The sequence below is a fragment of the Mesoplodon bidens genome (assembly GCF_964165515.1).
Source record: "Mesoplodon bidens genome assembly, chromosome: 6".
NCBI lineage: Eukaryota > Metazoa > Chordata > Mammalia > Artiodactyla > Ziphiidae > Mesoplodon > Mesoplodon bidens.
The window spans coordinates 57,530,337-57,655,779 of record NC_138162.1 but is presented as its reverse complement, the minus strand read 5'-3'; the positions used below and the strand labels follow the sequence as shown (position 1 = coordinate 57,655,779).

At 39.3% G+C, this 125,443-nt stretch overlaps 2 protein-coding genes and 2 long non-coding RNA genes across 8 annotated transcripts; 2 read left to right on the top strand and 2 right to left on the bottom strand.

The window, feature by feature from the left end:
- Window positions 1-16,091: 16,091 nt before the first annotated feature.
- Window positions 16,092-40,430, bottom strand: LOC308618873 (cyclin-dependent kinase inhibitor 2A-like). 2 transcript variants are annotated; one of them, XM_081237183.1, is made up of 3 exons: window positions 40,343-40,430; window positions 18,566-18,872; window positions 16,092-16,298 (listed from the first exon to the last, which is right to left on the bottom strand). In XM_081237183.1, the coding sequence occupies exons 2-3, from the start codon at window positions 18,867-18,869 to the stop codon at window positions 16,273-16,275; spliced, it is 330 nt and encodes a 109-aa protein (XP_081093309.1). In that variant the 5' UTR covers window positions 18,870-18,872; window positions 40,343-40,430; the 3' UTR covers window positions 16,092-16,272. The 2 variants fall into 2 exon arrangements, with proteins under 2 accessions (XP_081093309.1, XP_081093310.1); XM_081237184.1 differs by lacking the exon at window positions 40,343-40,430 and adding an exon at window positions 22,153-22,542.
- A 554-nt stretch (window positions 40,431-40,984) lies between these two features.
- Window positions 40,985-76,188, top strand: LOC308618874. Of its 4 annotated transcripts, XR_014016091.1 has the most exons (5): window positions 40,985-41,294; window positions 42,409-42,536; window positions 73,312-73,426; window positions 73,982-74,048; window positions 75,390-76,188. It is a non-coding gene; the product is annotated as an uncharacterized lncRNA (long non-coding RNA). The 4 variants fall into 4 exon arrangements; XR_014016090.1 differs by lacking the exon at window positions 73,312-73,426; XR_014016092.1 differs by lacking the exons at window positions 73,312-73,426; window positions 73,982-74,048; window positions 75,390-76,188 and adding an exon at window positions 50,681-50,747.
- CDKN2B (cyclin dependent kinase inhibitor 2B) lies at window positions 48,955-55,028 on the bottom strand. Its single transcript, XM_081237182.1, has 2 exons — window positions 54,429-55,028; window positions 48,955-51,769 (listed from the first exon to the last, which is right to left on the bottom strand). The coding sequence occupies exons 1-2, from the start codon at window positions 54,561-54,563 to the stop codon at window positions 51,509-51,511; spliced, it is 396 nt and encodes a 131-aa protein (XP_081093308.1). The 5' UTR covers window positions 54,564-55,028; the 3' UTR covers window positions 48,955-51,508.
- Window positions 76,189-87,915: 11,727 nt separating the features above from the next.
- LOC308618875 lies at window positions 87,916-124,194 on the top strand. The gene is made up of 4 exons (XR_014016094.1): window positions 87,916-88,033; window positions 104,070-104,139; window positions 121,567-121,611; window positions 123,677-124,194. It is a non-coding gene; the product is annotated as an uncharacterized lncRNA (long non-coding RNA).
- Window positions 124,195-125,443: the final 1,249 nt, after the last annotated feature.

The following is a 125,443-nucleotide window of genomic DNA, read 5'->3' as shown; positions in this document are numbered from 1 at the left end:
GAGTTGTATGATACAATAAATTTATTACAACTTCAAAGCTTCCACTTTAAAAGAATATAAAGTATAATGGCTATTGGAACAAAAGTAAATGGATTCTGGGCTATGTGAAGCTATAGGGGGCAGGGCGGAGGAGTAGTAGAGAGGGATGCGAATACTTCCTGTTATATTTCAACAGACTTTCTCCCCAGTAACTAAAATGGGTCTATATTTAAGGAAGATTAAATACAATTTTGGCTAAGTTCACTTTGGAAAGCTTTTCTTGTTCACTGAAATCACCTCATAATTATAAAGTTCTGCATCTTTAAAATATCTGGTATAGGTAATTCCACCATGATTCACAAAAGGATCTTTCAGAGCAAAAAGCAAACAAACAAACAAAAGAAAAAAACAAAAACCCTAAGAAGACAATGAACTCAAGGGTAACAGTAAATCTTTTTCTGTCAGTAATTAACATTAAATGAAAAAATGCTCTTTAGTCAAAAGACAAAGAGTGGCTGAACGAATTAAAAAAACAAGACTCAACTATATGCTGTCTAAAAACGAAACACACGGGCTTCCCTGGTGGTGCAATGGTTGAGAATCTGCCTGCCAATGCAGGGGACACGGGTTCGTGCCCTGGTCTGGGAAGATTCCACATGCTGCGGAGCAACTAGGCCCGTGAGCCACAACTACTGAGCCTGCGCGTCTGGAGCCTGTGCTCCGCAACAAGAGAGGCCACGATAGTGAGAGGCCCACGCACCGCGATGAAGAGTGGCCCCCACTTGCCACAACTGGAGAAAGCCCTCGCACAGAAATGAAGACCCAACACAGCCAAAAATAAATAAATAAATAAATAAATAAATAAAATTTTAAAAAATAAAATAAAATAAAAAATAAAAAGGACACACAGGTTGAAAGTGAAGGGATGGAAAGAGATATTCCACGGAAATAGTAGCCAAAACAGAGCAGGGTTGGCTATACTTATATCACACAAAATAGATTATAAGTCAAAAATTGTCATAAGAGACAGAAGGACATTATACTGATAAAAGTGCCAATCTACCAACAAGATATAAGAATGACATATATTACACACATCAGAGCACCTAAATATATAAAGCAAACATTGACAGTTTGAAGGGAGAGATAAACAATATAAGACAAGACAATAATAGTAAGAGACTCCACTCTCAGTAATGGATAAAACATCCAGACAGAAGATCAAAAAGGAAACAGAGGACTTGAACAAAACTATAGACTAAATGGACCTAACAGACATACAGAATAAGTCCCCTACATACAAACCTTCAAGTTGCAAACTTTCAAAGATGGGAACGTGTGTTCGCATATCCAATCACGTAAGTTAGTTCACTTGTCTGGTGTACATTATCACGTGCATGAATCCTCTACAAGTAGTTGTGCTTCTGTGTACTTTACTATACAGTACTGTACAGAGTACAGTAGTATAGTATCTTTATTTCAGCTAGATCTGCAAGAGGACAACTTTATTGAACTCCTTGCTGTGCAACATGAGGAGATTACTAGTGAAGACCTGATGGAACTGGAGGCCCAGAGAAAGGACGAAGAGAGACAAGAGAAAGAAGAAGTAACTGAAGAACCTAAGAGGTTCACGATGTAGGAAATGGCAAGGGGATTTTCTTTATTTGAGGAGGCACTGTTAGTTTTTGAGGCATAGGACCAGAATGTAGAACAGTACATGAAGGTTGCAGCAGCCGTTCAGAATGCAATCCAGTGCTACCATGTCATCTATGATGAGAAAAAAAGAGGTACTACCCAGACATCACTGGTTCATTTTTTCAAGAGGGTCGACAGAATTAATTCCAGCAAGGAACCAGAACCTGTGCCATCGTCAGGTGTGAGTGAAAACTGCAGCTTGCCCTCTGTCTCCTATTGTTGTTGATCCTTCAGCTCTGCCATCTCCCACCTCCTCTCCCTCCTCCAGTCACTAACTCTTCTTGCCTGTTCACTCAACGCCAGCCCCTGTATGCCAGCTGTTGTACTGTACACTGTATTTTTCAAGGTACTGTACTGTAAGATTAAAAATGTTTTCATTACTTTTTGTTTATATATTATATGTGTGAAAAGTATTATAAACCTATTACAGTACAGTACTATATAGCGATTGTATTAGTTGGGTGCCTAGGCTAACTTAGTTGGACTTATGAACAAATTGGACTTACAAATGTGCTCTCAGAACAGAACTCGTTTGTATGTAGGGGACTTACTGTATAGAACATTCCACCCAACAGCAGCAGAACACATTCTTCTCAAGTGCACATGGAACATTCTTCAGGATAGCTCACATTTAGGTCACAAAACAAGTCTTAACAAATTTAAGAAGATTGGAATTATGCCAAATATCTTTTCTGACCACAATGGAATGAAACTAGCAGTCAATAGTAGACAAAAAACTGGAAAAATTAACAAATGTGGAAACTAAACAACAATAATCTTGAACAACAATTGGATTTAAAAGGAAATTTGAAAATACCTTGAGAAAAACAAAAACACAACGTATCAAAACATATGAGATTCAACAAAAGCAGTACTAAGAGGGAAGTTTATTGTCATAAATGCTTAATTAAAAAAGAAAAAAAATCTCAAACAACCTAACTTTACACTCCAAGAAGCTAGAAAAAGAATAAATTAAGCCTACAGTTATCAAAAATATGGGAATAAGAAAGATCAGAACATAAGTAAGTGAAATAGAAAATAGAAAAACAAGTGAAAAAAACCAATGAAACTAAGAGCTGATATTTTGAGAAGATAAATAAAATTGACAAACTCTTAGAAAGACTACGAAAAAAAGAGGTGACAAAATAAAATGAAAGAGAAGACATTAAAAACGATGCCACAGAAATTAAAAAGATCATAAGTGACCAGTATGAACAATTATACACCAATGAACTGGATAATCTAGAAATAATGGATAAATTCCTAGAAACATACAACCTACCAAGACCTAATCATAAAGAAAAACAAAGTCTAGGGAGTTCCCTGGTGGCCTAGGGGTTAGGATTCTGGGCTTTCACTGCTGTGGCCTGGGATCAGTCCCTGGTCAGGGAACTGAGATCCCACAAGCTGCATGGCACAGCCAAAAAAAAAAAAAAAAGTCTCAACAGACCTATAACTTGTATGAAGGTTGAATCAATAATCAAAAATCTCCCAAGGAAGAAAAGCCCAGGACCAGATGGCTTCACTAATGAATTCTACCAAACATTTTAAAAGAATTAATGCCAATCTGTCTCAAGCTCTTCCAAAAACTTGAAGAGAAGTATACACTTCCAAACTCATTTATGAAGTCAGCATTATCCTGATACCAAAGCCAGAAAAAGACACTACAAGAAAAGAAAACGACAGGCCAATATCCCAGATGAATACAAATGCAAAAAAAAAAAAAAAATACTAGCAAAGCAAATTCAACAGCTTTTTAAAAGGACTGTAGATCATGACCAAGTGAGATTTATCCCTGGGATGCAAAGATGTTGGTTCAACATATACAAATCAATAAATGTGATACACCACAATACCAGAATATACAATAAAAATTACACAATCATCTCAATAGATAAACAAAAAGCATTTGACAAAATTCAAATACCCTTTTATGATAAAAACTCTCAAAAAACTAGGAATATAAGGAAATTACCTCAACATAATAAAGGCCATATATGGCAAGCCCACAGCTAACCTCACACTAAATGGTAAAAAATTGAAAGCTTTTCCTTTAATATTAGTAACAGACAAGGATAATTGCTCTTGCTACTTCTATTTAACATAGTACTAGAAATTATAGCTAGAACACTTAGGCAAGAGAAAGAAATAAAAGGCATCCAAATTGGAAAGAAAGAAGTAAAACTGTCCATGTTTGCAAATGACAATATCTTATATATAGAAAATCTTAAAGACTACACCAAGAAACTGTTAGAACTAATAAATTCAGTAAAATTGCAGGATACAAAATCAACATACAAAAATCAGTTGTATTTCTATATACTAACACTGAACTATCTGAAAAGAAAATTAAAGAAACAATCTCATTCATAATAGCATAAAAAACAACAGCATATTTAGGAATAAATTTAAACAAGGATGGGAAAGACCCATGCACTGAAAGCTATAAGACGTTGATAAAGACACAAACAAATGGAAAGATATCCCATATTCATGGATTGAGAATTAATATTGTTAAAATGTCCATACTACCCAAAGTGATCTACAGATTCTATGTAACCCCTATCAAAATTCCAACAGCATTTTTCACAGAAGTAGAAAAAGCAATCCTAAAACTCATATGGAAACACCAAAGAACCTGAATAGATAAAGCAATCTTGCAAAACTGGAGGCACTCCACTTCCTGATTTCAAAATATATTACAGAGCTACAATAGTCAAAACAGTACTGTACTGGCATAAAGACAGAGATTTGGACCAATGGAACAGACTAGAGAGCCCAGAAATAAACATATGCATACATGGTCAACTGATCTTTGACAAAAGTGCCAAGAATACACAATGGGGAAAGGATAATCTCTTCAACAAATGGTGTTGGGAAAACTGAATATCTATATGCTAAAGGATGAAATAGTACCCTCATCTTATACCATACACAGAAATCAACTCAAAATGGATTAACATTTAAAGAAGAAATCTGAAAGTGTAAAACTCCTAGAAGAAAATGTTGGGGAAAAGCTTCATTGGTCTTGAATATGATTTTTTTGTATATGACAACAACAGCCCAGGCAACAAAAGCAAAACAGTCAACTGGGACTACATCAAACTAAAAAGCTCCTTTATAGCAACAGAAACAACAGAGTGAAAAGGCAATTTATGGACTCAGAGAAAACAGTTGAAAACTATATATCTTATAAGGGGTTAATATCCAAAATATGTAAGGAACTCCTACAACTCAACAGCCAAAAACCAAAACCTGATTTTAAAGTGAGCTAAGGACTTGAATAGGCATCTCTCCAAAGCAGACATATAAATGGCTATCAGGTATATGAAAAAATGCTCCACAGTCTATAAATATCAGGGAAATACAAATCAAATCAAAGCCACAATGAAATATCACCTCACTCCTGTAGGGATGGTTATTATTTAAAAAAAAAAAAGACCACAAGTGTTGGTTAGGATGTGGAGAAATTGGAACCCTTGTGCACTGTTGGTGGGAAAACAAAATAGTGTAGCCACTATGGTTAACAGTATAGAGGTTCCTTAAAAAATTAAAAACAGAACTACTGGGACTTCCCTGGTGGTCTGGTGGTTAAGAATCTGCACTTCCAATGCAGGGGGCATGGGTTTGATCCCTGGTCGAGGAACTAAGATCCCGCATGCTGTGTGGTGTGGCCAAAAAATAAAAATAAAAATAGAACTACCATATGACCAAGCAATCCCAGTTCTAGGTATTTATCCAAAAGAAATGAAACTAGGATCTCAAAGAAATCTCCCATGTTCATTACACTCCATTACAGCACCAGTCACGATAGCCAAGACGTGAAAAAGCATGAATGTCTATCAACAGATGAATAAAGTCATAGTGGTATACACATACAATGGATTATTATTTAGCCTTTAAAAAGAAGGAAACTCTGCAATATGTGACAACATGGATGAACCTTGAAGATATTATCCTAAGTGAAATAAACCAGTCACAGAAAGGCAAATATTGCATGATTTCACTTATACAAGGTATCTAAAATAGTCCAATTCATAGAATCAAAATGTGTAATGGTGGTTGCCAGGAGCCAGAGAGAGGGGATGTGTGAATTATTAATCAATAGGCATAAAGTTTCAGTTAAGCAAGATGAATAAGTTCTGGAGATCTGTGCTACAACACTGTATCTACCCTATAGTCAACAATAACTGTATTGTATACTTAAAAAACTACTAAGAGGATAAATCTCATGCTAAGTGTTCTTACTAAAATTAAACTCTGAAATGGGTCTCACTGGGTTAAAATCAATGTGTTGACAGGACTGTGTTCCTTTCTGAGGCTCTGTAGGATAATTTGTTTCTTGCCTTTTCCACTCTCTAGAGGCCTTCCACATTCTTTGGCTTATTGCCCTCTTTTTTCATCTTCAGAGCCATCACCATCAGACTAAGTCTTTCTCACAGTGTCAGCTCTCTGGTTCTTTGTTATGTCTCTCTCTTCCATTTATATAAATTATAATTACATTGGGACCATCTGGATAATCTAGGATAATCTCTCTACACATGGCAGAGTGAATAATGTCCTCCAAAGATATCCAAGCCTGAGTTCCTGGAACCTATGATTGCTACCATATATGGAAAAGGGGACTTTTGCATATGTAATTAAATTAAGGATTTTGAAGTGGGGAGATTATCCTAGATTATCTGGGTGAACTCTAAATATAATTGCAAGTGTTCTTATAATAGGAAGATTGAGGGAGATTTCATGAAAGAGAGATGAAGGAGATATGACAGAAGCAGAGATTAGAGAGATGTGCTTCAAAGATAGAGGAAGGGACCCCAAACCAAGGAATACAAGTGGCCACTAGAAGATGAAAAAAAAACAAGAAAAGGGACTTTCCATTCAGAGACTCCAGAAAAAAATCAGCCCTGAAAACATTTTGACTTTAGCCCAGTGAAAACTGATGTTGGCTTTCTGACATCCAGAACTGTAAGAGAATAAATGTGTGTTGTTTTAAGCGACAGAACTTGTAGCCACAATAGGAAACTAATATACCATCATCTCAAGGTCTGCTGATTACCAACCTTAATTCCATCTGAAACCTTCATTCCATTTTTCCATTCCATTTTGAATTTAATATAGTCACAGTTTCCAGGAATTAGGACATGGACATCTTGGGGGTAAGGGCATTATACTGCCTACCACAACTTCACACACAGTGAAAGTCCAGGTGAACAAAATATGTCAATGTCAAACATTAACAGAAAATGTAGGAGAATGTGTTCATAATCTTGGGTATGTAAAAGGCCTTAAGACAACAAAGTTGTTAAGACATCTTTTTTAAAAATTGATACACTTGCTTCCATCAAAGTTTTAAAATTCTATAGACTAAATAATACCATATATAAAGTAATAATACAAGCAACAAGCTGGCAGAAAACATTTGTAACATATATAACCAAGCATTAATAGCCCATTTTATACTAGTAAAAAATAGAAAATGACTTAAGTGTTCATCATTAGGGGAATGATTAACTAAATCGTACATTTATCCATACAATAGGTTACCTACAGCAGTTTAAAAGAATGAGGGAGAATCTTTCTGATTCTTTGCAAAAATCTCCAAGACATATTGATATTTTAGACAGTTATAGAACAGCATGTACTGTGTGATGCTATTCTAAGGGGGGAAACAACATGCACCAAACAAAGTCATAAAGTATTTCCCCCAACTTTATGAGGATATCAGCAATTACCTCTGGGGAAAAGAGTAGCAGCAGAGGGAAACATTAATTCTGTTCTATATCATTTGAATGCAGACACATTCATGTATACACTGCATAATTTTTTTTTTTTTTTGCGGTACATGGGCCTCTCACTGTTGTGACCTCTCCCGTTGCGGAGCACAGGCTCCGGACGCGCAGGCCCGGTGGCCATGGCTCACGGGCCCAGCCGCTCCATGGCATGTGGGATCCTCCCAGACCGGGGCACGAACCCGTGTCCCCTGCATCGGCAGGCGGACTCTCAACCACTGCGCCACCAGGGAAGCCCTGCATAATATTTTTTAAAGCACAGTTTTGTCTTGCTCATCACTGTATCCAAGCAGCCAGTACAGTACTTGATAGGTAATGTTTGTTTAGTGAATGAAATCCAAAGGGATGGGACTTATTGCTAATGCTAAATCCCGTGCTGGTGAGAAAATGCCCTGGTTATACCTAAATTCTTCCTGCTTCAAGCCCCGCTTGGTCTTCCTTTGGGAACTGCTTTGGGGAAACTGGAAGCCTGAGCCAGAAGTGTGTGTGTGTGTGTGTGTGTGTGTGTGCGCAGACGCACACATGCATGCGTGCACGTGCTAGCATGCATAATAATTTATATTCTTTATGTTTAATCCGGACAACAAGCCTGCAAAGTAGTCACCCTCATACCCATTTTACAAATGAGGAAATTAAGGCTTAGATAAGGGACTAACTGAATGACTTACACTGGAGTTTTCTTTTTTCTCTTCCTGTAAATGCAATTTTGACAGTTGCAGAATTCTTACAAAACAGAATGTGGTCAGTTCAAGAAACAACTTCCTTCTACCAGTACTTGACTTGCTTTATTAGTTATTTGTTTTACTTGTATTAGATAGTTCATACACTTGCTTTTAAAACTGGCAGTAAATTGTATTCAGTACATCTACTTCCCTCCCTTGAGACAATAGTCAACAACTTTTTGTGTGTCTTTCCAGAAATATTCTATGTACATACAAGCACACATACAAATATTTCTAAAGTTTAATTTGAAGCATTTTACATACATTGTCTGGTACCTCTCTTATTTCACTCAACAATGTATCTTGGAAATCACTACATATTTGCTAGATCTGCTACATTCTGGACCATAGCTGTACATGATTAATTTTAGAGAAACCTCATAATTTAATTAATCCCTCCTCATTTATGGCCACTGAAATTGTCTCATATCTTGTTATTACAAAGCTACAGTGGCTACTGTTATACATGGGCCATTTTGCACATGTGCAAATGTATCTGCAGAATAATTTCTAGAGGATCAATTGCTGAATAAAATAGATGTCCCTTAAAATTTTTCATGGATATTGATAATATTCCTCTGTAGATGTTATATAATTTCACTCTCCCCAAGTAATGTTTATTCGTACCCCACCTCCAACACTTGGTAAAATTTTCTTATACAAGAGGGAAAAGACAGAAAAAAGAAAAGAAAAAATCTATTTCATTTGCATTTGACACCCAAAGGTAGTTTCTTCAACCTTGCCCAGGGGCAAGTTGCAGTTCCATCAACCCCCCATTTCCTGCAACTGTACTACTTTTCAACGGAAACTGTGAAAACTATTCCCCTCTCTTTTACTTTATACGTGATTGATCTACTTCATGTAGGACTGGGCATGGAAATTATTAATTCTGCTCTTCTATTTAAAAGATATCACTCCTTTCAAGCTGATCGACCCCTCACAATCCTAGGTCACTTTCTGAGGGCACTTTCCAGAAATTTCCACCTTTGGTTCTGTGGTGTAGCTACTGCCTCCTCCTGAGAACTATTTACTTGAGGTACTTTTCCTGGCAAAAAAGAAACACACTGTCCCCATTTCTTTCTTCCCCCCCTTTCATCAATCTCATCTCAAGTGTTTTCCTTAGGAAAACACTTTATTTCATTACTATTTAGCTTTGGGCAAACTAGTTTCCCCAGTTCCCCAGCTACAAAGATAGACTCCTTGATTTCTAAGGCCAAATCTATTTTTTCTTACTATTCCTATACAAAGCTTGAAAATATGGCAACTGATAATAAAAACTTTTTACATGTTAAAATAGCTTTAAAATTATATAGCAACTAATACTGACTTAGAGGTTAGCAGGTAGAAGGATCCTGAGATGTACTTCCTGGATTGCTAACTTCAAATTTCATCTGTGACAAGTTTTCTCACCTGAGTTATTAACAACAACAACAACAAAAATCATTTCATTATATGATTTATAGTGGGGAGCACTATTTCTCCCTCTCTCCTCACCTCCAATAAAGAGAAAATACTATCACTAGCTTTTTCTGGGTAGAGTTAACATGTTGATTTGTTCTCTTATTCATTACAAAAATCTTTTTGGCAATCTTTACCAAATCAAAGCTATTTGGCTTTGTTGGAAACCAGATGTGATTTCAGTCCATTAAGAAATTTGTCTTTGTATGAGGGGAAAGATTTTCTCAGAAGGTAACTAGAACAGAACATTGGTAGATTCATGAAGAGTACCAGTACTTTCTGTTTTGTTTTTATCTTTCCTTAGAGATGGTGAGTCCTGTAGTCCTACTGCCTGGCACAGTGCCTGGCATAGAAGAGGTGCTCAATAATTATCTCGAGTCCATTAATGAATAAGATTACTTACGGAGAAAGAACTCCTCACATTCTCCCCCCTCAGCTCTCACATATCTTTTTCTAGTAAACTAGAGTGCAAACAGGGTCGGGGGGAGCTCCATTATCCACCTGAATGGAGACAGAGATTAGGGAATGATTATTCTGTTTCCTCATAAATACCTTAAAGATATTAATAAACAGAGGAGATAACTTAAATAATTTCAGGTAGCAGTCCACAGGCAGAAAACGTAAATGCAGACTTGCTCCTTGGCTGCGATCCCTCAAGAGAAACAATTCTCTAACAGCAAGCCGTCTACAGACAAAACTGGGGCAACACCCCATCATTTAGTCAGCTATTTAAAGAAAAAGACAATTGAGATTTCAGAAAACAGACTAAATTATTGTAAGACAGTTCACTCAAAGAAAAGTTCAAATAGAAAAAAATGGAATAACAATATTCACTTTAAAATATGTATGTTTGCTTATTGCGCGAACGTTATTGCTTAAATCCGGTACGTGAGTTCTGGGAGGAGGTGCTTCCTTTCCCGCCGGCCGCCCGGCCTACGCGGGCACCTGGGAGACGCGGCCGAATCCAGGGCTACTCTCTGGGGCCTCGGGCTCCCAGGTCGCTGCACCCGGCGCGCTCCCCACTGAAGCTAGAAAAATGCCTCAGCCCGGCAGTACCTTTTTTTCTTTCCTCCACGGCTGATTGGCTCCGAAGTTTCGTCCGTTATTACGGGAAAGCCCCGGCCTCCAGCCTCCGAGCCGAGCTGTGGTCCCGCAGCCTCCCCTGCGGCCTCAGGGCCCCAGCCGTCTAGCTTAGAACCCCTCCCTCTTTCCTCTTCCTCGCTCCCTTTCTCTCACCCTCCTCGCTCTCTCTTTTCTGGAGTTTCTCGGCCCGCTCTCCGGGGGCCCCGGCCCAGCCCCGCGCGTTTCACTTCCACGTCGCTCCGGCGGCGCAAGCGGCCGGCCGGGCCGGCGCTTTGCGTGCTCGGGAGACGCGCACATGCACGCTCTGCTCTTCGAGCGCAGGTTCGAGCGGAGCTCTGGTTGGCCGGAGGCCCTTGGGGCTTACAAGTGAACGTCCGTGCTGCCCCTGCGGCGCTCCAGCCTGCTGGCAAGCGGCAGGAGAATGACTGCGTGTGAGGAATCTCCAAAGAAGAGCAGGATGTGCGTGCGTGCGTGCGTGAGTGCGCGCGCGTAAGAAAGTTGAGGAAAGAAGAGCCCGCTCTTAACAGTGCAAAAGAGAAAGGGGGGGTGGAGAAAATTTGGAGGAGAGTAGCTGACTGTTAGAGGGGGCTTCAGAGAAGTGGTGGGGGACAGGTAACCCAGAGAGTGGGAAGGCGGGGCATGGAAGACTTGCGTCCCAGTCATAGAGGATGTATGGAGGAAGGAACTTGGCACATCAGAGGCGTTTTGCCATTCTGCTCGAAAGCAAAACAAAACAAAAATTAGAAGGGACGTCAGTGGAAATGGCAGAATAGGAAGCTGCACGGGCCCATCCCTACACAGAAACCCCAAAAAGATAAGTGTCAGAATTGACTTTGTGGGAACTCTGAGAAATAGATGAACGTTTGTAGCATCCAAGTGAATCCTCAATCAAGAAAAAGATGACTTAAACACAGCATAATGGGGACATTACTAGCGAATTTAAGGGAGTAAAAAGGATTGTGAGAGAAAACTCTAAACAGTGTACACTAACAAGTAGATAACCTAGATAAAATGGGCAAATTCCTAGAAACACACAGACCACCAAAACTGATGCAAGAAAAAAAAATAGGAAATCTGAACAGCCTTATAACAAGAGATTGAATCAGTAGTTTAAAAAACAAAACAAACAAACAAACAAAAAACACTTCTGACAAAGAAAAGTCCAGGACCAGATAAGATGGCTTCACTATCGAATTGCATCAAACTTTTAAGGAACAACTAACACTAATCCTTTTCAAACTCTTCTAAGAATAGAAAAGCAGTGAACACTTCTTAACTCATTTGATGGGGCCAGCATTACCTGATGCCAAAACCAGAGACATCACAAGAAAAGAAAATTTCAGACCAATATCCCCTATGAATATAGATGCAAAAAATCCTTACAAACCAAATCCAGCAAAATGTTAAAAGAACTACACACCATGACTAAATGATATTTATCTCAGGAGAGATTCAACATACAAAAATCAATCAATGTAATATACAGTATTAATAGAATGAAGGAAAAACGTGATCATCTCAACCGATGCAGAAGAATAATTTGACGAAATCCAACACTTTTTCAGGGTAAAAGCATTCAACAAACTAGGAATAAAGAGAACTTCCTCAATCTGATTAAGGGTATTTATGAAAAAAAAAAAACCCTACAACTAACATCAATAGTGAAAGACTGAAAGATTTCCCCCTAAGATCAGGAACAACAACAACAAAAAGAATGCCTGCTTTTGCTTCTTCTATTCAAAATTGTATAAGCAGCATTGTCCTGAAAGTTCTAACTTGAGCAATAAGGCAAGAAAAAAGAAATAAGAGGCACCCTGGTGGTCCACTGGGTAAGACTGTGCACTCCCAATGCAGGGGACCTGGGTTTGACCCCTGGTCAGGGAACTAGATCCCACATGCCACAACTAAGGAGCCCACGTGCCACAACTGGGACCTGGTGCAGCCTAAACAAATAAATATTAAGAAAAAAAAGAAACAAGAGGCATCCAAATTAGAAAGCGACAAGTAAAACTACCCCTCTTTGCAGATGACATGATCTTATATAGAAAATCATAAAGAATCCACAAAAAATATTAGGGCTAATAAATTCAGTGAAACTTCAGGATAAAAGATCAACACATGAAAATTAGTTGTATTTCTAAACACTAGCAATGAACAATCCAGATAGGAATCTGAGAAAATTCAATTTTCAGTAGCATCAATAAGAATAAAATACTTAGAAATAAATTTAACCAAATAGGTGCAATACATGTACACTGAAAACTACAAGACATTGTTGAATTAAAGAAGACCAAAATGAATGGAAAGACATCCTGTGTTCATGAATTAGAAGACTTAATAGTGTCAAGATGGCAAAAGTACCTAAAGTAATCTATATATCCAGTGCAATCCTTATGAAAATCCCAATGGCCTTTATTTTGGTACAAATGAAAAAGCTGATCCTGAAACTTACATGGAATTGCAAGGGAACTCAGATACAAACTTGAAACAGGTCAACATTATTTTGAAAAGAAGAACAGAAATGGAATACTCACGCCCCCCAATTTCAAAACATACTGCAAAGCTACAGTAATCAAAGCAGTGTGGAACAGATATTAAAAATACACATATATCTCAGTGGAATATGATTGAGAATCCAGAAATAAACCAATACATCTATACTCAATTGATTTTTGACAAGAATCCCAAACCATTCAATTGACAAAGAACAGTCTCTTTAACAAATGGTGATAGGACAACTGGAGGTCCACTTGCAAGGGAAGGTAGAACCCTACCTTACACCATATGCAAAAAAAATACATCAAAATGCATCAAAGATGTAAGTGTGAGCTATAAAACTCTAAAAGTCATGGAAGAAAACATAGAGGTAAATCTTCAACAAGGACCTACTGTATAGCAAAGGGAACTCTGCTCAATATTATGTAACAACCTAAACAGGAAAAGAATTTGAAAAAGAATAGATACATGTATATGTATAACTGAATCACTTTGCTGTACACCTGAAACTAACACAACATTGTTAATCAACTCTACTCCAATATAAAATACAAAGTTAAAAAAAGAAAACATAGAGGTAAATATTTATGACCTTGGATTTGGTAATGGAGTCTTGGATATGACACCAAAAGCATAAGCAACAAATAAAAAAACCAAAATTAATTAGGCTTCATAAAAACTAAAATCTTTTGTGCATAAAAGGACACTCTCGGGATTTCCCTGGCTGTGCAGTGGATAAGACTCCACGCTCCCAATGCCGGGGGCCCGGTTTCAATCACTGGCCAGAGAACTAGATCCCACATGCATGCCTCAACTAAGAGTTTGCATGACACAACTAAGGAGCCCATGTGCCGCAAGTAAGGAGCCCGCCTGTTGCAACTAAGGGGACTGCTACAACCAAGGAGCCCCCTGCAGCAATTAAGACCTGGCACGACCAAATAAATAAATAAATAAATAAAATTTTTTAAAAGGACACTATCAGTAAAGTGAAATTACAGCAGATACAATGAAAGAAAATATTTATAAATCATATATTTGATAAGGATCTAGTATCTATAATATACAAAGATTTCATACAAAAGAAAAGCAAAAAGAAAAGCAATCTAGTTTTAAAATGGGCAAAGGACTTTGAGAGACATTTCTCCTAAGAAATATACAAATGACCAATAAACACATGAAAAGATACTCAACATCTGTAGTCATTAAGGAAATGTAAATCAAACCCACAGTGAGTTACCACTTTATACCCACTAGGATGGCTTCTAAAAAAAAAAAAAACAGAAAATAACAAGTGCTATTGAGGATGTGGAGATATTGCAATTCTTGTACATTGCTGGTAGGAATGTTTAATAGTGCAGCTTCTGTGGAAAACAGTTTGGCAGTTCCACAAAAAGTTAAGCATATTATTATATGACCTAGCAATTCCACTCCTAGGTATATACCCCTGAAATTGAAAACAAGTATTCAAAAAAATACTGGTATACAAACATTCACAGCACTATTCACAAAAGCCAAAAGGTAGAAACAACCCAAACATTCATTACCAGATGACAAGATAAACAATGGAATATTATTCGGCCATAAGGAGTGCTACATGCTACAACATGGATAAACCTCAAAAAAAAGTATGCTAAGTGAAAGAAGACAGACACAAAAGGCAACATATTGTATGATTCCACTTACCATCAAGTGTCCAGAATAGGTAAATCCATAGAGACAATAGATTAGTGGTTGCCAGGGTCTGGGGACAGGGAGTATCTAATGAATATGCTTAATGGGTATTGGGTCGCCTTTGGGGATGATGAAAATGTTTTGAAACTAGATAAATGGCGATGGTTGCACAACATTGTGAGTGTACTAATGCGACTGAATTATACCCTTTAAAATTGTTAATCTTATGTGAATTTCACCTCAATAAGCAACGGAGACTGAGGCAGCCCCAGCTGAAGTTGGAGCTACGTTCCTGCAACATCCCTGCTCTGGCAAAGAAGCGCGGAGCTGCTTTTGGCTTGGGTGGCAGTCAGAGCCACAACCTCACAGCCCGCCGCTGTCGAATTCCGGGGCGCTGGGCCGGCCTGGAGGGCCAGCTCACGCAGGCCCCAGCGGGATGCAGAACTCTGCGTGTGGTTGTGGGTCACGTTCTGCAGGCTTCGCCACCTATTATTGGCTGTGACGCTTTGTGCAAAATACCCAAAACCTTACTTACAGGGCTCGGATTCTGGAGCCAGGTAAGTAAGGGAAGTCTCAATCTGAGGTCTCCCTGGAGTTTCCATTTATCACTTTTTACCCCTTTTCATCGATCTAAAGTCCCAGCTTTTGACATTTCATTATTTGAAATCCGAATGTGTCTTATCAATCTATGGTATGCACTCTTACCTGCAGCGTTTTTCTTTCTAAGAGGTATGTGAAACAATGGTGGGTCTCAGAAACAACTCTATATCGGCGATTCAATGAAATAGGCCTTAAAATTTCTAGTTATGTGTTGTGTGCTTATTAGTTGATGTCCCTGTCCCAGGGACATCTGGGACAGGGACATCTGTTTCCCCCGCTCCCCCACACACGACTATACCCCTGGTAAGGTGCCATAATAGGTGCTCAATAAATGTTGACTGAGTGAACGGAAAGAACCCTATTTGTTTAAAATTTTTTTGCGCCTTGGCTCCGCCCCTTGCGGGCAGTTTGACACAAGAAGCGTCACGTAATCCATTTAAGCTTCGTTTTCCTAGTTCACAAAATGGCTGTAATAACCTCAGCGCCTGGCGGGTGCGAGGCTCGAAAGAGGAAGTGCCCGCTTAGATGTGTTTCCAGAGCCTGAGTACTGGCTCCCGAAAACTCCAACCCGATGAAAAGACAAGAACAGTGTCGGTTTTTTTTTTAATTTTATAGCAAAATTTAGGGAAGGAAGGGGGAGGCAGTTCCAATTTTTTAAAAGCGTTATTTGATGAATTGGAACTAAGCAGGGAAGATTTAGATATGGTGGGGGTAGTTCTTGTATTCAAACTTCGACGACTGAAGACCAAAATATGTAGTCGAAGTGTCTCTAGATTTCAAGGATTCTTTAGGGCGGGACTGTCTGTAGAAGGGAGAAAGAAAAAAGACATTAGAAACCAGAAGTCAAAGACATGCGACACCTCCCTCCTCTCTCGCAGCCCCCCACTGGCTATGCAGACACATCTTCTTAACATCCACCAACCCTCAGCACAGGGTCTGTCTAGGGAGTCTGGACCCTCCCAGCCGCCGCCGCACTCCCGAGTCTTCCCGATCTCGCAGCGCGTCCGCTTGACCCGCTGGGCTGCTCCGGGCTCGCCAGGCCGCTCCCGCGCTCGGGACCCGCCCGACGAGGGCAGGGAGAGAGCAGCCGCGCAACCTGCGGGGTTGCGAGAACCAAGCAGGTCTATAACGAGTACCAAGTTGTTTGCCACACATAATGCCAGGCGACTGGGGGTGAAGGGGTCGCCTTGACCTTCGAACGTCCCCAGGTATCTCTTGCACCTGACGCACAGCGATTCGGCGAACCTGCATAACCAGAGAGCACCTCAGTCTCCGGGGCGCTCCGCAGTGTGAGAACCTTTCGTTCCAGTCTTATCTTCTTTACCAGACCCTATCTCTCAAACCTGCTAATGGCTTCCTAACGTTTCTAGAACAAAATCCATGTTTTGATCTAACATCCTTTTTTTTTTTTGACTTACAGGGCCACTACGTTATCTGGCCTCTGCCCTCCTCTTTGATCTCGTTGTGTACTTGCTCCAGCTGGCCTTTGGGTCCTCTTAAACTGCCACGTTCTTTTTCATGTAAGTTTTTGCACTCGAGTTTCTCTGCCTCCCGTGGCTAATCTCTTCTCATGACTCAGGTTCTCTGACCACTCTTAAGATAGTCTCCCCGCCTATTCACACATCACTCTTATCCACCACATCGGTTTTACAAACTCACTCTTCGAAATACAGTTATATTGCTTAAAAATCTACTTCCCAGAATGTAAGCTCTATGAAGGCAGGATTCCCGTTTTGTCCTATTCACTTATGTGTCTGATCTAGAACGGGGCTGATCACGCAAGTAGGAACTTAAAAAAAAATAGGAAGGAAGGAAGGGAGGGAGGGAGGGAAGGAGGGAGGGATCGTGTGTACCTGGGTTAAATATCTTAGGTTTGATTATTCATTTGCCTGTGGCCCAACTCGATCATCTAAATCCTTCTCCTCTTCAGCTCCTCCCAGTTCTTGCTCCGCCCAACTGCCCTGTGATTGGCCCCTAGTTCTATGCCGCATTCCATACGGAAGCTTCAGTTGGAGGAGAGGGTGGCAGGCTAAAGGAGATATGGGTGCCTCTCACACCCAAGGCCTAGCACTCAAGATATCTCCCAAAGGTCCAGAGCAAGCCTTTCCACTCCGTCCTCCTAGGCTCCCCTAAGGCACAGGGAGCCTAGTGCCCCAGTTCTGAGCCAAAATACGATAGATTTCAGTCTCTTCGAAGTCATGGTTTACCTTAAATTTTCACGTTATTTCGTATATTGCTATAGATAGATAGATAGGTAGGTAGGTAGGTAGGTAGATAGATAGGTAAATAAAATGATTCCCCCTTCAGAAAAAAGTCAGAGTAAAGTTGGTACTTTAAGCAGGTAGGAGTGAGGTGGGGGAAATGGGCCAAGGAAAAAGAAGTACTCGTGGTCGTAGGAAAAGGCAAGGAGGTCCACATATCCATCATAATAGAATGCTTAAGAGAGGGAAAAGCTTAAGAGAGTGTCTCTGTTTCTCAGAGAGTGCAGCGAATCCCAGTGTGCAGACTGCGAGAGTTGGCGAGGTCTCCATCCCAGTCGCCCTCAGAACCCACTGGGGGAGCTCTGAAAAACTCCACCGCATAGAGCGGAAAGTCGGATTTAGTAGAATTTTGCAATAGAGCCGGGAATGATAGATCTCTGCCAGATGATGCCACGCGCAGTTGGCTTTGGAAATTCCAGTGTCGGTTCAGCGACCTTGTTAAACTAGTGGGGAAACTGGGGGCCGTTGAAAGGATGCAGCTAGCCAGCTAATTTGCAGGAAGAGGGGCCACTGGACCTCTAGCCTCCGGAGTGCTCAATTTTCCACCGTCTGGTTCTCAAGTGTTTAGGGGGTGGGAGGCACGGTTTATGGGATGGGCTTTAACGTGCGACAGTCCATCGTGGGCTATTTCCCGTCTGCAGTCCTAACGAGGCAGCGCGATGGGGAGACTGGAGTTGTCCCATGGGTTGGCAGGGTGAGCTGAGGTAGGACCAAATACCCTAGTCTCCTGGGCCCAACTTTCTCTTCCGAAAAGTGAGTGCGCTGGGCTGCGGAAGCTGAGTTCAAACTCGTGGATCAGCCACCTCACCTGCGGGACCTTCCGCGGAGTCTGCGCGGGCGTGGCTCCCGCCTTCGGTGCCCCCTGCAGCCGCGCGCAGGTAGCGGGCGACGTCGCGGTGGCCCCGCTCCTCAGCCAGGTCCACGGGCAGGCGGCCCCAGGCGTCGCGCATGTCCAGCCGCGCCCCGGCTCGGTGCAGCGCCACCAGCGTGTCCAGGAAGCCCTCCCGGGCGGCGTCGTGCACGGGTCGGGTGAGGGTGGCGGGGTCCGCGCAGTTGGGGTCCGCACCGTGGAGCAGCAGCAGCTCGGCCACGTGGGCGCTGCCCATCATCATAACCTGCGGGAGAGAGCAGAGCGGTCAGGACCGGGGTGGGGGCAAGGGCAGGATTAAAGAAACTATTTGCGGAGCCCCCAGCCCGTGCAGACGCCCTTACAAGCCACAGGTGCCTAGTTACTACTTTCTTTCAGTTACCAGCGCGCTTAGCCAGTTCTCCTACCTATTCCATTTTTCTGTACACATTCTGTTATATTCTCCAACGTTCTGCAGAGTTCCAGCCACGCACAGAAAACTGCCAGAGTCACAGACAACAGCAAAAGGGTGAGGAACAAACTGGCTTTTACTACAGCCTAACCTCCTGTATTTTCTTCCTCATTTTGATATGAAATTATGTAAGGCTCGGAGATTTTGTATGGTTCACTGCTGTATAACCAAGCCCAGAACGTGGTAATTGTTTAAAAACGTAGTAATTGTTTAAAAGCAAAAATGAAAAAGAAAAAAAAAACCAACAAAAACTTAATTCTTGCAAAACTTTAAGCTACCCTTGGTTTCCCTGAACGTTAAACTTCAATTTCTTTAAGAATAAAATGAGAAAGTTTGTCTAACCAGCCCTAAAATTCCTTCTTCTGGTAAACTAAATAATGCCCCCCAAAGATGTCCACTTCCTAACACTCAAAAGCTGTGAATATATTTACCTTATATGGCAAAGGGGACTTTGCAGATGTGGTTAAATTAAGGATTTTGAGGGAGATTAACTTGTATTGTCAGGGTGGGCTCAACTTAATTACAAGTTTCCTTATAAAAAGGACACAGAGAGAAGATAGGAAGCAGAGGTCAGAGAGAAGATGCAGGGGCCATGAGCCAAGGAAAGTTGACTGTCACTAGACGTTGGAAAAGACAAGGAAATGGATTCTTAGAACTCCCAACAGGAGTGCAACCCTGTGGATCCATTTTAGACTTCTGACTTCCAGAAACATAAAATAATAAATTTATGTTGATACTAAATTTGTGGTAATTTGTTATAGCAGAAATAGGAAACTCAGACACCTTCCAAGATTACACTCTGAGAGTTCACTAAGTAGGGGGTGCTCACCTCATTTGGCTCCTAAATAATCTTTGATACAAAGCCATTACCAAAGAGGAATTTTGAAATGGTGTTCACAATCACAGCAACCTTACAATTTGAGTGTTACATGGTGGGTGGTGGTGGTAGACTATTCTTTTTTTAGGGTAACGATTATTTGGTTATATTAGCTAGACCATAGTGACTGTATAGAGGAATTATTTATTTTTAGTTACATTCTGTATTAAACACAAATTAATCTGTCCAAACCAATCATAACAGAATCATAATAAGTTACAGTACGTTTGTTGATTCCTGTCCTGAAGAAAGTGAAACTGATTTAATTTTCAAAAAGACAGAGAAAAAATATAAGTGAACCAACTTACAGCTACAAAAAGAAAGAAAAACTAATGCAGTGCATTAGAAGAAAGAATTGTTTTAAAAGAAAAACTGCTGAAACTGTCACAATATTATTAACTACTTATTTACACTATTAGACTTCTAATAGATTATGGGTTAATTTCCAAAACAAAGGGGCCACACCCAAGGATGATGTCATAATGTTTTGGAAGCTCTACTGCAAGTGCCAGAGCTAGTACATGTCTGTACACTTCCATGCCTGTATATAATGCAGGTGAAAATATATTAGTTGGGTTGGATAAATAAAGTCCTTCATCTTAGTCATAAAACTGGTTTAAAATGTTTTATTATATGCCACAGTATTAAAGGTTGAAAAGTAACATAACATTTAAATATTTAAATAATAGCAATCCAAAACAAAAAGAAACTTAATCAAACAAACTAATATTTATAGGGTGCCTAAGTTAACTTGATGACCTAAATTTAATTTAGTAATTAAAAATTTTCTATAAACTAAGTATTTTTCTATTAAACACAAATTTGGTTAGGGTTCAAAATTAAAATCATACCCCCTTTTGTTTATGCTTTTATCCTATTTAAAAATGATTTAAAATTAATTATCCTACTTTCTTTTTGTATTTAAACAATAAGGTCTCATCTAACACCTTCTAGAACTCGAAGGCTGAATGCCCAGTCTGCAAGGTGCTGACAAAATTTTAGAGATATCTAATTATGACTCAGGCATGCATTTTTTAAAAAGGACTCAATGCTTCTCTTCTGCAACCATTCAACCTTTCTCTCCCCAAATCTCTCCACATTTCAAATCCCAAATAATCTCAAATTTGAAGGCATTTCATTTTATTTTTATATCTGTAACTAAAAGTGTGTAAAATTTATCCTGTGTAGCATAGTTTCAGGAAAGGAAGATTCACTTGTGAAACCTGTTAAGTTCCAAGTGGAGTTACTTTTCCTTTGTCTTGTTAGGCTGGAGTTTTTGCAATGTGCATTTGCTTCATATAAATTTTGTTTTTCAGAATCAGAAATCATTGTCAAAACTGGGCGTAAAACAAGGGTAGTGACTGCCAGGAAGAATGTGTCTTTAGCCTCAGATTTAGGAAGTTAGTGAAGGCAAAAAACAACAGAAAAAGGATCTCAACACACCCTCACACATACAAAACTGGAGTGGGGAGGGGAGAAATGACATTTTTAAACTCTGAGGAATTGAAAACTCTCAAATAAATTAACCTATATCAAGTAAGTTTAAAATACCCAAAATGATAGGAGATATTCCCCAAGTGGTTAACTAAATTGACAGCATTATTTCAGGCAAGGTTACATTAACGTTTTTCTTCAGATATGCCTATTTCCTAACAAGCATATACTTTCCTTACTCGGTTAAAAAAAAATAAACACGATGTGTAGTTACTTCTGAAAAGTTTCAATCGACCTTTATTCCAACATACACAGCAGGAGATTTCCACTGAAATCCCTCCCCCAACTCCCAACAAAGAAGAGGATCAGCTCCATTCCCCATTCAGTGAGTTCGGGGTTAAGTGGTCCAGCAAATCTTCCATTTCTTTAAACTCTTACCCCAAATGTTCGTCAATTTCGCATCTGATGAAGAACATACCTCGGTTTATATGAACACAAATAGGCTCTCCCCTCTAGATCTTCATACCAGTCTAGAGATCTGAACCCCATGTGCCTTTCAGTCCTCCAGTGGCTTCCTGAGCTCCCTGGGCGTCTCCGAGAGGTCTCCGACTCCGACCTCGGTCTGAAAACTCCCCTGGAAGTCTCCCCTTTACCAAGAAACGCTTACCTGGTTCCGATCCACTGGCCAACCTCGTCCTTCTAAGTCGCCCGCCATCCCCCCCCCCGCTCCCCCGCCACCTTCCCGCGGCAAGCCTGCCGACCTACCTGAATCGGGCTCCGACCGTAACGGTTCGGCGCGTGGGCCGGCGCCCCCGCCTCGAGCAGCGCTCGCACCTCGTCAGCCCGGCCCCGGGCGGCGGCGGTGGCCAGCCAGTCAGCCAAGGTCTCCATGCTGCTCCCCAACGCTCGCCCCTCGCTCCCGCGCTCTCCCCCTCCCGCCTCCTTGGAATGCACGCGGCCCGCCCCGGCCGCCCGGGAGCAGCCCGCCCCTCTTTTTTCCGCCTCCAGGGCCCGCGGAAGCGGCCCCCAGACTCCGCTCCTCGACTCCTCCTGCGGACTCTTTCCACCCCGGAGAGCGCCCTCCACGCGTTCTTCCAGGAGGCGCCTTTTGCTCCCAACGCGCTGCAAATGAGACACCGCTGAACGGGCCCCACTTCATGCCTCCGCAGTCACGAGTCCTCCGCCCTCCCGCCCGGGGGCACCGGCCGGAAGCGGTCCGCCCCTGGAGCGCGGCGGAGCCCCGGCTGGAGGGCACCCAGGGCCCTCCCACCTGCCCCCCTCCCCGCGTCCCCTGCGCCCTCCTCCCAGAGCTGCGCCCCCACCCCCAGCAGAGGCGCACGCGCAGCTCTGAGCGAGTTCGTTCCACCAAAGCGAAATTCCTCGCGTGTACACCCTGCCTGGCATTAGAGAGCTGCACGGGATTCCTAACTGCCAAGTTCGAACCAGTGTGTTTGGTGTCCTAGGCAAAGTATTGCTTCCTCTTTTAATCAGAAGAAACGGCCAGCCTGTCCTCGCGGTAAGAGCCGAGGATCGGTATCACCCATGCCACCATGAGGCTTCCCTTCTTTCAGACGACACACTCCCCCTCCAACACTCAGCACTTGGATATCGCGCGCTGGCTCTGCTATGCCAGAAATCCTAGCTCAAACGTTCATTTTGGAGAGTGGGCTCACCCGCCAGCCTGTGCCTCCCTCCCTGCACACACATGAAAACGGATGTCGGGAGAGAGCGTTTCCGAGGCTTACACAATGCCTGGTACTAGTGCCTAGTATACGGGCTGGCTGCGGGAAGATGAGGTCTATTTAACAGGGATGGTGGAGATTTCTGCCTATAAGCAGATAGGAAAGTGGCAAGGGAGTCACTGGGTTGATGGGCTCCGTTCTTAATAAATAATTCCTCCTAGACCAGGAAAAGTGCTCAGCGCTCTAGGGGCAGAGTTGCATTCAGAGTTGATTCAGAGACCAGGCTCACACACTGTCCTGGCGCCGTTTCTGTCCCGCCCCCTACACCTCTCCTTCCTACTGGAAAAACCTTAAAATTTTCTTAGTTATAAAATGGGGGGGGATAAGAGTCGTCCCTACTTCATAGGACTGTTCTGAGTTTTAAATGAATTGATATACACATAAGTATTTAGAACAGTGTCACACATCCTAAGCTAATGCCTGTTAGCTCTTAAATTATCCATTTTGAGGATTCTTTTGCAATCCTGTTATGAGACACAAAGAAGAAAATGCTTTGGGTAGAGTTATCAATATTATATAAAAGGAAAGGCAGGGGTTTCCCTGGTGGCGCAGTGGTTAAGAATCCGCCTGCCAATGCAGGGAACACGGGTTCAAGCCCTGGTCTGGGAAGATCCCACACGCTGCGGAGCAGATAAGCCCCTGTGCCACAACTATTGAGCCTGCGCTCTAGAGCCCGTGAGCCACAACTACTGAGCCCATGTGTCACAACTACTGCGCGCCTAGAGCCTATGCTCCAGAACAAGAGAAGCCATCGCAACTATAAGCCCGCGCACCGCACGAAGAGTAGCCCCCGCTCGCCGCAACTAGAGAAAGCCCGTGCGCAGCAATGAAGACCCAATGCAGCCAAAAATAAATAAATAAAATAAAAGGGAAGGCAGGAAGACCTTAATCACCGACAATGATAGATAGCCTCCAAAAACCGATATATTTAATGAAAAGTTTAACAGAATGAAGAGGATAATAAGCAAAAGAAAATCCAACAAGGTTCTAATTTATCCTGTGGTTATTACATATATATATACACACACCACACACACACACACATATATATATATACTTTTTTAAAAGACTGGGTTGCTCTTTGCAGGTGCCTTAATCACATGCTTCATCTGTCTACTACATAACCCAGCTCTATTTTAAAAGTTATGTTTCAGTACCCGCTTGACTCCTCTTTTTTAACATCTTTATTGGAGTATAATTGCTTTACAATGGTGTATTAGTTTCTGCTTTATAACAAAGTGAATCAGCTATACATATACATATATCCCCATATCTCCTCCCTCCTGCTTCTCCCTCCCACCCTCCCTATCCCGCCCCTCTAGGTGGTCACAAAGCACCGAGCTGATCTCCCTGTGCTATGTGGCTGCTTCCCACTAGCTAGCTATTTTACATTTGGTAGTGTATATGCGTCCATGCCACTCTCTCACTTCGTCCCAGATTAACCTTCCCCCTCCCCGTGTCCTCAAGCCCATTCTCTACGTCTGCGTCTTTATTCCTTTCCTGCCCCTAGGTTCTTCAGAACCTTTTTCTTTTTTTTAGATTCTATATATATGCGTTAGCATACGGTATTTGTTTTTCTCTTTCTGACTTACTTCACTCCGTATGACAGACTTGACTCCTCCTGAAGACCCAGAATACCTGACTGTACTTTCAGTTGCTGTTAGATTAGGCAACACATGAAGTTTTAAGTGATGCCAATTAAAACACTTATGGGGTATCAAATCCATTATAAAAATCCATCACTGTGCCATTTATATTTTCCTCCAGGCACCTCTCAATCATTAGGGCAACAATGGTGTGGAAAATTCAAACTGTGGTAGAGAACATAAAATTATTTTAATGTAGCTTAAGGTATTGTATCATGGGGGAGGGGGAAATAGCCGTTGTGGTGATGGGATGGAGGGAACAGATTTCCCTTGTAATATGTCCGGTTTTTCGGACTAATATCAAAATTAGTTCTCATCACTAAAAAGATGGTTCCTAATCTTAGGGCAGGGAGATTAGGCCCTTTGGAGAACCTGTTGAAAGCTACATATCCTCTCCTCAAAAAATAAAGTATGCAATTTTATTTAAAAAGTGTGTTCACTGGTACATATAACTTTTAGGGAATTCAGAAATTCCTCTAAAACTCAAGTATAGATTCCTACATCAGGAACTCTTTAAACTCTCATGCAATATATTGGACGGTTACTGGAGGAAATGGGTGATAGAACCATATAAAAACATCCCTTGGATGCGTTATATACAGACATGGAGATTGACTTTCTTCAAGAGCAGGTTTTAGACATGTATGCATTAGCTCCAGCACTTACAGTCAAGTTCCCTAAAGATTATGGAATCCTTGAGTATGGCCCCTTTGTTCTGGAAGTTGATCCCATACTCCACTGGAAATCTTGTGTAAATAAGTAGTTAATAATAGTATGAAAGCTTTCCTAGTTTTTCTTTTAAAGAACTACCAAACTCCCAATTTACTCAAGGAGTAAAGACCTGAGGGGAAAACCCTCAGAAGAAATAAAATATAACGCCCAGGATCCTTGTGCTGGTTATGCCAGTCTCAGATTCCCTATGTGTAAAATGGAGCCATAATATATTTCATGGATTGATAAAATAAGACCATGTATGTCAAAAAGCTTCAAAAATTCTAAAGTTTGTTGGTTATTTCTATTACCCTCCTCAAATTTTCTTTCTTCTCTTCTTCCCTGAGGATGTCATGGCCTTATTTAGGTTTGTGCTGTGTTGGCAGTTTTGAAAATCTATACTATGAAATAAAAATCTGTCTCAATTCTGATCAGTTTTTTAAGATTATTCATTTTTAAAATATGAATGTTCATTCTACAAGCTCACAGGTTAAGGGTAGAGTATTAAGTGCAGGGGATGGGTAGAAGATATTAAACATATGGGCTTGAGTTGGAATGCCTGGGTTCAGATCTAGACTTTTCACTTAATTGCTCTATAACAAAGGAACTTAATGTACCTGGACCTCAGTTTTTTCATTTGTATAACTGGGATAATAGTACTCGCCTCAAACAGTTGTTGCAGGGATTAAATGATGCATTATATGTAATGTGTGTAGAAGAGCAAAGGGAAGCAGAGGATGACACAAGAAAATGCAAATGGAACCAAACTCATTCTGGTGGCTTAGGCAAAGTCTTCACGGATGCTGGAAGCTCACCTTAGTCTTGAAAAGTGTAGGTGTATAAAGATGGAAAAGAAGAAGAAAGATGTTCCAGGCAGAAATGAGAGCAAAGAAGTTTGGGCAAACTGAAAGTAATTTACTGGGATGCAGGGTGAGAAACTGGAAAAATAAACTTCTGGAAGAAAAGCCTGCAAAGCCGTTTGCTAAGCGCTGCTCAGATTGTCAGGAGGAAAACCAGGAGTGAATGGGATGCCGAGGAAGTGGGGACGCTCTGTGCAGGCTACTCTTTCACAGGTTAGCCTGACAGCTCAAGGCAGTGACTGGTGAGGGGAGGCAGAGGGAAGGTGCAAGAGGCCTGAGCACACACGTACCCTAAAGGGAAAATGCCAGGTGACAGGAAGAACAGTTAGGAGAGAAAAAAAAAAAAAGAGAAACTGAGGACATAGGCAAGATAGGGTATTTCTGAAGACCTGAGCCACCTAAAAAGTAAGGAAGCAAAGGAATATAAGGCAGAGGGAGTCATCACAAATTTGGATGCAGGAGATTCAGCTAGATTTGAGAAGGGAGAAAAGGTCAGGGCAGGGAGGAAGTTGAAACACTTCCTTCCATGAACAAAGAGGCTGGCTTATTTTCAGTGATGATAAGATGGTGGTCTAGGAAGTGAGAGTGGTGAAGGTTTAGGATATCTGTTTTGAGGAAAGAGGGATGGGCTAAGTCGGGCTTAGAAGGCTTTTCATCAGCCTGGAGAACCCAGCTGAGGGTAGGTGACACTAGAGGAGCACCTGACTCTTTAAATTAAAGGAAGCCTTGCAATGATGGTGCTCCTGTGACCCTACAAATCCAAGAATAGTAATTCTAGATGTGAACATTAATTCAACACATCACCAGAAAGAGAAAGAAAGATATTTGAGAAGGTAGTATTCTGAAATTAGGTTCTGGTTCTTACAAGGCACTGCAGGATTGGCAAGGTATGATATGCATGATATGCAAATACATCATATGTAAACTAACATCATTTTATCAGGAAAATAAAGGGTATTGGATAAACAGCTCTGAATTGGGACCAAGTGACAGTCCTGATTTGACTGCCTATCAACATCCTTTTTGATTGTGAAATCCTTTGAGGCTATTCTTAGCTTCAATGTCCATATCCTTAAAATGGACTCTATCTTGCTCTACCTTTATATCTCATGAGATTAATATATCAAGCGAGGCAATACACACAAAAGCATACATCTGTTTACCATATTTAATATTAGTATTGTTATAAAAGAATTGTTCAAAATATAGCTTGAGGTTAAAAATAAAATATATATAGAATACCTCTGGACAGATATAGAAAAGTCTGTTAACTGTAGGGAGAAGAAATGGGGAACTGGGATGGGCATGTGATTTTCTTGTCACACTCTATAACTTGTATTGTTTGGATTTTGTACTATATGCATATATTAGCCATATAATTAATTAAGTAAACATAATACATTTTATTAGACAAGCATTGCATTGCTTTTCTGAAAACCATCATTCATAACCTTATTTGACAAAGAGTAACTGAGTTCATACTATATGTCAGGCACTTGGCTTTAAGTTGTGTATACAAAAAAAGAAGGGTCCTTAGTCAAGAGGGTAAATTGGTAAAAACCATCGACATGTTTGATTCTCTGGAGGAGGAAGTTGGTCCGGAATTGGAATGCACGCTTTAGGGAAGCCTACATTAACAGTATAGGAGAAGGAGGATGCACTCTGAAGTGTCTGAACACACTTCAGACCTGTGTTACCAGGAAAAAGATGTTGCATTTCAGGGTCTGGAGAGGATCCAATAATTTAAAAGACCTCCTTAGGAAATAGCTTATCAGAGCAGGTATGCTCTGTTAATGGAGTTTCTGGACATAGCTGGGTTAAGCCTGAATAGATGTGCTCTAGGGTGGAATGCTGGGTGCGGTAGAGGATTATTTGAAGACTAAAGCAATGGAAGAATAATTTCATGTACCCCTTTTAATATAGAAAGAGTTACCACAGGCCTAGCTCCACCACCGACTTTATTACGTTGAGAAAGTAATACTTTATTCTGGCTTTGATATCTGCATCTACAAAGTGGGCATAATAACAACTGTGCCTCAAGAGATTGTTGTTCAGCTAAGAAAAGTGCCCCTCAAAGTGACCCTGGGTAAGAATTCTGAGGGCTCAGTATCCGATCTGGGTATTTTAAATGGGAAAGAAGGACTTTCTTGGGTGAAAAATGGCAATGAATGCAAGGTTTTCCTTTAATTATTTATTTTTCCGCAAGGATAAAAGGTAACTTTAACAAAAAGGGAGACCTCTGAGAAAAAGAGCAGACCTCTGTCACAGGTTAGTTAAGACACAGGAATGTGCCCCCAGGGATTAGATCTTTGGAAAATTCAAGATGGAGGATATTTTCTTTTCCTTTTTACTATTCTCTAACTAAATTCAATACAGCACAATTACTGAGTATCTGCTACGAATAAGGCACTCTTTTAGGGACTCTATGATAGCTCTTTTCACTTTCACTCAGAGTTATTGTAAAATTTATCTTCCTGCTCAAACAGGACTTGGGCAAAGAGCACAAAACTCAAAATCCCTTTAACTTATTATAAACCTGATACATAATTATAGGTAAGTCCTAATTTTTCAGTCTTATTTTCCAAAGTATTAACTGGGTATAGAATCTGTAGTATCTATCATCATCTTCCCAAGATCATTTTGAGGATAACTTGTTATATAGCAGATGTCTTTTCTAAATTGTGTGCAAAACAAATGTAATTTTAAATCTATGTAAGGAGTTTACTCTTAAAAATATATCTAGAGTGGAGTCTTGTGAAATGAGGAATCTTTGAAGCTCATGAAAACAATCACTCCCTAACTCAATTGTTTTGCAAATGTCTGTTTTTGTTTGTTGAGAAGTTTCTTTTGTTGAATTACTTATGCCTATTTATGGCTACTTGGCCAGTTGAAAAAAACTAAGACTAGCACTGTGTGTGTGTGTGTGTGTGTGTGTGTGTCTCTCTCTTTATGTATATATGGTATGTGTATATATATATATATATATATATCTCAATAGATACAGTATGTATTTGTGTGCATACGTGCATAATTTGTTTACATGCACAGACATGGAGAATTAGAATTAGCCTCATCCTGAGGGAAAAAATAAGAAAAGCATATAATTAGAGGAGAGAGAGACAGACAGAAACAATAGAAAATTCATTCAAAGTTGCCAGCAAAATCATAATGGCTACCATTTATTGAACCCCAACTATGTGATAAACATTAAGCAGCTTTACATATGTCATTTGTAATCCCACGACTGTCCTGTGGAATAGAGAGTAGTATCCTTTCTTCATTAATTAGAAAAAAAGAAGCCCAGAGTGCTTAAGTCATAAGGTACAAGGAGATGGAGTTCAAGCTCAAGGTTCCCAGTTCTGTCTGAGAGGTGCACACTCTCCCCACTATGTTTCCCTGCTGATTGATTTGTACAGGACATGGTGGACAACTCAGCAATGCTTCCTTTTCTTTGAGAACTGTGCCATCAGGCAGGTTGTAAATTCTGGACCCAAGGTGACAGGATTTCCACCTTTGGGAATTACTGTGCTTCTGTGCGATTATTCTTGGATAATAATACACATAGTGATAGAAATTTGAATCTTGAAGTCCCTCAAAGTGACTTAATCCAGTCGCCTCTATTTTGAATGATTTTTTCCTGATTATAGTTCACATATTTATGTAAAAAATGTAAGAAATGAGCTTCATAAAGAAAATGAAAAATTATACTACATGGAAACAATAACAACATTTTGAAATATTTCCTTCCTGTATTTTATCCTTGCTCAGTTCTTGTGGATATAATACAATTTTGAAATGAGTTTTTCCTTTCACTCATCATTAGAGCATTTTCCCAAATTCTCCAAAATTGCTTTATAAACACTACTTTTAATAGCTACAACATACTCCACTGGGGAAAAAAGCTCCAGTTTACCTACTGATGCTCCTGTTGTCATATATTTAAGGTGTTTCTAATTGCTACAACAAATAGTACTGCAGGTTTTTAAAGAGTCTAAGTCTTGTGACACAAATTGAAAAATTGCTTTTCATAAAGCTACCCCTATGATTTATAGATAAGGAAATGGAGGGGTAGTGCATTGCCATGGTTACCCAGCAAATAAGTGTTTCCTGCAGGTCTTAAACCCAGTCCTCTCTTCATATTCTTTCTATGGCCACAGCTACTTAAACTGACTGTGACAAATGTGGTTGGTGAGGATGTCAACCACAGCCTTAAATAATAATCTTGGAGAAGACACAAATGCAGCATAGGTAATGGGACAATCTCAGTCTTCATACTCAGGTAGCCCTCATCCCTCATTTACCAGTTCTGCGGACTTGAATAAATTACATAAACTTTCTGAGCTTCCTTTTCCTCACCTCTCAAAGTGGGGAATAAAACAGTTCATAGGGTTATTATAAGGAATAAAGAATGTCAGATGTAGAAAAATCTAGGCACACAGTGGGCTCTCAATAAATGGAACTTTTTTTTTTAAGGATATGACATTTACTATCTTCTTATTCATTTAGGCCATCAAAGTCAATTTCCTCTTGGGTATTTTTTTCTCATTACTATACATTCTGGCAGGTATCTGTGGTTTGAACAAGCAAACTCCCTTCCAGAAGGTGTGATTAACTCTGTCTTCTTTGAATTCTAACCCCATGAAAACAGAGCTTCTTTGTAATAAAGTTGTCTGTGTTATAATAAAAGTACTTCCACAAAAACTTTCATGAAATCATGGGAAGTGACAATGAAGTATGCCACTGTGTTCAATGTTTTCTCTGCATTCAATGCTACCCACAACCATTCCTTGGAGTGCAGTTCAAGTAGAAAGTACAATGGGGAAACTATAGGCAAAATTGAGAAATTATAAAGTTTACCTTCTCTAAACCTCTATTCCCAACCTCCCTTGTTTTCCTCCTTGATTGCACAGATTTTCTCCTTTCAAACACGTGTTGCTCTCTTAATTGCTAACCTTGAACACATACAGTATTCCATTTCTGCCTATCCTGCTGATGCTTGTATGTGCTATTATTGCCTTGAGAAAGTGAAACTCACAGAGCAGTAATATTGTGTTCAGTTTTCACTCTTGGTGGAAGTTGAGTGTTCATGGTTGATTGATTGGGTTTAACAATGATTTAGGATACTCTAGTTTGGGGGAAACATCTAAATTGAAGCTTTCCTCTTCAAAGGAAGACCTAGTTAACACCCTCCCCACAACTATCCCTTAAGAGTAGCCTGTTTTCTTGGAGCTCTAGAGTCTAACTGTTCTTTTCTTTTCTTTTTTTTGCGTTTCCTGGACTTCTGAAAATTCTGAAGCCAAACTGTCCTCTGATATTGTAAAAGATCATAAGAAAATTTTCTGTGTTGGATCACTCTTCCTGGAGTCACATTCTTCACCCAATATGGGATTAAACTCCTCTGGAAGGAATCAACTTCATGATGATATAAATCAATCCTGAATAAATCAGAAAATGCTTCCTATTCATGTTTTAACACCTTTCACTTACAGATTTAACATTCCCACTCATGTTTTCCTTTGAGTCTCTAGGTTGAGGGTACAGTTTTTTATTTCTCTTTCTTATGGCTAAGGTGATAACTCCCAGACTTCATTTTTTAAAGGCAATGATAACAGAGCATACTTTATGTTTCTCTGCACTAATTTTATATACCTAAGTCAATTTTGCCTAAGGAAGTATATTTAACATATTTTGTCTCTTTGATATCCTACTAAATGTGAATAAGAATAGTTGCAGGCCACCTTCCAAAGCAGACATTTTGGAGGTTTTGAGGATGACTTTAATGCTTCTTCCCCTCTTTCCTTCCACCACATACACACACACACACACACACACACACATGCATGCACGCATGCACACTCTTCACACTAAAGAATTTTTAGAAAATTCTGTGCCGAAACTATTGATTCAGATATTCAGACTGCAGCAACTGTTCTGAAGGAATCGAGAGCCCATTATCTCAGTGTTCCCTCCAGAAATTATTATTTGGAGTTATTGAATTTTTTGATAAATTGAAGGCAAGTTAATAACTTTTTTCAGTTTTCTAAAACTAATTTAATTTCTTATCTTAGAAAACAAGTTCATGACTATCGTTTAATAGCTATTTAGTAATTACGAATACTAGAAAAGTTTAGAGTCACACTGTAAAGGCCATCATATAGGGCTTCTGTACAAGTTTACACTGATTTTTTGTACAAATTTACCTGACACCTTGGAATATGCCAGGGGTTTGAATAAATATATTTTTATTATGATATGCATATTCTTTAAAATGGAGTTGAGGAATTTCTAGCTACTCTAATTAAATTATAGTTAAGAAGGTATTTACTGTAAAAGTAAACTAATGTGCTTTTAAAGATTAGTTTAATTAGGCACTTTAACAATAATTGACAAATGTATGTGATGAATTGAAAGTTTACAACATCTCTTTGCATATACTATTTTATCTAGTTCTTAAAGGATGAGTACTATAGGGTACCACCTTAGGTTTACAGATAAGAAAGTGGAAGCATTGAGAGCTTTAAGTACTTAGTCCTAATACCACACAGCTAGTAAGTAAAGGAAATGGAATCTAATCACAGATCATATATTCCAAGAAAGTGACATTTCTACTTCGTGCTTCAAGTGATTCCTATGCTTGTGCATAGGTTTCCTATTTATTGCTCTTAAATTGAAGTGTAAGTGAGTAATTTATACTTAATTTATAAGGGAGTTTTGAATTAGTTTTATTCTGGGCAAGAAATGAATTTCTGAAAGAAGTTAATTTTCTTGTTTTATTATGAGATTCAATGGCTTTTAGGACTTCAGTTATTAAACTGCCTTATTTTTCAGAACTTTTCATTCACCTAATCAAATATATATTTGCTAGAACATATGTGGCTGATGCTGAGTAAAACAGAGATCCAAGGGAGTTAAGCAATTTACAAAACAACAACTAACGGTAAGAGATGGAACTGAAACCATATATATATATACACACATATAGGTATATATATGTGTATATATATATATATATATATATATATATATATATATATATATATATATATATATAAAACATGTATTCAATCAAAAGGCAGTTATAAAGGGCTAAGTTAGGGCATTTGGGGCAAGAAATACACCTAGTTCAATTTGGCACGAGTTAGTAGTCAATGACTTTTGACAGACCATGCAACCTATCAGAGCCTCAGTCTCCAGTCCATGAAATGAGAGAATAAAATCCCTAAAACATAAGGATAATGTGACAATTAAATAAGATAATAAGATAATGTAAGTTGATGTGCTCTATTACTGTTAAGCTCCTCATAATTATTTTGAGGGAAAAGAGAAAGCAAACTTGACCATGTGCTTTTAGAAGAAAGTTTCAATAAACTTCTTTTAAAAATTGTGTTACATAAAATATATTCAGTTTCAATTATTCAGCATGTAAATTGAATGGAGTAAAATTCAAAGTGTCCCATGTTGTATGTACATTTAACAATTATTTCAGAATTAAAATATACTGCTAGTTCTACAGGTTGGGAAAGATTTGCAACTGGGGGGATTCATTGTGCTTGGATAGTTGCTGTTTCTTTAAATTGGGTGAAAGAGTTGTACAATTGCTGAGTCAGATGGTCTGGCAGCCTGAGAGATTCAGAGCAAGAAAATGGTGGCACTCAAAAAAAGAAAGTAAAACGTAAGCTTTTCCCCCTAATATATCAGCAAAGTAATAGGTGTAACATTAGAAAAATGTAGTTTAAAAGCAGAAAAGTTATGATTATAAGTTGGAAGGCATAATATTTTAGTTTAACTTATAACAGCAAATTATTCTTTAGCTTACATTATTCTATATATTTCCCCCTCATCAATGTGCTTTTATAGACACAAAGACCCCTCGTTTTATCTATAAGTGCTTTATTCTGTTATGGCTACGTTCTACTGCAATTTTGCCTTGATCATAAATAAATATAATTTAAATCTGTGGAATACTTTTATGTTCTCTTTTTCTTCTCTTACATAATTTTACGTTGTTATGTTTACTGCCTGGTTTCTGATTTGGAAGATAAAGTAAAATAAAAGAAATCCTTTATTACTTATTACTCTATCTATCTATCGAGGACCATCCATCCTATGTAAACAACAGTAAGTGTATGTAGTGTTTCAAAAAGGTGATGTCTTTTGTGGAAATTTTCTGCCTGGTGCTACAAGCTTTAATGCACAAGTGTATCCTGTTACATTCTTCGCCCCAAAATGTGTTCTGATTGTAGAGATCTGGCATATAAGAGATAATCTTTTCCAGTTCAGATGAAGGATCACATAATAATAATAAAGGGTATCCTTCATTTGGTAAAATAGCTCCTCCAATGATTTATTCAGATTCTCAGTGTCCTTCCTGGCACCCAGAGTGTGATTCTAAAATTTTAAATCTTATCTAAAAGGCTGAACCTCGATTCAAAAACAAATGAGCAAAAATAAGGCTTAAAAAAGCAATGTTGGCCATATTTGTCCCAAGGAGCCACCTCCTAACAGAATCCCCCTTAAATGCTTTGAAATGCAGATTTTGGGACCCACAGCAAATCTGCTGAATCAGATATTCTGAGGGTGAGCTCCAGAAATATGTATTTTAAACAGCAGCCCAGGTAAGGATGCTGCTGATAACCTTTGCCGTACTTCTTTGACATCATATTATTCTCATGCTTAAATTAAGAAAGTAAGGGCATATGTATTAACACCACTCTGATTGCACAATTTTATTAGTTGCAATTTGTTTAAGAGATTACATGTCTTTGTTCATATAGTTCTGAACCTCTACAATCTACAAAACTTTTTTTCCCTGAGAAAAAACTCCTACTGGCTTCGCAACCATTTAAATAAATTCTGAGATTTTCTTTTTGAAGGTAAAGGGGAAAATTCAGAGCTAGTTGAAGAAAAATTAAAAAGTCATTTGTGATAAAAAATAAAAATCAACTTATTCTTTTTCAAAGGACCTCTGAGCCACTGTAATTTTAAATCTTGTAGATGACATTTTAATTTTTTCTCCTTTATTACTTCTTTCTGATTATGTAGTTCCACCCAACTGCAACAATCATTCCAGGGTTTATGAAATAGAAAACTGCACTGACAGGCAGAGATTTTCTTCAATCCTCCTTTCTTTAAAAAACAAATGTTATTGACATTTAGTAAATTCAACAATTGTCAATACACATGGGATTGCTGAACACACAGTGAAATACCATGAATTAGGATATGGTGACTCTGCGGAGACCCCAGATTTGTGGGCATTTTCTAAGATGGAGCAGTCTTTAAAAGGACCTTCCTTCTCCTATGAACAAAGCCTTTATTTATTCCTAAGGTTTTCTCCATCTGTTGGCTTACTGACATAGAAGTTGACCTTATTTTAATACTGACTGATGTTTTTTCATTCTAATAAATGATTTTATTTGAATGTCTTGACTAAAGGAGAAAGTTTTCAAACATGAGGAAAGTTTCAGTATAAGAAGAAAACTATTGAGAGACATCATCACTAGAAAAATATGACGGGCCATTCTTTATACCACCTTGCACCCCAGACAGAGAAACAAAGAAAACGAGGCCTTTCAATACTCTGGTCACCACCTAGCCTGGAAGGTAATGGAAGAGCCGCCTAGTCTTGGAAGTGCACCTCACCATCTCTCATTCCGAGCCTCGGAGTGAACCTGTCCCATCCCGCTCCCTCCCTTCCAGAAAAAATGGCCTAGTCAGTTTCACGCCTGGGGAGGTGACCCAGAGATGTCCCCTCTCATACCGTGCACCCCTCTGGAAGCCACGAAGCCCACTCAGACTCCACCTGTCCCCACCCCTTCTTCACCCAAGGCAGCCCCCATCCTGCTCTGCGTTTAACCCCTGCTCTGCTCTGTTACTCTAATGAAATATTACCTGCGGAAATAGTTGGGGTGAGGGGCAAGGCTCAGAGGAGGCTAAAAATAGAAGGGGTGGGTGCGTTCGCGGAGTTCGGTGATAAGTGGGCCTGTGTCCTACCCCAGCGGTCAATAAAATCTCCGGCATCCGAAGCATCTCTAAGAACTGAGAGGGTGAGAGATGAATCAAGGAGGGTGGTTGGAGTTGAGAGGTGAAGGAGGCGAGGTCCGAGCAACTTCCGAGTCTCACTTCCTACTCTGGGGTCCTGGGGACACCCACTGCGACGCCAGCCCAGCTCTGGGAAGTGGTGAGCCCCACCCTGAAGTCTTCCAGAGAGGACTTGGGAGAAGGGGATCCCGAGGAGGGGCAAGTGCTGGGACCAGAGAGGCCTAACACCCAGGTGCCTTGGAAACAGGTATAGCCACGCATTTATCATTTATTTAAAAACGAACTACGTTGTGAACAGGCACAGCGTGCCCTACAGTCTGAAGTCAGAACCCTCTCAGGCTTTCTCCAGACCTTAAAGCCACCTTCTTATATTGGATACGTGTACAACTTATTTTCCTCACCCTTTCTCACTCCTTCCCCAACTAATGCTAAGTAAGCTCTTAGTTCATCTGTACTGTATGAAAATAACTTTTTTTCTTTTTTTTTAACTGGTGATGGTCATATCACTTTGGAAGACACAAAAGTGTAACGAAGAAATAAAGATCACCAACCATTCTGAGGAAGCCACTATAGATACTTTGATACATTGCTGTGTGTGTGTGTATGTGTGTGTGTTTGTGTGTGTGTATGTATGTGTGTGTAGAGAAAGAACAAGAGAGAGAGAGACGGAGAGGAAAAGCAAGAATAAGAATTTATTGCTTTAAATCTTGCTTTTTTTTTAAAAAAAGGAAATCACCTAACTTTATAATGTAATAATTTTACATTCTATTAAATATTCTTCAAAAACATAATGATTGTCTGTTATATTCCAGATCTGAAATATTTCAGACCATAATTCCAGAGTACAGGTATAATTGAACATAATTTAACAATGTGATTGCTAGAATTTTAGGCAATTTTCAATTTCCTGCTACTATTTATCTGTTTGTATTGCTCTTTGTCAGAATCCTTCTTTCCTTAAAATAATGCCTACTTATAGAAAAACTGAATAAAAGTATATGGATGTTTTACAAGTTCTTGATACATAATGTAAAAATGTTCTTGCCAGTGAGGTGTTTAGGAAAGTGCATTAATCTTCAGTCAATAAACAGACACAATATTAGTCATCAGGTATGTGAAAATCAGAATTTAGAAAACTGTAGTTTTTTTTAAAGCTATTCAATATTATAATTTTATGTTTAGAAAATGAAACTATACCCATTGTTTACATTATTTAAACTGTAGAAATAAAGCACCATAAAAACTCTATGAGGTTGGATTTTGTAGCAGAGAGAAGGATTCTCTGGCCTAGGGTGTTTTAGGATGGACTGGGGCAAGTGAGATTGTCATGCTTCTCAAAAAGGACTAAAGGTTTTAAAAGAGCAAAAACACTGGGCCAAATGTTCAGCCTTCCTTTAAGAAGGTATTTTTGAGATGACGTAGATCACTTCACTATCAGGTGTCATTCACATGTTGGGAAAATGGTTTAGCTTAACCCTACCGTGTTAGTTACTTGTGATGAACTAACATGTAATTAGCAGACCTGTAAAATACTGTTGGACATAGACAGCAATAGGCTGTGTTGTTGTTACCTTAGGATGGGAATGGACTTTTTAAAATTCAAGAGTCCCCAAAGAAGTAAGTGAATATTAAGTCTTGATGTCTGAAAGAATTATTGTTCATTTAGAACATAATGCAAGCTAGGGATCATGTACACATTGGGAATAATGGTTTATGTTAACCGTATAGTGCTCACCTTGAGAGGACACTATGCTGTTAAAGGAGGGGAAAAACCCTAAGAGTTCCCACATAACAGTAAACAAATAAATATTTAATTTCAGAAAAATATGTCGTTTGTAAACACACCAAGGTAGAAGTAACGAGTCAATTAGTGTAATTCATCAGGCACGTGTGCATAAGAAACTAGTAACGTGGAATTTTATTATATACATTTTTCCAGTTATATAAAAAAAGTCATAATGAACATGTTTGCAAAACTCTAAAAATATGTTAAAATAATAACACCTTACAGGTCTGCGTTAGTATTGAATAATTCATACAAGTTAGTTTTTAAAACTGTTGCTCTCAAGGAATTGTATGAGTTCCAACATAATTACCACCCATATATATTCTTAAATCAGTATAACCATAGACATAATATATATTAATGTGAAATATATAATTACATGTCACTTATAATTAATACTTCCAGATGTTTGTATATGTGTAAAATTTCATATATGAATTTGGAGAATTGCACATATTTTCAAAACATATTCTATTCTATCTATGTCATGTGTTCTGTCTTCAGATATTTGCTGAAAATTGGGCTTTTCATATAGTCAATGCATTTAAAAATAACTTTCATTCCTGAAAATTGATTTATACCTAAATAACAAGAAATAAATGGCTATTTTCAATGAATCTATCATTTTTATATTTTTAACACTTATACAATAAATATATTATAAAATGAATATTTCTCTAACTTAAAGTAATCACAATATTATATTATGTATTCCTAAAATAGAAAACACATAATTATAGTATTTACATAGATTAAAATTTTCTACTTTGTTACTATAGAGTTTTGGATGCAACTTAATAATTTAAATAAAATAACTATATAGAGAATAATATTAAAAACTAAGATATTCAAAAACACATCATAGTGGTTAAATGCTTGCTGGTACGGATAAAGCACCGTTTTAAAAAATAGGATCCTGTTAATGTTTTAAAATGAACTGAAATCAAGACCAGCAACATGCCTTGAAATTCTTTACAAGCTCCTTCTATTAATTCCAAAAAAACCCCTGAACTTTAATAATAATATGAAAAAGAAAAAGTGTATTTTCCCTATAAATTGTTTGTAGATTTTTGCCAATAGAAATTGAGACACCTGATTAAACACTGATAGTGTTAACAGTTTTACATTTACATGTCAAAAAGTCTATTAACGTTACAATAAAAAATAACTCCCCCTCTGCTGACCTTTGCTTTTTCAAAACACGTATTCATGGGGAAATAATGACACAAGGAAGGTCACAAAAATGAAGCCTCATTAAATTGTTTTTGGATTCATTACCCAAGTTCTAAGTAGGACTCTATATATTGTAGCTATATATATATTTCAACTATCCTCGTCATAGGAAATTACATCGACTATGTAAAGATTTATCTTATGTGAGGACAAAACTACCTAGAATTCTGTCTTTCAAGAAGTAGGCCTCATTTGGGGCCTGTTAATTGGGGCCTGAGATGACTAAAATATGATCGGTGTGATCCTTAGACTCCCCACTGTAGTTCTGCCTTCTGCTAAACATACGGGCATTGTCCCAAGTACTTAGATATGCCAGGCCACTAAAGAAGAAACCTCCATCTCACTGCGAAAGTCTGACTCTCCACTGACTGCAAAAGCAAGTGATTGCTCCTCTTAGCAGTTACTGATCCTTCGATCAAGATCAATATTACTATTTCGGGAAGTCAAACTGTGCGAGCCCGCACTCTCAAATGTCCTCCACTACTGGAAGGAGGGAGGGTTGACCAGGCAGGAAGACTGGGGAGGAAAAAGGCGGCCTCCAGAAAACTAAGACCGTTAGTGATACTTTCCTCCAGGGCGCAATAAAGTGCCTTAGAAATACACCTTGTGTGTGTGTGTGTGTGTGTGTTTACTGATTTCCACTCAGGAAATTTAGGAGTGACTGACTTCTAAAGTGGGTTTAGAATCTCCCGGTTTCCCCCCAGAGTTTCACGGGATTAAAGAGGTGTGTGAAGGCGGCTCCGGGCTCCACATACTGGGAGAACAGCACCTCTAAGTAACTGTAACCCGTATGGAGAGAAAGTGGAAGGAGCCTCCACCCACCCCGAAACAACCTCCTCCAACCTCGTCTGGAGATGATTTATCTGTGTATTAGCTTACATCAAACAAAATCACCCAAGGGCCGATTGCGCCCGGGATTTTCGAGGCCTTTCCTACCTGGTCTAGGATGCGGTTGCTGCGCTCTGCGCTGGCTCCTCACTAGCATCAGCACGAGGTCCGCAGCGGCCCGCACGACCGGCGCTGCCCACTCACGCGTTGGCCGCGCGATCTGCACGACGAAAGCCCTGACTCGCGGCGGGCCGTACGCGCGCCGAATCCGCACTGTGATCAAGAGTCGGCGCACCATGTTCTTGCAACCGCCGAGCTCGGCGGCCGCTGCGCCGCCTTTTGACTTCAGAGGTAAGGCAGCTCGGCGCCCGCCCCCCGATAGCAAACTGAGACCCACGCGCCGCCCCCAGCCCATCCCCGCCCCGCACGCGCGCACCCGCCTTCCCTGCGCGCGCCCGCTCGCCCCCCACCTCCTCAGAGCCCAGAACCGTTCTGCGCCCAGCGCGCGCGGGAAAGGCGGGCTGAGGCGCCTGGAGGCGCGCGCGCGGGCAGCTAGAGTCCTAGGTTCCTCTCCCTCCCGCCCACCTCCTCTTTCCCGCCCTGTCCGCGCCCCCTCACCCGCCCGCGCCGCCACCTTCCCACCCTCCGCGCGGGCGCCCCACGCGGTGACAGCTCAAGGTCCTGACGCCACAACGCATCTCCAGGCAGCCCGCCCCCTCGCAACATCCGTCACCTGACCCTGCCATATCAGGAACCGCCGCGGTCCAGCTCGCGTCCCTGCTTCCCTGTCCCCCTTCCTTTATTCCTCGCTCCCCACGCTGGGGGTTCTTCCTTTCTCCAAACCGGATTATTTAAAAGAGAAAAAGAAAGGAAAAAAAAAAGCAAATTTATCTCATGGGTCTATCCGCCATTCAGGAGGCTGGATGTCAGTTTTTAAAGAAATGGCGCTATGCTCCACTTCTCGATTTGGGAAACGAGCGAAATTAAAGGAAACTGCTGCGACATCTGGACACTGCGTGGCGCTGGCGCCGCTGGAGCGGCGGGCCCCGCGCCGGACCAGGTAGGCGGAGCCGAACCCCAACCCCTGCTGGATCGGGGCGCCCCTTCCCCTGCCTGCTCCCCGCGTTGCGGAGGGCTCTGGGCTAGGCCAGCAGTCCATTCACCAGGCAATTTTTATTTTCGGTTTTAACATCCCGCTCAGAGAAGCATCTGAACGCTTCTTCCTCTTTCCTCCTGCCGCGGTGCTCCCCTCCCCCACGGCTGCTCCCCGCTCTCCCGTTGTCCCCGCGTCCACTGGTCGTTCCTCCCGCAGCCTCCTCCTCCTCCTTCCGCCCGGCGCTCCGACACCCTTCCCTCTTGCTGCCTGACTCTTCGGCGTGGTCCCTCTCCTCTCTCCTCCCCTCCTCCCTCTTCCCCCTCTTTTCTTCCACATCACTGACCCTTTCTTTCTGGACACCCCCCGCCCCCCCCGCGCTGCTGGGGTCCACTCGGCACAGGAAAAGCGGGGGAAGGAAAGGAAAGAGCCGCATAAAGGAGGGGTGAGTCGAGGACACCGAGGCGGCCTGAGGACACGCAGGAGCCGGGTTCCGGAGCGCAGACTGACGGGTCCCGGCTGTCGGGCTGGATGGAGCTTTGGCGCGGGTTCGCCGGCTCCCCCGAAGGCGAGTGGTCGAGCCCAGGACGCCTCTTTCAGGCGGGCGGTGCTGACCCGATGCCCCAACTTCCCGGGCCTGAAGTCAGTCTCAATGGGCCGAGAGCCTCGCGGGCTGGAGGCGCGGCCTGGCCGGCCCGGCGTGTAAGAGAGGATGTGGGACTAGGCCCAGCCTTCGGAGCCTGAAAGGTGGCCCGCCTCGAAGTGGCTTCCTTTACTTGTGGCCGAGCCTACTGGCCGAGCTGCAGGAGTGGATCCATAGCGAGACAGACGACAGGTCCTATGAATCAGACGCCAAGCCTCTCACTATCTAGAGGAGGCAAGTGAGGCTTGAATGGTGCAAGCCACCGTACTGTAACTGAGAGACCGGGTCCAGCGGCACGCAGGCTGCTTCCACTCCCCGTCCCTCACCTCCGCACAGGATGTAACCTCCTGACCCGCCGGCTGAAGTGAGACTTAGGGACCAGGCTTAAATAGCCACTCTAAATAACTTTTACAAATGCACCTCTCCCCTCTCCTGTAGGACTCCCTCAGAATTTACGGAACACCCAGGCTCCATGCTGAGGCTGCTTGCCGCTCCTCTGTGACAGAATGAATGCGCTTTCTGGCTCTTCACAAGGCTAGCTCCTACTCCTTCAGGGCGCTTCTCAGGTATCCGCCCCCCCCCGCCCCCCTCAGAGACTCTTCCTCCAGGCACCGTATTTTTTTTTCCCCTAAAGCACTTACCATACAGAAGTTATCATAAGTAATTGTTTACTTGTTTGTCTGTCAGTAGTTAGTATGTAAACTCCGTGGAAGGCCGGTCTTGCACTGTCTTGCACCACACCTATGATTCCCCTCCTCCACCCCCCCCCAAATAAACCTCATAGGAGAGAGATGGACTAGTAAAAACATACAATTATAGTGAGGGGATTTCATTTTATGGCAAACAGAAGAGGGGTACTTTAGGAGGTGGGGAATCAGAGAAAGCATCCTGGAGGGGAAATGCTGCCCAGTTTCAGCACAGTATCATTTAAGGACCCTGGAGAAGTGGAAGAGAGAAGGGTTTCCTGGACCCAGGCAGAGTTACTAGCTGCGGCAGTAAACCATGGTGCGGGAGGGTGAGAAAACCTGTATTACACATTTCTTGAAATTATTAGTCAGGGTTCTCTAGAGACAAAACCAATTGTGTGTGTGTGTGTGTGCGCTTGTATGATTTATTTTAAGGAATTGGCTTACCCAGTTGTGGGGCTGGCAAGTCTGAAGTCTGCAAGACAAGTAGGCAGGCTGGAGACCCAGGGAGGAGTTGATGTTGCAGTTTTGAGTCAGAAGGCAGCCTGGAGACAGAATTCTTTCTTCCTTGGGCAACCTCTTTTCACTTAAGGCCTTCAACTAATTGGATGAGGCCCACACAGATTATGGAGGATAATCTGCTTTATTTAAAGTCTATGGATTTAAATGTTAATTATATCTAAAAAATACCTTTACTGCAATATCTTGATTGGTGTTTGACCAAACAATTGGGTACCACAGCCTAGCCAAGTTGACACATAAAATTAAACCTCACATTATCCTATTATGCCTGAAAGGTCTGCTGAGCCTCAGTTTCCCAACCAAGTTTAAATTCTGGAATCTGTCTGTATTGATTGGGCCTGTATAGCTTAACCTATAACCATTTCCTCTCCGCCCAAACTTGTTCTGGGGATAAGGGGAGTTACCCACTTCAGGGGAATGCCATTTGAGTAAGAGCACTGAGTAAGATTACTACTATACAGTAAGCTCTGTGTTCAATGAATATAAAACTTAAAACTTAAATTCCATCTTGGTTTTCCCCTGCTACCCAACACCTGTGTTTTGTTAGTTGTGGTATGCAGGGGAATTCTACCTAATTTTAATATTAGACTAAGCAAAATACAATTATGAAGATGACTCTTTAGCAACACAACTAATTTGTGGCATTCCAAACACGTTTGGAATTCCAGATGACTTTGGCTTTGTGTTCTTCAAGAACAGTATGATCAAGAGCTGATCAGTGTTATTTGTGCACACTTTCGCTTGTATTACTTATCCTCACAGCGGCTCTTTGAATTTGGATTACTACCCTACTTTACAGGTGAGAAGACTGAGGCCTAGAGGCACTCAAATCTTAGATACTTTATAGCCAGCAAGTGCCAGGGCTGGAATCATTAAGAAGATCTTTGGACTAAAAGCCTTGTGCCCTTTCTGTTGTGCTAAACAGAGTCAATAGGAAGTGAACTATTGATGGGTCATTTTTGCAGAAAGAGGATCATTGAATGTCGGAGCTTTTCTTTGCTCTCTTCCTTTGGCCTAAAAACTGACTTGGCAGATCTGAGTTTTTGAATGGAGGAAAATTATTTTCTATTTTTTTAAAATGATTTTCTATTTTGGATCAGCAAATTCATCCCACAGGCAGAGACAGGAGAGGGCATTTTACTAATACCTTGTCTGTGCCACGCCACCCAACTACCCTCTAGCCGTGATGTCCTAGGACACTAGCTTTTTCCCTCAGGTATCTCTTGATTATCAAAATTCTGTGAGAAACTTCCCTAATATTGCACATGCTCAAACTAAAAACCCCAAAGGTATAAGACACAAAACACTAGAAGATTTAAAAACTATTATTTGAACACATATAAAATATTAACTTCTAGAATATATAAATACATAAGTGAGTAAAAAAATAACCCAGTAGAAAAGTTAGCAAATAATATAACGGGCAGTTTAGAGTAGAGGATATTCAAATAGTCAAATGGTCAAAAAATTATGAAAATATATTCAACCTTACTGGTTAGTAAAGAAATGTAACAAAAACACTGACATATACCTACAGGTGTGGCAAAAATAAAAAGAGTGATAACATTGGCAAAGTTTCAGAAAACAGTCTTCTTACATACTATCGTAACTTGGTACATTCATTTTGGAAGGCAACTTTACAGTATTTATTAAAACTGTATGTGCATATACATACCCTTTGACTCAGCAATTCCACTGAGTTTATGTATGCAAATATACACATACATAAATAGATGTATGGAAATATGTATACTGTTTATGTAGTGTGTATATACGTATGGAAAGAAATACATATTACATATGCATGAATATATGTATTACCCTTTGACTCAGCAGTTCCACTCCTATAACTCATCTAAGTATGAAAAGTATATATGCACATATACGTGTATATTTATTATTGAAGATACACACATACACATATATACACACGTAAGTATGGAAATATTTTACACACACATATGTGCAGACATACACGGTATGTGTGTGTTTGTGTGAGAGAAAAAGAGAGAGCCTTTAGCCTCAGCAATATCACTTCTATAAATTGATACAGATTGCTCATACAAGGATGAAAAAAAGGTTCTTTATAGCAGCATATGTAGTAGCAAAAAAAAAGGAAATAATTTATATGTTTGATAATAAGAGACTGGTTTTAAAAAATTTGGGTTTATCCATAAAATACAAAACTATGCAGCTATACAAAAAATGAAGTGCATCTTTATTTCCTAATGCAAGTTGTCAAAGATCTACTATCAAAAAAAACAAGTTGCAGAATGGTTTCCTAAATGTGTGTGTTGGGGCAGGGCTGTTTACAATTATGTGTACCTATATTTCTGGGAAGTTGATTAAAAGTTTTTAAAAATAGTGGTTACTCCTGGATAGTGAGAATGGTGGATAGGGAGGTTTCAGAAGATATTAATTCTGTTTACTTTCTGTACTGTTTGTAAGTTTACCATGAACAAGAATTTCAGAGTAACAACTATGGAAATTTTTGGCTCCAAAACTAGAGATTCTAATTTTGTAGTCCTGAAGTTGGTCAGTGAATTCAAAATTTAGAACATGAATGATTGAGAGCCAGGGTTGAGAACAACTTCCCTATATGTTGGTCTCAAATGACTGATGGGGACAGCACCATCATTGTACAGACATAATAAATACCTGAGGGTGAATGTAAAATGAAATGTCATGTATTTTTTCCCTAGAAAGGGGATGACATTAAATTCTTCTGTTCAAGGTGGGATTTAAACAGATCAAAAGGCTCCTGCAGCTCTGAAATGGATCCATATATGATATCTTTAACTGTCCAAGGCAGTCTAGACATTAGAGAGTAGTAGAGGATGACAAAATATTTTAGGCAAGTTTTATAGCTTATAACTCTAAGGTGGCATATTGGGAGCAGATATAGGAGACTGTACAGGGTACTGCTGTGCCCTAGGAAAGGTGATAGAGCTTAGTACTCATAACCCACAGACAGAATGAGAAGCCATTGGATATAAATATTTCCAACATTCACCCTTCAGAAGAAAACTCTGTGTGTTGTCATAATCTGTTGACCTATCTGTGGCTTTGTGAACAGAAAAAATGTTTACTGTTTTATGTTTATATGTTATCTCTTATAAACATATTATAAAATACATAATGACACACACTGAAATTATTTACAACTTAATTTGATAAGGAAAACAAAATGCAATTATTTATACTACGAGATGAGTGAAAACTGAAAAACAATGAATAACCTTTACCTATCTGGTTTAGGACTATACTGAAAGCCACCCAAACAGCAGACACTCATGACTGGTTCTGACTCCCAGTCTTATCCACAGCTCAGTACCTATTATCTGGTCAGAAGAAAGGGGAATTCTCAGGGAGACCCAGTTTTCAGCTAAGGCAAGGGGATGAAGAAATTTGTAAAGTGAGAAGAAGGTAGAGTGGCGTTTCGTTAAAATGAAATGGAGACCCTGAGGTCACACAAGAAAGGGTTCAAAGGAAGTAGCACCAATCCTTTCATAATATAGAGTATTCCAAAGAGAAGATAGGCAAATAGATTATGCATTTTGGGAGAAGGCCAAATTTGAAAGGGAAATGAGCCATGGTTTAATTACTGTAATTGGTCTTAAAGTTTCCACTTTAACTCTGTTGTAAAACATTTTATGTGCCAGCACTGACTCTATAGATATACTGGAGGTCTAATGTCAGGGGCTTCTGAATGAGAAGGGCATTAACAGGGGTTCCTTTGTAAATTTCCAATAAAATGTAGATGTCTGTGAGACAGTCTGTATATCATCTTCAAAGTTTTTTTCCCCCAGAAAAACCTTTGGCTTATATTGATTGCAAACTTCAAATTATAATACAAGTCAGCCATTTCAGGAGGGCAGAGAATGAGATGAAAAGAAAGTAACAAAAGGAATAGAAGGAGGAGAGGCATGGTGGTGTTTTGTGGAAGATGGATGAGTAGTTTAACAGAATTAATCAAATAAAACCAAAACAAACTGCTTATGGTCTACATGCTGGTGGGGTTTGTGAAATATTCCCAGGCCTGAAATAATGGGAATCTGCTCATTCCCTACTGTCTTGATTTTCTATAAAACTTTTCTCAGGATCAGCTTTTACAAGTGGTAGGAGTCCTTTTTGGCCTCTTGAATTCCTCACTCAGACTTTAATAGCATTCCTTGCATAAAGGAAACAAATACTTTATAGAAATGGTAACTTGTATATATCATCCCTTTGTTAATTATGTAATACAGGAAATTTTGCTTGGAAGCCAGTGCTACTAATGAAATAATATGTAACTGGCATGGATTACATATTAATCACAGTAATATAAATCAACATGTATTGATATTGAGGTGATACAGAGCTCTTCCCTGACCAGCTGGTTCCTACTATCACCCAGGCAACATTTAGGGCCCTAAAACGTCATGGAATCCAATGGAAACAAACCAGAAAGAACAGACCTTTAGAAATGGGTCTGTAAACTCCACAGCAGCTATTTACAGAGAGTTATTCATCTTCTAATGACTTTTCTGCATATTTTAGCATTCTCATGCCTTTGCACTTTCTATTCCTTCCAATACCCCCAACATTTTTTCTTGGTTCCAACTCCTATACCAACCCCATTTAGGTCAGTATCACTTGTTATGTGTTTACTTAAAAAACACTGTTTCTTTCAGAGCATTTACATTAGTTTGTAAACACCTAATTCAGCATTATTTTAATAAATTTATTGGGTCTACCTGCTTATCTCACTTAAAGAAGTGAATTCTTTTGGTGGCTATGAGTCACATGAGAGAAATACAAAATGCAACAGAAAAAAAATCAGAGGAAAAATAAGTAAGAAAGAGCTTAAAATTAAACTACATATTTATTTTGCAAAGCATCTTTTCTGTGCTAGTTTCCACAAACTTGTTGGTAACTTCTCAACTAACTGGTGGAGGTGGTGCTTATGAAGATCCCCCACCCCCCAGGGCTCCAGAATTTAAAAATGCATCTCTTCTCTCTATTCCTTTATATAGCTTTTCTTGGCTCAGACAAGCAAAATGGCAAAATCATTACTAATAAAATATAAGACCCCATTACAGTCATGTATGCAACAAACTTATAAAGCGATAAAACTTTAGTGATGGTAGGGAGCTTAAAAGTAATCTAGTCCAACTCCCATCTTTTATAGATGAGGAAATTGGGGCTAATCATGTCACATGATTTAGTAGGTCATATATTAAATTAGTTGAAGAACTAATACCAGAACCCAGGTTTTCTACCTTCCAATCAAGTCCTAATTTCTCTCTGCTTCATTCACTCTTTCTTCCCTGGGATTATAAATAGAACAGGAGAAGATATTGAAAGTATTGTGATTCAACTCTTGTTGCTCCTTCAAGTAATTTTTAAAATTAAAATGTTCTTATTTTCTTATGTATTTCTCCCCCTTTCCATCTTTTTAAGCTTGGTAATTGAATACTGTGAAATTATGCCAACCTAAAATTTATTCTTCAAGTTTTCACAAGATAATGAAATAGTTTGTTGATAGTGAAAACTTAGTAGTCATGTCAGATTTTGGTTATGATTAGCTGCTGACATAAATACCAAAGCAGACTTCTTAGTCTGCTAAGAAGATGACTGTAGATGACACCAGCTTTTGCATTTGTTTCAGAAGGCAGTCCACAAGAGTGCTTCCAAGATTATTTCTATCATTTTTGAAGATGACTAATTCTACTTGCTCTTTTTTCTTTTCTTTTCGTAGAGTGGCAACGTCTTGAACATTGGAAAAATTACACCCTATCATAAAAATAATTAGCCTCTGATAAAGCATAAAAGGAAAATAAGCATTTCTTTTGTTTTTTAAAAATAATTGATACTTGCAGAGGTGGTTTAAAAAATCCCTATTCACTATTACATATTAACACACAAGTAGTTTGTTTTTAACATTTCCCATAAAGGAAGGACAATATAGAATCTCAATATGGTTGGTCTAAGTTAAATTAGTTTTATTTATTTGCTGAAGGTCCATTACCTAGCTTCATAAAATAAACTAATTTGGTCCTGGACTCCATATTCATATTGCTTTTGTCATAATATAGAAATAAAATATAATAAAGCATTCCTATGAACACACTTTCCCAAAGCCATTTGGAGCTGTATGGATCTTGAGCTCTCTGTTTGAATCTATTTCATTCCTTATATCTGAAATTACTAATTTTAGCCATTAGAACACAGGAAATTTTAAATAGATTTTGCTTTCATAGTAAATCATCCTTGTTTTCTCATCCATTCACTCGGCTGAAAAAGGAAATATAAAAATGAGGCCAAATGAATTCATTATTGAATTCTGAATTTATTTCACTTCCAGATCTTGCAATGAAGGTCAGGTAGTAAGATGTGTACAAACCTTGGTAATATTTTAGATTTAGATACAGAAATTAACATGTATATTTTTCTGTAATTGCAAAATAGAGCCAGAAGCAGGGCTCATGTATATAGAGCTATATTTGCTTGCATGTATCCTTCAAAGTGAAATCTTAAACAGATTTAACAGTATATACTTCTTGTGCTGCTGATAAAACACATTGACCAAATCTGCCTACCAGGTGGATTTGAAATCTGAATTTACTTTTACATGTATTCATAAATTACTATTTCAGTGCAACCAGGTGGTACTTGATTTTCCAATAATGTATGCTGTTTTGGTTTTGCCAAATATATATATATATATATATATTTGCCGAATATATATATATATTTGCCAAATATATATATATTATATATATAATATATATATATATATATATATATATATTATATATATATGGCTGTGGATCTCACAGAACCCTATAGTACCCAACCACATTTTCTTGATTTAGTTTCCCTTAATATCAGGTTGTCATCAGATTCCACAACTTCTTTAAATTAGGAATGGAATCATGTTTTAAGCCAAAATCTTGGAGTCCAATCTCAAATTTTTTACATTAAAACAGTGAAATATCAGTTATTCCAATGCTGTAATGTATCAAGCAACACTGGAAATTAAATCCCCAAACAGTACACCTTCAGTTTGTTCAGCAGATATTAAGACATTCCACGAGCCATCATCATATATTTTCAACAGTTTTATATTCAATCTACTCTTTTAGCAACCCTTTGGGAAATATCCCGAGATAATTTACTGGGTAAGTGCATGGGTCTTCTAAAATACATTTGTAATATTTCATTGTTTGACCCCCTGAGACTGTAGTAAAGGAAACAGAAAATTTAACAAAGAAATAAATAGGTTAAGGATCAAAGTAATCTGGGCGTTGCCACTGTGCTATAGCTTCGTGTAAAAGCCGTAGTTCTTCCTCACCTCTTTCCCAAGGGCCACGAGTTACTTTGTTATTTAAAGTCTCCGCAAGTGAGACTGCTACTGAAGAACCACCCGGAAGTACAAAATATCACGAAATCTTTTCAAGTGGCAATTTACAGGGGGCTCTCTGTCTCCTACCGCTCATAGATTAAACAAATCGTTACAGTTAACGGCCTACCTACAGTTGCTCTCGCTACAATCTCCGACTTCAGCCAGTGTGCGCGCGGACTGCTGGAACGCCGCAGGAATCTCGCCTTGATTTAACAACAGCAAACGAGCGCCCCTTTTGGAGAGCTGTTCAGAACCACCTTGCCCTGGGGACTTTAGAATAAGAGGGCAAGTTCGAGGTGGCTTCCGGGTCCTCTCTTCCCCGTCCCTATCCGGTGGAGCTGGGCGCGAGTCCCCAAGGCTTCCATTATGGAGCGTTTTGCACGTGACCTGCTCTGCTCCGTGCAGCTTGTAAAGAAAGAGCTCACGACGACCGTCATCGTTGATTGGTCCTCCGTCTTCAGCTTTGCCCTCATATCCCCAGAGCCTAACGCCTGAAGTGGGGGCTTACGGGGCGGGGTCCTTCAAGGTCAGTGGGGCGAATGTTATCACCTGCCTCCCACCCAAATGCCAGTCACCGCCGCCTCCCACTCCGCCCCAGCATCTTTTGTGTGAAGATTCGCAGCGCTTGGGTTCCTTCGCGGATTTCTTCACGTGCCACTTTTCGCCAGAAAACCCTGAAAAATAAACCTGGGAATTCCACATTAGGCTCCTAAATCTCGCTGGAAATCCATTTGCCCCACCTCTCTGCGTTTCACTTCACGGTGAGTGTCGAGGGCTGCATCCAGAGAAAAAAAATTTCTTCCCGGTCTTGCCCTCCTTCCCTGCGGGGAATCAGGTCGCCCAGGAAGACTTCCGCCGCTCCACGTTTGCAGACCTCATTGAACTAAGTTGGGGTGGGGAACTGGAGAGAAAGGTCGTTTGGGGCGGCTGTGTGCACGCGCCATCAGTCTCCCTCGGCCGCGCGCAGGTAGCGGGCGACGTCGCGGTGGCCCCGCTCCTCAGCCAGGTCCACGGGCAGGCGGCCCCAGGCGTCGCGCACGTCCAGCCGCGCCCCGGCTCGGTGAAGCGCCACCAGCGTGTCCAGGAAGCCCTCCCGGGCGGCGTCGTGCACGGGTCGGGTGAGGGTGGCGGGGTCCGCGCAGTTGGGGTCCGCACCGTGGAGCAGCAGCAGCTCGGCCACGCGGGCGCTGCCCATCATCATGACCTGCCGGAGAGAGCAGAGCGGTCAGGACCGGGGTGGGGGCAGGTAGAGTCTTCTCAAAGAAATACCTATTCATGATCCAGAGGCTCTTACAAGCATCAGGAGTCTAGTTAAGCTTCATTTGCTGACGCAATACCATCCCCCACCCCCACCCCGGCCCCAGCCCCAATTATACTCTACTCAGCCCTAATTAGTTCCATTTTATTCGCCAAACCTGGGAAGACAAGAAAGAGCTGATGATAAACTGCTTATCGCCGTTGTGGGAGATTTCTTTAAAATTTCCATTGAAACAGGGGAGTCTATTTTGTTAAATGATTTATGAGTGGAGTTAAAAGACTTTTAAAGTCTTAAATTATTTTCCTTTTTCTTCCCTCTACCCCAGCCATAATCCCAGTCTAAAAAATTTACTAGGCAGTCAGCTGATACATTTATTTTAGAAGTTAGAGCAGTGCTTTAGAAGGGAAAATAAGAAACAACTAAGTCTAAAACAAGGTTTACTTTGTTTAGTTCTTGCAGTAAACCCCCTGTGGAAGGCGTTTGCTTTTCACTGTTATATATGTCTCTGCTCATAAAGGGAATACAGTCCTACAATTGGAGCCAAAATTGGAGATAGAAGGGAAAAAGTAAAGTCATGCATAGTTTTATAAGATGATGAAAACAAATTATTTGTTTTTAATGAATGGTTCACCACTTTTAATATTTAACATTATAGATAAAGGCTAACGTTTAGAGGATAATATATTTGAGGTAATGTAAAATAAACACTATATTTACATTGTACAGGATTTTATAATGTTGAATAGTAAACATTTTGCTATCTAAAAAAGAGCTTGGATCTTAGCAGTCACATCAGAGCAATGCATAATTTAGAAAAAGGATGTTTTGGAGCAGTAATCCTATAGTATCCATTTGTGTACATGTACATTATGCAAGTATTTACTTTCTTATTTTAACAATAAAATAATTTTTTAATGTTTATCCATTCAAGTTTCCGATTTCCTTTATTTTACTTTATTTTTTTAAACATCTTTATTGGAGTATAATTGCTTTACAATGGTGTATTAGTTTCTGCTTTATAACAAAGTGAATCAGCTATACATATACATATATCCCCATATCTCCTCCCTCTTGCGTCTCCCTCCCACCCTCCCTAGGGTGGTCACAAAGCACCAAAGCAACGAGCTGATTTCCCTGTGCTATGTGGCTGCTTCCCACTAGCTATCTATTTTACATTTGGTAGTGTATATATGTCCATGCCACTCTCTCACTTCGTCCCAGCTTCCGCTTCCCCCTCCCCGTGTCCTCAAGTCCATTCTCTACATCTGCGTCTTTATTCCTGTCCTGCCCCTAGGTTCTTCAGAACCATTTTTTTAGATTCCATATATAATAATTTTTGATAATTAAATATACAAAATGTTATATGTTCTTGTGAGTTTATGTTTTAAAATGTACCACGGAATCAAAAGATAGTATGCAAAATTTTTTGTTTGTTTCATGGATATTAAAAACATCTATTTCCTCCCTTAGAAACCATGATATGATTTCTATTAGTGATGTAAAGGGCATTTCATGCATAGAGAAGAGGGGGAAAAATGGTTCTTAATATCTCAGAATATGGTGAATTAAAAATGACAAACCTCTTTCAACAATTAATATAATTTGAAGTCTTTAAGAGCTACTTTACATATTGTTGCTGCTTTAAACAATCCGTCATTTCTTCCAATATTTTCTATGAATTCAAAATGAATGAATACATATTTTCTTTAAAATCTACACAATTAACAAGATTCCTTAATAACAGCTTGGTTCTGGAAGGTGATTGTGAGGTGAATACTAAATATAACCATAATAGTCAACAGTAAAACACAAAACATTACCTTAGATTTTAAAGAAATTAAAAATATATTTAGCACTAATTAAAGTGGGATTAATAGTTAAACATATTGAATTTTAACAATGAAGAGGCTATTTATGAAGACCCTTTGCCATTTAACAAAGCTGCAGCAATGCCTATGTAATCCAAGCATTCAGTATAACTAAATAAAGATATATAGAAGCACATTTTTTTTTCTTATGTAACACTCAAGAGACACTGCTAACATAAAAGGAATTAAGTATTGTGGTTGAGGAATCCTGTCTTCTTTGTATTCAATTCGTCTGTATGAGGAAAGAATACAAAATTTCACATCACAGCTTAAAGATTCAGGGTGATTTTTTTCATGTGCTGTGATTTTGTATGATTCCTTAAATTCAATCCAAATTGTGTACCTTGTAATTTAATTATCTCTATCGTTGAAAGTTGATCGCTGTTTGTTGAAAGACAAACAGATAAGACAAAACAGTTCTCCTCCCCAAATAACCTCTCCTTTTCCCCTTTCCTCTCCAGTTGAACCTATCCCTTGCATCTCTTATGAAATGGGAGAGGGGATATTGGTTTTTTTTCCCCCATTAAAAAGAAAACCAAACAAGTAGTGGGGTTTCCAATACCTTTCTTTAGAGTTTTTTTGTGGGTGAAAACCTGCTTTACACCTGAGCTCAATACTCCAGCAAGAGAGACAGAGGTCTAAGTCGGTGGAGATCTCAGTCCCCAGCCGCTTCCCACGGAGGCCGCGGCGCCGTGTTTGTGCGCCCCCTGTCGGCGAGGCCCGGGGCCCCCAGCTACCTGGATCGGGCGTCTCCCGAAGCGGTTGAGTCTGTTGGGATCCGCACCGGCTTCCAGGAGCTGCCGCACGGCCTCCACTTGCCCCCGCGCCGCGGCGTTGGAAAGGCCCGCATCACTGCCGCCACCACTGAGCATGCCCTTGTCCTCCTCGCTCACTTCGCAGCCCCCAGGCGCAAAGTATCCCGGATAATCCACCGCTGGCCGTGAGCTTCGCAACACGCCCCACCCCTCCTTCCCACCTCGCCCTAGCGGGCTCTCCCCACTCGGAAAGAGCTCAGTTCAGCTTCAGTCCCCTTTCGCCGTCCTTCTGCGGCTTGGGGGGTCCGTCCAATGGCCGAAAGGCCTACGTAGTTAAGCCGGGCTTTTCCCGGATGGCTCCCAGGAAAAGGCCCCTCGCGCAGCCGCAACGTCGCGCGAATCCACTCTGGCCGCAGAGTGCGGGCGCGTTGCAGCGTCCTCACCGCCGAGCTACACTCTGGCGGAGTGAAGAGACGGCAGGGACTGAGTTCGTTTCCAGCTGGGCAGTCGGGCTGGGTGCTTCCCACCTCCTTAGGCTCCGCCCCCTGTCCGTTCGGGCATGTCCCACTGTGCTGCCTGGGAGGCCTGGCAGGCAGCTGACGTTACAGCCGCGAGGGTAGGGGCCACGAAGAGCAGCCCAGAAGGTGCCCGCCCGCACGCGCCAGACACCGCAAAGCGGAGCCCGCTGCGCAACTCGCTGCGGGGTGTCCAGCAATCCTAGGCTACGTTTTTTGGAAAGGTCGAATCAGTGCACTCAGCTCTTAATCACCTCCCTCCAGCAGGCGGAGCAGAGGATTTCTATTCCTTCCGTCCCGGGCCAGCTGGTTTCACTAGAAGTTAGTCGCTCCCTTTGTAATCAAAAGGCTGAGAGAAAGGCATTTAAAATAACCTCGTCGATGCATGAGGGAAGGGATGTGGGAACAGATGTATATGTATGACTGATTCACTTTGTTATAAAGCAGAAACTAATTAAAAAAATAAATAAATAAACTTAAAAAAAATGGAAAAAAAAAATAACCTCGTCTCTCTTAAGATGTCTTAAAGTGACAGCTCTGCACCTGTCATGCTGGTTAAATTCATCCCCAGGCGGTACTTGAACTTCACTAGCTTCACGTCTTGCATCAACCTTAGCAGTTTGGTGGTGGTGGTGGTGGGGTATCTTCCTACTTGAACGAGCCAAAAATCAGTCTAAGTGAAAAATCCTGAGAATGCTGCTTTGAATGTGCTTTTTATTCTTTTCATCTTTGAATTATGGATACAGTCCTAAAACAAAACAAAACAAGAAAAACGAAAAAACATCTCACACACAGCTAGTTTGAGATTGAGAGTTATAGCTTGGTACCTCACTTAAAAATATAAATATATATTTTAAGAATCTGAGATCCCAGTTTCATGATATTTGAACAATCTATTTTTGTTTGCACTCTTACCTATTTAAACCCACCTCAGCAAGTATTTGATTTCCATTTATTATGGGTAATAAAGGAAATTATGCAGTAATAATGAAACATAATAAAACAGGGATGTGGTTCTGGACCTGTCATTAAACAGGCTGAACCTGTCATTAAACCCACTTCTGAAGATTTAAAGCCCAAGTGCTTTGCTTTTCTTCCTAATCTTCTTAAGTGAGTTTGTATTAACATATGCATTGCTTTTAAGGTTAAAAAAAATTACAGGTGATGCTCTACTGAAATAAGAAGAGAACCACAAGTTATGTATCTGTTGCCTGAAAACTTTGGTGAGGATCTACATGAGAATGCTAACATTTAACAGCTCTTATCTATAACATCATTTTTGGTTTAGAGTGCTGAGAAACACAATCTTAAGGGGAGGGCAATTGCTTGCTTACTCACAAATGAGAGACTCCACATGTTTCTTCTAGCATATCTTAGCTTGGATTCCCCTCCTCCCAATCCACTGTAGAATAAAGAAGAGCTCTTCACAGACAGGGTAGGGGGTGGCATGGAAGTGGTGTTTATGGCTAAAGATTTGCTGACTGAGCCTCAACAGAGTTTAAATTAACCTGGATGGGGAAGGGAAGGCGGCAGCATTAATAACAATTTTTCTCTCTATCACCACACCACATTTCTTAGTTTTCAGGTTCTTAATTCCTCTTTCACTCTTTTTTTTTAAACATCTTTATTGGAGTATAATTGCTTTACAATGGTGTGTTAGTTTCTGCTTTATAACAAAGTGAATCAGTTATACATATACATATGTCCCCATATCTCTTCCTTCTACCTTTCACTCTTATTTGAACCTCCACTCTTATCTAAGAAAGAACTGTCTTTTTATTTGTTGATGATGGTTCTATTATGATCTGGCCAGAAGAATAGAAGTCTACTGCTGGGTGAAAAGCATGGATGAGCTGTTTTTGTCTAGTCTTAGAGGCCAGTTCCCATGCCCAGTGTATTGGGGATTACAGGTGTGCCAGTTGAACGGGAGAAGGAAGAGAAAAGATGGACGGTAGGAAGCCAGGGTCTTTGAAATGAATGGCATTGCTTCTTTGCCAGTTACCTGGAGGGGCTGAGTCACTAGACTGATATTGGTGGGTGTGGTGGCAAATGGGCTCAGTCAAGAATATCTTCATCAGAATAGCCTGATTACTCTGAAATTTAGTGTACAGCCAAATGCAACACGGCAGGTTGCCTTTTTTTTTTTTTTTTTTTTTTGCGGTACGCAGGCCTCTCACTGCCATGGCCCCTCCCGCCACAGAGCACAGGCTCCGGATGCTCAGGCCCAGCGACCATGGCTCACCGGTCCAGCCGCTCCACGGCACGGGATCCTCCCGGACCGGGGCACGAGCCCGCGTCCCCTGCATCGGCAGGCGGACTCCCAACCACTGCGCCACCAGGGAAGCCCCAACAGGTTGCCTTTTAAAGAAGTATTGTTGGATCTTCCCTCTAATGGATTCAGTAATTAAATTTAGTTCAACAAAACTTAGTTCAGCATATCCTATAACACAGTTCACAGTTGGATAAGATATGGGTCCTAGATTTTAAGAAACTCTCCCTAGTGGCATTTAAACCAACAAATAGAGTTTCAGAATCAATGCAATCCCTATCAAAATTCCAATGGCATTTTTCAAAGAAATAGAACAAATAGTACTAAAATTTCTATGGAACCACAAAAATCCCCAAATAGCCAAAGCAATCTTGAGAAAGAAAAACAAAGCTGGAGGCATCATACTTTCTGATTTCAAACTACATTACAAAACTACAGTTATTAAAACAGTATGGTATTGGCATAAAGACAGATACATAGATCAATGGAACAGAACTGGGAGCCCAGAAATAAACCCACACTATGTGGTCAATTAATTTATGACCAAGGAGCCAAGAATATACAATGGGGAAAGGAGAGCCTCTTCAATAAATGGTATTGGGAAAACTGGACAGCCACATGCATAATAATGAAACTTGACAGCTATCTTACACCATACACAAAAATTAACTCAAAATGAATTAAATACATGAATGTAAGACCTTAAACCATAAAACTCCTAGAAGAAAACATAGGCAGTAAGCTCCTCAACATAGGACTTGGCAATGACTTTTTGACTCTGACAACAAAAGCAAAAACAAGTAAGTGGGACTACATCATACTAAAAAGCTTCTTCACAGAAAAGGAAACCATCAACAAAATGAAAGGCAACCTAAGAATGGGAGAAAATATTTCCAAACCATATATCTGATAAGGGACTAATATCCAAAACATAGAAAGAACTCATACAACTCAGTAGCAAAAAAAACAAGCAATCCTATTAGAAAATGGGCAGAAGGTCTGAATAGACATTTTTACAAAGAACATACAGATGGCCAACAGGTACATGAAAAGATGCTTAACATCACTAATCACCAGGGACATGCAAATCAAAACCACAGTAAGATATCTCACACCTGTTAAAATATCTATTAACAAAAAGACAAGAAATAACAAGTGTTGGTGAGGATGTGGAGAAAAGGCAACCCCTGTGTACTGTTCATGGGATGTAAATTGATGCAGACACTGTGGAAAACAGTTGGAGTTTCCTCAAAAAATTAAAAATAGAACTACTGTATGATCCAGTAATTCCACTTTTGTGTATTTATCTGAAGAAAATGAAAATACTAACTCAGAAAGACATATAAATTATTTACAATAGCCAAGATAAGGAAACAACCTGTGTGTCCACTGATGGATAGATGGATAAAGAACTTGATATATATATATATCTGCCGCAAAAGACTGAAAGCTTCCCATTCATGACAATGTGAATGACCTTGAGGGCATTATGCTAAGTGAAATAAGTTAGACAGAGAAAGACAAATACCATATGATCTCTTTTATATGTGGAATCTAAACAAAAACAATCCCTCACCCCCCAAGAAACAAAAGAAAAATAATCAAGCTCATTAATACAGAAAACAGATTGGTGGTACCAGAGGCGGGGGGGGGGGGTATGTGAAAAATGTTTGAACTTTCTTTTTTAGTTTAAATAAATGTAAAAAACGTATTTCCCACTTTTATTGTAATAACAGTCTCCTCTTTCTCAGCTCTATAATTTCTCCTTTGGCATATTCTAATTTGAAGTCTAGTTCACCCCTACAGCAAGTCAGAATACTTGTGAAGGTTAGGGAGACAACTACAGCCCATGCTACTGCAGCTGGTTACAAAGCCACTACTAATAATCCTTGTCTCCCTCTTCAACTCCCTTTCTAGATTCCCTCACTCTTAGCACATCTAGTTATCTAGGTGTCTAACTTAGTAGGTTAAGTAGACCCCCATTCCTGAGAGTTGTGAGCTAGTAACCATGCCCTTTTCAGACCATGGCTGGTATACTTGTCCATTTACTATCACAATTGGACAGATAAATATCGAGATATTCCAGTGGATTACCTGGATATCAAATGCTTTTTTCCTGAATGCTTCTAGATTCAGAAGCCCTATCTTTTCCTGATAAACATGATCAATTATCCTCTTTAGGAGAGATGACTCCTTTACTTCCTAACTGGTCTCTTCGCACGAAAAGCCTGAAGTGATTGGGCAGCATCTAGAGCTTAAATGGGACTCTTCCAACATCTCATGGTAAAATTGTTCTCTCTATATGAACCAAGACTTCCAGGCCACAGATATTAGAATTGTAAGGATGGAAAATATAAATTCCTCGGGTGGGTTACAAAATATGATAAATAGAGGCACTCCTGGCAATGGTCAGAGAGGTAGCGATGTCTGGCTTCCAGAGGAGGGCCATCCAGGATGAAATAGAATCCTAGTTCATCAACAGAACAACAGAGGAAACCTAGGTAAAGTTTCAGGTTTCCCAAGCAAAATGAGTTCAGGATAGAATTTACTCTTATGAGAGTTCTGTCCTATGACAAGACAGCATTAGGTTTGAGGAACTGAAGGAAAGGCTACTAGCGATGGATAATCAAGGTACTCAAGAACTCAGATGTAAAACAACAGATTACATGCAGATTTGCTTTTTGAAAAGGTAGACGTAGGGATAGATGAAAATAGTGCTTTAATATACTACTACTACTATGACTATTACTATATAAGTATATAACTCTAAAATGAATACTTGTATAACTGCATAAAAGTATGGCTGCATGAATTACAAATCCAGTTGAATATGAAAGCTAAGATCATAAATTTTCCTTAAACTGAAATGAATTTTCCTGGCCTAGTCTTCTGAAACTGCATGCTTCATCAGCATAGGTAGATATGACATGGTGGAGAAGAGAGGAAGAGTGGAGTGGGTACAAGCTGGCCAGTGCTTAAAAATAAAAAAGACTCCTAGATTTTAAGAAACTCTTTCTAGTGACACTAAAAACTAACAAAACTAACAACAAGAGTTTCAATTTAATGCGATAACTTTACTGAAAGATACATCTGCAGGGTACCTTGGAAGTAAGAAAGAGGGGAAGTTAAAAAGTGCAGGGAATTTCCTTAGAGGTGTTGCAGCTGAACAGAGTCTTTAAAGAATGCATTGAAAATTAACTGTTTCCTATGTTCTTGCTTTGAGCCTTGGATTTCCTTAAAATTTAAGAAAAAGGTTAGTAAAATATAGCCTGAGCCAATATTTGAGCCACCTTCTTAAGTGGTGGGTATGGGCAAAGTGTCTAAGAAATAAAAACTATTTGAAGTTGATAAGATGGAAGAGAATGGTTCTTGTTGTTGAAGGAGACATAGATAAAGAATGTTAAGATAGGAAAAAACCCAAAGAGCAGAAATATTGATAATCTTCCCAGAGGCAGATATGTGAGCTGCACTAGACAAATTGACTGGAAAAGAACTTTGGGCAGGGAAAAACTTTGCCAGGGTATGCGTGGTTACCAGCACCATGGACAGCGCTTCTCTATTAAGCAAAATCTGGGTGGTCCTAACCCACTCCAAACTGAGAATTCCTGAGGAAGCTTCAGACTTGATTTTCCAAGACCTTTTTCTCCCCTGAAATTTAAAGGAAACCACATGGAAGCTCAGTGGACTTCTTTACAAAACCAACCTGCTCAATCTGGTTTCCAAATATTGGATTTTCTAATATTCTCTATGTAAAGAATATTAAATATCCTCTATGCTTAAAAGATGAGAGGAGAAATTACACTTGTTGTCTACTCTGTTCCAAATGTTTTAAAGTATTATGTTATTTAATCCTCATAAAACTCTTATGCAACATGCACTCGTATCTCACTTTTACAGGCAAGACAAAAGAGAAGTTAAGTCACTTGCATACTAGCTAATCATTGCTGGAGGTGTAGTCTAACCTGTGTGGCTTCAGAGCCTCTACCATTTACACTACATAGGGTTTTTAGCAGCTGTCATTGTAGGCTTAACTGGAAAGAAAACACAATAAACTAGTTTATAATTATTTTCCAGTCTACATTGTGTTTTCCAGATGGCTCACCTCACAACATATCCTTAATAGACTTCAAAGGTGACTTTTCACACATAATACAATAGCACATTTGTCTTGGACAATAGAGTGAGATAATGAAACGTTTTACCTCTTCCTGAAACCCAGATGTCTCTAGGGTGAAACACAACCTGTTGTTAATGCTTTAAACACATTTAAGAGATGAAATGGATGGGAACATAGTGGGCAATTGAAATTTGGAATAGTCACAGTTCTGCCTTTTAATAGGGTGGATTATTTACAAGTGAGAAGGGAGAGAAAGTAAACAGTAAGTTGGCATAGGATTTAGGAGGTTAATAGAAGGGAAGGGATAGAATCAATTTCAACATTATAAATAATTCAGATCCCTAGTGAAAATGTTTATATTCTAGTTGGTGAAACTATATATGAACTCACTATAAAAGTGTGAATAAAATCAGCTGAGTGACCAAGTAGTTCCATAATCATGTCCTCAGTTGTGTGTGTGCATGTGTGTGTGTGTGTGTGTGTTTTGGTTGGATCTAAGACAGTGATTATAAGTTGGGAGAGAAAGAAATTCAGAATCATTTTCGTGGCTTTTTCAAGCTATGTATGACCCCCATCTCACCAGGAGGCTTGATTCTCTCCATTTCATCAGTTGAGATTTATTGCTCCAGGATCCACAGTATAGCTCCTTCTATATCCCCATAAATGGTTCTAAGTCTAATTGAATCATGGACATACACATCATTTTAGCATCTGTATTAGTCTTCTAGGGCTAACATAACAAAATTCCACAGACTGGGTGGCTTTAACAATAGAATTTTATTTTTTCAGTTTTGGTTTTCTCTCCTTGGCTTGCAGATGGTCTCTCTCCTGCTGCCGCTTTACATAGTTGCCCTGTGAACATGCAAGCTGCTGGTGTCTCTTTTGTTCGTCCAAATTTCCTCTCCTTATAAAGACACTAGTCAGATTGGATTAGCCCCCACCCCAGCCTCATTTTAACATAATCACCTTAATGCTCTATCTTCAAATACAGTCATTCTGAGGTACTGGGGGTTAGAGATTTAACATATGAATCTTGGGGGACACAATTCAGTCTACATGGAGTCTCTTCCAGTTTTTACACATATCACTTTTCATTGCTTTTTAAAAACTGTTGTTAATAATTTATTTATATGAATAAGGATGAAAATAAAATCAACACATTGAAATTGATTGAAATTTTTACCAGTCTCTTGTGTCTCTTCTAATCTATCAGTTCCCCTCTTTCTTTCTTTCTTTTTCTTTCTTCTTCTTCTTCTCCCTTTCAATTGATTTGTTGCAGGAATTGAGTTGTTAATTCTGTAGTTTTCTGAAGTCTGGACTTTACAGAATGCTTCTTCATGATGACATTTAACATTTTTCTCTGTCACTTGTATTTCTTATCATTTGTTATTTAGATCTAGAGTTTGGATGTGACTCAGGTTTGATATTTTGGCAAAAATACTTCATAAGTAGAATTGTAAACTTCCACCAAGAGGCACATAATCGATTGTCTCTTTTTCTATGACTTCAGCAGCCACCGATAATTATTTCTTAGATCTAATATTTCCTTAGGGGTTGCAAAATGGTGATATTTTAATCCTATCAACACTTCTTCATCCACTAGCTGGAATACTTCTATAAAGAGAAAATTTTCTTTATTATCTACTTGGTTGCCCTCAGGTATATATAAGAGACAGAATGAATACTTTATTTTCAAGTTTTCAAAATGGTGAGTTGAGTCCCTAGCCTCTTCCAAAGGTGATTACTGATTTTTAAATTATTGTAAACATATGCATTTAAACATAATTGGTGTGTTTCAATTTACTATAATTATCATTCCTATTGATGCTCAAGCCCTATCTTTGGCCACTGGGAGCTCCTGCAAGTTGGCTCTTGAGTCTTTTTAAAATGACTTCAGTAGTCTTTGACAGAATCCTTGATTTCTGGTATGACAATATATTCCACTCTTATCTGGTACATTTCCTGCACTACGCATGGTATCAACCATTTCTCAACGGAGCACTGATTATTTTTTAGTGGGAAATGGTATTTAAAAAGCACAACCTGAGTGCTGGGGACCTTACTGTTACCCAGTTGGTCATAGTATTTCTAAGCCTTTGTGTTTATAAATAAAACATAATTAGTTTCTTAGGTCAGAATATTTACATACATTTTCACCTACATGAATGTCCAGAGGACTTACTGCTCAACTTAGACATGTTGAATAATACAGCAATATAGGAGTCAGTAACTACTTGTGACATGAAGTTCTCTGTCTTTCTCTTATATTGGATGTCTAGTTTTAATGTTAGGATCTGGTGAATTTCACAACTCTTACTATTGTAGATGGAATATCAGGAGGGGGAATGAGAGGTTGAGTTACCTGAAAAACATTTTCTCAAAGTAGAGATAGTTACTTAATTTCTTGAAATATGCTAAAAAAAGATCAGTGAATTGAGAATTTTACTTTTAGTTTTCTTTTGAAGATTGTTATTTGGCATAAATTACATATTTAATTTGTGTTTTTTTTCCTCAGAGATATGTTATTTCTGAGCTATGTTTAGTACTAATCTTTCAGTAGGTATAATGCATACATTTCTTTTTCATTTTTATAAATTTATTTATTTATTTTTGGCTGCGTTGGGTCTTCATTGCTGCACACGGGCGAGCAGGGGCTACTCTTCATTGCTGTGTGTGGGCTTCTCATTTCGGTGGCTTCTCTTTTTCTGGAGCACAGGCTCCAGGCAGGCAGGCTTCAGTAGTTGTGGCTCACGGGCTTAGCTGCTCCACGGCATGTGGGATCTTCACGGACCAGGGCTCGAACCCGTGTCCCTGCATTGGCAGGCAGATTCTTAACCCCTGCGCCACCAGGGAAGTCCATGATTCATACATTTCTGTTAAAGTGTATTTACCCCCCAGGGCTCTTGGCATAAAACCTTCTCTATAAAATGTAGTAATTTTTTAGAAAGTTTTTAAAATTTTTACGAGGCTTCTTTGTTTTAAAAAATGCATGTGCCTGTACAAGCACATATACAAATATCTCAGCAGGATGAATTGGCTTGAATATTTGATTTATATGATATGCTGTGGAGCCAGCCCTACATTCAAGCCTCCATCTTCATGAGTTACTGTGAAATGAAAAGTGGATTTTTTTCTCATCTGAAATTGTTGCTCTTGTAGATCTAATCACACAACACAGACACAATTAAATAATTACCTTATGAATTGCTAGAGAAGCTACATATTCAGAATTTAAGCTCCTTGGAAGAGGAATGTTATCTCTATTTCCATTCACTCCTCCATCTTTTGTAATCTGGCTTTCATTCAGAATCTGGGTAACCACTTGGCAAGTGGTTACCAATGATTTTCTTGTTGCTAGATACAATAATCTCAGTCTTCATCTGACTGTAGTTTCTTTCTACAGCTTTGTATCCCGATGGACTCTTTTTTTTATTGCTGCTTTTAACTTTCTTGCCTCTCATGAAGCCGTCCTCTCATATATTACCAATATGTCATGTGTGTGATGTAAATAATACCAACATGTTCATATCTTCCTAAAAATACATTCTTAATCCACATTTAATTCAACCATATTTTCAGTAACAATGCTAAAATAAAATCTTGAACTATTAGCTATCTGTAAAATATTTTACTTATCCATTAAGAAATTTGATATTGAGTCCATACAAAATATCAGATACTATGTGCTAGGTGTAAGTGATGAGCAAATCAGAGAGTATTAACTACAAAACATGGTAACTGCCATTAGGTAAATGTCCTGGATGCTCTGTGAATGCATAATGAGGGAACTGAGTTAGTCTGGTGGTCAAGGAAATTAAGGGATATTTGAGGTGAGATCTGCAAGATTATGTTGGTATTAACTAATCAAAGGAATGGGGCAGTAGTTGCATTCCAGGCTGAAAGAACTGCATCTGGCAAGCTGTGAGGTGGGAGAAAGCATGGACATATTGAAGGAGTTATGGTTAAGCATGGGGATGGAGGAGGAGAGTATGGCTACTGTGGTTGGAAAAAGAAGCACAGCAAGATCTTGTAGGGCAGTATAGGCCATGGTAAGAATTTTTATCTTTATCTTAAGAAAAGGAGAAGCCATTGAAGTGATGTGACCAGATTTTCAGTTACATAAAAAAAGAAAAAAATCACTTTACATGCACGTTGGAGAATGGTTTGGAGAAGAAGCGAGAGCAGATACTAGCAGGCTGGGAGTTCAGAGGAGAGATTTTGGTAGTTTGAACTAAAGTGTCTGTATGCAAGATGGAGAGAAGTAGAATGCTTTAAGATATATTTAATAATGAAGGAATAACTTCAACAGTGTTTAGCAATAAACTTGAGATAGAAGATAAAGGAGAGGAAGATGTTATGCAGGTTTGTACAGCTGAAGAGCTGTACTGCTGATCATGGTTACCAAAACAGGGAACACTGGATGAGGATGCAGTTTGAGGTAAAGATCACAAGTTTGAGTTCAGAGAGTTTGAACTTGAGACATGGTGATATATCCAGGGTGGAGATGTTCAATATTAGTCTAGAGCTCAGAGAAGAGTGCAAATTTTAAACGTAGACTAATTTATACTGACAAATGTAGAAATGAAATTTTATGTCACAATTTTAGCATGGAAGATTCATTTATTTTTCAGAAAAAAATAGTAGATGTTATAGTAATTCTGAAACTTGTCCAGCAAAATAATTTGATAAAATATGTTGATACCACCTCTTCCATCCCTAAATTTGCTTAATCACTCTGAAGATTTTTTACACTTCTTTACACTGTTAATTCTTTTTTATTTAAAAAATTGTAGTCTTAACATTTTCTTTGATTATTTGTATATAAGGACATGTTCCCAAGATATAAATATACAGGCAGACTTTGGAGATATTGTAGGTTCAGTTCCAGACCACTGCAATAAAGCAAGTTGAACAAATTTTTTGGTTTCCTAGTGCATATAAAAATTATGTTTACACTACACTGCAGTCTATTAAGTGCTAAATTGCATTATGTCTAAAAAACCAAAGTGCATACCTTAATTAAAAATACTTTATTACTGAAGGGACTTCCCTGGTGGCACAGTGGTTAAGAAACTGCCTGCCAATGCAGGGGACACGGGTTCGAGCCCTGGTCCGGGAAAATCCCACATGCCATGGAGCAGCTAAGCCCGTGCGCCACAACTACTGAGCCTGCACTCTAGAGCCCGCAAGCCACAAATGCTGAGCCCGTGAGCCACAACTACTGAAGCCCACGCGCCTAGAGCCCATGCTCTGCAACAAGAGAAACCACCATAATGAGAAGCCTGTGCACCACAACGAAGAGTAGCCTACGCTCACCACAACTAGAGAAAGCCCATGTGCAGGAACAAAGACCCAATACAGCCAAAAATAAATAAATACATTTATTTAAAAAATACTTTATTACTAAAAAATGCTAACCATCATCTGAGCCTTCAGCAAGTCATGATCTTTTTGCTGGTGGAGGGTCTTACCTCCATGTTGATGGCTGCTCACTGATCAGGGTGGTGGTTCCTGAAGATTGGAGTGGATGTCACAATTCCTTAAAATAAGACGACAATGAAGTTTGCTGTGTCCATTGACTCTTCCTTTCACGAAAGATTTCTCTGTAGATGCAATGGAGTTTGCTAGCATTTTACCCACAGTGGAATTCCTTTCAAGACTGGAGTCAGTCTTCTCAAACCCTGATGCTGCTTTATCAACTAAGTTTATGTAATATTCTAAATTCTTTGCTGTCATTTAAACACTCTTCACAGCATCTTCACCAGGAATAGATTCCACCTCAAGAAACCACTTTTGGCTTCCCTGGTGGTGCAGTGGTTGGGAGTCCGCCTGCCAGTGCAGGGGACATGGGTTCGAGCCCTGGGCCGGGAAGATCCCACATGCCGCGGAGCTGCTAAGCCCATGCGCCAGAACTGCTGAGCCTGCACTCTAGAGCCCGCTAACCACAACGGCTGAAGCCTGTGTGCCTGAAGCCTGTGCTCCACAAGAGGAGAAGCCCCCGCTCACCACAGGTAGAGGAAGCCCACGCGCAGCAACAAAGACCCAACGCAGCCAAAAATGAATAAATAAATTTTTAAAAACCCTTTCTTTGCTCATCCATAAAAAGCAACTCCTCATCTGTTAAAGTTATATCATGAGATTGCTGCAATTCAGTTACATCTTCAGGCTCCACTTCTAATTCTAGTTCTCTTGCTATTTCCCCCAAATCTGCAGTTACTTCCTCCACTGAAGTCTTGAACCCCTCAAAGTCATCTATGAAGGTTGGAATCAATTTCTTCCAAACTCTTGTTAATGTTGATATTTGGACCTCTTCTCATAAACCATGAATGTTCTTAATGGCATCTAGAATGGTGAATCCTTTCCAGAAGGTTTTCAATTTACTTTACCCAGATCCATCAGAAGAATGACTGTCTATGGTAGCTGTAGCCTCATGAAATGTATTTCTTAAGTAACAAGACTTTAAAGTCAAAATTACTCCTTGATGCATGGGCTACAGAATAAATGCTGTGTTAGAAGGCATGAAAACAAACTTAATCTCGTTGTATGTCTCTATCAGAGCTCTTGGGTGACCAGGTGCATTGTCAATGAGCAGTAATATTTTGAAAAGAATCTTCTGAGCAGTAGGTCTCGGTAGCAGGCTTAAAATATTTATTTAGTAAACCACGTGTAAACAGATGTGCTGTCATACAGATTTTGTTGTTCCATTTATAGAGCATAGGCAGAGTAGACTTAGCATAGTTCTTAATGGTCCTAGGATTTTTAGAATGGTAGATGAGCACTGGCTTCAACTTCAAGTCATCAGCTGAATTAGCCCCTAACAAGAGAGTCAGCCCATCCTTTGAATGTTTGAAGCCAGCCACTGACTTCTCTTCTCTAGCTATGAAAGTCCAAGATGGAATCTTCTTCTAATACAAGTTTGTTTTGTCTAAATTGCAAATCTGTTGTTTAATACAGCCACCTTTGTTAACTATCTTAGCTAGATCTCTGGGTATTTTGCTGCCGCTTCCACATCAGTACTTGATGCTTCACCTTGCACATTTATGTTATGGAGACATAAACCTCATGAACCAACCTCTGCTAGCTTCAAACTTTTCTTCTGCAGCTTCCTCACCTCTCTCAGCCTTCATAGAATTGAAGAGAGTTAGGGCTTTGCTCTGGGTTAGGCTTCTTAAGGGAATGTTGTGGCTAGTTTGATCTTACGTTCAGACCACTAAAATTTTCTCCATATCAGCAATAAGGCTCTTTTACATCACTCATGTGTTCAATGGAGTAGCACTTTTAATTTCCTTCAAGAACTTTTCCTTTTCATTCACAAATTGATTAACTGTTTGGTGCAGAGGCCTAGCTTTTGGCCTGTCTTGGCTTTTGACCTGCCTTCCTCACTAAGCTTAATCATTTCTAGCTTTTGATTTAAAGTGAGAGAACTGCAACTCTTCCTTCCACTTGAATACTATTGTAGGGTGATTGATTGGCCTAATTTTAATATTGTCATGTCTCAGTGAATAGGGAGGCCTGAAGAGAGGGAGAGAGACAGGGAAGTGCAGGTTAGTGGAACAGTCAGAACACACACATTTATCCATTAAGTTTGCCTTCTTTCTGTGGGTATAGTTCATGGTGGCCTCAAACAATTACAACAGTAATATCAGAGAAACTGATCACAGATCACCATAACAAACATAATAAAAATAAAAAGCTTGAAATATTGTGAGAATTACCACAATATGACAAACAGACACAAAGTGAACATATGCTGTTGGAAAACTGGTGCCAAAAGATTTGCTTGATGCAGGGTTGCCAAAAATCTTCAATCTATAAAAAACACAATATCTGTGAAGCACAATAAAGTGAAGTGCAATAAAATGAGGTATGCCTGTAATTCATATTAGAATAATCTATTGAATTCAAACTTGGAATAATCTATTGAGAAAATTCAGAGAACTACATAAAAAACACTCAGAAACAATTTCAGGAGAAGACATTTACCACATAATATCCCTGATAAGAGTTTCTTCTAAAGTTTCTCTTCATATATGTACTCTTACTAAGTGAAAAAAATAGTGAGCAAGGCAATATTATTAGAAAATTATCTAAAAATAATGCCCTTTCTGAATGAGGAATGCTTTTCTTCATGGTTGCTCATTTCTGTGTGCAAGTCTGTTTTGATTGTTCAATTCATTTAATACTCACTCAACAAATATTTATTGAGTGTTATATGCCAGGCACTCTTCTAGGCTCTTAAGATACATCACTGACAAAATAGTAAAAGATCCCCATCTTCATGGCTCTTATATTCTAGCAGGAGTAGCAATTTTTGTTGTAAAGTTAATCAAATTATAGAAATAACACTTAAAAGAGGTTATTTTAAAATTGAATATACTTCATATTTTATACTCCACCCTCAAACATACAAGGTCTGGCTTATGAGAAATCAATACCCACATCATATAAAGACTTTAAAAAGAATTTTTTTTATATGAGTGAATCAATAATAAAACCATTTCCACAAAAATCATAAACTGAAGGAAAAATTATTATTCATCTTAGAGAAACCTTGGTAGAGTTAAAATAAAAGCTTCAAGAAACAGACCTACGTACCAGAATAAGGCATGTTGTGTTTGGGTTTCTAATTTTGCTATTCCCATATTAAATGAGTACTCATAATTCAGTGTTGAAGAACTAGATACAGTTGTAAACCAAGGCATAGTTGAAATGAAAGTTTTTAAAAAATTCTCATAAGCCAAAATTCAGTATCATTATGATGGCAGTTTTTGGATTTTAATTTTGACACTCTAGTCTCAAATTGTGTTTGATGTGGTTATAATCAAGGCAGTGTTGAAATGAAAGTTTCAAAACAAATTCAAGTAAAGAGATAACAGAAACATAAGCAATATAAAGGCAATTTTAGGATTTTAAATTTGGCACCCTAATCTCAAATTAGCACTTGAAATTTAACAGTGAAGTATTAGATAATGTTTATAAAACAATGTTACTGATTTTGATGTATACTTTGTTAGTACAGTTTGAGGTTCATCTACGTGTTTTTTTTTTTTTTTTTTTTTTTTTTTTCCGGTACGCAGGCCTCTCACTGTTGTGGCCTCTTCCGTTGCGGAGCACAGGCTCCGGACGCGCAGGCTCAGCGGCCATGGCTCATGGGACCAGCCGCTCCGCGGCAATGTGGGATCTTCCCAGACCGGGGCACGAACCCGTGTCCCCTGCATCGGCAGGTGGACTCCCAACCACTGCACCACCAGGGAAGCCCTACGTGGTGTTTTTGATGGAACGTTTGATGTGAATCTAATCACAGAGGAGACAGTCTAACCAATCCAGATTGTTGGATGTTCTGCAGGAATACTGGCCAGGACTCTTTAAAGGATTCAGAGGAGAGAGAATGTTGGTGGCCATGCTATGATGGTAGCTCCCATCTGGTGTATACCCCAACCTACAAGACTGTGGTAGTCAGTATGGTATGTGCCACTGAGGCATACACGTACTGCTAGTGGTGGTCATCTTCCAGGGCTATGAGGGCAGGGAAGAGCAATGGGAAGACATCTCTTCTAAATTTAATCTGTATATTATTAGAGAATATTTCAATGGCATGTTTTCAAATATTTACTTATAATTTTCCATTTTCATGTATTTACTTCTGACTTTGTCTTTTTACAAGTACATTTTACCTTGTATGTGATCACTAAGGTCTGAATATTGTGGTATTAATACCCCATGACTCAAATAAGCAAAAACTTGCTTCCTATTACAAAATGGATAGTGGATAATCTAAGTATAGAAAGTAATATTTCCCATCTAGGACCTTCCACTCTATGCTATCTCCTGAATTCTAATTCCCACTGGTTCATGAGCTGTAACTTTAGTAATCAGTTTTCTCAAAGTAGATTTTCAAGTCTATTTTTCTTGATCTAAAGACATAAAGCTCAAAGCTCTTCTTGAAAAGAGAATTAAACACATTTTAATTACCCTTATCACTTGGAAAATCTGGTTTTAGTCAGAACTTACATGTCATACTGAAAAAGCAAAAGGCAGATGCTGTCTTTTCTTGAGGAAAGACTTCTTTGCAGTTAAATAGCTCACTAGGTGTTTGGAGCCCATGGGTAATGTGCTTCTTCTTTGCTTGTAGACTTGTCCTTGGTTGAAAGGACATACAGAGTAAGTGGTGAGTACCAACATCCCTGCCTGGAAGGAGCCCTAGGAAGTGCCTGAACTTTATCTTTCTGTTTGCTCCTCTACCCTTTGGAGTGAGTTGGGTGAAAGAGTTTGGGCCAGGAAGCAACTGCTTCTTTTATTCTGTTTAATGTGTATGTCCTGTCTGGGTATTTGGCAAAAAACAAACAAACAAAAAAACCCACAAAAAAAACCCCAAAAAAACTCGTTCTCTGACCTTGTTTTGAATGCCCTGGTGTTGATATATTTTCCCACATTCCAGAGGAAAAAAAATTGGAATGCTGAAATGTAAAAGTGTAAGAAGTCAAAAAAAGATGAGGTGTGGGCATAGTGAGTAGAAGTTCAGTCCTTTAAGACATTACTGGCAGAGTAGAATTAAAACAGGCTTTGGAGCTAGGTAGACCTAAGTTTAAATTCTAGCTTTGCTATTTTCTTCCTGAGTTATTTTGGCCAAGTTGTTTAATCTCTTTAAGCTTCAGTTTCCTCATTCAAAAGACATGATAATACAATCTTCCTCATAGGATACATATTAATTGAAATTTTATACACACGTTTTAGCATACAGTAAGCTCCTAATAAATGGAAGTTATTATTAATACATTGCTAGGAAAAGAAAATGCACAGGGAACAAATGTTTTGTTAATAAAAAAGGTGATGGGTTATTTGTATTCAAAAAATTTAGAATTGGATTTTCAAGCAGTCGTCTCTTTTACCAGGTGTAGTTAGGTTTGCTCCATTAGTAACAAAGAATATATCTAGTTACCTTCTTAAACCAGAATCATGGGGCATAAGTTAATGAATAAGATTTGATGCATTTATTGAGCATGTTCAAATTTATGCAATCATTTGTATACCACTTTCACAATGTTTGCCCTATTCTTAGACTATTACATTATTTTCTTAATATTTTTCTTCAAGTTGACTCGCCTTTTCCCCAACTTCATTTAAGTCTTATTTAAGCAACATGAGCTGTAAAATCATGGGTTTGCTGTGCAAGTTATGTTTTTTCTAATGTACTCTAAAAACAAATACTTGAAAAAATTTCCTCCTATAGTCCAGGTACCACCTATAATCATCTCAAGCACCTCCAGTGCTATGTTACTGTACTGTGGAAAACATTGACACACGTGATCTTCCTTGGTCCTCATAACAGTTATATGAGGCAAACAGAGAAGGTATAATTATTCCCATTTCAAAGATGAGAAAATCAGGTTCATGGACAAAAGTTTATAGCCAGAACTGGGCCTGGGCCTGTTCTCATGCTTTCTCTATTTCAACCCAATGCTTCTAATGTACTACTACCTTTTCTAAGGAACATAAACTTAGAACCAAAGGTAAAGTTTTGTTTATTTAGCCACGACTATTTTGGAATTTTTGTGGTAATTTGAATAGCAATCAGACAGAAAAAAAACTTAGCAAACAAAAATACTGAGAGTAGATTGCCAAGTTGTGGTCGGCATTTTCTCAGATAGCTCTCGATTAGCTCAACCTCCTAGGATTCATGCCTGTGTAATCCCCTCCACTTGAGTAACTTAGTACTTCTAGCCAATAGAATGTGGCAACTTAGAGGAGGTATCACTTCCCTGATTAGTTTACAAAAGATTATCACTTCTATCTTGCTAGAAGACTCTCTCTCTTGCTGATTCTGATGAAGCAAAGCTGCCATAGGAGAGAGGAGCTGGGGGCAGTCTCCAGCCAAAGCTGGCAGGGAACTGAAGCCCTTAGTTCAACATCCCTCAAGGAAATGAATACTGCCAAAATCATGTGTGTTAACTTGGAAGCAGCTAGGTGAGCCTTCAGATGAGACCCCAACCCTGATGGACGCTTTCACTGCAGCCTGGTGAGAGACTGTGAAGCAGAGGACCCGGTTACACCATCCTCAGAATCCTGACCCACAGGCATTGTAAGCCATTCATTTTTAGGAGGTGATTTAATTTGTTATTCAGCAACATATAACATAAGTCCACAGTGGTCATTTTAAGAAGTGATTCAGTGAGGTGGGATCAAGTGAACATGGCTGTGCATGGGCCCCAAGTGCTTGCAGTTCTAATGGACTGTGATATCTAACACTGGACACTTTTTCTTTCTCATTCTCCTATTCTTTCCTCCTTTCCCTCTCTCTTTCCCTCTTTCTCTTCATTTCTTCTACTCTTTCCTATGCTTTTAGTTAATAGAACAGTTAGAAATTTAAAGACAATAGCAACACAAAAGAGAACTCCTCCATCTGCAAAACATTATCATGTATACTTTTCCACAATGTCCTGCCCTGGGCTTCATATATAAGCTTCATGTACATATGTAGGAGGTACTTAACAAAGGTTTGGCTTTTGGTATTATTTAGTCATCATGGAGTTGCTTCATTGCTGTCCATTCCATTTTGTTTTCATTTTTCTATTTGTGAGGGTATCTTTATTCCTTGTGGGCTTTGTATAATCATGTTTTCTCTTTTCCTCTGTAGGCAGTTTATAGCATTGATCTATCGGTACCACTTGCTGACTTCGATGGGAAGATGGTTTTTTCTGCAGGTACTCTTTCTACAAAATTCACAACACTAAGCATGAAGAAATAACATGCATGCTTTACATCATCTTACTGAAAAGATTTTCAATTTTAAGCAATGTTTGCTACTATCTCTCATGTACAAGTAGCTAAAGAGAATTAGGCAAGGACCATTCCAAGTGAGCCTATCTGTATACGACCTTGAAAATAATCTGAAACTAGCCCTTGATAAATGGGGGATGGGTGCAGTATGTGAAGGGATAGAGTGGGTTGTAGGGGAGGTGTATATATGGATGAATTTGAATCACAGATTCCTCACTATATGCCAGCAAAATTTAATAATAGCACTCCTAAACACACACACACACACACACGTAAATGAATAACGTAAAAACTTCCAACAAGTGCTGGCAAGTCAGATGGCAGACTCACCCCAAAACCTGTCTCTCCAATAAAAATCTTGTAATTAAAAACAAGGTTGTCTATAAATTATACATATAATAACAATTATATGCAACTGGTACAAGTCTTGATTAGAAACGTAAAAGTTAGCTTTCTCAGGTGAATTCTTTACCTCTACCAGCTAGCAGGTATACTTGAACAGTGAGATGCTACCTGGTCCAAATGCTAATACCTACTGACCTTGGTCCAAAAGGAGACTGAGGTGATGCAGTTTTACTCATCTTGTAAGAACGATACTAGTGTTTTCCATATATTGAGAAAGTTCCTACTATGTGCCAGATACATTGTTAGGCATTGAATGTGCTATCTCAGTTTATCTTCTCTAAAGTTAGGGAACAATAAACTATGTTTTACTTATATAAAACTAAGGCTTAAAGTGGTTTACTGATTTTCCTAAATTTACACAAGTAGTAAGGGACCAAGTCAGGGCTTGGACCCAAGTCTGCCTGATTCCCCAAAGGTGCTCTTTCCATCGAAGTTGTGGCCTTGATAAAGGACATGAAATTAGTGAATATATGGACACTAGTGAATAGGATTTGATAGATCCTATCGAATGTTTGGCAGAATGGATAAGAGAGGCCTTTTCTCTGTTGATATGTTTTTAATCTTGGACAAGTTACCCAGCTTTGCTGGGTTTTTGTTTTTCAAGTTGATAAACTCTATCATCTCAGTTGGTTATTAGCTAATGTGCCTTCCATATTAAAATTCTATTATCCTAGTCTATAAATTCATCCACCCAGGTGCACCAAGCTGACAAGCCTAAGATAAGTGAACCCTGAAATCTGGCATGCTGTTCCTTTGGAGTCCCCCTGTGGCAGGCAGTCAGGGTCTGAGAATGGAATAGAAGTTCCCTGAAACTATAGCACTAGTTTTTCATTGTGTTACTTCCTCTCTTTCTCTCTTAGGTGCCTAGTTTGATGAGATGTCCTGTGAGAACTTAAAGTGAGAAGGAGCTGGAAGCAGGACTGGGATTACCTGAAAAAAATCAGATTCTAACTTTTGAAATAAATATTCTTTCCCCAGCGGAGTTTTTAAGGAGTGGAAGAAAGATCTATGCACAGGCAGAATGCCCTAACAACGAAATTGATTGCAGTGTACTCCCCTTTCTTAGAATTTCATAATTCTCTGAAAGTATTTATTGTACTCAACCTTTTAAAAAATCTTAATGGCATACTGCATTGCAGAAGGTGGCAAACTTTTTCTCTAAAGGGCCAGATAGTAAACTCTTTACCCTTTGTGGGCCATATGGTTTGTATCACTTAATTCTGCTGTTATAGCACCAAAGCAACCATAGATAATACATAAATGAATGAGAATGTCTGCATTCCAGTACAACTTTATTTACAAAAACAGGCAGCAGGACAGATTGGACACAAGGGTCATAGTTTGCTGACCCCTGGTATAAGTGGAAACAGTTCAGGTGGAGTTTGAGTATGGCTCTTTAACTCTAGCTAGTATTCTTGGGAAAGATATTTAATTTACATTTGATGTAGCTTCCTTATCTGTAAAATGAGAACAATAAAACCTACTTCACAGACTGTTATGAAGATTAAGCTACGTAGCTAAATATAGCAAACTGGTGCCTAATAAGTGCTTAATAAATAGTAACTACAATTATTATTATCATCATCACAGTATTATTATTTTAATTTCTTTTAGTTTTTTTCAGTTGTTTCAGCAGTCTAACTAATGTATTTACAGCAAACCAATAAGTGCTACTGAGGGCAGCTGGAACTGTGTTTTGCTGGCTCATCATTGAAAATTCTTCTACTGGAATTGGAAAGTTGCTTTAGAGAGGGTTGGTGCTTATTTCATACTTACTGAACTAATACCATTCTCTCTTAGTTCTAATTTCTCTACCTCAAGTCCTTTGAAAGGAATTTAATAGAAACAGGTACAGGTGTTGCTTTTCTTCATTTTCCTTGTTGGGTAATCATGCATATGTTGATTGGCATCAAACACAGCTCTCACCTCTCCCCATGCTATAAGCTTCTATTTACTGAATTCAGACCAGCCCTGGTGGCCCTGTGAGTGGGAGAGTCTGGGTGTGTCTGGCTTGGGCTCTGGCACCAGGAGAGGGTGGATGTACCTGTTCCACTTGTGTAACATGGGCATCAATGTAGTGGCTGCTTCTCTGTGTATTTGTCTTTTTCTTCTTTGTGAAACCTCACTGGCTGATTTGAGCTGCTGGGCTGAGTCCCACATACTGTGCATGCCGTACTGGCTTTCTCTCTGTGGCATGCAGCCTCATTTCTAGAGGTGAATTTGGTTCATGAAAGTGAGACTCTAGTTCTATATCTTTATGAATTTCCCTAGAAGGAAAGAAGGCTATGATCACATCTGAAGGTGTTGAGTCATTGTAGACATGAACTTACTCAAAGAGAATGTTTTGTTAGAGGAGAGAATTGTACAGTAAGGCAGAAGCCACAGAATGGGGCCTGGGATGTTGACTTATAAATGTAGGGGCTACATTTAACAGATGACTTTCAATTCCCACTATCGAAAAGATGGTCAGTTCCTTTCTCTTTTTTCTTGAGCTTTTTTCCCTCCTCTCCTTTTCTTTTGCCTTTCTTATAATGAAGACTAAAGACAAATGATAACAAATGTGCTTTGGGCTGGTATGAGGGCAAGATATCCATTTAATAACAGAAATTGGGTCAAAGTTCACTTTTATCTTTTTGACTTGAAATTATAGTGTGCACTGGCTAATTAGATTGAAGGCTTTAAACATTAATGAAGATAAAGCTTGCAAAAGTGGCTCCAGAGAAAGGGTCTAAAACAACCTAGTAATATTTAAGGATAATATTAAAAAGTCTTTACATATTGCACTTTAAGACAATACTTTAAGACAAAATTTTTTTTTGGTGGGTAAAATAACTAATCCAAACACTCAAAAGAACTTTTTATTAAAAATTCACTGTAAATCATTATAATTCTGGAGATAAAACATGATAGTGACAAGTAAAGAATGCATAATATTTCATACTTTATTTACATATTCGTGCCATTTTCTGCTTTTGTTTAACCTTTTGAAAAAGTGTTTAAGTTGCATCAAAAAACAAAGCAAGTTTTAGCCTAGATTGTTTCCTCCTGATTGTTTTCTTTCAATTCTATACATATGGACATGTCTCTATGCTAAGCTACCTCATTCTTTTAAAATCACTGTATGGGATATTCTATAATTTATTTATACTCCCCTATTAATGGATATTTAGCTTGTTTCTTATTTTACTTAGAAAGGTTTTACACTTGTGTGCTCATGACAAAGTTAGGAATTGTACGTTAATTTAATGGGTGGTGTTTTCTTCCATAACTCCTGGCTTCTTCTCTCTTTTTTTTTTGTGGCACACGGGCCTCTCACTGCTGTGGCCTCTCCCGTTGCTGCGGAGCACAGGCTCCGGACGCCCAGGCTCAGCGGCCATGGCTCACGGGCCCAGCCGCTCCGCGGCATGTGGGATCTTCCCGGACCGGGGCACGAACTCGTGTCCCCTGCATCGGTAGGCGGACTCTCAACCACTGCGCCACCAGGGAAGCCCACTCCTGGCTTCTTGTATGCCTTTGAGAATGATCTCATGAAACAAGCCCAAAGTGCTTTTGGAAAGGTGTTTTATATGTATTTATATCTACTTCAGGTCTATTTCCATGACTTAGCTGCATCAGAGACCCAGCGGTATAGGTGTAATTGGAAATCTAGGAAAAATTAATACTATGGTTGGATTCTGGTCAGACCAGTTGCTGCTAACACACCTGTAGGATGGGATTCAAACGTGACTTTTCCACATTCTCATATCAACATACCAATTTGGCCTTAGCTCCTTCCTTTCTCTTTGATTGCTCTCATATAATTATTTGTGTACATGTCTGGCTTCTTCACTCCTCTAAGCGTAGGGACCATACCTTATTCATCTTTGTATTTTTGAAAGTTTTCAACCACCGCTAGAAATTCTCATTCATATTTCTGTATCTGAACAACTGGCTTTCAACTTTTTGGGTGGGATAAAGAAGAAACATGGGTTTTAGCTACCTACTTTACTATGTAGAATTTAAGAGCTGCCACACAAGTTCAGAGTCCTCTGTGGTTTTCCAATGTTAACCTCACTTCTATCACTAGCTGTGTCTCAGTGCTAGGTGATTCTTATGCTGGCATGTTTTAGCAGGAAAGAACTCTTTGCCTGGTTTGCCTAATCTACATTGGCTTCTAGTTTCAACAAGAACTGTTTACATGCATTTAATTTTAGCTTTTGGGCTATAACATGTCATTGTTCTTTTTACTCAACCCCTCCCCTCTTCAGTTCCTGCTGTTCCTGTTTGGTGTGCTCTCAGGTGGCTTTTAGCTTTGCCTTTTAGCTTTCATGGCACTCCAAGATATCTTCCAGTTGTATTTTTTGTGTAAGAAAATATAGGGCTTCCCTGGTGGCGCAGTGGTTGAGAGTCCGCCTGCTGATGCAGGGGACACAGGTTCGTGCCCCGGTCCGGGAAGATCCCACATGCCGTGGAGCAGCTGGGCCTGTGAGCCATGGCCGCTGAGCCTGCGCATCCGGAGCCTGTGCTCCGCAACGGGAGAGGCCACAACAGTGAGAGGCCCGTGTACCGCAAAAAAAAAAAAAAAAAAAAGAAAGAAAATATAGATTATGTCATTATAAAGGGAAGTGGAAATTGGGGGACATTATTTAAATCATTCAGGGAACTCATATCCTGGCTCAAAGGAAAATTAAAGTGAGGTATTTGGGTTAATTTATCTCATTTAATTGTTCTTCTGTACTCAGTTTACAGGATAATGCATTCAGCTCTTAGTTTTATCTGTTCCCGTCACAATGAATCTAGAAGAAAAAAATATATTTGGGGCTTAGTTTTAAAAAATCATTTTTAGTAGAATTACTTTTTTTTTTTCTTATTTAGGGGAAAGTGAATTCCCTAGAAAAATAGTAATGAACTTTGGACAAAACAATGTTTTCCTAAGAGTAAGTACTACGTGAAAATTGAAAGTACCCAAAGTAATCTTGCACAAGTGCTTTGAAAAGTCTCTTGCACAATTCAATTTCTTTATAGTACTTACACAATCATATTTCTGATTGATTTTCTATAAACAAATTTTTGGACAAAAATCTTAAAGATGTACAAATAAAGAGATAACTTTGGAAGAAAATAGATTTATGACTGTACTTCTACACTAGGACAGACATAAAATTAGGGATTTTTAAAGTACAATTTTCAGGTCAGTTGTTGAGACAAGGAAATGCAATACACTATAGGAGGTATCATTTCGCCACCTAGAGGAGAGATGTGAAATGCAACATTTCTCCAAATTTACTTCAGTAGAATTCATTCATTCATTCATTCATTCAATTATCAAAAAAATTAAGTACCACTAGGCTTAATTACTGTGCCAGTACAGATTTGATAATCTACTCGTTATGAGTGCAAAGAAACCACAAAGTGTATCTTACTCTAATTGCACAGCTGCTTCTCTTTAAAATCTTTTAAGACTATAACTCAAATATCTAGACAATTCCAAATACCCATATTTGTGATGTATGTTACTTTTAGCTCTTGGGCTATAATAAATCTTTATTGTTTTTTACTCATTCCACTGTAATATCTACAGTGTAGATATTAGTGGCTTCTCTGTACAAATTAGGAAATGTAGCCTCAGAGAAATTAAATAACAAGTTTAAGGTGTCACAGCTATTTCATTATAGTGCCAGTGTCTGAACTCAAGCCAATCTGACTCCAGAGCGACATCACCCTGCTCAATTCTAGTCCAATCCAGATGCTCACAAACAACCAGATTGCATCTGGGGGTGTGGGCAGTGCTTATGGGCTGAAAAGGAGATCATGGTCAGCATCAGACTGTCAATAAAGCAAGCTGGGAGAAGCTTTATGAAGTCAACCAACTAGATAGAGTATACTAAAGATGGTAGGATTGCTCATATATATGGATTACTTGTACCCTGAAGAATGAACTCCTAAATATCCCTGAGTTAGTCCAGTCTAGGTAAGAGTAAACAGCAGCAGGCTGGGACAGCTGGTGTGCATGACTGCCCCCTTTGCAGCTGGGTATCTAATATCATTAACAACCACATCTCATGTAATACAGAGATATACAATTTCTAAATGAATGCAACATAAAACTCTTCTGCAGTCTGATTCAATTTCATTGTCATTTCTGTCAGGTAGACAGGGCCAGTGTGAGAATGCTGATTATGTGGGTGAGGGAACTGAAATACAAGAGGTTCCCTGAATTCAAAGTCCACCAGGTAATCCTTGGTGCCAGCACCAATCCCTAGGTTTTCTGAAGTCAATCCAGCATTCTTTCTATCATTTCTCACTGCCAGTAGAACTAGCTTTGCTTTCTTTGACTTTTCTTAGTCACTCCTGTGGTTTTACATCATCCTCTCCTTGTCATTAAGTAACTCTCAGGCAAGGCAGAAATTCCCATGAAAACAGAAAACAAATGTACCAGAGAGTTAACGGTGTAAGAGAGAAAAGAGATAAGGAGAAGGCATGTTGCAAAGTGGTGTCCATTACTGCAAAAGAGAAAAGGGATATATTGGGAGGAAAGGAAAAGAGAGAAAATGAAAACTTCGGAGTCAGTTCTGAAGTAGTAAGGAGAACAAATGTTACATGTGCACCTGAACCTCTTCAATAGGTATCATCCGGAGGAGTTGCATATAAGGCGAACAAAAGTGTAACTGTGGAAAATGTCTAGCCTTTGGGGTCCTACTGGGAACGATTTTTCAAAGTGAAGAAAACTCTGATGAACCTCTAGTTCATTTCTGGAGAGGACTTTGCCCAGCTATACCCAAAAAGCTTGAGAATATCACACCAGCATAACCCTGAGACAAATTTTGTTTACTAGGAAAATTTGCTTAAAGAGAAACATTAAAATTTGTTTAATTCTACTGCAGGGACATGTGGCATCCTCATTATGACCTTCTATTGTAAGTTGGAAAGACTTAACCTTTCTGCATCTATTGCTGAAGGAGGAAGGAGAGCATTTTCTTAGGGTTTTGAACTAGTTCGGTTAAAATCTGACTGAAAAAGGCAGCACCAGAGACTGTATCTTACTTACTTTGTTTCTTTCTCTGCACCTAACAATGGTTCTTTTTTTTTTTTTTGATGATTAGTAAAAGGTGCTGTATTTTATTTAGATATTTATATTTAGATATATCTGGATATTATTCAATAAATTTAAATTATTTTAATAAAGACATTTGAAGACACTTTACATTAAAAAATTGGATCAATTTGACTTACAATATATTTCCTTCTAGTTGAAAACTCACAGGCTCCAAAGCAACTGTTTTCTGTTTGAAAAAAATTCAAAAATCACACAGAAGCAGTGGCCCTGATCCCCATGCTTTTATTTATGTGTGGTTAAAGTTCAAATTTCTCAACATACCATAATCTCAGTGTAACTGGCCAAATTCCATGGTGGATAATTAGATCTAGCTTAGCAGGGCATATTTGGATGGAGAGAGCAGTCACACTGTACTTCTGGGAATCTATTAGCCAGGTTTACTGTGTTTGATGAGTGGTTGGACTCACCTCACTTGCTGACTGGACTAGCCCAGCAGGTTCTACGGGTGAGATCACTGCTTGGCTCTCTCATTGCTAGGCCTGGTGGGCGGAAGAGGAACTGAAATAAATGGCCTGACTTTGGATTTCAGAAATTCTCTTTCCTATTCCCTCTCCCAAATGCTTTCTTCTGCCAACTCTCTAGGGACTGAAGCATTCATTTCCAAACTCATGCATTCATTCATTCAACAAATATTTACTTAATACCTATAATGTATCAGGCACTGACCTAGGCTCTAGAAATATAATAGTGAACCAGACATTTCCTGTCCTCGAGGATCTGTGATGAATAATTATAGTACTCAGTGAAAAATATTACCATTCGCAGAGCTCAATAATCCAAGTCTCTTAAAAAACAGAAAGTGCACAAATGCTCTTTGGAAAGGTATGGCACGGAAGAGTATCTATAGATTTGAACATATAAAATTAATGGATGTGTGAAGACTTGTTCATATGTTTCACTGTGAGTTCAGAGTAAACCCCACCCTCCCTGCCATACCCCCCAACTTTGTCTTGGACAAGGCCACCACTGCAGCGCTGCTGGAAGCACCACTCTCAGGGGTCTCAATCCACATTGTCTTTTAGTGTCTTCAGCATGTTGTTTCACAAGTACTCAGACCCAGTAGTAAGATTAAAATATTCTACCATAATATTCACCTTGGCCTTATCATGTTAAAGAAAGAAAAGCAAGTGTGACTGAACTTACTTCTCAAAAAGCCCTTATGCTTCAGCAAGAGTCTCTGAAGTCTCTTTCATTATGTAATTGTACAAGAGTGATTGATGCTAAATGATATTCTTAAACCCTCCTAATCAATTAAATTTATGATATTTATGATTAGGTAATGTGTTGCCTTGTTTATGAAATATATACATGCTTTGAAAATCTATTTACAATAGAGTTTTTATGACATTCCTATTAATAGGCTGTCATTGTAACACTATTATAACATTGTTTATATAGGAATTTTAATTCCATCTGTTTCTTTTAATTTTTAGCTCCCTCCCCAACCAATGGTAAAGGGCTATCAGGTCTGTACTTTATATGATTGTGAAGCTTTAGGTTATTTGTTGGTATAATATCCACATTAATCATTCATTTAACAAAACAGTATTGAATGCTACTATGTGCTTAGACTCTTCCAATGTTGTGAAGAGTGAGTGGTTAAAAGTTTCTCCAAATATATTTGAAATCTAAAGGTTTTTTAATCCATGCATTTTAAACATTGGTAAAGATTGCCTCATACTCACCGGTTTTTCTCAATAGTAAGAAATCATTGGTGTTGAATAAGGTATGAATTACAGTTTAAGCCTTGTCCATATTTGCTGCCTTTGTAAGATATTTTTCTCCAGTAAGAGCTCTCTGAATAAGGGGAATGTTCTGATTAAACACACACACACACACATACACAAACACAGTTTTAATTACCTTCAAATTTAGGTAGCTTTCAGTTGTTGAGCACATGTTAACATATTGACCCAGATGAAGATTGAATTTTCCCTTAAGAGATTTGTAATGCAGTAGGGGAGAGATTTGCCTCTTTCAAAATGTGGCACTCCTTCCCTACTTGTTAGATTGTGAAAGCAGTTGTTTATGCTTTATTTGTTTCCTAAACTTCAGTTGTTGCTGTACCATCTTCATAATTTTTGCTATATTCACATACCACCTGTACTATTGTGCTTCTGTAAATATACTATTTTTAACTTAATTACATTTATTTAATAATAATAATATTTGTTAAAACACTAGGTTAATGTGATAGCTATAAATTTTTCAAATATACTTTAATATAAATATATGACTTCTAAATTAAATATTTTGTGTGTGTCTGTGTGCATCCCCAAGTCTTCTCAAGTGCTCTTAGTACTACACATATCATACTTTGGGAAGCTCTATATGTAGGAGTTACCTTTGAAAGTGAGGAATGGCAGAAAAAAATAAAATGAATAAATAATGATAATAACCATAGCAATGGTAACAAGAGCTATTATTTATTAAAGGCTTTACATGTGTCATTTAATTTTATCTTATTTAATCTCTGAAACTCTCACAGGCATGCCTATCACAATGTGAAGCAAAAGGGCAGGAAAGAGGGAACAGTGGAAGTGCAACTTCATTTTGCCTAGAGCAGCTGTAACTAATGCATGCCATAATATTTTAGTATTTATTCTTCAGTTAGCTGAGATTTCATACCTGATTATTTTATAAAAATTGGAGTGTGATGGTGGCAGATTAAAACACTTTTTATCAAATATATTTGCTGTTAGTCAAACAGAATAATAATCTCAGAAAAAGGATGTTAGTGTCAATTAAACCCATTCTAAGAATGCAGGATTAAGTGGAAGAAATCAGATTAAAATACTTTTTTTTTTTTTTTTGGCTAATTGTTTTTTGTTTCTCCAGTTGCTAATTAGTGAGAATATCTTTGTCCTACTGAACCAAGGCATTTGTTCAAAAGCCTCTGCATTCTCTGGTACAAGTGCCTAATTTATTAAAGGCAAAATTCTTCTAGCTCTCTGCTAAAAAGTAGTGAAATAAATATTTTTATAAACATATTGTCACAAAATATTAAAGCTGGAAGAGCCCTGAGGAGCCTAAGACAACTCCCTTTTACAATTGTCCCTAAGACAATTTCCTTTAACAGAGGAAAAAAAGTCCAAACCTGGCAATAATTAGAAAATATTTCCCTGTGTTTGCATAATTGGTATTTCCATCCTAAAGTTTATGACATGCACATGTTTTTTGCATACCTGAATTTTGCTTCTAATATATGGTAAACTCCCAGCACAAACCATGCCTTGTTTGTTTCTCACCTGCATTTTCAGCAGAATGCCTTGTACTTAGCTGGTGCTAAATAATTGTTTTTTGACTAAATGGGATAATATACCCCATAAACCTGTCTTTTAATTCTTCTTTGACATAAACTTTCTAGATACTTAAACGTCATTCCATTAGTTATCTTCCCCATAAAAGGGTTAAAGACAGTGTATTTGAGAGATACTTTGGTGTGAAATGTACTTTAAGAAGTGTTGTATTTCCAGAGCTCTGCTTTCACCTGTGAAGGTCAATGCATCTTCCTTTTTAATCCTCAAAAAAAATTTTTAATAGCTTCATGGAATATAACACGCTTCTCCGACCTCCTCCTTCTTCCCGTGGCTTTTTCCCCATGAGTTTCTGTTTTTGTTTTTGTTTTCTATTCCTCTTGGCACTTGGACATATTTTTCTGCCAAATGAGTCAGTTAGAGTGGAAGTGTTTAACTCACATTTTCCATCTTGGCTGGGAAAAGAGGTTTGAAGGCAAAGATGTCTGAGTATTCTTCATTAGGGTCCTCACACAACCCTCCTGACCCTCTCCTGAGAACACCACTTTGTATTCAAGTTAGAAAGCACCAAATGATCTGCCACTGTGCAAAAAAATCACAAGATCTTGAAATCACAAGATCAATACTCAGTTTATAAAGTTTTTCTCTGAAGAAAGATTAAAATGTTATTGAGTTACTTGTGTGTATGCATTTTTCTTAATACCTAGTCTCCATCCACAAAGGATTTAAGGAGGTTTTACAAACACAAATAATACTGTAGGATAAAGAGTGGAAAGGAAAAATATGTAGATTTTTCAAAAAGGGAAAAGGTAAATAGGGGTAGAATTATAATTTGAAAATGAATTGTTTGCATTCTAGCATAGAGTAGCTACTACCTGTTGAGTGTTTATTGTATATGGAACACAACACTATCTAATCAAAATATCTAGTCTAATCTAGTGGATAACACTTTTGAATCTGTCTAGATTTTGTAGATGTAGAAATTGAGGCTTGGACAGGTTAATTTATTCAACTCCACACTGTTAATTAGTGTCGGAAATGGGCTTTGAACCCTCTGATCACCACTACAACGTCTATATCTTGCTTTTGGCACAGGTTTTTATGGTAATTCACAGTACTATCTCAGCAAACATACAAATAACTTAGCTTCATTAAATTAGTCAATTTTTTTCCAACCATCAATGCTTAAGAAGTAGAATACGTTGGAGGAGCAGTAATTGTTGGGTACTGGCAGTAGTTGTGGTTTTGATGGAGGAAGTAGTAAAATACACAGGCTGTCCCTGCTCTTTCCTACAATGCAGGTCAAAAGCAGATCATTTAAAGTCTAATGTTATGCTTGGAGGCTGTATTCTTCACCGAGATCTTGTTGTAAAAATAAACCATATAGACTGAGCAATATGCTGTAAAGGTGAAGATATGACACTATAAAATTCTACTATGATGTAAATTGCTCAAAATTGTGGTTAAAGCTCTTTAGAATCCTCATCAATCACCATGCACATTCATTAAACAATATTATATGTATAATATAATACCATACTTCAATATCACAAACTGGACCTAAAATGAATTTATCGGCTATATTAAATACTAAATACTTAATAGGTTGCAATTTTGTTTGCACTAGACTTAGAACATAGGAAAAAAAATTGGGACAACCTGAATAGCTCAGGTCTCTTGAGAAAGCTTTTGGAACAGCTTCTTCTCCTCCAGATAAACTTCACTGTAGCAAATGGAAGCCATCAGAATAATTCCCTAGACCTTAAAGCTAACTCAAAGTACTGTAATTTGTCTCCCCGACAGCTTATTGAGCTAGATCAGAGCAATAATTCAAGAAAAATGTGCTGACTCTCTATGTCTTAGGCACTGTGCTAGGAATGTTATGCATATCATTTTTTAAAAATTTAATAGCAACTCCATGAGACGTTATTATCCCCATTTTAGAGATTGAGAAACCACAGAAAGATCAGAGAAGTAAAATAATTTGCCCCAGGGCCACATCCATGATGGAGCCTGAATTTAAACCTAGATATGATGCCAAATCCCATGGACTTAACCACTGGACTGTCTGCCTACCCTCTCAAGGAATTGATAAGGTTGTCATAAAGACTTGACTGTGTATAGACAGTTGCTTCAAGAGAGGAAAAAGGCAAGAGGATTTGGAGCACAGGTTTATTTGCTAAATTTGCTAAAATTGGAAGACGGAACTATTGTATTCTAGTTATTGAGTAGAGGTATACCATATTCAATGTATTTCTCTACTCTACACGCTGTCCAGGTGATAAAGGGGCCTAGGAAGAGGGACCAGGAAATATCGTCTGTGTTTAGGTCATAGGCAAATCACAGGATGAATATTTGCCTCCTCTTTCTCCTACATCCAGTCTCTCTTTTGATGAGAAGAAGAATAACCTCATTCTGAATCAATGAAAAGACTTCCGTCTTCTTGCCACTGGATATATGTTATCTGCACTTACAGAATTGAAAGTGTGCATCGAAGGAGCATTCTCTTGGGAAGAAAGGTAATGAGATAAAATGAAAGAGAATGGGTAGTTTTAAAATCATGGAGACCTAGGATCAGATCCTGGGGTTGATGCTTTTTAGTAGCATAGCCTACTTTACTTCTTTAAGCACCGATTTCTCTTTCTGAAAAATCAGGGTGATCCAAATTACCTCCAGAGTTATAATACAGATATAATGCATGTAATACAGATAAACTCATGACACTAAGAGGCATAAAACAAATGAAGTCTTTTCACCTCTTGTATCTGCCCAAGAGCTCTTCCTTTCCCTTTCCTTCTCCTCTCCCCTCCTCTTCTCCTCTCCCTTCCCTCTCTCCTCCCCTTCCCATCCCTCCCTCTTTTTCTATCTCCTCTTCTCCCTTTTCTTTTCTTTCTTATTTTTTTTCTGTACCAGCAGTTTTTCACAAGCCCTAGAGTTTTGTATATGTATATTGTTGCTGCAACTATGTATAAATGCAACTGATTCTTTGCATTCATTTATATGCTGGTATAAGTCTTTCATCCTCACAAGTTTTATAGGGGAAGTCTGGATGCTGGTGGAGCAGTGAGAAAGAAGACTTATTTTACCTCTGACTTGAGCACTGAAAAGATACACCTTCACCACTGTTGCAACTCCATACTTCTAAGAACTGGTGAGTTGAAGAACACTGTGTCTCCATTAAAGAAGATATATTGTAGGGGCTTCCCTGGTGGTGCAGTGGTTGAGAGTCCGCCTGCCGATGCAGGGGACGCGGGTTCGTGCCCCAGTCCGGGAAGATCCCACATGCCACATAGCAGCTGGGCCTGTGAGCTGTGGCTGCTAAGCCTGAGCGTCCGGAGCCTGTGCTCCGCAACAGGAGAGGCCACAACAGTGAGAGGCCCGCGTACCAAAAAAAAAGAAAAAATATATATATAGTAAAACATAGCTAATGATGACGACAGCAACAACAACAAAAATAGAAACAAGGATCTACTATGTAACTGCTTCCTAAGTATTCTCCCTTTAAGGAGATTTTGAGATCCACTTTTCTGTGGTTAGACACTGTGAGAAAATATTAAGTTGGAAACTCCAAGGGTGATGTAAGTCATTGGGTATATTTTAGAGCTGGATTTCATCATCAGCTAGCTTGTCACTGCCATCTTATAAATGTGTTTTTGTACTAATTCCGTTGCCCCAGGTAGTCGCGTGCCTCTGTAAGAAATCTCTCAGCTGTGGCCTTCTCTTGGAGGGAGGGAGCTGGCCAAAGGGTGCATATCAACCAAAGCTCTTCATTATATTGGCCTAATTGATCCTACATTTCTCAGCAAATCTCTCTTTCTCCTTCTCTTTTGCATAACTCCAGTGGAATCATTTCCAATGAATTACATGGAAGAGTCTGTTCATGGGGCTAGCCTGGCAGTTAGGTTCTCTGTTGGATTTTTAGCTTTCACAATTTCATAATTTGCATATACTCTTTTCTTGGAGGCATATTTCATTCTTGGGTCCTTGAAAGAGTTAAATGTCTTTAGTTGCCTCTTTTAAGGTTTTACTGTGTTGTTTTTTTTCTGGATAACTTTTGGGGATATATCTAGTAACCAATCCACGTCAGGGAAGCAGTAGGACAAATAAATGAATTTTGAACCACCTTGGTTGATGGAATAAGATATTTGAGAGAACACTGGAGAAGTGAGGGGGTTTGAGGGGGATATATTAAAATGTTCTATTACTCTTGCCCTAACTCTACCCCTTTGTCATTTTGGTGACCATTTTTTTTCCGGCTGCATTGGGTTTTTGTTGCTGGGCGCGGCTTTCTCTAGTTGCAGGGAGCGGGGGTTACTATTCCCCTTGCAGTGCACAGGCTTCTCATTGCGGTGGCTTCTCTTGTTGTGGAGCACGGGCTCTAGGCGCGCTGGCTTCAGTAGTTGCAGCACGTGGGCTCAGTAGTTGTGGCTCACGGGCTCTAGAGAGCAGGCTCAGTAGTTGTGGCACATGGGCTTAGTTGCTCTGTGGCATGTGGGATCTTCCTGGATTAGGGATTGAACCTGTGTCCCCTGCATTGGCAGGTGGATTCTTAACCACTGTGCCACCAGGGAAGTCCTTGGTGGCCATTTGACCTGAAGAAATATTAATTACAAATCTAGTCTTATTTGAAAATGAAAATCATAACAGTGTTTACCTCATAGGGATATTGCAAAATTCAAATGAAATAATTTGTATAAGAGGTGTGGCACTATGTTTTCCATTCTATAAGGGCTCAGTAAATATTGGCTATCCAACTATTACTGCTCTCAATTCTGAATTCCTATTGTTCAAATCTTTCCCAGTTGGAGTTTTAAAATAAAATCTAATAACTAGGCTAATATGCTATGTGGTTCTTCTAGGGTTCAAGCATTACTGTGAAGGATATTAGAAACCTTTCCTGAGTCAGTACTGCTTTTGAGGATAAAATTGGGATACCTATTTGGAATGTATTTAACTCCAAAGAAATGGCCTGAGGTAACTGGTGGGAGATAGGACACAAAAACCTTTTAGACATCCTAATTGAATTAATCCTAATTGAATAAAATTCCTGAACAGCTCATTGCCACATCTGAAGAACAATTTGGGTCTAAATGAGAATGACCAGAGAATATAGGAAAAGTTCCTTCTTGCTCTTTTAAAATATATTTGTTTATATATTGAAATATAGATGATGCACAATATGTTAGTTTCAGGTGTACAACATAGTGATGTAACATTTACATACATTAATGAAGTAATCGGCATAATGTCTAGTAACCAACTAGTCCCCATACAAATTTATCATAGTATTACTGACAATATTCCCTATGCTGTATATTACATCCCTGCTTATTTATAAGTCAGAATTTGTACCTCTTAAGCCTTTTTGCCTATGCCTATTTTGCCCAACCCCTCCCCCCTCCCCTCTGGCAACCATCAGTTTGTTCTCTGTTATCTATGAGTCTGTTTTCATTTTGCTTCTTTGTTTTATCATTTTTGGTTTTGTTTTTGAATTTTATTTTATTTTTTATACAGCACGTATTTATTAGTTAACTATTTTATACATATTAGTGTATATGTCAATCCCAGTCTCCCAATTCATCCTACCACTACCACCCCCCCACCACCACTTTCCCCCCTTGGTGTCCGTATGTTTGTTCTCTACATCTGTGTCTCTATTTCTGCCCTGCAAACGGGTTCATCTGTACCATTTTTCTAGGTTCCACATATATGCATTAATATACGATATTTGTTTTTCTCTTTCTGACTTACTTCACTCTGTTTGACAGTCTATAGATCCCACCACATCTCTACAAATGACTCAATTTCATTCCGTTTTATGGCTGAGTAATATTCCATTGTATATATGTACCACATCTTCTTTATCCATTCATCTGTTGATGGGCATTTAGGTTGCTTCCATGACCTGGCTATTGTAAACAGCGCTGCAATGAACATTGTGGTACATGACTCTTCTTGAATTGTGGTTTTTGCAGGGTATATGCCCAGTAGTGGGATTGCTGGGTCATATGGTAATTCTATTTTTAGTTTTTTAAGGAACCTCCATACTGTTCTCCATAGTGGCTGTATCAATCTACATTCCCACCAACAGTGCAAGAGGGTCCCCTTTTCTCCACACCCTCTCCAGCATTTGTTGTTTGTAGATTTTCTGATGATGCCCATTCTAACTGGTGTGAGGTGATACCTCATTGTAGTTTTGATTTGCATTTCTCTAATAATTTGTGATGTTGAGCAGCTTTTCATGTGCTTCTTGGCCATCTGTATGTCGTCTTTGGAGAAATGTCTATTTAGGTCTTCTCCCCATTTTTTGATTGGGTTGTTTGTTTTTTTTAATATTGAGCTGCATGAGCTGTTTATATATTTTGGAGATTAATCCTTTGTCTGTTGATTCATTTGCAAATATTTTCTCCCATTCTGAGGGTTGTCTTTTCATCTTGTTTGTAGTTTCCTTTGCTTTGCAAAAGTTTTAAAGTTTCATTAGGTCCATTTTGTTTATTTTTGTTTTTATTTCCATTACTCTAGGAGGTGGATCAAAAAAGATCTTGCTGTGATTTATGTCAAAGAGTATTCTTCCCATGTTTTCCTCTAAGAGTTTTATAGTGTCCAGTCTTACATTTAGGTCTCAAATCCATTTTGAGTTTATTTTTGTGTATGCTGTTAGGGAGTGTTTTAATTTCATTCTTTTACATGTAGCTGTCCAGTTTTCCCAGCACCACTTATTGAAGAGACTGTCTTTTCTCCATTGTATATCCTTCCCTCCTTTGTAATAGATTAGTTGACCATAGGTGCATGGGTTTATCTTTGGGCTTTCTATCCTGTTCCATTGATCTATATTTATGTTTTTGTGCCAGTACCATATTGTCTTGATTACTGTAGCTTTGTAGTATAGTCTGAAGTCAGCAAGTCTGATTCCTCCAGCTCCCTTTTTGCCCCTCAAGAATGCTTTGGCTATTCGGGGTCTTCTGTGTCTCCATACAAATTTTAAGATTTTTAATCTAGTTCTGTAAAAAATGCCACTGGTAATTTGATAGGGATTGCATTGAATCTGTAGATTGCTTTGGGTAGTATAGTCATTTTCACAATATTGATTCTTCCAATCCAAGAACATGGTATATCTCTCCATCTGTTGCTGTCATCTTTAATTTCTTTCATCAGTGTCTTAGAGTTTTCTGAGTACAGGTCTTTTACCTCCTTAGGTAGGTTTATTCCTAGGTATTTTATTCTCTTTGTTGCTATGGTAAATGTGAGTGTTTGATTTGATAATTTTTCTTTGTCTTTAATTTTTGTCTATTTGATTACTATGTGCCTTGGCATGCTTCTCCTTGGGTTTATCCTGCCTGGGACTCTCTGCACTTCCTGGACTTGGATGGCTATTTCCTTTCCCATGTTAGGGAAGTTTTCGACTATAATCTCTTCAAATATTTTCTTGGGTCCTTTCTCTCTCTCTTCTCCTTCTGGGACCCCTATAATGTGAATGTTGTTGTGTTTAATATTGTCCCAGAGGTCTCTTAGGCTGTCTTCATTTCTTTTCATTCTTTTTTCTTTATTCTGTTCCATGGCAGTGAATTCTACCATTCTATCTTCCAGGTCACTTATCCATTCTTCTGCCTCAGCTATTCTGCTATTGATTCCTTCTAGTGTATTTTTCATTTCAGTTATTGTATTGTTCATCTCTGTTTGTTCTTTATTTCTTCTAGGTGTTTGTTTAATTCTTCTAGGTCTTTGTTAAACATTTCTTGCATCTTCTCGATCTTTGCCTCCATTCTTTTTCCGAGGTCCTGGATCATCTTCACTATCATTATTCTGAATTCTTTTTCTGGAAGGTTGCCTACCTCCACTTCATTTAGTTGTTTTCCTGGGGTTTTATCTTGTTCCTTCATCTGGTACATAGTCCTCTGCCTTTTCATTTTGTCTATCTTTCTGTGAATGTGGTTTTCCTTCCATAGCCTGCAGAATTGTAGTTCTCCTTGTTTCTGCTGTCTGCCCTCTGGTGGATGAGGCTGTCTAAGAAGCTTGTGCAAGCTTCCTGATGGGAGGGACTGGTGGTGGGTAGAGCTGGATGTTGCTCTGGTGGGCAGAGCTCAGTAAAACTTTAGCCCACTTGTCTGCTGATGGGTTGGGCTAGGTTCCCTCCCTGTTGGTTGTTTGGCCTGAGGTGACCCAGCACTGGAGCCTACCCGGCTCTTTGGTGGGGCTAATGGCGGACTCTGGGAGGGCTCACGCCAAGGGGTGCTTCCAAGAACTTCTGCTGCCAGTGTCCTTGTCCCCATGGTGAGCCACAGACACCCCCTGCCTCTGCAGGTGGCCCTCCAACACTAGCAGGTAGGCCTGGTTCAGTCTCCTATGGCGTTACTGCTCCTTCCCCTGGGTCCCAATGCACACACTACTTTGTGTGTGCCCCCAAGAGTGGAGTCTCTGTTTCCCCCAGTCCTGTCGAAGCCCTGCAATCAAATCCCATTAGCCTTCAAAGTGTGATTCTCTAGGAATTCCTCCTCCCTTTGCTGGACCCCCAGGTTGGGAAGCCTGACATGGGGCTCAGAACCTTCACTCCAGTGGGTGGACTTCTGTGCTATAAGTGTTCTCCAGTTTTTGAGTCACCCACCCAGCAGTTATGGGATTTGATTTTATTGTGATTGCACCCCTCCTACCGTCTCATTGTGGCTTCTCCTTTGTCTTTGGGTGTGGGGTATCTTTTTTTGGTGTGTTCCAGTGTCTTCCTGTCGATGATTGTTCAGCAGTTAGTTGTGATTCCGGTGCTCTCGCAAGAGGGAGTGAATACACATCCTTCTACTCCACCATCTTCAACCAATCTCTGCCTTCTTTGTTTTATAGATTCCACATATAACTGACATCATGGGGTATTTGTCTTTCTCTGACTTATTTCTCTTACCATAATACCTTATAGATCCATCCTTGTTGTTGCAAATAACAAGATTTCATTTTATATGGCTGAGTAATATTTCTGTGTGTGTGTATGTATGTATGAAGGTGTATATGTGTGTGTGTGTGTGTGTGTGTGTATCACACCTTCTTTATCCATTCATCTATTGGTGGACACTTACATTGCATCCATAACTTGGCTATTGTAAATAATGCCACAATGAACACAGAGGTGCATATATCTTTTCAAATTAGTGTTTTTGTTTTCTTTAGGTAAATATCCAGAAGTGAAATTGCTGGATCATATGGTAGTTCTATTTTTAATTTTTTGAAGAATCTCCATACTGTTTTCCATAGCAGTTACAACAATTAACAATCCCACCAACAGTGCTCAAGGGTTCCCTTTTCTCCACACTCCCACCAACATTTGTTATCTTTTGTCTTTTTGATAACAGCCATTCTGACAGGTGTGAGGTGATATCTCATAGTGGTTTTGATTTGCATTTCCCTGATGATTAGTGATGTTGAGCATATTTTCATGTGTCTGTTGGTCATCTGTATGTCTTTTTTGGAAAAATGTTTATTTAGATTCCCTGCCCATTTTTTAATCAGGTTGTTTGTTTTTTTGCTATTGAGTTGTATGAGTTTTTTAAAAAATATATTTTGGATATTAACCCCATATTGAACATATTGTTTGCAAATATCTTCTCCCATTCAGTAGGTGGCTTTTTCATTTTATTGATGCTTTCCTTTGCTGAGCAAAAGGTTTTTAGTTTGCTGTAGTACTATTTGGTTATTTTTGCTTTTGTTTCTTTTGCCTGAGGAGACATATCCAAAAAAATATTGCTAAGACAAATGCCAAAGAGTGTACTGCCTATGTTTTCTCCTAGGAGTTTTATGGTTTCAGTTCTTATATTTGTCTTTAATCCATTTTGAGTTTATTTTTGTGTATGCTGTGAGAAGTAGTCCAGTTTCATTCTTTTGCATGTAACTGTCCAGTTTTTCCAACACCGCTTATTAAAGAGGCTGTTTTTTTCCCATTGTGTAGTCTTGCCTCCTTTGCTGCAGGTTAATTGATCATATAAGTGTGGGTGTATTTCTGGGACTCTTTCCTGTTCTGTTTAAAGACAAACCTCTGTGGCATTTACCCAAGAAATGCAGCTTTTCAGAACTGAGTGTAAGTCCCACAGGTCCTTTACCCATGAAGCTCCTTTTCCCTCTCCGTTTAGAACCCTTCCCTCATACCACTCCCTCTATGTGGGCCTCCAGTAACTGTCAGCTCTTATACAAAGGGCCACACAAGGACTGCCCCTCCAACCAGCCAGAGCACACAGGCCAACTTTTAATAGTAACTGCAAAAAGTTGGGGCAAAAGAGAAACATAATTTCCTTCACAGAGCTGTAATGGCTCTGATTAAGACCAAGGGCCTTGAAGTCAGACAGACCTGAATTTAAATATTAGTTCAAACAATAAATTTCTTTTTTTTTTTTTTTTTTGAGTTCAGCAAGAGAAACAGTTTTATTTCCTGATTTTTAAATCCAGGGCTCTGAGTTTAAATACATTTCAATTTATAATGTGTTGGAAGGTTTTACATAATGTATTTTTTTAACATCTTTATTGGAGTATAATTGCTTTCCTAAACTTAGGCATAGTGTATAATGTTATTAAATAATACATATTTCATGGGATTGTAATGAAGAGGAAGTGAAGTAATATTTGTAAAGTGCTTCACAGATTGGCCAGCATATAGTAAACATTTAATAATCAACAGCTAGTGTTATTTTTTCCTCAAAAGATTTTGTCTGCCAGCAATCATGAAGTTCAGTCTTGTATAGATTCCATGACTAGGACTTGGAGAAGAAAAATGGTCTGAACAATTTAGACAATTATCTTTTCCCTACAGAATCAAGGGAGGCATTTTTCTTCTTAACTATCCAGATTGTCCATGTCACTTTTCTTATCCAGGTACTTGCCAGATCTACAACTCACTTTTATGCAACTGGAAAACATTTAAAAAGTTGTATGTACACAGACATACACACACAGCTTAAGTATTATATATGGATATACCTTCTATAACATTTTGCTCATCTGTTCTCTCCTATGACTGTAACCCTCTGAGATAGGTTTTGTATTATCTCATTTTATGATTAAAGGAAAAGGGAAGAAACTTGGCCAGGCTAAAGCCCTTGCAGTTGATTAGGGACAGAGCTGGGGTGTCCTGACCCCTTTCCAGTTTTTCTTCCTTTGTACTGCTCTGATGACCATGGAAACAAAATGCACTAGAACTTGGATACCAAAGAAGTTTCAGTTGACAGGTAACCAAAGGAAACAGCATGGCTGAAATCCAGTTAAAAGTTAAAATCCCATTGGGCAATGTCTCTTTCACTGACAACAGGAATTGCTGTCATATCCCCATCTAGCCACTTTGCAAACAGCGGGAATGTTAGCATGAGCTCACGGTGAACAGTGAATGCTTCCTAAGGGAGCAGTGATTGCTTTGGCTGGGTTCTGCTGTAGCAGCTTCCTGGTGATGAAGAGACTGTAGTCAGACAATTGGAGGCAGTAACCATTTTCTAATAATCACCTCAGGCTTTTGGCACCTAATTCTCTGGCACTGTCTAGGGAAGCTTTTTATGTTATTTCATGCTACTTGTCAAGTCAAGCTGCTTGTCTAATTTTGCTGGGAAATGTGACACTGCCGGTCAAATCGCTCACCACAGTGAGATCCAGTGCGTGTCTTGCAAAGTGCTCAGAGGGTTCTCATCGTCTCTGACAAGCAAAAGGCTGAGAGAAATTTTTTTAAATGGCCCCAGTTTACACAGTTTTTCCATCCGTGGTTCCATGGTGTTTTGAAATCAGGTTGTGGTCCTGAGTTAATGACACAAGGAAACACTTTGATGCTCGTATTGCCTACTTGGTTTTTTTGAACCTCACATGGACTAGCTCCATCCTGTCCCCAAGTTCATAAGCCTCTATCTTCCTCTCCGCTTCCTGTGCAGGCTTCCTCTGGTTTGTGGGCCGTGCACTTCATCTTGTTCCTTCAAGGCAAGCACTGAGCCTCTGGTCAAACAGAGTTTCTGTGGTGGCTTCTGCTATCTGCTTATCATCCAATCCCAGGCTCAGGTTTTCCTTCCTTATTTTTTTATACCTGAAATAGCTCTTTTCCAATTTGTCTATAGCTTTCTCTTTCAACTTTCTCCCCCCTCCTCATAGTAATTAAGCAGGGGTTATGGTCCCTTTCCAGATCCTGATTTTGTAATACTTTTATTCCTAAAGAGTTATGTTGATGAGACTAATCTAAATATGTTAAACTTGGTACTGATTAGATGACTTCATAAGCACTCCTTGACAGTTTTTTTGTGAAAGAGCTTGCTTGAAATCTCTGTTAATGTAGCCGAATTTCCTTCTAAAGGCAGTTACATATAATGCCTCTTAAAGGGAATTATCTAAATTTGCAGTTTGGCATGCTCTTCCTGGGACTCTGGAGGGTTAATAAGTCACAGAGATCACATCTTCATGTGGGAAATATGAAGGCTCCAATGTGGGTAAGTACTACTTAAGAAGACCCTACATTACAAGGAAGGTTGGAGATATTCTGGAGACCCATAAAATGCTCCCTTTGTACCAATTATCACAGTGAACTTTCTCCTTCTAGTTTATGTTATATTCACATTGAATCATTCCAGGGATTTTGCTCTTAGCTTGCATATGTCATATATGTTTCTCATCTGGGTAGATAAACCAGCCTTATAGATTTAAAGGAGATTGCATGAGCTGCTGCTGGGAAGTTTTTCTTCAGTTAGTTAAGAACCTGTGAAACTTAGTCCTTGATATTTCACTAGCTGTCATTTGTAATAAAATCTACTTTAGCCTAGGGTTAAGTGATGACTCTGGTCCTCACAGCATGGTGGGGGATCCTGGGGGTCAAATAAAGGGAAACTCTCTGACTTCCCCACAGACTTATGCTGAGACCTTAATTGAGGGGCTTACTGCTTCTCCCACTAAAAAAACTGCAAATTTTAATACTTTCCTCTAACCAAAAATAAAATTATAAGATTGGAATACTCTTCCAGTGCCCTTGAAATTGTCAGAGGCTGCCCGGAGGCTTCCCAAGAGCTGGACTGGCTCCGACTCAGTCACTGTTTCATCCATAGAGCCTTACATGATGCCTGGAGCATACAGAAGGCACTCAGTGAATGAAATGAGTGAATGAAAGGAAAGATAGGACAAGAGTCACATTTTAGCAGCCTAATTATATATTTTCAGGGTAATGTATTTAAAAAGGGACAGTGATAACACATTTCTAAAAGGAGATGAATGGCATATTTAACACTTTTCAAGAAGAAGGAATTCCATTTCTATCACTTGATCTAGGTTTTCAATTACAGAAACATTGAGAATTCCCTGTGGCTGAATATGGGTGAATCTTTAAGGCAGTTGAAGACACAGGCTGCCCTTGTGGACATCAATACTCCCATGGAGCACTTTCCATGAAGAAAAGTGTGGGCTTGCTGTCTTTGCATCAAAACTCCTAGAATTTGGCTGAATGCCTGGTTTATCCCAGGACATTAGTCAGCCCACAAATCCCACATTTGTTTATTCAGACCAGAGCAAGTGAATGCTGCCATTCTCCCATCTCCTTTGTTGGCAAATGCTTTGTTAACCTGAATTGAGTTCTGAACACAAAACGAAGTGACTAATCTTTTGGGGGTTTCCCCCTCCCAGGTTCTTGTATGAGCAACTGAATCTATAGACCACAAAGTCCCACACTGTCGTTTTCCCTCATGCTGCCCTTTTATTCTGATGGCTCCACATTGTACTTAAGGAAACCAATACCTTCCAGAGTGCGGTGGAACTGGCGCCACCATTAAGAAAAGGAGGTTACTGGATTTTTTAGTGTAGCAGCAAAGGGGGGCTACGTTGATTATTTACACTTATGTAGTCTACTGCTGGGCATCTGCAAGAATCATCTTGCACTCTCAGAAAGTTTTCTACCTCTGAATATGTGGGTCTGAAAGTGCAGGAAGTAGAAATTTTAACAAAAACCAACCAGTTTGGATGATCACAAATATGTGGTAGATCTGGCATGTGCAACTAAAAAGAATGCATACCCTTAATCACTAGGCTATTTGCCTATCTACAAATATGTGTAAAGGCCTAAATTTTTTAGCAAAAGTCTGAGGGTCTAATTTGTAAATTGCCGTTGACCACAAAAGAGTGATTAGTTTCAAAAGAGAACTGTTTTGCAACATGGTGCAAAAAAGAGGAGGGGATAAAGGAAATCATAAAAATTAACATTCATGACATTAAATACCAGTTTTTTTTTTAAATACCAGTTGTTTTTATAGCATGTTGAACATGGCAGCTTGGCAAATAATTCTCCCTCATTAAGCTTGTAGAAATTCTATTTGATTTATAAAGTTTTGACTCTGACTGTATTTACCATTGATAACCTGTTTTTCTCTCTCCTCTTCCTCCAACTCTTAGCCGGAACTACTTTCCAATGACTTCTTTCTACCACACTTCTCCTCCTCAGTGTAAGAGGATGAAAGCACATGATGATATTTAAAGCAAGAAGATTGAAGAATTGCTGCCTGCTAACCCAAGGCTTGGATTAGTACAATCTTTTTAGCTTTTTACTGTGAAGTTCAGGGATCACAAATGTTGTTTCATCCATGGAACTTCTGCAACTTGTTATTTTCATACCTGAGATCTGGGGGAAAGTTTAGTCTAAATGGTTTCTAAAATAGCCATTAGCTCAGGAGATAACGCAGCCAATGCATGTGACAGGAGCTTTGCCCACACTACCCTGTTTTTTGGTCATGTAGTTTTTTCGTTTTTAATGATGTCATTTAAAAACTTTGCTTTTTGAGAATGATTCCCCCCACTATTTTTCTATAGAGGGTCAGGAAAATGTATAAATAATTTCTGGGCTTGGGTGCAGAAGATACACATGCTGACAAACAGAAATCTAAAGTGTTAAAGGAGATTGTCTTTTGAAGAAACTTTTCCAGGCTTGAGTTCTATATTTTTGGATTTGACTCAGTGAAAAATCTTTACTGAGTACCTAGTATATGCCCAGCATTCTGCTGCATTATAGGGGTTGGGGGACTATAGTCCAGTTGGGATAAAGGAAGGATGGAGAGAGAATACATATAGTTACAGCACAAGGCAGAATAAGTTACAGTATACAATGGGCTATGGAATATTGTGGAGGAAGAGAGCATTTTTAATTAGTGGAGTCAGGAAATTCATTACCAAGGTGATGGCATTCTTGCTGGGTCATGAAGGATAGATAGGATTTTGGCAGGTGAGGAGCCATTCTAATGCAAGAGAACAATAATAGAAAGAGCCCAGTGGTCCATTGAGAGTAGAAGCAGGGAAATAAAGGGCGGCTGGGTTTATACTGTGATTACTGAGCTGCAGGCACACAGTTGTCCACGCCCTCCTCCTTGAACCACTTTTTTAATATAAATTTATTTATTTATTTATGTTTGGCTGTGTTGGGTCTTCGTTGCTGAGCGTGGGCTTTTCTCTAGTTGCTGCGAGCAGGGGCTACTCCTTGTTGTGGTGCGTGGGCTTCTCACTGCAGTGGCTTCTCTTGTGGCACAGCACGGGCTCTAGGTGTGCGGGCTTCGGTAGTTGTGGCTCACGGGCTCTAGAGCGCAGGCTCAGTAGTTGTGGCACCTGGGCTTAGTTGCTCCACAGCATGTGGGTTCTTCCCAGACCAGGGCTCGAACCCGTGTCCCCTGCATTGGCAGGTGGATACTTAACCACTGCGCCACCAGGGAAGCCCTGAACCACTGTTTACTCCAGAGTCACAGCATCCTCCTGACTCTGACAGTCTTACCGGCCACTGCTTCTCAGTCACCTTTCTTGGGTGTTCTTCCTCAGCTTGAGCTCTGCATGTCGAAAGGCTTCAGCATCAGTTTTTTAGTTTTCTTCACCTGAGTTGCTATCATTTAAATATTAAATATTTAACATCTACATGCCAGTAATCTCCAAATCAGTAACTTTCCCCATGACCCATGCCCTGACCTCTAGGCTGTATATCAAACTGTCTACCCAACATCTTCACTTTTGATGGCTAAATATCAGGTTTCTTGATTCTTTGCTTCCCCTCTCTGCTGAAATCCTGCTCATCCACCAGTCTTCTCTATCTTAGTTAATGGGCCTGCCATCCACCGAGTTGCTTAGGTGTCCCCCAAACTAGATGTTATTCTAGATATAGCCTTTTCTCTCACCTTCACCATATAATAATGAGTATTTTGAGTCCACCTCTACCCCACCCCAAATAAGTGACTATTGTTTTTTGTTATAAGTTTTATGGTAGTAAGATTTGCCTCTAAATGTACATGAATTATCTTGATAAAAATAAATATTATATTAAAATATTACTTTCACAGAGATTATCTCTTGACTCCTTTCCAGAAATTAGCTCATAAGTTATCCAGAAGAGCCATGTATTCTTAAGTTTGCATGTGTATTGGAATTTATTTTTCCCATCTTCTAAAAGAGTCTTCACATCTTCTTGCCTTTCAGACCCAGCTGCTATGGATTAGATACACAAATACATGTCCCTGTGTTATGTGTTTCATAGTAAAAATAACAGTAATCATGAAAACGATAGTATTACTAATACTATTAATAATTAGCACCTATTAAGACCCGCAGGCACTGCAATAAGCATTGTACATTCACTGATGGTTTAAACCTCACAGTGACACTATGGGATGGATACTGTTACTGTCCTCATCTTAGACCTGCCCAAGGTCACACAGCTGGGAAGAGGCAGAGACTCAGGACATGGACCTATTTCTGCCAGACTCCAAAGCCCATGTTTTTAACCAAAAGTAATTTAAAATTCTGAACCACTGAATAGAGGTAGATGCAGCTTCTAGTGCAAAGAATATTTTGGCTGCCACACAGGAAGATATAAAGATATAGCTCTAGAAAGATGATACAGTATAAAAAACAGACCTCTTTACATCACCTTTCCATAGGCTTCATGGTGTATTCTTACATAATTTTCAAGGTAACTTCATCTTTGGGGAATGCTGAAAAATTGCCATTCATTAATGTTTTTTCCTCTAACATTCATCTCTTCTCAGTCTCTCCAATGGACAACTTCACTGACATCAAAAGTGTAAAGAGAGAAACCAGGGAGAAACATGAGCCCAGCAAGAGGATGAAAGGAATTATTAGAAAAGTTTTCCAGAGGAAGAACATTCCTTGCAGCCATTTCAACCTTTATTTCTTTCTGTATTTGATAGTGAGAGTACCACATAAGCCTGAACGAAAATAGAACGAGATGGAATCAGTCAGGATAAACCAGGTTATGCTATGATAACAAACAGTCTCAAAATCTCAGTGGTTTAAAAAGCAAAAGGCTATTCTCATTCAAGACATATCCTCATCAATGGTCACATTCTGTGATATCTTCTCCTTCTATCCAGCACCTATCTCTTCACTCTGGGCACAAGTGCCATTACTGTCTTCATGTAGAAACTGCCTCAGGAGAGCCTCCTGGACACAGAAGTCCTTTGATTGATTGACTGATTTTGTTTGAGGCTTTAAATTCTTCCCTGGAAGGCTGATTACTCCCTGTGCCTTCTTTCCTTGGGTTTTGGGCCATTCTGCAGTTGGAATAGTCTACTTTGTGCTTCTTGAAGATATCTTTGGCTTTGAGACCCCCCTCTAAAAGTATTGTCGAATTTTTAGCATGGACTTTGGAAGCAGACGAGTTGGCTCTGCCACCTACTAGTTGTGTGGTATCGTGAAATGTCTTAACCTCTTTCAGCTTTAGCTTCCTTATTTGAACAGGGCTGTTATTCATTATTTGAACAGGGAAGTGATTGGATTTGAGAGAAAGCCAGGAGATAATATTAGTAGAAATTGTTGATGAATTGGGTGAGGCAGAGGGGGGAGGCAAGGATGACTACCAGTTTAATATCTTGAGCAATGGGTGGTGATGCCTTTTACTGAGGAGGAGATAAGCGATGTGTGTGTCTGTGTGTGTGTGTGAGACAGAGAAAGAGAGAGACAGAGAGCGAGAACAATTTAGGACATGAGGATTTGAGATACTTTCTAGATATATAAGTGGAAATGTTGAGTTGAAGCTTTAATGGTATATAGGCAAGTGATCTGGACTGCTAATAGAGATTTCAAAGTCCTCTGCATAAAAAGATCATTGAAGCTATAGGAGTAGATGAGATACACTTCTGAAAATGAGCAGAGAAGACAGCTCAGTGTGAGCCCTGAGAACTTCTCTATTTAATGGTCTCTAGAGAGAGTAGAGGATTCTTCCAAAAAATTAGCTTTTAGGACACCACACTCCCTCCTTTTCCTCTTACCTCTCCGGACATCAATTTTTTTTTTCAGTGAAGAATAAGATTATGTTGCCTACTTAGAGTGAGGGGGCCTCAACAGAGATGTATAGGTTTAAAATAATTACTGAGGAGAGTAGGTAGGAATGTTGATTAAGTGAAAAGATTGAGATATACTGAAGTCTTAAGATTGGAGACCATATGTTTGTTGGGACATAAATCTGAATGGTTTAACATTTTGCTTAGGAATGCTCAGCCTTTTAGGTACCAAGATGGCATTGATCCTGTGTTGGGAGTTTTCTAGGTGAGGGCAATACAGGAAGAGACATATTTGGATTTGAGGGTGCTGGTGGTGAGTAGGTCAGATAGCCAACTACTTGTAGTCTGCTTGGGGGAAGGTGGATGGACTCTGAGGAAATGAAGAGCCAGGAGCTGGAGGACTAAATGAATTTGAAGAGCAGGTGTGTTCAAGCGAGCATCCTGAGAGCACCGGAGGAAAGACAGCTGGGTCAGAGAATGCAGTGTTTGTAGTTAAAATTTTTGGTGTGGACCCACTCTGGGTGATGAGAAGTTTCAGGATGTACCCTGGCAGTGTGGGGAAGTCTAAGTGGAGTGGAGGTGAGAATAGTTACTGTGTATTTGAGGTCAAGGAACAGTAGATTGAAGGTATTGGGTGGATTGCTCCCAAAGACACTGAAGTTTTCTGGAATATAATGGCAGAAGTTGAGTTTGAGGGGAGAAGATGAGTGTTATGTCTTAAAGAATGTGACCAGGAGGTCAGCAGATGATAGAAATATAGAAGTGTACAAAGTGGTATTGTCAGATGTCAAAGGTACCAGGATGGAACTGTGGTGGTTCTAAAGTGGCATTAAGGAGTCAATAAATTTTCACCCCTCTCCTTAGTTCTATGGTAGGTGAAATATACAGCATAATGTGGGGCGATGCTGTGTTTATTGGTTCTTTTTCTTTTACATAAAGGAAGAAGATTGCAGAGGGTCTAGTGGTTTGAGGAGAGAAGCTAAAGAGAAGAAGTACAGAGCACTAAGGGGTTAAGAACAGGGGAGGTAAACTGACTTTCTTTTGGTACACGAGGATTATAGGAATGGAAGACTTAATTGGAATTAATTGACCACAGACATTCCAAAGGTGGGATTAGTCATAACAAAGATGTCTGAGGGTCTGAGGTGGGATCTGGCCCAGTCATGTGTGGGTGAGCTCACTGTGTGGGAACCGGGATCATAAAGGATCTGAACATGGGCCCTCTCCTCTATGCAGGATGGAGGATCAGGCCTCTTTTCCCTGGGGTGGTCTCAAGATGTGTTGAGTGGCCACATGCAGGATAGGTGTCATTTAACATCTGATTTCTAGCCTCACGATAAACCTGGAAGGTGGGCACAGCAATAATGATAATAAAATAATGATAATAAAATATTTGCCTTTCTTCTATCCCTGGAGTTGTGAAGATTCAATGCAATCATTTGTGGCAAAGCACTTTAACAACTGTAATCACTATGTGTATGCTGAGTTTTATTGTTACCCACACCTTTGATGTATTTATCTCTGTGCTTTTCCATGTATCTGTGACATATTCCCTAAGATAATAACGGCTTCCCTCTGACAAAGCCAAGATTCTTTATTTATAGTGTTAGGTTGGCACCTGGGCTGATTCTCTTTAGTGCTTATGTAGTCTGGATGTGGACTGGCATCTTTCCCTGGACTCTGAGTATCTTCCTCTGCAGCTTCTCATGGCCAGAAGTTCTATCTGTGTCCTTCTATTACAAAGCCCAGACTCCTAGGCCACCCACCAAGTTCCTCACTCCAGTCTGAAGGATGCCTCCAGATTCTGGCTCATTTGCAGAACAGAATTGACTGACACACCCTAAGCAGGGATGCTAATCTAGTCTAGTTTTCCAGATACTCCTTGATGATTTGATAGAAAGGCATCCAACGGAAAGTGGTACTAGACTCTGAGAACTGCAGCTTTACAATGTCCAAAGTCTTCAAGACTTTCTTGGAGAGAGGCAGATATGATCCTAACCAAGGAAATTGATTAATACCCCCTGCCTCCCTTTGAAATTTAACCAATCTAGACTTTTTAGATGTCAGATTTTCTTGGAAGCAGAAAGAAGCTCCTGTGATGGAATAGACTTTATTTTTTTGTGTGTGTGGGGGTGTTAATTCCCAAGTAATTTGTTTGCTTCATTCTATCATCACTTTTCTACTGACAGTTATTTTTTTCTTTTTCATTACTTGGGATACAGAGACTGTTCTGCAGATGGACTAATGAGCAGCACCTACCTTAACTGTTCAGTGCAGTATAACACACTTGGTCAACTATTAAGAGGGGCACAAATTATTTTTAGTAAAATGTGAGTCAGTCTTGGGAGAAAAAACTAAGCTATATGTTTCCTTTACTCACTTAGTTTACAACACTCCAGAGAACTGACTAGAAGGAGAAGGTATTCTTCTATTCAGTATCTGTTCGTACCCCATCTCTTCATACTGGGCAAAAGGGCCATTTTGTAGACTTCACGTAGGAACTGCCTTAGGAGCACACCCTGGACACAGAAATCTCTGAACTGTCACTGATTTTTTTTTCTAAGGCTTTTTTAGGCTTTCCTGGAAGGCTAATTACCCCAGCGCCTTCTTTCTCTGATAGCTCATATTGAATTCTCTCCAGCTTTCTGATTTTATCCATTTGAATCAACCCCAAGTTCTTTTACGTCTCTAGAATTTGCACCATCTGGGGGATGAAGGGTTGACATCTACCAAGTAACCATTAATTTGTTTAAATTCTTGTTCAACTTACATTTTCTACTTTGGTACTTCTACTTTCCTGGCTTCTTGAGAATTTCCAAAAACCTACGCTTATCTTTTGTCATGTCACTTTGAGCTCCATGGGGTGTCCTCATCAAAGCATAGGGAGGAGAGGTTTTTTGTTTGTTTGTTTGTTTTACAGTCCCCCTCTGCAGAGCCAGCTTCTGGAAGAAAAACTCCAATTGCTAAGATAAACACATTTTTTGATCTTTCTTTTTTTTTTTTTTTGGTAGGCCAGTGGAAATTTAATACAGGAGTGTTTTTTTTGTAGAATTGTACAGTCTCTAATATTCAGATGGCGACTAGCATTATTTTTCTTACTGTAAGAAAACAGATCTGTAATGTATCTTCTATTCAGGAGACAGGACTTAATCATTGTCATCTTTGGTACTTAGTGGTGCTGCCAAGGCAGTGTGGGCAGAATGAGGGTGGAATGTTAAATCAAAGAAACTTGGGAGAACATGAGCTCTGCTGAGTCATGTAAGCAACTATCTCAGCTTCCTCACCTAACACAGCACCAAAATGTGTTACTGCAATTACAGAGTGCTGATTTAAAGGGAAAATGAAAAGGTAAACACACAAACACAAGCAGCTATGCATCTAGGAAGGATGTGGAGAGCTGAGATATGAAGGCAGGATAAAGCATCTCTTTTAAACTCTACAGCCCGCAGTGGTAAGCATGGTGCTGGCCCCATAGCAGGGGTTCCATAATGTTTGTTGACTGACCTGTTTTTTGAAAGAATACTATAATGTACAAAGCAAAGAGCCCCCAAATGTCTTTATAAATCTTAAGAAGCAGGCCTTTACTTTCCATATTCAGCTACAAAACACAAGTTTGAATTCAGAGTATATTTTGGGCTGCAGGTAAAGAAGGTAAAATGAATCAATGAAATCTGAAAATATTCAAAGGCTGTCTTTTCTCCCCAATTCTTCTTTCTCTCATTTCCCTCTTCCTATTTCAGGAATCCGAATTTCCTTTTGTTTCATCAACCTATTGTTTTCTGACTCAAACAAGACAACTATAATTTATTGAGCAGGAACAATGACTTGTTGGACTTTGCAGTCCCCAAGCATATCATAGTCCAGTGCCTGGTGCATAAGAGGGAATTACTATACATTGAAATGTTAGTTTTGGTTTCACTTTTTCTTCCTTTCCCAGATATTCCCCCTTTTTGCTATTTGTATGAGAGAACTTTCTCTTAATTCTCCCCAAATTTAATAAGACTACTCCATGCTCCCATTTTCTTGTTCACATCTGTGAACAAGACAGAAAGGATCCTGGCCCTCATGGACTTTACAAATCAATCCAGGAAGGCAAACACTGAACAAATAACTATAGGTGTGACAAGTGTTAGGGAAGGAAAAGTTCTACATGCGAGGAGGTATAATTGAGTCCAGGAGATCGTGGGAGGTATTCCCGGAGAACTGTGAGCTGGAGGAAAACAAGATTTGACTAGATGAAACGGAGGGATCAGAAAGGCAGTGAGAGAAGTGTGTTCCAGGCAGATGGGACAGTATGCACCAAGCCTGGATTTGAGAGACAGCATGATTCGTTCAAGAAACCTGAAAGGTGGAGTTTCTAGAGCAGGAGCATGAGGGTGAACTCTTAAGAGGCCTCTATTGGACTCTTTTCCAGTGGCGTAGTGGGTGGTCTCTAAGTGGATTTGCAATCACAATAATATCAGTATTACAACATCAAATGAGCTCTTTTGGTAGATGTAGATGCTTTTGGAATTTGTTTGTTTGTTTGTTTTCCCAGGTCATGGTCAGTGAGTCAAGCAAATGAAACATCATTGAGCTTAGACAGTATATCCCATTAAATTCCTTGGTTCCTTAAGTTCCAAGGCTGGCAGTAAACTGGTGGTCAATGTATTAATTGAGGTCTAAGAAGTAATAGCCACACCCAAGTCAGTACTGCAACCCATTAAGCTGAGCTTTTCCTAGGCAACAGTGAATCATGGAAATTGTTCCCGGGACCCATGCTTTGGTCTTGCTTGCTGGTAGCTATAGATGTCATCAGAAGTTAATTTCCACATTCCTATAACCAAGACAAGAGCAATGGCCTGCCTTCCTCTTTGAACATTACCTTTCTTTTCCTTTTCTAGGCTTTAATTCTCCCTGTATAAAAATAATGAGGTAGAATATAGGTGGGGCCCATAGAGTGATAACCCTACACGCAGCTTCCTGTCTTGTGGTTCCCTAATGCAAGGTTTTGCACCCTAGAGTCCTCTGGCATAACAACCTCTGGCTATGGAAGATGAGCGGGAATATTATTAGTTAACAGATTCCCAAAGCACACAGAATTTTTTCTCAAATTAACCACCATTGCTGAGGAATATTGATAGGCAACACAAATTGTACATTCAACAAACTCTATTAAAAGTATTCTCCAGTATTCTCATCAAAGAACTCCTAGGAAAATGAATGCAATACTGAGATATACCTATATAATTGTACGGGTATTGGGGAGCATATTTTCTAATGCCCAGATGCCTCAGATTTAGTGGTGGTGGAATCCCATTCATTTTGTGAAAACCAAATAAACATTTGTCCTAAAAATGGTTAGAAAGCAGGGTCAACTCTGCTTTATGAACATACAAGACTGTAAAATGATTTGCTATTGTCAGAGAGTTGGAGTGAGGTGTGGGAGGGAGATGCATTATTTTAAATTGTGTTTTAGGTGACAGAATGGGAGTCCATAATGTTCTGGTTCAGAGGAACTAGATTTTATTGACTCATCGATTGATTCATCAAAATTTATTGAATGATTGCTATCTTTCAGGCACTGTTATTTGGCACTGAGGACATAAAGATGAATAAGGCATGGTTCCTCACCTCCTAATGTTAATACTCCTTGGAGAAGACATGTAAATAAATGAATACTATACAACATGACATACAGTCCAGGTAGGTAGGAAGGCCTAAGTACAACTGAGTGATCAATTTCACTTGAGTGGAGGGTTGTAATCAGGGAAGATTTCCCAGGGAAAGTGATGTATTGTTCAGTGAGTAAGCTTTTGTCAGACAGACAAGGAAGAATAAGGGCATCCCAGACAGAGGGAAGAGTGTATTCAAAGGCAAAATGACATTTGACAATAGAGTACATGGAGGAAACTACAACTAGGAAGTGTGAGGCACACCATGAAGTGCTAGTTACATCATGGCCATGGCAGTGGAAACGTAACAAATTTCTTCCTTTGGGGGTACAGAGAGGTACTAAGATTCCTCCAAACAGTTCCTATATTCCTATAATCTAAGATAGACATTAATAGGGCCTCATAGAACCAGAAATCAATGCAAATGTTAGTGATCTTAAAGGCATTTTGTCCAGTGTAGTTGTTGATTTTACCTAACTCAGAAGACTTGTAGAGGAGACAGGCCTAGAGTAGCTGGCAGCCATCTTGTGAAACATGGAGCCTGAAAGCACAGCCAATATAGAGGAACATAGCAGGCAGATAGAAGATTAGATCCTCGTGACATGAAGCAATCCTTGGTTTAAGACCCATCTGAAACATGTCTACTTCTGGACATAAGTCAGTTTGAATTTTCTGCTTAAGTCAGTTTGATTTTTTTTTTTTTTGGTCAGTTATAACCTAACAGTTACATCTGGCATCTTCATTTTACAGTTCAGGAGACCAATATCCAGCATGGCAAAGTGACTTGCTATCAAGGGGCTAGTTAAAAATTGAGACTTGGGCTTCCCTGGTGGCACAGTGGTTGAGAGTCCGCCTGCCGATGCAGGTGACATGGGTTCGTGCCCCGGTCTGGGAAGATCCCACATGCCGCAGAGCGGCTGGGCCCATGGGCCATGGCCGCTGAGCCTGCGTGTCTGGAGCCTGTGCCCCGCAACGGGAGAGGCCACAACAGTGAGAGGCCCGTGTACCACAAAAAAAAAAAAAAAAATTGAGACTTGAACCCAGGTCTCTTGACTCAGGTCAGGCTTAGGAATATCCAGCATTTAAAAATTATCTGCATGTGATAAACATACATGTACTTAGAGATCTGCTTTGCAGTAAACACATATTTGAGAGTACAATTGAGTTTATTTTAAAAATACATTTCTACATGACAATGTTTTTAGAAAGAGCATGTGACCAAGACTCGTTGGTTCATGGCCCACTTTTGCCACTAATTACCTTTGTGACATTGGGTCTATCTCTTTGGGCCTTAGTTGTTCACGTGATATAACTGTCTCTAAATCTTCCTCCATTTCTATGGTTGTAAGCATAAGTACACCGAATTTTCAATGATCCATTGTGGATCTTACATATGGCTCTATTCCCTGGGGAAAGCTTCCTCTTGCACTGTTTTGATATTATTGGGTTCAGCTTCACAGATACTTAATTGAACACCAATTATGGGCTAGGTGTTGCAAAAGAGAATGATTATTTCTAATCAGTATTGCTTACTTACTTTTGTATTCTCAGATGCAATTTGATATTGTTTGCTGCTCCGAAGTATTAAATAATGCTTTCTAATCCAGGGAATGTGTGATTCCAAATAGGAGTGGGATCAGACAGAGGGATGACCTGTCACTGTACATCAGTTGGAGACATGATGCCATAGTGTCCAGCAGTCAGAGGGAGGAATACAGCAGAGTCCTGAGAAGTACAGGCAGATTGGGAACCACATATGCGTACAAAGGCACATTCCTGCCCAAATAAAATTGGATTTGGATCGTTAGTCTTCAGGAGATCTGCACCACAGTGATCACTATGGATAACTTTGGGTCTTTTCAGAGTGGTTACCTCTGAGGTTAATAACAATTGGCTAATATTTTTCTTTCTTTTTTTTTTTTTTCTTTTTTTTGCGGTACGCAAGCCTCTCACTGTTGTGGCCTCTCCCATTGCGGAGCACAGGCTCCAGACGCGCAGGTTCAGCGGTCATGGCTCAAGGGCCCAGCCGCTCCGCGGCATGTGGGATCTTCCCGGACCGGGGCACGAAGCGTGTCTCCTGCATCGACAGGCAGACTCTCAACCACTGCACCACCAGGGAAGCCCTCTAATATTTTTCTTTATAAGACATTATGAGCACTTAATTAATGCTTGATGGATTCTTTTGGATAATCTTTTTGTAATATAACAATTCATTTGACTCACCAAAGTAATCTTCTAGCTTGTATAAAGACCAGCTTCGGTCAGTTTCTTAGCCTGTCTACATTTGAACAATTCCATTTGCTGGAGAATGACTCTGGAGTTCCACGACCTCACTTGAGGAGTCTTGGAGAGTAACAAAGATGCTGGCTCTGCAGTTTGCTGCAGCCAGATTCTACTTCTTCTCTAACCATTCTTGCCTGTCTGACTGTGCACATGTGACTTAAGCTCTCTGAGCCTCAGCTTTGTCATCAGTCAAATGGGAATAATGATATCTCCCTCAAAGTACTGCCCAACACGGTGATCATTTACAGCATAGCCTGAATAAATGTTATTAGATAATATAGTATTAGTGAGGTTTTCTTGGGACTGTGTTCAAGTGATACATAAGGTTCCAAAGAAGAAAAATGGCAGGAGCAGGAGATACTCTAACTTGTAAGGTTGATACACAGTATGAAGATGCACCATAGTTTGATAATTTCATTTGACCATAAGATAAAGTGGTAGAATTTGTCCTAGTTAACTACTACCTTGCTTTGTAACTTGGGGAAAAGTATTTAACTTCTCTAGACTTCCACTTATTCATAGTTAAATTGAGGGTAATATTGCTGTCTTATTTCTTAGAGACTGAAAGGAGATAATGAATATGAAAGTCTCTATGAGGGTAGAAAGCAAGAATGTGTAAGTTCATGTTAATATAGTACAATTAACATTAAAAGTTAATAATATTATAGATCATTCCTTTTCTGTGCATAGTAAAAAATTGTTATATTTTTGTACTGGCCCTACTGTTAATTAAAATATTATTTTCTCTGCTTATTAATTTCTGGGAGGCTAACTGATATTGCCTTCATACTTTATATAAAGGGTCCTAGAAAAGCAATATTTGTCAGATGTTTCAGGCAAAATAGTAAAAAGGGAATAGCTATACATGTTGAAAAGAGCTATTGTCAATATATGGTTTCTTCTACCAAGAAAATAATCCTTTCCCTCTAAAGAGCTATTAATTTTTAGAGCAATATTTCCACTATTCAAAAAGATTATGTAGAACATGTGTTAAACCATTATTTATCTCTGCAAAATATTTCTAAGAGCATATGTGCATCTAGGCTAGGAAAGTATGCAAAAATCCCCTAGCATTTTCACATCGAGCCACATGTATTTAACAAACACCACCTCAAAGAGGAACATTACCACCAAAGCACTACACAGTAAGGAGGGAACTGAGAGATTTCTAAGAATATATGGGTGTAATTTTCTGTTAACTGAGAGTGATTGACAATTCGTGGAAATCTGCCTTCAAAATAACCTCTTTGCAGCACCCTTAGTTTTACTTGGTGTGAAGGAAACTGCTTGTTTCTTATCCATTTAGCTACCAGAAACTCTTTTTCTTTGCCATCCTAATTGTCTAAATCCCTATGGATATATTATGCAAAATCCATGTTTATTTAATTTAGCTTTTTTTTAATACCAGTGTTCTTTTTTGTTTTGTTTTTCCTATTTGAGAGTTGGTTGAAATAAGATCATGTACAGAAGGCTACGATGTAGTCTACATCTAAAGTCATTATATGCACCTGGGGGATTTTAATAAAATCTGAGGTCCTAGAATTTTAAGATCATTTTCCAAAGGGATGAGTTTTATTTCATTTCATATGCATGGATAAAGAGAAACTAAATTGTGCTGCTAAAAATAGTAATTCCCAAATAAGAAAGAGGATTTAGAAGAAAAAGTCAAGCTGAATTTATTTTATCCGCAGAACCTGCTTTAAGGGGGATTATGAAACTATCACTAAATAAAGGCTTTGACGGAGGAGGTAAAGAAGCACTTGAGGGACCTGTCAGCCACTTTGGGATTCATAGCACATGCGAAGTAAACTTCAGACTTCAGCTATTTGCTCCCTGTTGCCTCCCCGTTAAAATCTTTGTCCATGCCAATATTCTCAGTATGCTGCTCACTGAGATGTCACTGCTGGGAGCTAGAGGCTGGGAGTGGAATGGGTTGGAGAATGAGTTTTGCTTTTCTTAGACTTTACTGGGTTCCTGTACTTCCCTATTCCTCATCTTGTCCTCGGCTCTGAGTCCAGAGAGGGGATCTTCATATCTGTGGATCGTGGTTCAGAGAAAGTCTTCATTCTGAAAAACCTGGTTTGCTAAGCCAAATCAGTTTGCCATGAAATTTTTGGAAGTTCATGTCCACACTTTAGATTTCCATCTGTTCTGCAAATGACGTTCTAGACCATTATTCCTGTATGTAATGGGTATACCACTGGTGGTAGAAGAGAGGATTTTAGCTGGTAGTGGATAAATGTTTATTTTGATTGCTTGCACTTAAAAAAAAATTTTTATTTATTTATTTATTTTGGGCTGTGTTGGGTCTTTGTTGCAGTGCGCAGGCTTCTCATTGCAGTAGCTTTTCTTCTTGCAGAGCACGGGCTCTAGGCATGCGGGCTTCAGTAGTCGTGGCACACGGGCTCAATATTTGTGGCTCGTGGGCTCTAGAGCGCAAGCTCAGTAGTTGTGGCACATGGGCTTAGTTGCTCCACAGCATGTGGGATCTTCATGGACCAGGGGTCGAACCCGTGTCCCCTGCATTGGCAGGCGGATTCTTAACCACTGCGCCACCAGGGAAGCCCCTGTTTGTTCTTTTAATGCATATAAAATGTTAGTTTTCCATTTATGACAGTGATGTAAAGTTTCTTCTTTAAACACATTTAAATGAAAAATATGAGCTATTTAAAGATATATTAATAAGAATTCTGGAGGAACTCAGGTATGGTAAAAAAACATGAAATTGGCATGTGAGGATTGGGAAGCACTGTTACATATGCTAGGCCATCACCTTGCTTACCCTTAGGCCCGTAAACTAGTCAGATTCTCTCAAAAGTCAGGACGTCCTTGGCATTTTGGCCTTTACCTTAAGAATGTCAGGCAATGATGAGGAAATACACCTCAGGAGATTCTAGGAGATCTTTTACGTAGACAGTGGTGATAAATATGAAAGAAGGAGTCACAGGGTATGATGGAAGTAGAGGAAAGGACACTGAAATTTAGCAGTTGGGATTTGGAAATGTTTACTGAAAGAAGAAGCCTTTACTGGGATGAACAGGAGATAGCCAGGTAGAGAAGAAGAGGAAAGGAATGATGTATTCCAAGCTTATTTCTCAAACCACAACTCCCAATTGTGAGCTTTTGGGCTTAGTCTGGGGGAGATGGGAAGAACCAGGCTCTCTGTAACTTCATTCCTGGAATTCAAGTGTATGTAGCTTGATTTTTACTGCTTCCCCTGCAGAGGATGGAACAGGGTAATGGTCTCCTCTATGATCGGTCCCACCTAAGGGGAGACAGGGCAACAGCAAAAGGGGTGAACCACCTAAGGGATCACCACTCACCTAAACTAAAGGAGCAGGAATGAGAAGGGATTTCTCCTTGCATTTAATACATTCCAGAAATGTCCCATTTCGCTGTCTGAGAGTGTCTTACAGCAGGGAAACTATGCATTCCTAAGGGGCTCTACTAAAACTTCTGCAATACTTGGAGGGGTGATGAGGGAGCAGTGTTGGAGATCTTGCTCTTCTCAGCAGAGTTTGCATCTTTCCTTCTTAAGTCAGGCATGTTTGATAGAAAAGTGAACTACTGGCAGCCTCAGATTGGAGAAAGAGGTTTGAGTTCCTTTTCAAACTTTTTCAGAATGACATAGAACAGGGATGTCTAATAGAAATATAATGTGAGCCACATAGATCATTATACGTTTTTAATAAAGACATTATAAAAGTAAAAAGAAAGAGGTGAAATTAATTTTAATAACATATTTTGTTTAACTCAACATATCCAAAACATTTTAACATATAATAAATATATAAAATACTGCATCTCCTTTCATGTACATATTTGCTCTCTGGGGCATATTTTCCACCTACATACAGCACATGTCAATTAGGATATTAAATTGTCCTTGAAAATAATATTTAGATTTCATAATATTGAAAAACTAAATTTATATATCCAAAATGCCTCAAACATGCTTAGTTTTCCAATAACTGAATTAAATATTAGTTTAATATAAAATAATTATACTTATTTTTTCAATTAACTTAAGTTAAACAAAAATAAAATTTCAGTTTCTCAGTTCCACTAGCCATGTGTCGGTACACTACTGCACTTGAGGCTAGTGGCAACTGTATTTGGATCATAGGGTAGAAGAAAAAATCAAAATAAATTTTTGGGGTCACTTTTACTTCCTTTACTTCTGTAAAGATTACCAAGGTAGGAATTTCATAGCAAGCTGGGTAATGAAAGCACACTGGACAAAGGCTTGTTCTACACCAGGCTCCATCATTGATCATGCTCTCCTGTAATTTGAGGAGAATGATACCTGCTTTTCTGCCTTGTTGGTTTTTGCAGAAGATGCTTTGGAGATCCAATAATGTCCTAAATGACAAATTTCTGGGGTTTGAATTGTCCTCAGGTATCTTAGCCAATGGTTCTCAAATGCTTGTCCACAGACCAAGTGTTTTTTCCCCACATGATTTTCCTCCATATTTTTAAGCTTTTTATTTTCATCAAAACCTTTCTTAAATGAATTTACCAACTCCAATTCCTTCAACAATTTTTCCCCGAGGTCAGGGTTTTAATTTCACTATCATGGTTTTTCTCAAGTGAACATGTTCTTGTTTGTCTCTATTTTTCTTAATTGCAATATCTTGAACTGAATGCACTTAAGGTAAGACTTGACCAGTGTAAGGTAGAGTAGGGCAGTCATCTTCCTGATCCAGATACCATGCTTCTATTAATGCAGTCTTTACCTTTTGTATTTGCTTGCTTTTCAATTTTTTTTCTTTCTTGGTAGCCATAGTCAGTTGACTCATATCAAGCTTATCAGTAACTGAAACCCCTTTTCCCTCTTCCTGCACTTGTTTGATTAATTTTGTTGCACTTTCTGAAACGCCTCATTTTTTTGGAAAAAAACAAAAACCAAAACAAAAAACCCAACAGTTGATCTTGCCTCTACACTTGCCTCTACCTTTTCTTACCTATCCAACATTTTAAGCCTTATTGTGTTCAATTTGAACAGGGGGTGTAAAGGGGCTTGAGAAGTCTTAGGGAAGTGCCTCTCAGACTTTAACAAACGTGTATCTATACTGGGGATCTTGTTAAAATGCTAATTCTGATTCAGGAGATCTGGGGCAGGGTCCAAGATTTTACATTTCTAACAAGCTCCCATGGATTACATTTTGTACCAGAAAATCTTGGAGTATCTGAAGGGTTTTCTTACAACTAACCTTCCTTCCATATTTTCTTCATTATCAGATGAATATGCATTTTCTTACTGTAAACCAGCTCTGAGATCCTTTAAAATCTTAGCTGGGGCTTATGTATGCAGAGTTTTGAGATTCTCAGTTCTTTAAGGGAAGGAGCCATGTATACTCTTCTTTTGGGTTACCTCATAGTCTGGTAAAATAAGAGTGTTAATAAATGGTGCTGATTTTTACTGAGTTTGTTTGGCTCCCTGGTGAGAGCTGGAAAAGGCCACAATCATGCAAACCTTACTGAGGAGGCAGGGACAACTAACACCAAAGTGGTTGTCAATCTCTGCAAAATATGTTTTCAATTGACCTTGTATCAGATTTCATTTTTAATTTCCTCAGTTCTAATTCATTTTGTCAAAGTTAAAAAGAAGTAAATGCAAAATGTAAATATTGGAGATCATTTAATTTCATCAGTGGGTGGAAGAGAGGAAGGCTGAAAGAAGGTGTGAAGGTTCCTGCACTGGGTGAGGAAACTCCTTGTGGAAAACTGAATTTAGTCCTGTTGGAAGATTCGGGGCTCCTCAATGCCATTTATACTCTCAGATGCAGACCCAAAGTGAGGTAAAAAGTGGATGCTTTTTCTTCTTCAGAATGGAAATTTGCCCTAGTTTTTTTTTTTTCCACTCCTTTCTTTATCATCTCTAGATCTACGTTTTCCCTTAGATGCCCCTCTCCTTCCTCTACTGTTACAGCTTTTTTTTTCTTCTTAATCTTCTTGGGTTCATCTAGCCTTGTACTGCATCTGTCACACTTTGAAAAATCTACTGTTTGTCAAAGTGTCTTTCTAGTAATACAGATAGCCCTCACTCGATACCTTTAATGTGGTTTCTGTAGAGTCATATAGAGCAGCACTGCTTTATGGAAATGAATTTGACTGAATCTTCTTCACCAAAGCAAGGCTGACAGGAGGTGCGGAAAACCATGTGTGCTTCACACTTACATGTCTGAAAGGGGCCTGTTGGAGTGTTTTTTGCTCTCTACTAAATCTCAGAGGTGGTGCTGAGTAACTGTCAGAGGCATGAGCTATTAAGAAGTCCCAATTTGGCTGGCTCTGTGCAATCAAATGAAGCCAGCCCTGTTTGTATGTGAAAGGACTGGGTTTTCCCCAAGCTGTTGGTAATGATGCAAGAACAGACTTTCCCCTCTCTGGCTCCCTGGAGTAAAATGGCTGCCAAGGTATTTGGACTAGAACTTGAAAATATACTCATCACTGGAAGACAGTAACAAGGATCCTTTGATATTTTTGTGTTCACCATGATCACCTAGCATCCACTTCCTTCTTAGGTAAGGATTCTGAAACATTATTGGTTAATGCAAGCTTGTGACCTGGCTACCTCTGCTCAGGATACACTGTGGAGGAGGGGCGCGGGCAGCCCTATTTGGATTGGGAGTCCTTAAGGAACAGAAGTTTACAGAAGAGTTCTAGTGGAGCCCATCAGGGAGCAGAAAGAAACCAAACACAATGGGGAATGGTTAACAATTAAAACCAGCCCTTGCTTGTGTGGTCCTGTGTTTCACCACATCATTCTAATAAAAAGGACTGCTGGGAGGAAGAATGGATTTCTGATAGTTTATGAAGCCAAAAACCTGTTGAAGACTCTTTATAAGGTAGTGGGGAAAATGGCAAAACCCTCAAAATTTCAGGGAAGTTACTTAACAGCTCTGATTACCACAGGCCACCAGGCTGTTGGGTCATGGGATCATGGCTGCACAATGAAGAAAATAGGAGGTGGGCTGAGCCAGACTCAGAAACAATTCCAAAATGCACTAGGACTTTCCAGGAGGCTAGTTCTTTTTATTTTTTAAAAAAACAAAGCTTATTTATTTTTTTGCATTGAGAATTAACCTATGCTCATTAAAAATATCATAAAATGTCAATAAGAAGAAAAATAAAGAGTATAAATTCTGCTTCCACCAACTAGAGTCAACCCCCATTCACACTGTGGTGCATTATTCTTGTTGTTGTTCTCTATGCTTCGAACAAAAACATAATTATGTCCATATGGTAGATATAATTTTGACTCCTTTTTAAATTTTAGCTTGTCAAAGTCTATTTTGTGTTGTTTCAAAGTTGTCATGCGCAATTTGTCATGTAAGTTTTAATGACTGCTTTTGTAAGTTTCAGCCAAAAATTACTTATTCATTCCTATGCTGTTAGGCATTTTTTTTTTTGTATTATAACTACTGAGGCCACGTGTCTTGAACATTTTGGATTAATTCCTCAAAATTAATTCTCAGGGAGGTTATTTACTTTTCTGTGATGGGCAGAGTCTAGTGGATCTATGATTGAATTCTTATGTGATTTAAGAGAATAGTGTTGTCTAGGCCAGTATCTGCAATTGTATTGCCAACCTGGTGGCAACTGAATCACCCAAGTCCCTCTCTGCTCCACCCTTACCTGCAACCAGCAGGCTCAGTCCTGTCCGACCAGACCAAGGGAGAGGGATCCTGGGGATTAAAGAAACAGGAACTAACTGCTCTTCTGAGTGCAGTATGCAAATTGATTCAAGAGAGCCCCTGGGACATGCTGTGCTCAGTGAGCTGAAATCCCCCCTTTTAGTGCTCTTATGGTTAGGCTCCTGTGGGGGAATCGGGTTGGGGGGAGTGGGTTTGTTTACTAGCCATGTAATCTTGGGCAAGTCTCTTAACCCCCCCGAGACTCAGTTTTTCCATCTGGTACTCAACCGCTTGAAGGGTTGACGTAACAATTAGAGAAAATGTTTGTAAAAGAATTAACACAGAGCCCGATCTGTGATGAATACTCAGTAAAAGTTTGCTAGCACCCTCCTCCTTGTTGTTGCTGTGTCCTGCTAATCTCTTTTCCTGAGGGCTTCATTCTGCCTCCCACAGCCCTTCAAATACCCCCAGCCACAGGCTTTCTGGAATCAGGTTGTTTCACCCCCTGATAAAGAATTTTGGCACTCTAGCTGATCTGACCACCAGACTTGCCCACCTCCAGAAAATGACATCTCTTCAGACTGGTTCCCTTTACTTCTACCTGAGCTTACCTGAGCGTCTACTGACCTTAAACTTCACGTATTGGCTAAGGCAAGAATACTCAGAACTTTATGTTTAGGGAGGAGAGTATAATTATGTACTGTATACCATATATCTGTGGTAGATTGAGCCCTATACAAAACATATAGAGAATTGTGTTTATTAACTTTATTTAGAGTCAGGACACCCAACTCTTGTTAGGTGGTAGTTGGGTAAGTCAGACCTGGGCAGTGGAAGAACCAAATCACACAAACTAGAAATTTCCACTTGGCTGCGCTGTATAATCTGGGCAGGCCTCAGGTGTGAGTCATGGGAAGAAATCTGGGAGGACAAATGCCATATCAGAGGATGCTTCATGACTGGCGATTATTAGAGGTCCAGGTTGGAGAAAGGCAATTGTGATGAAGAAGGCCTAACTTAGGATTTGTTCACTGAAAAGGAGCCTAGGAGCAGGAGGAGAACATGAAACAGGAATTACATAGAGTTGTGTCATAATAGCAAAAACAACAACTATATTAGCTTAATAATTCTAATAGCTTGCTGTATGCCAGTCCCTGTACTTGTATTAAGATATTTACATATACTATCCATCCAAATCTCATTTAATAGGTATTAATATCATCTTCATTTTCCTGATGAGAAAATTGAGTCTTAGAGACATGAAGTAATTTGCTCAAGGTTATAGGCATGTAATTAGCAAAGCGGGGATTTGAATTTAGATGTGTTTTTCTCTAAAGCTTGGATTCAGATAAATAGATCTGGCAGCACTAGAAGATTAAATGCAGTGGGGGTTAGGGGGACTGGATGCACAGTGACCACTAATGGAGTGACTTTTAGTATTAAGAGAGCTATGAGCATCTAAAGTAAGGGAGCTGCAGTAGGGATGGAGAGGAAGATATACATACAAGATCGGATAAGAAGGTATACTACAACAGTGGCTTCCAAATCTCGATGAGTATCAGATTCTTTGTGGAAGTTCTGTATATTTATTTTTGAAAGTAGATTCCCACAGCATACCTCAGGCCTTCTGAATCAGAATCTCTGGGGCAGGCAGGGCTTGGTATTTTTACAAAGTACCCTACTTCTGAAGCTCTGCCAGGTTTAAGAACCACAGATCTGTTGGCCTTGATTTAGATGTTTGGGGTGGAATATGAGAGATGGAAGATTCTAGGACGACATCCAAATTTCTGAATTTTGTGACTGAGTGAATTATGGGCACACTCCACTAAGCTAAGAAATAACAATAGTTTTGAAGGATAAGATGCTGAGTTCAGTTTTGGACGTGTTGAGATGGACCAGTCCTGTGGGGAGTTGGATACCAGGGTCTAAAGCTTGGAGGAGAGGCCAAGGCTGAAAATTTAGATATGGAGGTCATTGGTATTTGGAGGGTGGTTGCTGTATATTTTACGTGGAATTTTCAAAATATCCAAACCTTCAATTTTTTCTCAATAATCAAATAGTCACTCTACATCTTAAGTACATTCCCTTTCTGACTCTTTTTCTGACTCTTGACCGACTCTATTGCTTTTTAAATTTAAGTAACCACTTCTTTATAGCTCCTTCAGAGTCATGCACTGTTATAAGTACTTATTTGCATCATCTCATGGGATTCAAACCAACCACTTGTTAAAGTAAAATTTATTATCCTTATATTTTAGATGAAGAGATTTAGGGAGGCTATGTAATTTGCCTAAAGTAATGTAGAATCAAATGGTTGAGTCAGAATTTGAACCTAAGATTCCTTCTGACTCCAGCTTCAGAGCTTTTTGGCTATTTCACAATAGAGCTGTTCCCAGGTCAGGCAGACAATAATCATATTACCTTTGCAAAAGAAGCAATGCAATCTACCATCAGTAAATTTTACAGGCTAATTCCAAAGTATGGTTAAATACAGAAAAATACATTTGGAAAATATGAGTTCAATGTTTTTGGAGGCACGGGATGCTTAGTAAATAATACTTATTTAATAAAATGAGTTTATGTGTACTTTCCTGGGATCATTAGGATTGAACTGATCAATGTATCTTTTGACCTTTGTCTAATAGCACATGGAGTAGTTTACATTTTCTGTACTCTCAGAGAAAGGGGGTGGGGAGGGGTATAGTATTGGTTTTCTGGCTCAGGAAAGTCTGTTGCACGGTTTGGCCTTCCAGGATTTTTCCAAATTTGTGTTGTATATTCAGATTTGGGTTGAAATTAAAATGGGTTCTTGGTAAGCTCAAGTTGAAAATATGTCTCAGCACTAACATTGTTATTCTTTAGATTTGGATAAATACAGACAACTGCCACGTCTTCTTGGTAGCACTGGTAAGTATGAGAAGGCCTGGTAAAAAATATGCAGGCCATTATGAAGATTGGCAGGTCAGAGCTGATACACTAAAAGAAATTACATTCTTTTCCACAAGACGAGTCATACAGCTGAAACTGTGTGGTATATCATCTGGGCCAACAAACATAATAATGATATTTAACCTTCAAGTGATAGATATCTAAGATAACACTACACCTAGATGACAACTCAGGTGACAATAGCCCAGCTTTTTTGGAATGGGAACAGAAGAAATGCTAATTGAGCAATTATATTTTCAGAGAGAACTCAAATATGGTAACACTATTAGAGCTTTAATAATCCCCAATAAACTCTGTTTACTAAAATTCAAGATAAAAATAACTTCTACCCGTATGTAAAATATGGAACTATTTGGGCTATGATCAAGGAGAAAAAGTCTGTCAGTTAATTAAGAAAGAGTTAGGTAGCTAGAATTTGCCCCCAGATCCAGGTAAGCAGTAAGGTAAGGGAAACCTCACCTAGCTGTGAAAAGGCAACCTTACCATCAAGTTTGTTTTCCCTAGCCCCACCCAGCCAAGTGCATTCCTATTGCCCAGGTGTGCCTGTTTATCCCCAAGTCCCAGCCACACCTACTCCTTGTTCTAACCCCACACCAAGGAACACATAAAAAGCCCCTCCCTTTAGATCTCAGAGCACATATCTTGGAGTCACTATTGATTCTTGACCTATTTCCCCTTGTCCATCATGTCTAGACAGGTATACCAACGTGTTTTCTATTCTACACTTGACACATAGTAGGTGTGAAATATCTGTTTGTGCCTAGATTTGGTTTTGACTCTCATTTTTCTGTTCTTCCACATCTTAGCTTGTACCTTTGATCTCATTTCATAACCTCTTGATTTTGTCCTTTGGTATTTGGTTGTGCAGACCCCCAGGAGGCAGGAGAGTTCAATGCAAAGAACATGGGATTTGGGATCAGAAAGACCCAAGTTCAGATCTTTGTTCCGTATTTACCAGTTTTGTAAACTCTAAGAAATCACTCCCTTTCTTTGGCCCTTAATTTTATATCTTGAAAATTGGAGTTAAAAATGTCTGTATTATAGAGTTATTGTTGGGATGAAAATCAAAATAAATACAAAGAACTTGGCACCCTTTTGGTGCTCAATCAATATTTCAATATTTGTTGAATGGCCATTTCCTGTCTCCTCATGTCTGAGACCAGATCCAGATTCAGTCATTTATTTGATTCCATTCATTCTGGACTGGGGAATAAAGCCAAGAATTATGCTTAGAAAGCATTTATAACACTAGTAACTCGAGAGAGGTGAGTTGGAGGTTTATAGACCATCTCATTTACTGGAGCTAAAGTTATCTGTCAGGGCCAGGTTAAAACACTGACAAGACCTATGCACAGGTGAGATAAAGGTGCCCCTCCACATATTCCACATGTAAGTTAAAATTTAAAAAAATTAAAATATCTAACAAATCCCAATAATGTTCTCTTTATTTCCCCCATGATGTCTACTCTGCAGCTTTTAAAAAATATCAAATTCTTAAAAACAATAACAACAACAACCAGTTTTAAAATTGGTCTGAGATTGCCCTTGCAGGCCTTTCCTGCTCACAGTAGCTGAGGCAGGTAGAATAGGGGAGAAGGATTATCAACCAATCAATGTTTTTTAAACCCCTGAGATAAATTTTTTTTGAGAGTTTACTCTATTTGGACCCTTAAAAAAAAACTGTTAGCTTCCATCTTCTGTTTGTATTTTGTCTATTTGGCCCAGGTTTCTATTACTTGTGACACTGAAATAAGAGTTTTCTCCAATATTAATCCTTAGACTTTCTGCATGTCCCAACTTGTTAAAGTCTTGTGTTAATGCAAGCTCATGGCAAACAATGTGGATTGAATACCCAACAGACATTCCCCTCATAATTCCTTGCCAAGAGAACACCAATACTGTTCAGTTATTAGGCCCATGTTCTTTATTGATACCTCCTTAGCCTCAGTGGGTGAATGAGGATTAGGTTAAGGCAATCCTGGTGTAATTCCTTTTCTTCTTGGTAATGTTTGATTTTATACAGGTGCAATCTTGCTTGAGAAATGTGAAGGCAAGTAAGGGAAATTTTAGGTTTCCTTTGCTCTGCAAAGGGACAAAAGGTTCATACTTTCCTGAATCTGGTCATTGTTGGACGAGGACTGGTGCCATGGAAGCTCTCTTGAGATCATGAGAAAATGAATATGAGGACAAAACTGACATTCTAAGAATGGCAGAGGAAAATATGGCAAGAACCGCGATCCTTGATGTCACTGAGTCACTGACTGAATCTATGCTGGAACCATTAGGAATCAGTCCTTATTGTTGAAGATACTTTTAGTCATGTTTTCTATTACAAGCATTTAAAAGCATCCTAGGACGGGCTTCCCTGGTGGCGCAGTGGTTGAGAGTCCGCCTGCCGATGCAGGGTACACAGGTTCGTGCCCCGGTCCGGGAAGATCCCACATGCCGTGGAGCGGCTGGGCCCGTGAGCCATGGCCGCTGAGCCTGCGCGTCCGGAGCCTGTGCTCCGCAACGGGAGAGGCCACAACAGTGGGAGGCCCGCGTACCGCAAAAAACAAAAAACAACAACAACAACAACAACAAAAAAAAAGCATCCTAGGTAATTAATGTTAAAGGCATCTCTCACAATTTGTACTTATTTTTCAGAAATGCTTACTAGAAATTGCTATTGCTGGTTATAAGATTTATCCTAAATAGATTGAATTTTCTAAAAGATTGTCAATCTCTCTAAAAATAAAAGCATGACTTGATTAGTAATTGTTTAGTCTGGTATTTCTCAAATTTCTATTATTTACAACCCAGTTTTATGATTTTGTCATATCCTTGTGTCATCTGTACTAATAAAAATATTTTTCTTTAAGTTGTTCCCTCTTTTTAATATTAAACACATCTATTTAAAAAATAAACTTTCTTATTAACTAAAATTGAAAACCAGTATTATTTGCCTTAAATAGAAGATAATCATAAAAAGAAATACCATGAACTGAGTAATGTTATTAAATTCTTGCCAGATATAGTTTCCTGTGAAGACTGAGCTGGAGGCCTGCTATTTCTGTTGAAAGGAGACACTAGGGAGGGTTCCTGAAGTGGTAAAATAATCCCTATGCCAACTGGTACTATTTCTTTGCCATAACCGGAAGAACTAAAAAAGAATGTCAAGGGAGATATCTATTACTAGCTGAATTTATCTAAATGTCATGCCGGTGCCCTCTAAAATTGTCTGGTATGCCACCAGTGCTCTGATTGCCCCTAAAACTGACTTGCCAGATAGCTTTCAAGGGCCTGGCACACTGAGCAATACCTCCTGCAGAAAGGCTCACAGTAACCTTGAGGAGAGGAAAAAAGACCTAAGAATCAGCCTTTGATTGTTGTGATTATGAAAGGTCATAAGAAGCCAATGTTGCAATGTTTTATTATACTTGATAGTAAAGCAAAGACAAGTAGTCATTTATTATTCTCTCCATGTCAATGTTTTTTTACCTTTTGGAATCAGTTGCTGCATTGAGAACTTTTGGAAAACTATGGTACTTCTACTCAGGAAAATGCACAACTGTATGCACACACACACACACAATTTTCACAGACAATCAGAAGGTCCACAGACCTTAGACTAAGAACCAGCATTCTATATATTTTACACACGTTCTCCTACAGCTCACCATGTGACTCAGTTCAATACAAATTGCGGCTGAGAGCAAAACGTGGTTTTCTGAATATGTCTATAAATGAGTAAGAGTAGTAGGTTAATTTAAATGCACTAAACAGGAGACTTACTCTCCCTTAAACATCT

Bases quoted from the DNA above. Each gene is read 5' to 3' on its own strand.
- CDKN2B (XM_081237182.1), bottom strand. From the start codon at position 54,563: ATGCTCAGTGGTGGCGGCAGTGATGCGGGCCTTTCCAACGCCGCGGCG. The intron at 51,770-54,428 runs GTAGCTGGGGGC...TCTCTCCGGCAG, and splicing joins TCGGGAGACGCCCGATCCAG to GTCATGATGATGGGCAGCGC.
- LOC308618873 (XM_081237184.1), bottom strand. From the start codon at position 22,278: ATGGAGACCTTGGCTGACTGGCTGGCCACCGCCGCCGCCCGGGGCCGG. The intron at 18,873-22,152 runs GTAGGTCGGCAG...TCTCTCCCGCAG, and splicing joins ACGGTCGGAGCCCGATTCAG to GTTATGATGATGGGCAGCGC. The intron at 16,299-18,565 runs GTGAGGTGGCTG...TCCCTTCTACAG, and splicing joins CTCCGCGGAAGGTCCCGCAG to ACAGTCCCGCCCTAAAGAAT.